The sequence below is a fragment of the Erithacus rubecula genome (assembly GCF_903797595.1).
Source record: "Erithacus rubecula genome assembly, chromosome: 22".
NCBI lineage: Eukaryota > Metazoa > Chordata > Aves > Passeriformes > Muscicapidae > Erithacus > Erithacus rubecula.
The window spans coordinates 1,628,046-1,767,381 of NC_136674.1; the positions used below are offsets into that span (position 1 = coordinate 1,628,046).

At 47.9% G+C, this 139,336-nt stretch overlaps 8 protein-coding genes and 1 long non-coding RNA gene across 16 annotated transcripts in view; 2 read left to right on the forward strand and 7 right to left on the reverse strand.

The window, feature by feature from the left end:
• Positions 1-33,396: 33,396 nt before the first annotated feature.
• Positions 33,397-37,812, reverse strand: LOC306811343. The gene is made up of 3 exons (XR_013776654.1): positions 37,635-37,812; positions 35,434-35,503; positions 33,397-33,523 (listed from the first exon to the last, which is right to left on the reverse strand). It is a non-coding gene; the product is annotated as an uncharacterized lncRNA (long non-coding RNA).
• A 4,850-nt stretch (positions 37,813-42,662) lies between these two features.
• MRM1 (mitochondrial rRNA methyltransferase 1) lies at positions 42,663-49,152 on the reverse strand. Of its 3 annotated transcripts, XM_079324658.1 has the most exons (5): positions 48,342-49,152; positions 47,041-47,134; positions 46,416-46,536; positions 43,317-43,436; positions 42,663-43,205 (listed from the first exon to the last, which is right to left on the reverse strand). In XM_079324658.1, exons 1-5 carry the CDS (start codon positions 48,983-48,985, stop codon positions 43,156-43,158), a joined length of 1,029 nt encoding a protein of 342 aa, XP_079180784.1. In that variant the 5' UTR covers positions 48,986-49,152; the 3' UTR covers positions 42,663-43,155. The 3 variants fall into 3 exon arrangements, with proteins under 3 accessions (XP_079180784.1, XP_079180785.1, XP_079180786.1); XM_079324659.1 differs by lacking the exon at positions 43,317-43,436 and having other exon boundaries at positions 48,342-49,148; XM_079324660.1 differs by lacking the exons at positions 42,663-43,205; positions 43,317-43,436 and adding an exon at positions 44,972-45,299 and having other exon boundaries at positions 48,342-49,148.
• Positions 49,153-50,058: 906 nt separating this feature from the next.
• On the reverse strand, positions 50,059-72,475 carry DHRS11 (dehydrogenase/reductase 11). Of its 3 annotated transcripts, none has more exons than XR_013776626.1 (7): positions 72,298-72,475; positions 63,079-63,288; positions 57,240-57,334; positions 56,260-56,389; positions 54,678-54,792; positions 54,082-54,147; positions 50,059-52,570 (listed from the first exon to the last, which is right to left on the reverse strand). XR_013776626.1 is itself a non-coding variant. In XM_079324686.1 (7 exons), the coding sequence occupies exons 1-7, from the start codon at positions 72,427-72,429 to the stop codon at positions 52,529-52,531; spliced, it is 765 nt and encodes a 254-aa protein (XP_079180812.1). In that variant the 5' UTR covers positions 72,430-72,475; the 3' UTR covers positions 50,059-52,528. The 3 variants fall into 3 exon arrangements, 2 of the variants coding, with proteins under 2 accessions (XP_079180812.1, XP_079180811.1); XM_079324686.1 differs by having other exon boundaries at positions 54,678-54,770; positions 63,079-63,285; XM_079324685.1 differs by having other exon boundaries at positions 54,678-54,770.
• Positions 72,476-74,060: 1,585 nt separating this feature from the next.
• On the reverse strand, positions 74,061-90,849 carry GGNBP2 (gametogenetin binding protein 2). 4 transcript variants are annotated; one of them, XM_079324955.1, is made up of 15 exons: positions 90,693-90,849; positions 89,915-90,042; positions 86,140-86,220; positions 84,376-84,629; positions 83,674-83,772; positions 81,294-81,455; positions 81,104-81,217; positions 79,435-79,644; positions 78,352-78,526; positions 77,285-77,479; positions 76,616-76,766; positions 76,258-76,383; positions 76,026-76,177; positions 75,404-75,652; positions 74,412-74,738 (listed from the first exon to the last, which is right to left on the reverse strand). In XM_079324955.1, the coding sequence occupies exons 2-15, from the start codon at positions 90,005-90,007 to the stop codon at positions 74,535-74,537; spliced, it is 2,265 nt and encodes a 754-aa protein (XP_079181081.1). In that variant the 5' UTR covers positions 90,008-90,042; positions 90,693-90,849; the 3' UTR covers positions 74,412-74,534. The 4 variants fall into 4 exon arrangements, with proteins under 4 accessions (XP_079181080.1, XP_079181079.1, XP_079181081.1 ...); XM_079324952.1 differs by having other exon boundaries at positions 79,441-79,644; positions 90,693-90,825; XM_079324954.1 differs by lacking the exon at positions 81,294-81,455 and having other exon boundaries at positions 74,061-74,738; positions 79,441-79,644; positions 90,693-90,825.
• A 3,854-nt stretch (positions 90,850-94,703) lies between these two features.
• On the reverse strand, positions 94,704-96,572 carry PIGW (phosphatidylinositol glycan anchor biosynthesis class W). Its single transcript, XM_079325309.1, has one exon. The coding sequence runs from the start codon at positions 96,227-96,229 to the stop codon at positions 94,709-94,711; it is 1,521 nt and encodes a 506-aa protein (XP_079181435.1). The 5' UTR covers positions 96,230-96,572; the 3' UTR covers positions 94,704-94,708.
• A 131-nt stretch (positions 96,573-96,703) lies between these two features.
• Positions 96,704-115,234, forward strand: MYO19 (myosin XIX). The gene is made up of 25 exons (XM_079325298.1): positions 96,704-97,330; positions 98,637-98,726; positions 100,309-100,453; positions 100,666-100,814; positions 101,047-101,160; positions 101,882-102,014; positions 102,225-102,294; positions 102,660-102,762; positions 102,975-103,071; positions 103,575-103,651; positions 103,912-104,002; positions 105,211-105,382; positions 105,576-105,649; positions 105,743-105,864; positions 107,467-107,580; positions 107,963-108,139; positions 108,990-109,136; positions 109,359-109,466; positions 109,977-110,047; positions 110,545-110,654; positions 112,411-112,574; positions 113,186-113,315; positions 113,470-113,555; positions 113,817-114,101; positions 114,439-115,234. The coding sequence occupies exons 2-25, from the start codon at positions 98,715-98,717 to the stop codon at positions 114,565-114,567; spliced, it is 2,880 nt and encodes a 959-aa protein (XP_079181424.1). The 5' UTR covers positions 96,704-97,330; positions 98,637-98,714; the 3' UTR covers positions 114,568-115,234.
• Positions 115,235-115,293: 59 nt separating this feature from the next.
• On the reverse strand, positions 115,294-116,450 carry ZNHIT3 (zinc finger HIT-type containing 3). The gene is made up of 4 exons (XM_079325334.1): positions 116,346-116,450; positions 116,075-116,106; positions 115,853-115,999; positions 115,294-115,754 (listed from the first exon to the last, which is right to left on the reverse strand). Exons 1-4 carry the CDS (start codon positions 116,423-116,425, stop codon positions 115,564-115,566), a joined length of 450 nt encoding a protein of 149 aa, XP_079181460.1. The 5' UTR covers positions 116,426-116,450; the 3' UTR covers positions 115,294-115,563.
• A 2,502-nt stretch (positions 116,451-118,952) lies between these two features.
• On the reverse strand, positions 118,953-119,986 carry LOC306811199 (lysophosphatidic acid receptor 1-B-like; the record flags this gene model as incomplete). Its single annotated transcript, XM_079324672.1, has 1 exon — positions 118,953-119,986. The coding sequence occupies exon 1, from the start codon at positions 119,913-119,915 to the stop codon at positions 118,953-118,955; it is 963 nt and encodes a 320-aa protein (XP_079180798.1). The 5' UTR covers positions 119,916-119,986.
• A 5,420-nt stretch (positions 119,987-125,406) lies between these two features.
• CA4 (carbonic anhydrase 4) overlaps positions 125,407-139,336 on the forward strand; it is a 14,321-nt gene continuing 391 nt past the window's right edge. The window contains exons 1-8 of the mRNA XM_079325384.1: positions 125,407-126,205; positions 134,282-134,332; positions 134,697-134,867; positions 136,762-136,919; positions 137,046-137,138; positions 137,422-137,485; positions 137,579-137,742; positions 138,705-139,336. The exon at positions 138,705-139,336 is cut by the window's right edge and continues 391 nt beyond it. Coding sequence (XP_079181510.1) covers positions 126,148-126,205; positions 134,282-134,332; positions 134,697-134,867; positions 136,762-136,919; positions 137,046-137,138; positions 137,422-137,485; positions 137,579-137,742; positions 138,705-138,899 — 954 coding nt within the window. The 5' untranslated portion in view covers positions 125,407-126,147 and the 3' untranslated portion in view covers positions 138,900-139,336. The remainder of the gene's footprint in view (positions 126,206-134,281; positions 134,333-134,696; positions 134,868-136,761; positions 136,920-137,045; positions 137,139-137,421; positions 137,486-137,578; positions 137,743-138,704) is intronic.

Here is a 139,336-nt window from a genome sequence, read left to right on the forward strand (position 1 = left end):
ATAAAGAGCTAATTGCAAAACAGCTTTAATTAAAAACAAATAAAGCAATATGCTCGTTTAATTTTTAATCCATTTTCTGGTAACTGTACCATCAGAACACAGAGACTCACGCTAGCAAAGGATCTGTAAATAAAACAAGATCTTCCAAGACACACTAATGGCATTTTACAGAGTTTGGAAGAGTAGAGCTTGTAGATTTTTAAAATCATAAAAGGAGAATTCACATTGATTATGGAGCAGCAATGAAGTGCCAGAGTTGCATGTCCCATAAAAAGCTATAAAACCAGTGAATGTAACAGGAGGATTTTCCAGACAAGGGAAAAGGAAGACAAGGGGAATATTCCACAATATCCTGACTTGGAAGGGGACCTCAAGCACTGCCAAGCCCAACTCCTGGCTCTGCTGAGGACCACTCCAAAAAAAAACCTCAGGGTGCAAAAGAAGGATACCATCACTTCTTTGATGCTTATTTCTGCTTTAGCCTTCTCATGCACTAAACAAGAAATATTGAATATGGGAATTGGAGTGAGAGAAATCCCTTCTCTAGCCTGGTCTGTGCATTGCTGTAGCTGTTTTTAAATCACAGTGTACATGGCATGACAGATACTGACAGACAGAGACTGGCTTTTCCAGGAAATAGATGGGGCTTTCCAGCTTTATCCTTCCAGAGCAGTGTTTTTAAAAAATAGTAGTAATAACAAAACCAACCCTGGACCAACATCACTGCTGAAAAATACAAAATGAAAATACGAATCCTGCTGCTAGGGGCTCTCCTTAGTCCAGAATTCCAGGTTTACAGCAAAGCTATAATTTTGCAAACTAATAAGATGAAGTTGGTGGCAAAAGAAGGTGGTGGGGGGAACAGAAATAGAACCTGAGCTTTGGGGAGAGGAGGAAGAAGGTGACAGGTGAAAATGCTGATATTTGCTTAGTGCAGAGGCAGAGCCTATAAAGAGGTGCCAGGCAGACAACAACAGCAGCATGGCTGGATGAAGTTGTGCATTGTTTTGTGAGATTAAGAACAATTAATTAACCTCTGCATTTTTGGTGGGAGTTATGTGAACATCCAACACTGATGGTGTTGAGCCTGGCACTGGTGTTGCTTCTGCCTGAGTGTGCCTCACCCCTGGGCAGTTTGTTGAGTTTTTTTTTCCCAAAAGGGAATGAATTTTTGGGGTGCTGCCTGACCAACACCACACGTGGCTGTTCCTGCAGACAAATAAAACATCACAAATAAAACCTCTGCAAAGCTCCTCGTGAGTGGGCAAGGGGCACCTGTGGAGATGCGTTTTCTGCAGGACTCAGCCTGGCAAAGCTGAGCAGAACTCTCGCCGTACATCACAAACTCATTGCGGGATCAGATCCTGATGTCCCGCATCTTTCTAGCGTGTGCCTTCCCGCTCGGGATCTGGCGAATTAATTGCTGTTTGTGTTTATTTAATGAGGTGTGGAGCAGCCTCTAGTGGCGGCCGGCGGCCATTTCGGCTCGGCCGGGGTGGAGGAAGCTCGGCTGAGGGGATGGCGGCCGCTCTGCTCGGGGACCCGTCACCTTCTCCTCCTTCCCACAGAGCCGCCACTCTCCTGCCTTCCTGCCATCGCCACAGATTCTCTGCTTTCCCGCCTTCACCTTCCCCACAGACCGTCCATTTTCCTGCCTTCACCTTCCCCACAGACCCATCACCTTCTCCACAGACCGTCTGCTTTCCCGCCTTCACCTTCCCCACAGACCGTCCATTTTCCTGCCTTCACCTTCCCCACAGACCCATCACCTTCTCCACAGACCGTCTGCTTTCCCGCCTTCACCTTCGACCATCCATTTTCCTGCATTCACCATCTGCACAGACTGTCCACCTTCCCACCTTCACCTTCCCCACAGACCGTCCATTTTCCTGCATTCACCATCTGCACAGACTGTCCACCTTCCCACCTTCACCTTCCCCACAGACCGTCCATTTTCCTGCCTTCACCTTCCCCACAGACCCATCACCTTCTCCACAGACCGTCTGCTTTCCCGCCTTCACCTTCGACCATCCATTTTCCTGCATTCACCATCTCCACAGACTGTCCACCTTCCCACCTTCACCTTCCCCACAGACCGTCCATTTTCCTGCATTCACCTTCCCCACAGACCCTCCATTTCCTGCCTTCACCATCCTCACACACCGTCCGCCTTGCCACCTTCACCTTCCCCACAGACCGTCCATTTTCCCGCCTTCATCTTCCCCACAGACCATCCATTTTCCTGCCTTCACTGTCCTCACAGACTGTCCATTTTCCCGCATTCACCTTCCCCACAGACCGTCTGCTTTCCCGCCTTCATCTTCCCCACAGACCGTCCTGAGTCCCCACATCTTTCCACCTTCTCCACAGATGCTTCACCTTCCCTCAGGCCTGTCCCTTTCCCGCTTTTCCCACAGACTCTTCGCTTTCCCTCCTTCCCCATTTTCCCACCTTCTCCATAGTCCCATGGTCTTCCCACACTCACCACAGACCTTCCACTTTTCCACCTTCCCCACACACTCATCACCTTTTTACCTTCCCCACAGACTCTCCATCTTCCTGTCCCCCTCCCCACATTGGAAGGCCCAATGTGGCTCTTTAACATGCACTCTAATGCTTGGAGTTTTATTTCATTAAGGATGTGTGTGTGTGTGTGTGTGTGTGTGTGTGTGTGTGTGTGTCAGAAATCTCTCATGGAAATTCATTGCAGAAACTCAGAAACTTGGCTGAGCGGTGTTTGGGTTGAGCTCTTGCTCGCTGCTTCCCCACCCAAGCCAGACACTCTCAAATTCTTCTGGTATTTGTTCCCTTCCTCTTGTCCTTGTGCTTCCCTCAGTTAAATTCACCTCAATTATTATTTTATCCTGAAGTTCTCTAGCATCACACTTTCTCCAAGCACAAGCCAGTGCATCCTCACGAGTAAAGTGGTAGCAAGAACACATCAGCCTCTTCCATGTCCCTCACTCATCACTTTTACTCCAGATTACATTTTCCAACTGTGTTATATCCAACCTTTCCTGCCACAGGAGAAATTATATCTTTTGGCTTTTCCCTGGCCTGTGATTTGCATTAATTCCTCAGAAAGCTGCTGTCAGTTTTGCTCTCCCTTTATTGGCACGGATCCCAATTTTGTAAAATCCTTGATGGTTTTCCTTAATTAAACTCATAACTTCTCTTAACTATTTCTCCAGTACAACCTCAGACTAAAATACACTTTGGCCTCCTGGCCATGCAAGGCACCTTCTTCTGAACCACCACCTTTCCTTTCTGGAAAGCTCTCTTGGACTTAACACTTGTAGAATTTCTCCATTACTGGTCTTCAAAGAGGTTCTCATTTCCCTCAACAGATTTTTCATATATTTTGCTGACTTGGCTCAAAATCCTGAAGGGGGTTTGACATGGACCACATGCTTTCAGGGTCTTTTAACACTCTTAATTTCTCCGTCACCTCTGCCCAGTTTCCTTCAATATTTCTTCTTTATGCAAAAGGATATTTATCTTTCACTTTGGCATCTGCCCTGCCACCCGCCTTTGTGAACATGAAGGCAAAACTGTCAGGGGTTTCTTTTTTTATGTTCTTTTCCTTACACAATGCCTATCAATAACTCTCAGCAGCTTTTAGAGTCTTCCCACTGCTGATCTATTATTGCTTTGGCCCATGCTACATTTCTTATTATTTATTATAACCGTTTTCACAGTTTTCCCTTCATTTCCCATGATGGCTCATCTCATCACTTCTTTTGCTCCTTGCTTCATTCTGAATTTGCAGTTCCAGGACCACATGTTGGCACATCCTTGTTCCTCCTGGCAGGCAGGTCTGCAGATCTCCCAGGCAGGCAACCAGCCATGCAAGGAAGGAGAATTCAAAAGCAAAATTCAGACAGTTTTGATTCCACATGTGTGGCACACGAGAGGGAAGGCAGCAAAGACCTTTGTGCTGATGGTGAAACACAGAATCACAGAATGTTTTGGGTTGGAAGGGATCTTAAATTCCCACCAGGTTGCTCTAATCTGGCCTTGGACATTTCTAGGGATGGACCAGCTTCCCTGGCTATTTTATACCAAGTGCATATATCACATATGTAATACCATGTATTGCCTCTTGGAAACCTACTCTTGTATGTTTTCCCCTTTCCTTCCATTGTATTCTGATTTTCTTCCAACTCGCTGCTTCTTTTTCCCTCAAGAAAAATTTCACAGTTTCCTTTCCTGAAACTCAGTTTATTTTGTGTGATAGCAGTCACAGATTGTGGTTTCTACCTCTAGTCAGCATAAAGTACCAGCCAGAATGAAACCATAGCTGTGAGTTTTAGTTTATTTTCAATGTAGACTGCGAGGGTTCTAAAATCTGTGAACCTTTGTAGCTAATGCTCCTGTCCATCTCAGCAGAGCTACATGAGAAAAAGGTTTGCCTCTGTGAATTTGCAATTAGATACCAAGAGAATAAATCATTCCTTTTTCCAAGAAGCAAATTGCCCTGGCTATGTAAATAAAATCCCTCACCAAGGGCTATTTCAGATTTTTTTTTTTTTTTCTAGCTGCAACTTTCAGTGAAATCTTATTTGGAAACCCTCTTTTTTCCCCCCCTGTTATCCTCACCTGAATTTCCTTGCAGCTTATCTCCACTTTTTAATAGCTGTGACCACCTTAACTCCTACAAAAGTAAGTGCTGAAAAGCCACAGCCCTGAGGGTCAAATAGAAATGTTCTTTATTTATAGGGAGCACATTTAACTGTCACACAGTTCCTGCCCATTTTTTGTCACCATTATTAATAGTTTTCTCCAGCCATCCCTGCCTCTGTCTGTGCTCAGTATTTGAGGATGAGCAGCACCACCTTGGACACTTTGTGGGACAAGAGAACCAATAAAAAGACATTCATGAAAATGACCATACCCAGGGAGATAAAATATCATTATGTGAAATGGATTTGCTGGCACTCCTCACCAAATTTACCACCTATTAAATTATAGAAACCATTATTCCTTTATACAGGAAAGTCTGAAACTTTCCCTCAAAGATATGCTTTATTGTTTTAAGTGGGGCTTGAATGCATTTTTTTTCCCTTGTGATAAATTCCCACACATGAATTTTCTCAGTGATACAACAGGTCCTTGTCCTACTAATAATTCTATTGATCAAAAAGGGCAATATTTCCCTTTTTTCCAGCTCAGGAATACTTTCTGCAGGTGCCCAAAGGGAAGCTTTGCTGCCAATTCCCAGCGGATGCTGGCACAGACACACATCCAAGAGGTGAATGTGGAGGGGAAACATGAGAAAGGCTGATCCCCTTTGATCACCAAGCATGCAAAAACTGGATGCACCTCTGCAAACAATATTTTTTCCACCCCCCCCCCCCTTCCTTTTTAACATGAAGAAAACTTTGAAACACCTGCAGTGGGAAACAAAAGGTTAATTAAAAAGAACCCCAGTCTTTGCACTAAACTGATTGCTGGGACTGCTGCCAGCCTGGGAAGGTTAAAGAGCTCAAGCATGCGTGGGCTGAGGGGGGAATGGCTAAAATTTACAGCCAGCTCCCTGGAAAGTCACAGTTCAGCTGTTCTCCCCGAGCAGGTGCTCATGGGAGCGGGCCTGTCCCTTTCAAAGCGTGAAGATTGATGAAGCCTTCGCTCTCACCAACTGTAAATATACAACCAGCCTTGTCACAGCAGGTTTGGAACATCACTTGCTGACAGCAAGAAATTTTTTTTTTTAACCTCCTAAACACACACACACGCCTACCCCACGCAGGCTCACGCGCACGCACAAAATACTCAAAAAAGGGATTTTCCCAGGAAACGGAGCAAAGCCAATAAATAAAATGGTGGGAAAGGCATTTCTGTTTTCCCTGCCCGGAGAGGAAATAGATAGAGGGCATATGTGGGGTGATTTCACCCTGCTCTTCAGAAAACAGGCAACATCTTCCTCCATCTTTACAGTTTATGGGTAAGTGCTGTGAGGCAGCTCTGGAATTCTGGAGAGCTGGAATCAGTGGGGCTGTGCACTGCCAGCCAGCCCTCCATGGAGATGGAGGACAAGAAATCATGGAGGTGATACAGCTAAAATCACTATTTTCCTCTGCTCTGGTGCCTGCAGGCTGAGGATTTGTAATGGGGTGCAGAGAGGAATTCTTATCCCTTACAGATAGGAGTTATTCCTTACAGATAGAAATTACTTATTCTTACACTCAATAACGTTCTGCACACTTGGGTTTAGGTTGGGATTTTCAAAGAGGAGAATCCCACACAGAATAGCCATGGGATGGCTTTGAGACCTGGGCTCTCAACCTTGGGATCTCCCTTCTGCTCTTAACATCATGTATATAATGCAAACACTCCTCTCCTATAATTAGTGGTTTCATTCCCTGAAGGCACCAGGTGAGTCCTCAGTGTTTTCACCCAGACAAGATTGTCCTTCCTGATTAGCTTGGGATGGGTGCCCTGTGCCTGGATAATTGGGAAAAGAGCTGAACACCACCCTGCTGCCCCCCAGGACTGAGGGGAGATGAGATGTGTGAGGGAGCAATCCACAGCAGAGACAGACCAGCAGGACAGAGAGGAAATTATTTCCACTAATAACTTTGAAGAGATGCAGACAAATCCAGCAGGAAAGAATAGTATTGGCAAAGCCTCCCTAAAGCCTCTGGAAACCAGACAGGCTGAATTCACTCCTGACTTCAGTGACTGAACTCCTTGGGTGATTGGAAGCAGAATTAATATTCCAGTACGAGTTTCTTTACTGTCCCACTCCAGGATTCATTTTTGGCATTGCAGTCAGTTTAACTAAAATAATTCCTCAGCATCCTTTACTCAATTCTTTCCGAAGGAAATTCCATCTGTGCTATCATTTCTCTAAGGCAAAATTTCAGGTAATAGAAAACCTTCAGACTAATTTCCTAAATTTCTTAGGTTTGATATTTCCAGTGCAGTGTGGAGGGATTAAATTGGTGATTTTAGGAAACATCAATACATTTCAAATGCCCCAAAACTTTACTGTGGAAAATAATTAGGTTTTGCTTTGTGGCGTTTTGGGGTTTGTTTTTGCTTCACTGCTTCAGTTTTACTGCTTTCTTTTGCTTATTTTTAATAGATTAGTAAAGACTGCCCTGCCTTGTAGGCACACCCAACAAAGCTCCAGCAGTCCTCACTTGCACACAGACTTGTCCAGCACCAAATCCATTTGCATTTCCTCCAAGCCCCTTTCCAGCATGAACACACCAGTGACAAAATCATGCAGCGGAGTGTTTGCAAACTGTCACCTTCTCCCTTTTGCTTTCCCTCCTCTCCAGCTCCTTGACTGACGTGGCTGTTTGAATTGCTAACACTGTGTGATGAGGACTGGCACTGTCACCTCGGCTGTGTTTACCCAGTGCTGCTCACGGCGGGGTTCCCTGCCTCACACCATGGCACATGCTAATAAAGAGCAGCACAAAAAGGAACTTCCCTCTTTGCAGCAGCAATGTAACAGCCCTGATGAATAGGCCAGCCACTGGGAATGCTTCCAGAAGCAAGTAAGGAGAGAAAGAAGTAATTTATTGCAAGTGCTACAAATACATCATATACCTGTGAGTACAGGTGACCATCACTCGCTCAGACAGCTGGTGCTGTCCTTGGAGGGAAAAGACCTCGAAGGTCTCTCTCTACCACAGTGAGCAGCCAGCAGCAAAGTCCTCCTGAGTTTCAGGAAGAGCAGGCATTGATGTGTGTGTGCCTTCCACTCCTTGGCAGGGCTGAAAGCCTGGAATATGATTACATTTCCTCAGTAAAATTACATTTGGGTCTTGCCTGAGATCCAGAATGGTTAAAGCAATTTTTCCATCAGCTTCGTTACTTCCCTTCAGACAGTACTGGCATTCAGCTCCAGTTTTATTTTGGTTATCCCTTCATTAAACTCTGCCTGCTGATGTTTCCAATGCATGGTTATTTACCTGTTCCTGCCCCATCTCTGTCAGCCCCAGGTCTCCTCATCTCTTTTTGCCACAGGATTCTCCCTCTCCCTCTGGAGAGGGGCAGTGAGGGAAGGGGTCACCCACCTCCTTTCACACATGTCCAAACCCCCCATCCCATCAGGGCTGCTCCACAGGGTCCCTGCTCTTCTTCACACCTCTGAGATGGAGCTGTCATTGCCTGCTCCAGCCTGGACCTGGCTGCCTCACTCTCAGAGCTTCTCTGAATTCCCAAGTGGTTTGCAGCACAGCCACATTCCCAGGAGCCTAAATTAATCAAGCTTTTCTAAACCCTACTAAAGACTGCTCCATCCTTTTCTAAGGATCAGACAGCAGGATCAAACCAACTTTTACTGTCTTTTACTCCCTTTTGCCAAGAAGTTGCAAAGAGAGCAGCCAAGGCATCATCTCCCATCCCCCTCAGCCTGTAACTCCCTGTTCAGGACTGGTACAGGGAAGAGGAAAATGAACCCAAATCACTGCTCAGCTCCTGTTCTCCCAGCCTGCCCATCCCACACATGGCATTAAAACTTCTGCAGCTGAGAGGATCTGATTATTTTTATGGAAATTTGCTCCAAGTTCAGAAATGGATCAATGACAATTTCTTCAGCTGGCTCCATTTTGAGTACCAGAATTGACTTTTGGAGAAGCTGCTTGATTTCCCAGCTTCCCCCCAGCAGAAAAGAGATTATTGCATAGGCGTGTGATGTAATTCAGCTCCAAATAGGGTCTGGGCCTATTAGACCCCAATATAAAACTCACCCAGGCTCCAAGGAAAACAGCAGAGCTCCTTTCTATCCCCTTCCCTGTCACACCTCAGGCCAGACAGAGATGGGAGTGAATCCACCTGCTAATATTCCATACACCACACAGATATAAATGGCAGCTCAGGACATAACACAGGAGAGACTCATTTTGGGCAATTTAGTTCAACTGTTCCTTTTCCAAGTTCCCCAGTTTGCCCTGTTTCTATTACCCAGCCATGCCCCTTCTTTGCTTTTATTTTGTCTTGTTGTCTCTCTGCTCTTTCTCTTTTCCCATTTGAAAATACTTTTCTTCTACTTCAAAGGTCTTTTACTGAGTACAAATCCCTCTGTTTCCCTCTCATCCATCACCTGCCAGATCTCTGCATCTTTTTGTGACCACATGGGCAGCAACTCACCAACTTTTTGGCGCTGACCCCCTCCCCAGATGGGCCAAGTGACTGTCACAAACACAGCCCCTTTTACTTAACATCTTAAAATCATCCTGGGGCACCAGGGGTAACAAATATTGAAACTCTAAATGCAAATTCCTGGCTCCAGGTTAGCCCAGTGCAGGGCTTTCTGCAAGGCCTCCATAAAAAGCCTTTTAATTTAGCACTAATAGGGAGGTTATTGTATGTTAAATAAATACTAATTGATTATTTAATATATATGCATTGAGGGTTAACTGCTATGTAATGAGCTCCTCTCCATTAGCAGGGCTGCTGAACATCAATTAATATGGGGTTTATAATCAATTGATATTTAACATGGCCTAACTTCCATGTTCAGATTTAATGGGCCAGCATTTCCTAAGTGGACAATGCCAATCATTTTTTCTTTTAAAAATAAAAAAAAATATTTGTCAGAAGATTTACAACTGGGTGGGAAGTTATGAATGCATTAAAAGCTCAACAAATCCTGCAGAACTGGACACAGGAGGTGAGTCTGTCCAACCCCAAGAGCTGCACAGAGAAAAACCTCTAGAAATGGGAGAAGGGACCACATTCCCTTAACTTCTGTGGAACCTGGACTTGTTTTTCTAGAGAGAGTTTCCCAGAAAGTGCTCTCCCCATTTCAAAGCTTTATACCATGAGCTGGGCCTGGCCCTGTGTGATCCCAGCTTTGCTGTGCAGTTGCACTGACATACCCCCTGGAAATGGAATGTGCAATCCCCTTTTGGAAACCACTGCAAGATGAACATCAGGCACAAGGCTTCCAAGGATGACCAGGGGATTTAGACAGGCAGCTTCCATTTATTTTAACAAGCATCATGTCTCTAAGTGTCCCAGCTGCCTTTTAAAACATCTCATGGCAAAGACTTTATTCCCTTTGCCTCTCCTTCCCAAGCACACACAGATAAATCACGTGCAAGCTGTTTGTGCTATACACCAGGGAGAAAACAAGGAAGTTTCTAATGAAAAGAGTGATCATAATGCATTTACAGCCATTATCTAACACTATTTCTTACTTAATTTCCTACTGGCAGCTTTCACAATGCAGCAGAGTTTAGCTTAGCTTGCCAAAAATTCAGGCTGGAAGAGAACACACAATGAAGTACATTAGGCACAGAAGTCTCAGTTGCCACCTGAGAGCTTCTTTTTCAGGTTTGCTCTCTCTGGTCCCCAGCTGGAGCCCTGCACCCCAGCAGGCCACTCCAGGAGCTGAATGCTGCCTGTAAATATTACAATATTCCTCATCAGCAGGGCTGGGACAGAACAAAGAGAGCAGGGGTTTGAGCAGCACCCAGGCAGGGTTAGGATGCAGATCATAAAGATTGGAAAAAGAACAAAGAGGAGCATGTGGCCAGATGAGGGTTTGAAGTCTACAGGCTGATTTATGTCATCTGAGGATCTGGCCCAGTTAGATCTAATTTTAACATCCTTGACAAATTCCCTTTAACAGCAAAGTGTCGAAAGGGAATCTGTTCCCCGCCCCTCATCCTTCCATCTCCAGGAGCTGCTCCCTGTGACAACACTGTTCTCCAGCAGTAATTGGCAGTATCATTCTATTATCACTTATTCTTTAGGCCTGAGGATTTTGTCCCTTGCAATTTTCCTGTTGTACAAATTCACGTCTATTAGTTTAAGACATGTGCATGTTCGTGCATTTATTCCCTGCATGTGTCTGAGCATGGAGACAGCACTCAGACCTGAAAGGGCCCTTGTCTCACCAAAAATTAAAGGAAGCAAGAGAGCTAATCACTGATGACACATCTCTGGGGGGTTGCAGGAGGAGGTACCTCTGGTGTCTCCAGCAGAACAGTGGCAATTCTCCTTATAAGCATTTTAAATGGATGATGATCCTAATGAACTTAATAGCATCACTATCCAAGGACAGCATCAAGTCATTGCCATCCTGCATTTTGCAGAAATAGCTTCCCTTTAAACAGTGTGCCCCTGCTTTCAACAGTAATGGTTTTTAAAAGTGTCTTAGCACACAAAGGCAAAATCTTTTTTGAAACAGGGTGGAATTGGTTGGTGATTATCACTGAAAAGCTGGCAGCCACCAGCTAACCTTCTAACAATGAAATATGGGAATTTACCTTCATGCTTCAGTGCTTGCTATTCAGCTGTCTACCAGGGTCTAAATCAATGATTCTACACCATCCACTCAAGGTTTCTCTTTCAAATGCTGCAGATATGACCTTAAGTTCATCATCTAAACAATGCAGTTCACGTTTAATTTCATTAATCTAAGATCTTCCATAAAATTGCAATATGGCACCATACCTTTCAAGTACCTTCATTAAAATCCATGTTATTTCTAAATCCTATGCATATCTATGAGGTCACACGGTGTTTTATTAAAATGGATTTTGAAAGGCTCAGCTCTTTTATCACCAATTGTCGTAAGGTAGTTTACAATAAAAAAAAAAAAATTTAAAACCCCAAATCCTTTCCAGTCTCTTAGGCAATGAGCAGATTTGAACATTTCTGCAAATTAGCACCTTTCCTAATTTTTTTTCCAAGGATCTTATACTTGGAGAGGAAAACAAGGAAATTATTGAGCCCTCCTTGTTTGTGTGGTTTTTTTGCTGTTTACTATGCCTACTGCACTGCTCTTTCGATACAAGCACATGGGGAGGCAGCCTGGGGAGTGCAGAGGTGCCCAGGCTGCTGCTGTCAGACACTGGTGAGCTCCAACTGTACAATCAGTCCCTGCTCACACACTGAGGGGAGCCAGCAGTGTCCCTCCCTCCCTCTGGAGCATCCCAGACTGTGCCAGGCTCAGGGATGCAGGCAACAATCCCAACCTCCCATGTTTGCAGTGCTTCACTGCACTTGTGGCTTTCATCAGTGAATTCTGCAAGTCTGGAGCCTACCAAAGCCACTGGAAAATTTCTGTGTGTGTGCATGGGCTCTGCTTAGACATCACACATTAAATAATTGGAAGTGAGGCTGAGTTGGAGCAGCCCTTACTCCCTCCTTAATTAAACCTGAATTCAGCACTCACTCTATTGACCTCTTCTAGAAAAACTCACCTCCCCATTAACGCCAAACAAAAATCTAGCAAAATCCAATGCAAACATTGGATCATTGAGATTCTTCACGAAGGCAAAGAGGACATAAATGACAATAAGTGTCCAAAGATAATGTTCCACGATGCTTCCATCTCTTAAAGAAAATATTAGAGACAAAGCTGTCCAGTGGTTCTGCTCTACCGAGGCTCCAGTAAGAGCTGCTGCTGTTGAGGTGTGGTTTGTGCCAAACCTTCCCCAGTAAATACTGCAGGGTGACTTCAACCAGAAGCAGCCAGATAAAAACTTTGTAGCAGTTCTGAAGATTAGAAAGCAGCCACAATGCTGAGAGCTCAGAGGACCCTTCCTCTGACAGCAGATTTTAATCACTTGCCCTAATTACATATTCATGAGCCGTCCCCACCTACCGATGCATATGCATTAATTATTTTACATAGTCACACCCCCAGCAGAGTCCTCAGATGGTTCTTTAGGGTAGGTTTTCACCTCCGGTGTCCTTTTTGGGGGTGGCTGTTCCTCAACCCCTGCTTTTGAGTGAGCACAACATCATCATTCACAGCTCCTGCTTTGCCAGCCTTGCAGAGCTGGGCTGGCCTCCTGCGTGGCTTCTGTTTGCCTGGCTTACATCCTTTATCAGTTCCTGCAAGGCTGTGCTGTTCTGCTGCCCTTATCAGAGTCAAATGCTGTTCTGTTCTGTCCTTATCACTCCCACGGAGCCATCCCTGGCTGCAGTGCCACGCTCACGGTGTAACATTACTCTGAAGAAGCAATTACAGCGAGCAGAGCAAGGAACTAAAGACAGGTCACCTAAATGAACTGAGGGGGAAAGTACATGAGAAAACAAGAAAATGTCTTCATCACTTTTCAGGCTTCAAATTGGAAAAACAGGGATCAATACAGCAGAACTTCATTTAATGGTGTGAAAAACAATCCACCCCAAGACAGGCAGGAATCACTTATTGCAAAACAAACAGGCCAATTAGGGCTGGTTGTGGGACTCCAGCACTGGGGCCATTCCTGCAGCCTCGGAGGCTGAGACGTGCCCACCAGGGATGGAGAAGCAGAAAAAGCTTCTCCAAGGCTTCAAAGCAAAATATCCCCCCAAAAGGGCAGCTTGGCTGTGTTCTGTTGACTTTCCTCCCCTCGTTTTTTCATCCATGCTCATTCCAATCCAGTTTGGTGGTGGATGAAACACTGGGCAGCCCTGGCTGATGGAAGCTGGGCTGGGAGATGGGAACACAACTTCTCCCTGATCTCCAGTCTAAACCCCCATCAGTGCCACTCCAGGCTCTTGTAAAGCTTCTCTCCACCTTTTTGGGCAGCTCCTTCATGTGCTGAAAAGTCACAATTCAGTCACCCTGAACCATTCATGGCCTTCAAACCTTTGCTGTCAGAGCAGAACCCTCAGTCCACTCCTGTTTCTGCACTGGAAGTTTCCCCCCATCTCTGGAGAAGCAGCAGCTCTGTTCTCCAGCACCTGAATACAGACATCTGCCAGGGGAGCATTTTATTGCTTTTCCTGTCATTGCCACTGCCAGGCCCTGGAGCAGATTAAACAGATTAATAGAAGTGATGTAGAGGGAGTGTAAAACCCGCCAGGCTCTGCTGGGGCCAAGTGAGATGGGGGAAGGAGGGTGGAGCTGACATTTGCAGGAGTAACCTCATGTTATTAAAACAAATTTGGCATGAGGGGAAAATAGGTTTGCTTTGCACTTCCTGATGGCAAAGAGAGCATATTCAAAATCAAATATTTGCAAGGCAGTAAGTTAGTGGCTTTTTAGTGTTTTCTCCTCCCCCTTGTCAGTCAGACGTGGTCCCAGTATGTCACAGGGCTGCTGTTTTTTAAAGTACAGAAAATGCAGAGTGGACATCAGCTCTAAATCTTAAAATCTAACTGGGAATTTATATTTGTCTTCAGGAAAATAATCAACCCCCAAACTCTGGATGCATTTCCAGAAAACTGCTACACGCTGCAATTTTTCTCTCTTTTTTTCACCTCTTCTGACAAAACATTGGTTGTATTTTCTCCTTTTATTTATTGGAGTGCTAAATGGATTATTTCAGCAATAAATCAGGCCCTTTCATTACATTTTTAAGGTGTTGTCACTGTTATGAAGTACAGTGTGCCATCAAAATTAAGCTCAGATTGCATTACCACCTATTTTATAGGTAGAGAATTACTTGATGGATTTTTTTCCAGCAGTCTAAGCACTTTGTGTCTTCCAAGCCCAACTGTCTCCCTAGTTCCACATGCATTTTCCTTCACAAGTTATGAAATTCTCCTGCACATTCACAAGTACCTTAGGTTTTAAAACAGAGGGGTGATATTTCTTTTACCCAAACAGCAAGGTCAGGGGTGGCAAAGACCTGAGCCCCCTGTGACAAACCTGAGCAAAGCAGCTCTTCTTGAAACCCTTCAGCTGCTCCATTAGAACCACTGCAATCTGAGATTATACTCAAAGTTTTACAAAAGGTGTTCTGAATGGTGTGTTTATGATATTAGATTTAATCTATAAAGTAGAACTGATGTCAGGTGTAAAAAAGGTGTATTGCAATCCTGCAATAGGTGGCACTTCAGAGAATTTTATCTAAAGTTTCAAAGCAAGAAGCTTTTCAGCATTTATCCTCCGTGCTTTTCCTTTAAATTGACACTAACATTTTTGCCAGGAGTTTCAGAATCCAGAATATCCCAAAAGAAATGAATAAAGAATGTCTCACCTGAAAATTATACAACTTGCTCCAACCTCCACTGTGCCTGTTCCTTTTGCACCCCCTTCATGCACACTGGCAGCAATCCAAAGAAATCAGTGACATTACCCTCTGGTAGCCTGGTGACACTTATGTTCCAATACTCAGAAAAGTGTCTGCAAATCTGCCTGATGCTACAGAAGTAATTTTAGAAAAGTAGCTGCTGCACATTTTGGGTGATACTTTGTGAGCTGTGTGTGTCAGGGAGCCACTGCTGCATCCTCTGGCAGAGCTGCAGAGCACTCTATCCATCTTCCCTCTCTGGCCACAGCACTGGAAAGACAAAATCTTATGTATTATTTAAACCTTCCCCTTTTTATCTCTCCCCTCCTCTGATTGTCCAGTTCAGGGATGGTCAGGGCACAGTGTCCTGCAGCTCTGCAAGGATTTTGTTCTGACCATCCTGGGCTCAGGGATTTGGGCTCTGAGCATCCTGGGCTCAGGAAATTGGTTCTGAGCATCCTGGGCTCAGGGATTTGGTTCTGAGCATCCTGAGCTCAGGGATTTGGCTCTGACCATCCTGGGCTCAAGGATTTGACTCTGACCATCCTGGGCTCAAGGATTTTGTTCTGACCATCCTGGGATCAGGGATTTGGGCTCTGACCATCCTGGGCTCAAGGATTTTGTTCTGACCATCCTGGGATCAGGGATTTGGGCTCTGACCATCCTGGGATCAGGGATTTGGGCTCTGACCATCCTGGGATCAGGGATTTGGCTCTGACCATCCTGGGCTCAGGGAATTGGGCTCTGACCATCCTGGGCTCAGGGATTTGGGCTCTGAGCATCCTGGGCTCAGGGATTTGGGCTCTGACCATCCTGGGCTCAAGGATTTTGTTCTGACCATCCTGGGCTCAGGGAATTGGGCTCTGACCATCCTGGGCTCAAGGATTTGCCTCTGAGCATCCTCTGAGCACAGTGTTGAGGCTGTGCAGGCTGCAGAACTTGGCACCTGCCAGGGAAAAAAGCAATAATTTCCTTTTAGTGCTCCAGGCTGACTCTCCAGAGGGTGATGTGAGTGCTCAGAGCTAGAGGAGAAGGGCTGGGCACCCTGCTGACTTGGCCACCAAAAATCCCAACTATTTCCAAAGTTTTCCTGTTCATTAAAGACAGAGCAGAGGACCAAGCTGCTCAAGGAGTTAAATGTATTAAGCAATTTACAATTAATATAGAACTCATTCCAGAGATATCTACTAGAGAGTACAACAGGGCAATTAACCCACTAATACACTAGGCTATTACATCGCTATGTCTCTTATTTTAGCCTGAGGTGATTTGAAACGCATTGGATTAAAGGATATTACAGGAGATAGCATGAAAAATAGCTTAATGTAATGAGCCATCCCGTGATGTCTGCTATTAAAGATGATTTGCAGTTGAAAACTACAACATACAGTAGTTCAGCCATTTAGAAACATGAGTGTATTTAACCCTTTTCTGGCCTGTGTGTCCCTTCCTTGAGTCGGTGCAAGAGTTTCTCCCTCTCCTCCCCCTCACTCCAAATGCCTTTATCTGAGGATTATCAAATGCACCTTATTAAAGTACAATAGTATCTTTGGGAGATTGGTGCCTGAGGTTGATAGAAAACCAGTAATCTGCTAATAACTTTTAAAAATAGATCCCCGAGAGAGTAAATAGGCTATTGGACTGGTGACACGTTCCCAAAATGGGAACTTGTAACAAATTTCTCTGCTAGCCTTAGGCCTGTCATATCAGTTCCAAACGGTGACCCAGACACAACTGGGAAACAAAAGCACCTTATCTTAAAATCTGTGAGTGTTCAGCAGGAGCAGCAGCCGGGGAGGGGAGGGCAGGAGAAGTTCCTGGAGCTGGCTCCAGCTCCCAGGAAAAAAATCTCAGTGCTGGGAGAACACTTGGAGAACACTTCCCACCTGGACAGTGTGCATTCCTCCTTCTCTCATTTCTGTGCTTTTCCCTGGAATCCGGGGGAAATGGTTGAGTTGGTGCCGTGATGGGTTTGGTCTGTGAGGCAGGTGAGGCTCTGCAAACCCCGGGCACTGCCTCTCCTTCCAACAACCCCATTTACACAGAAATAGAAGGGAGCAAAGACAGCACTTATTTTCCCACCAGAAAAAGGGAGGGGTTGTTTGCCCAATGTTTCCTGTGAAAAAGTTTTTCTTCTACAAACAAGAAACAAAGAAAATAAAAAGTCCCATGTACCTCATTAAAGACAGGGGGACTTGGGGAAGAGCTTTCAGTGAAAATATTATGAAAAGATGAATTTTCCAGGCAGCTTTGCAGCTGGGTGAGGCATTACAGAGCTGGGTTATCTCACCTACCTCGACAGAGACAATCCTGCAGCCACTTCTCACCTTCCCTACCTGTCAGCATCTCCTTCCCCAGCTCATTTTGCCACGAGGTCCTGCAGATCTCTGGCAAATATTGAATCTCCTTTTTCCTTTTGTGATGTCCTCCAGCCTTCTCAGAGCAGCACTTCCTCCCTGAAACCCAAATAAAAGCATTTGGTTGTAAAAATAGTATTTTTTGGAAGGATCAAATGAGGATTTTCACATTTGCATAAAAATAGAGAAACAATTAGCAGGGCAGAACAGCCCGGAGTGATTACACTTGTCTTGGAAAGCTCTGAGGTAAGGTGCTCTTCACACAAGGGATGTCTGCAGGGGATAACAACTGGATGCTGTTCTGTCTCTAAAAAAATATGGGAAGAATAGGGAAAAGAAGGGGAAAACAAAAAGTAAACAAAGAAACAAAAAGCACTTTCAGGCTGAGATTCTCCTGGACCTGAGCTAACACATTGCTGCACCAAAATTGAAAGAGAAGACAAAAAAAAATATCCATTCCCCAGCTCTGCATCACGGATTTTAAGCAGAGGGTGATGCTGCCCACAAACCTTCCTGCAGGGGCAGGGGGAGGTGGTGCTGGGGACCTTTTTGTAATCACAGAACTTGTCAGTGTCGTTTGGGGTGGCAGGTGCCAGGAGCAGCAGGCTGAGCTCACCCAGCCCTGCTCCCTGTCCCAGTGGCACTGTCAGCTCCCATTTCCACCCAGGGACACGAGTGATTTGGGGCAAAGGGAGAGGATGGCCAGGGCTTTGTGACCCTTTCTCCTTCAATCTGCTGTGTGAGGAGGAGGTGGCAGTCACACTACACGGAACAGACAAACCCATCTGTGTCACTGGCTGATGGTGGCAGTGGCTGTGTCACTCTGCCTTGGGGACACTGCGGGGTCAGGGACACCATGGCCCCAATCTGGGGGCACATTTCAGCCTTCCCACTGCACCCCACTCCTGGCCAGGGCAGGATTATTTAATTGGCAGCACATTCATCAGAAGTTTTGTTGTTCCTCTCCAGGGGGGAGCAGTGACTTCTTGCACCTGCAGAACTCCTCCTGGAGGGGAAAAAAACTGTGAGCTCTGCACCAATTTGTAAATCAAACTGAAGATCTGTTATGGTGATGGGGAAACTGAGGCACAGACAGGTGATGGAGACTTCCCAAAGCCTTGCCCTGCTCCCTCCAAGATGCCAAGGGATGGGTAATGAGCAAAGCAGACACCCAGGGACAACCCCTGTGCCAGCCCAGAGCTGCTCCAGCTGTGCCAATAATCCCACAGAGGGGAGAGAAGAGGTGCCCATGACCCCAAAAACTGTCCCCAGCTCCTCCTGGGTCCTGCCTGGAGGGGAGCAGGGTCACAGCCACTTCCACAAATAGCCAGCCCAAGGCACTGCCAGCGTGGTGATCAGCAGAGCAATTAATTAGCACGAATTCTAGCAGGGAAAATGGCCAGACAGGAGGATTCAGAGGCAGGACTGGCACCTCTTTCCAAAGCCAAACTTCCAAACTCTGCAGTACCCTCAGCTCCTGGGACCGGCAAACACACCCAGGACTGGGAGGGGAATGGTTTATAGTGAGTCAGAGACACAACAGCAAAGGGGAATTTTTACATTTTCCCAGTGTCAGAGTTTCAAACCCAACACAAACCAGCTGGGCACGCAGCAAAGAGCAGCCATGGCATCATCTGAGTCGATGTCATGAGTTCCAGGTGACAGCTGGACTAAATATTCCTGGTTGGCATGAGGCAAAGCAGCTGAATTCCCCTAAAACTTGACTGGAGAAGTGCAGGAAGGCAGAGGGGAGAGAAGGTTTGGTACAGAAAAATTCCCTTTTTGGAGGGTAGGAGTTGGGAACAGCAAGAGCACAGATTTTTGCACTCCTATAAATCATTATTACTGGATGTCCCTGAGGGGATGGGAAGAATGAATCAGTTACACACACACAAAATGCCAAAGTTTTAGATGGAGGAAGAAAAAAGAAAAAGAAGAGGGTTAAAATAGGGAATAGACAAAAGAGGGGAAAAAAGGGGGGGGGCATAAAAAGGAAAATAAAATGTTAAAGATGGGGGGGGAAAAAGAAGAGATAAAAGAGGAAAGAGGAGAAACAGGGAGGGAAATAAAAATAAAAAAGAAATAAAGAAAAGAAAAAAGTGAAAGAGAAGGAGACAAAGGCAGAAAAAAAGGAGGAAAATGGAGAGACAACAAAAGCCAAAGGAGAAGGAGGAAAAGAAAGGGAAGAATGAGAAGAGGGGAATGAATGAACTTTGGAAGCAATTTATAATTCCTTTCACCTACATCATGAATTGAACATGCAAAAAAAAAAAAAAAAAAAAAAAAAAAAAGAAGAAGAAGAAAAAAAAAAAAAGGAAAGGAAGAAGGGAAAATATTCCGCCTAGCATGCAGATTATCATTTGAAAAGATTCTGTTGCCATGTTTTTGTCCCTGGGTGATGAAAATGAAATTGTCTGATGTGTGCGCCGTGTTAGATTTACCTTTGCAGGGTTCACCCACAATCAGTGGAGAGGGGTCATGCCACAATATGTCATCTCACAGCTCCATCACACCAACTCCAATTTCTACGAGGAGGTATTATGCATTTCAAAGGAACCCCCTGTGCGTGGCTCTTGTTACTGATCTATATCACAGCTCAGCTGAGGGAAGATTAGTTCTGCTGCAAGGGCAACCAGACTTATTTGTTTATGATTATATTCTCCTTAAAGACGCACCTTTTTTTTTTTTCTTTTTTTTCTTTTTTTTAATGTCTAATTTAAAGTGTGCATTAAAGGGGTTGGGGAGGGGGTGGGATGTAAAAGGTGAGAGAATTCTGCACTCTCCCACAAGGAAACCTAATAGTCTTAGTCTCCCATGCATCCTGCTCATTAAAAAAAAAAAAAAAAAAATCTCCATTTAAATGCAAATTTGAGTTTTAGCTGGGGACTCCCCCAAAAGCTTCTCTCAGAAGCACCAGGGAAATAGGATTCAGAACCTAAAATGGCTGCCAGCAGTGGAGCAGCCCTTGGAAAAAGCTTCCCATGTGCATCCATCCCCTGGTCCTGCTGCTGCTGCCCCAGGCTGGGGCTGGGGCTGGGGCTGGGGCAGCATCACTCCCACCACTGTCCCCACCACTGTCCCCATCACTGTCCCCATCACTGTCCCCATCCCACCTTAGGCTAAATAAACCTCACAATATTCTCCTTTCAGCTCCTGCTCACTGCTGCTTTCACCAATGTTTTCCCCTGTTTGTCCCCACTAAAGGCTCACAAGGATTTGCTACTCCTTCCCTCATCCCAAATGTTCCTTGGATTTTGGGGACACCCCAATGTCACAAAGAAGTTGACACTGACTTGATCTGTCCCTGAGCCTTGTGACCCTGCTGATATTAAAAAATCAGTGAGTTCTAGGAAGTTTTTCCAGGAGAAAATCCATTTGTTTGCTGGGGAAGGATGCAGAGGTAAAGGGTGTTGTCTGCCTGCACTGGTGGGGATGCCCAAAGCTGTCATGCATTCCTGGGAGAAAAACAAACATAAAAACAAAATCAGGCCTTTCTAAACCAAATAAAAAAGGAGATATGTGGATGAGAGAGGTGTCCTTTCTCAGAGTGGGTGTTTTCCTCCTCAGCAGGGTTTGTGCTGAGCTCTGGTGCACGGATATTTGTGTTTCCAGCTCCTCTGCCCCTGATTAACAATTGTTAATCATCAGAAACAGGCCCAGCCCCAGATAGGAAATCAATTGGTCCAGCAGGGCCTTGCCAGCACTGGGAGGATGCTCTGCCCCATCTCTTGGCACCTCCAGCCCTGGGGATGAGCAGAGCCAGTGGATCCACCAGGATCCACCAGGAGCAGAGGATGGCTCAATCCTCCAGCTTTTCATGGTGTTTTGCTGAATAATGTTGCCAAAGTTTGTCAAATCAATGGAGAATAAGAAGTATTGGTTGCAATGATCATCAGAAATGTAAAGAAAGGTAATCAGGAGTATGGCAGTGACACCCACCCAGGCACACAGGGACAGCACACAGATAGATGGAGGTAGAAGAAAATGAGCAAATTAATTAGGGGTGAATTGGCTCATATTTCACTGGAAATGCATCCTGTGTTTCTGTGACATTTCCCCTGAGCTCAGCTTTGAGCATTTGGGTGGCTCTGGTACCCACAGGGATCCCACCCCAAAAAGCTGCTGGTCCTACAACAGGTTCCTCTCACCCTGAGGGTCTGATCCTGCTGGGAACACCCTGGAAAAAATCCTCAGGCATCACCAAACCCCTGTGCACTGCCAGCAACGCTGGGCAGGCAGCTCCCAGCTGCCCAAAGTGCTCAAGATTTCTGCAAAATCCTCCCAGTGCAGCTCACTGAGCTTCTCCCTGTGCCAGGAGGGAGAATTGCCCATGTGGGCAATGAGGTGCCCACCTCTGATTTTCCAGAAGCTCCTCCTGGGAAAGGAGCCAACCCTTCCCTCTCCCTGCCATTTCCTCCCTTGTTCTTCATAAAAACCACACTCATTTCACTACTTTGAAAGCACATAATATGATGGGTGAAAACAATTAAATGAAATAGACTGGTAATACCCATGGGAAAACATTTTTAGATATGATATTACAATCTTGTTTCAAAATTGGATTTTGCCAAGAGGAAATACAGTTTATTATAAAACACATTTTCTTTTAATTTAATTATATAATCTTTGGCTTCAGAGAAGGGATGCTTAAATCAGACCCATTTAATTTTCAAGTGTATTCACCCATCACCTAGGGCAAATTGGTTTAAATTAGTAGGTGACTATATAAGTTCTAGATATGTGTCAGACAAAAATTTATCTGCAAACTCCTTATAAAAGACTATCCACACACAGCACAGCAGCAGAAATAACCTGGGATGAGCACAGGAGCACCTGAAGAGCAGCATTTGCTCTGATTTCAGTGATACCCACTACAAAACCTGATCTGGGATGATTTTTTATCTTTGTTAATGTTTTGCCAGATCAGTCCATCACCCTGCATGTCTGCACCGTGCCAATAAAAGCTGATGACCTGCAGTTAGATTCCACCAGGTGCATTAAATTCCCATAACAGGAGCAGCTCTTGCTAAGTCTCCCATGGCCCCTTCCCTGGCTCAGATTGCATTTCCAGCCTAATGACAGCCCAGGTTTGTTCTGAGCTCTGCCTCCATCCATCACAGCTCAGCTCACATCTCCCATCCCACTCCTGCTGCTCCCTCCAGCTCAGCTTGCTTTGGAAGTGGCCAAGGAATCCCCTCCAAAGCCCAGAGCCAAAGCCAGGCTTTGCTGCTTCTCCTGCAAGGGAGAGAGGGGAAATTCCTGATGGAGGGAAAATGCTGCAGTGCAGTCAGGAGCACCACGGGGATGATGAATAATCCTCCTGGCATGGCTGGGGAGGATGAGCTGAGCTCATCCCCAGCATCCCTGGGGCTGCTTCCACATGGGATCAGCCTCCAAAATTCTCCAGGAGCACCAGAGCCCCCAGCCAGGCTCAGCCCCATCTCTGCTCACCCCAAAACACCCACCCAGCATCAGGCACAGTGACCCTCACCTTCAATAAACCACAAAAAGCAGAGTTTGTGCCCTGGCACTTGAGCATCAGAAGGCAGGAAACAAAAGGAACACCAAAACTCAGATTAGCTGTTAAATTCTCCCAGGGTTGTTTTAACAAACAGCAAAATCTACATCACAATTCCTGGCACAGGGCACTGTGAAAGCCAAAGCCAGGGGAGGCTCCTGCTGCCACAGCACATGTATAAAAATATAAATATATAAATAAAAACATAAATAGATACATGCACCAGCATAGTTCTGGAAAGGTGAGTTGAAAGGGTTAGCTAAATGCAAATACTTATTAAACTCCCCCAAAATGCTATTTGCCAAAATAGCTCATTTTAAAACACAGCCCAGAATTCCAGCCAGCACCTCCACCCTTCATTCCATGTTCTGCAAATCAGCTCAGGAGCTGCTCAGGGCAGTGAGGGAGTCCCCAGCCCTGGGGGATTTTGATGGATTTGATGATTTTAAACATCTTTTCCAACCCAAATTATTCTGGGATTTTCCATATAGGCCAGTGGTGAACATGGGGGTGGTGCTGGGTTGATGGTTGGACTTGATGATCTCAAAGATGTTTCCCAACCTTAACAATTCCATGATTCCATGGGTATTCCATGAATAAATAAGAATATTTCAACAGGTGTTGGGCACCCACTTCCTTCTGGCTCTTTGCCACCCCATTTGGGAAGGTTCCCAATCCCTCCCTCAGGACCCAACCCCAAACCCACCCTCCCCAAAATGCAGATGCACTCCAAGTGTGATGCAAACATCTGATCTCAGCCATGTCTGGCAAATAAACATTACAAGGAGCTGTTTCAAATCTTTGTAGTAGCAAATCTCAGCACTTAACTAGTAATGCAATAAGTCCTATCAAGAGCAGGCTGAAAGGTGGAATAAATTTCCTGGAGAACAATGAGGGTGATGTATGCATATGACCAAGGCACAATAAAACTGTAGAATGGGAGGAAAAAAAATGCATACAGTCAATACAATAAAATCAGCACAAATATAGGTTGTGTAAGCAAATAAATCTAACAATCCAAATATTTTACAACACGCTCACACGCAGAACGTTTTTTTTTTCCCCCGCCTCCCCAGAAATCTTAGGGTGGAAAAAAAAAAAAAAAAATTAGACTGTTTTGCATCTGAGTGTATTGTAAAGGCACCAGCGGCTGTCTGCACAAATTACCATTCATCTAGGCGTTGTTGTGGAAATTTTCAAGGGATTTGCAGTAATTATATGACAAAATGCTTGCAAATCTCACTCATTGCTGAATAGAAACACACGGGTCAAAGATTGAACACTCTCAGCTTGGTAATTTGTAAATGTCAATCAGACGGGGGCCACGGGAGGCACACAGGCGTGAGCACTGAAAGGCACAGCGGCGCCGTGGCAACCAGAAAAAGCCTTTTCAATCCACATTAGAAAAGGCACGGGATAGTTTCACTTTCCAGTTTGTTGTTTTTTTTTTTTTTCCTTCCTCTCTCTCCCTTTTTTTTTATTATTTATTTTTTTTTTAACAAACTGATCACCTTGCGCCCAGAGGAGGAGGAGGAAAAGGGAGCGGGGGGGAGACCAGAGGAGGGAGGTAAAGAAAGGAAGGAAAAACAGTTTAAATAAAACTGGTGAGATTAAATTAACTGATACATACATTGGCGGAGGTAGATCGTTTGCTCTGTAATAAATATGGACTCCTATCTTCCCTCCTCGCAGACAGCAAGGAAAGCAAAATAAAATTAAAAGATATAACAATAAAAATTATAAATGCATTGCAGACCAAGGGCTGTAATGAAGCTGCTGCGGGTGGGGAGCTCCTGATCCCTAGGGATCATAAACAGGGAGAGGCTGGAAAAGGTGAGGGGGCCCAAAATCCCCTCCCAAGCTGCAGGGACAGGGCAGAAATCAGATCCATCTTTTCCCAAAAAAGTGGGATTGGGAATTAAACTGTTCCCGAATGTACCAAAGGATTGTTCCCAAGGGAATAATCACAGCGTGTGTCTCTCCTGGGAATGCAGCAAAGTCTGGGCAGCAGCATTTCCTCCCCAAATTCCTGACACAGGGACAGAAATTGGGGAATTTGGGAATTGGGGATTGGGGAATTTGGGAAATTTGGGAATTTGGGAAATTGGGAATTCAGGGATTTGGGAATTTGGGGATTCAGGACTTTGGGAATTCAGGAATTGGGGATTTTGGGAATTCAGGAATTGGGGATTTTGGGAATTCAGGAATTGGGGAATTCAGGAATTTTGGAATTAATGAATTCAGGAATTTGGGAATTGGGGAATTCAGGAATTTAGGAATTAGGTATTTAGGGATTCGGGAATTTGGGAAATCGGGAATTTGGGAATTCAGAAACTAGGGAATTCATGAATTCAGGAATTCGGGGACTGGGTAATTTGGGAATTCTGAATCGGGGAATTGGGGAACTCAGGAATTTGGGAATTTGGGAAGTTGAGAATTCTAAATTTGGGAATTCATGCAGCATCCACCCTCAAGCCCTGCAGCTTTTGTGCCCCTTGCCCTTTATTTTGGTACCAAAACAGTATTTTTGTTTAAAATCACATTTTTTGTTTAAAACCACACATTTGGGGGTTCCTGATGTTGCTTCCCTTCATTTTTTTTTTTTTTCAAACAGGAGGCAAACCCCACACAGAACAAAGAGCTGCTGGTTTTATCCCAGATTTCACAATTCCAGGGCTGAAACCCCCAAAGTGCCACCGAGCCCTTCCCAGGAGTGTCCCAAATTTCCCCCTCGCTCTCCTCCCACTGCTGAGACAGCCCAGGCTGCTCCCCACTCCTGCTGCCAAGTTTTCTCAAATTCTGCACCTTTTTGGGCAAATTCCAGGCACACAAGGAAGCACCAGAGCCCAGAGAGGTTTTTCCATGCCCACAGCGAGGGGGATCCTGTGCTGGGAGGGATGTGACACCTGAATGTCCCCAAAACACTGAATTGTGACATCTGGTCCAGAACCAGGTTTCAGCAAACAAAGCACGTGGAGAAATGGGAGAATCTCTGCAAAGCAAAGGCCAAGCTGCTGGAATTCAGCTGTCAGCATCCTTTCCTCAGCCCCAGGTTCCCCTCTCAGGTGTGGGATCAGCCTGCAGTTGGTTCTTCACCTTCCAGGGGGGTTTTGGAGCATCCTGCTGTGGGTTTGGGGGGACCAGGAGCATCTTCCCTGGGTTCCAGGATGATCCATGGCACTGGGAGTGCCACCAGCCCCACCCTCCACGGGGTTTAATGAATCCGAGAAAAAATTATCAAGTACCATAAAGCCACAAGTCTCGTAAAAAAGTATAATAAAATTGAGAAAAGCTATTAAGTTATAAATACAACCAATACATGCAGCATCACTCAGATGGCAGAGACTGGCCATAAAATAAAGTCATTTTAAGCCATCATTCCACAAGTGACCAAGTGTCTTAATTCACCAGTCACACGTCCCTTTATATCCCATTTATAACTCCCACCTTCCTGTACAGGTAAAAATGCACCTGCCCTTATAGGAAATGTGGGACAAAGGATTTTATTCCAGATTCTCAGGGAGAAGCTGTGCAGATCACTCTGTCCCTGTGGGATTTCTCTTATTTAACTAACTCCCAAAATACCTGGTGCAGACAGAAAAAAAATATTGATAATTATAATAACAATAATGCTAATGATGATAATAATAAAATATTAATAAATATAATATCTATAATAATAATAATAATACAACATATAAGAATAATAATAATAACCTTTGGAGTTATTGCAGATAAAGCAGAAAGAGTGAAACAGGGAAAAAAAGGAGATTCTGCAGCCAAAATCCTTTTTAAACCAAAGTTATTCCAAACACACCTAGTGTCCATCGAAAATTAATTATTCTCTAATAAGCTGCTTAGTAAGAGTTGTGTCCATTTCTTAAAAATATATTTATATAAAAATGAAAATATAAATATAAATATAGGAGCATTTGCAGTGCAGGTGTATTTCATTTTCCAGCCTCAATTTAAAGCTGAGCCTTTGCTTATCAGCCAAGTGCTGAAGAACATTTTCCTCCCTTTATTTCCTCTAAGGGTCCTGTACATTATGAATATTCATTGAAATAATTAAGCACCCTGTTCACAGCTTGTTGTGTTTATTGTTAGTCCAATAAAACCCAAACAGGTTAATGATGATCTTTAATATGGGAATTTAACATTATTTCACCTCTGTATCGGTGAAAAGTTGAACTTTCCCTTTAAGCCTCATCAATTTAGGAAAAATAAGTAACCACCATAAAAACCCACTGTAGACTCTCAGTCAGAGGCACAAGCTCCTGTGGGTTTGTCTCTTGAATTTCTCATTATTTTTTTTAAACTCCAGCATTAGAGGAAAAGCGAGGTGTGGTGGTTTTTTTTTTTAATTATTTTTCTAAGAATTATTCACATCACAGGGAGTTTGGTGCAGCTGGTCAGCAGAAAAAAAAAAAAAACAAAAAAACAAAAAAACCACCACAAAAACAAAAGCACAACAAATAGAATAGAATAGAATAGAATAGAATAGAATAGAATAGATATTAAAAAAATAAAATAAAATAAAATAAAATAAAATAAAATAAAATAAAATAAAATAAAATAAAATAAAATAAAATAAAATAAAATAAAATAAAATAAAATAAATAAATAATCTTTAGGATGCAGCAGCCTTTGGAAAAACACATTTCTCAGAGATTTGGTGAGGAAAACTCCGGGGAGAATTGGAATTGGACTCGGTGGGTGCAGAGGACAGGGCAGCACCCCCAGCCCCTGGAAGGTCCCACCCAAGGCAGGGCTGGCAGTCGCTAATTAACCCCTCATTAGCCGGGCAGAGCAGCAGTCAGAGCCCCGCGGGCAGAGCAGAACGGGCCAGCACAAATCAGGAGCCTTTATGAGGATTACTTACTTTAATTTTATCCTTTATAGGCAATAAACCTTTGCTGGGTCATTACTGGCCACTAGGGAGTTTTAAAGGAGTTTTTTCAGGGCTGGGGACACCCTGGATGGGTCCCCTCACTGCTCAAGGCTTCCAGAAAACCCCAAAAGTTTGTTTTGTATTTTTTTCCTAAAAAAAAAAAAATTAAAATTTTCAGGCCTGGTTCATCCTCTGCTGATCCCTGATTCCATGGCCAAGCACCCCTGGCTCGTGGCCAGCCCACAAATAAATCAAACTCATTTTATTTGCTGCTCACCTGGTGCAGCTCAAGCACCATTAGATCAGACAAAAAATCAGAAATTACAGATAAATACCCAGCTGCAAGCAGAAAAATGATACAAAAGGGGCCAAGCTGGAAAATCCCAGATGAGGGGAGAGCCCTGCACCAGCCTGGGCCTTGAACACTCCAGAAATATTATTCTCAGAATTACCTGAAGTTTTATTTAATGCAATAAAAGCAGGGAATTATTCCTGAAAGAGATGACTATTAGGAAATGGCAGATGATGCTCAGCTCAGCCCCTGAACCACTGAGCTCCCAAATTCCTGCAGTGCTGGAGGGGGGTGATGCTTCTCTGCCAGACAGGGGCTTGCAGGATAAACAATTAAGAAAATATCTAATTTAGCCCTGAAATTAACAGGGGGCTCAGGATTTCCACCAGCTAAGCTGCATTTCCTCTGCTATTCCTTTAGGTTTTCACATAAACCAAGTTCTTGCCTTTTTTCAAGCCACTCAAAGGAAATGAGAAACTAAACCCAAGCCAAGCAACATCCCCCACCCCAGAAAAAAAAGAGCAGGAGAAAACCAGAGGTGTTACCTCCCTTACAGGGTTCTACAAAGCATCTTCTATTAATAGAATTTTAATAAAGTGAAGGAATTCAGGGCAGGGAGAGCAGCTGGAGCTGGGGTCTCAGAGGTATCCCTCCAGTAAAATGTCTTTTTTTGCAGGAAAGAAGAGGAAAAAAGAAAAGGAGAAGGCAAAAAAAAAAAAAAAAAAAATCAGGGGAGCAGAGCTCTGCAAACCCCAAACCTGGAATTCCCTTCAGAAAGCTCTGATGCAGGGGCAGGAAATTTATATTTATGAATTGTATTAATAATTATATTATTGTTATATTCAGGGATCCCTACCTGGAACCTGGCTGGGGGAAGGAGGTTCCCAAGGAAAAGCTCCCCCAGTCTGGAAACTGGGAGCAGCTGAGCATTTCCTCAGGAACTCTCAGCCATGGATTAAAGCACAAATTCATTCAGAAATCATTTGTTTCTCTGCAATTTTATTTACCTGTGCAGCAGTTCCCAGCACACACACCCCCAGCAGCAGCCAGGGCAGATTTTTACAGTTTCCCTTGAATATTTCTCTCTGTATAATACACAGAATATTTCTCCAGATGTGATGGTGAAATGAGGAAAGTGGAGACAAGCACCTCCATGTGGAGCTGAATTTTCTGGCCCAGAATTGGGTCTGCTGGAAATTTTATTCCCACCAGTTCTGGGCAAGCTCCAGGCAGAAATTCAGAGATGCAGAGTCGATGATGGAAAGTAGAAGGAGCCCAAGCAGGAGCCCAGCTCCATGCAAATGCCAGATCTGGTGAATTTGTCCTTTTGAGATGTTTGCAGGAATAAAAAATCTCCATTTCCCCTCTGCTGAGCAAATGGAGCTCCTGAAAATGGTGTTTGGGCTCCTGAAAATGGTGTTTGGGCTCCTGAAAATGGTATTTGGAGCTCTGGGGCCCCTTGGGTCACACTCAGAACCAGGCAGGGGATGTGGGAGCTGCCCCTGCTCCTGCTGGCAGAGTTCTGGGATCCCAGAGCCTGGATCTGGGGGGAAACAACCCCAGGGATCAGGGAATCACCTGCCTGCAGCAGCTCCTGCCAGGTGTTTATTTCTGTGAGTTCCCATTTTGGGGATAATCCATTCTTTATATGGCAAATAATAACGTGTATTTATAAACAGCTGTTGTTGCAGGAATAAAAATAGTTCTAAAAGGGAGAAATCTGTATAAAATGAAATTATTTTTTCATTCAGCAGTCGAGTTGCAAGCAGGAGGAGCAATCCATTTCAGGCAGTAGCAGTTTTCTGGTTTTGAACATGAGCCAGCAGTGTTTGCCACCCATCCCCAAAAAATAACTCTAAGAGAGGAATGACCAAAAGGAGGCATTTCCCCATTTTTCCAGCACTGGGATGAGTCCCAGGGCAGCTCCCTGTATTCCTCACAGGAGGGATGGGCAGAGCAGGACCATTCTGGGAGTCCCCAAACTCCTGTGGACCATCCCCAAATCCACAAAGCAAAGCGAGTTTCCCACCCTGCTGCCCATCCCAATCCTGCCACCCCATCCCTTGGCACTCAGGGGTTCTTCTCCCATCATTTTTGTCCTTCCAGGAGCAGCCAGGACCCGGGGCTCCCCCCAGCACCCCCAAACCCAATATCAGAGCTCCATCTAGTGCTGCACAGCCCCTCCCGCCGCCAGGGCCAGGGGGAAGGAGGGGGGGAAAGGGAAGGGAAAAAAATTAAATATATTAAAGGTGTTAATAAGCGACTTATTTAAACGGAGTATCACATATTGAACATTAATCACCTTGCAGTAAAAGTGTAATTAAGGAGTCACTCTGCCTTCTGGGGAAGGCTCGCTTGGAAGCCGAGAGAAAATGGTCTCTTTATTAACACAAATTATTTTATTTGGCTAAAGGTAATAATTCTAAGTGAGGTCAACGGGCCCCGTGCACGGGCGAGCGGGGCCGGGCCCGGGCCAGCGTTCCCGTGGAGATTGAGCCGAGCTCATCCTCCCTGGGGATGGACCCGACCCGCCACCGCTGCGGGATGGAGCGGGAGAGAGCGGGAGAGAGAACCGGGATATACCGGGAGAGAGCGGGAGAGACCGGGAGAAACCGGGACAGAGAACCGGGATACACCGGGACAGAGCGGGAGAGACGGGGAGAAACCGGGACAGAGAACCGGGATACACCGGGAGAGAGCGGGGAAACCGGGAGAAACCGGGACAGAGAACCGGGATACACCGGGAGAGAGCGGGAGAGACCGGGAGAAACCGGGACAGAGAACCGGGATACACCGGGAGAGAGCGGGAGAGACCGGGACAGAGCGGGAGAAACCGGGACAAACCGGGACAGAGCGGGAGAGACCGGGAGAAACCGGGAGAGAGCGGGAGAGAGAACCGGGATAAACCGGGACAGAGCGGGAGAGAGCGGGAGAAACCGGGAGAGAGAACCGGGATACACCGGGAGAGAGCGGGACAGAGAACCGGGATACACCGGGACAGAGCGGGAGAGAGAACCGGGATAAACCGGGACAGAGCGGGGAAACCGGGACAGATCCCTGGGACAAACCGGTACAGACCGGTACAGACCGGGACAGACCGGGACAGACCCCCGGGACGTGCGATCCCGCCGGGACAAACCGGGATTGCTGCCCGAACCCTCTTCCTCCCTGTGCTGCTCGCAGTCTGCTCTGTCCACCCCAAAAATATCCCAAACCACTCCCAAAACCATCCCAAAAATAGTTAAAAAAATATCCCAAAAAACACCCGGACCCCCGGGACAAACACCCGGACCCCCGGGACAAAACCCCCCGACCTCCTGCGGGATTTGGGGACATGCTCAGAGGGTGCTGGCACTGTCCCCATCGTGTCACTGTCCCCATCGTGTCACAGAACCCTCCAAGGGTTCTCCAGGTGGGAATGCTGAGGATGGGTTGGCTTCTCACATTTTCCAGCACAGCTCCAGCCTGGGATGATTTTAGGACCATTAAAGGACAGCTGTGAGGTGGTTGTAGGGTGGTTGTAGAGCCCCATCCCATCCCATCCCATCCCATCCCATCCCATCCCATCCCATCCCATCCCATCCCATCCCATCCCATCCCATCCCATCCCATCCCATCCCATCCCATCCCATCCCATCCCCACATGGCTGAGCTTTGAGGATTTTCCCCCATCACCTTTCCCCATGGTTTCATCTCTCCAGGAGAACTGCAACAAACTGCAAACCCCTGGGAAATCCATTCAGGGATGGATGGAAACCCACCAGGAAATCCATGCAAGGATGGATGGAAATCCACCAGGAAATCCACTCAGGGATGGATGGAAACCCACCAGGAAATCCATGCAAGGATGGATGGAAACCCACCAGGAAATCCATGCAAGGATGGATGGAAATCCACCAGGAAATCCACTCAGGGATGTTTTCTGGCCCCTTTGCCTCCTCATTTCAGCTCAAGTGCCACATTCAGCATCCCCATGGCAATGGAGTCTCCAGAGCTGTTCACCTGCAGCAGCAAATGTAAAAACCTCTGTCATTTGATAAAACCAAACTCCAACAAGGCACTGGTGAAAAGCAGAGGGGGTTTGGGCTGTAACCCCTCTGATTTCTCAGGTGTTGCTCTGTCTGCTGGGGAGGATTGTCTGAATTCCATGATTTATCTCCCTCCCATGTCATGTCAGTGTTTATGTGCAGCCTTAGCAGTGGAGTACAGCATTAACATTTTACTATTATTCTCACCTTTCAAAGCAAAAAGATAAGAGAGTAAATCTGGGAGACAAGGGATGTGTCAACAGCATGAAGGGCTGGCTGTGGATTCTCCTCCTCTTCCTCCTCCTCCTCTCTCCAAGGCTCAGTGGGGACAATTCCACCACCCAAATGTGCTCTGATCCACCTCCAAAAACAATTCCAACCCCTTCTACCAACATTCCTTGTGTCCAGCACCTCTCCTGGCCAGGCCCACAGAACTTATTAACACCTAGTCAAGATTAATCAAGCAGGGAAAGCTAAAGCAGGGCCCTAATTAGTTGCTGATGATAACTATATTTGTCATCCTCTCCCCAATTAGTCTACTGTACGTTGTGGAGTTTAATTGCACCTTGTTCTTCATTTAAATGTCATCATGTGCATATATTCTCCTCCTCCTTTAGCAAATTTGAGAAAAATTTGACATTAAATATAGATTATCTTTAGATTTTCATAATTAACACAACTGAACTGCCTTGAGCCTAAATACATCTCTCCTGCCATAAATCTGGGCTCTCTCTGGAGTGGGTGTTCCAGAGGGCCCTGGGGCTGGGATGGGTGGGATGCAGCCCCCTGGTCAGGACATGGCTTCAGAAGGCAGGGATGGAGCAATCTCTGCGATTTTCTCCCTTTTGGGTTCCTTTTTCTGGTTTCTTTCCAGCCCCTGAGCCCTGCCCTCCCTCCCCAGTGATCTGTGCCTGTCCCTGGGTCTCCCACTGATCTGGATTAGTGGATATTCAATATATTGATGGGCAAGAGAGAGCTCAGGGAGTGACCTCTGCATCCCAGCACCTTTAACCCTTCAGCTGCTGCCCACAGCTCACACAGGGCTCTGTGCCAGCCAGCAGAGCTGTCCCCAGAGCTGGGGACACCCAGTCACCTCCCTCACTGCCACCCTGTGCCTGCTGCATGTCCTGCTCCCTAGGGAGCTCAGGGACAGCAAACCCTGACCCCTGCTCTCCCCAGGGAGCCTGGAGCTTCTGTCCTGCTGTGCCCAGCCCCCCTGAGCCCCCCTGAGCCCCCCATCCCTGTGCCACAGGCTGGGACCAGCACCAGCCCCCAGTGCCCACCCAAAGCCCCCCTGCCCACCTGGGGACACCCACTGAGCTGAGTGACCAACAGAACCACTGAAAACACCCAGAGCAGGGCAAGGAAAGAGCTGCACTGTCCTGCCTGTCCCTCAGGAGAGGGTCAGCACACAGATCAGCCCTACCAGCTGCTAGGAGCCAAAAATCCCCTCTGGTCAGGGTCTCCTCCCTGCTCCAGCACAGGGAATGCAGAGCTCACTTCCCAGGAGGGGCTGCTGCTGTGGGAGGCAAAGGGAAAGGAAAAGTGGGGGGAAAATTTAAAAAGAAAAAAAAAAAAGAGGAAGTCAAGGAGTAGTCAAAAAGTGTATTAGAAGCAAATTTGGAAAGAAATCAATGGCATGTAATGAGGTTTGATTTTTCTGCCTTTTTTTGTGTGGCTGGGGGTGTGTGGGATCCCCCCAGGAGCACCAGCCCTTGGCCACCAAGGTGTGACAGCTCCATCACTGCTCAGAACGTGGAAATAGAGACAGGGGAGAGCACCAGGCATTTGTTTATTCAGGATTTTACCTGCTGGGGAAAGCACCAGGCATTTGTTTATCCAGGATTTTACCTGCTGCCCCCTCCCCACACAAGCAGGGCTGGGGATTGTCCCCAGAGCTTCTCCTCCTTCTCTCTGGATTAAAGCTCCTGCTGCCATGGGGGACCCAGACAAGTGGAAATGTCCCTAAAATTCTGGAGAGAGAAGAGAAGAGAAGAGAAGAGAAGAGAAGAGAAGAGAAGAGAAGAGAAGAGAAGAGAAGAGAAGAGAAGAGAAGAGAATAGAAGAGAAGAGAAGAGAAGAGAAGAGAAGAGAAGAGAAGAGAAGAGAAGAGAAGAGAAGAGAAGAGAAGAGAAGAGAAGAGAAGAGAAGAGAAGAGAAGAGAAGAGGATGGGAAGCAGCCAGGGGTCTGCAGGGCCCCGTGAGAATATTCACACACTGATTTATTTATTGGGTGTCTCATGCATGTCTATATATACACATATTTATTTATATGTTTATCCCTCCCTGCAGTTTTCACTGCTGAGTTTCCATTCTCTCCTCAACCTCTGAAGTTGTTTGGGGCTTTTTTTTTCTTCCCCCCTTTAACCTTGAAAAATTAACCTAAAACACGGGGTGCTGTACACATGACTTGCTGAAATAAATTGCATCCTTAATTATGAGCACCCTGGGCTCTGCTGTGCTCCAGGCCACGCTGCCCCAGCGGCCACCCCCTCCTGATGAGTGGTTATTGAACACGGGGACAACAATCAACACTAATTAAATACTCAGCTGTTGAGAGGAGACAATGTTTATCAAAAAATGGGAGAGGAGGGGAGTGCCTCTCCAGTTTTCTATAATTAGTTTGTGGAAATCGAACTGGGGGTCGCTCCCATCTGCCTGTCCCCGTGTCACACCCAGCACAGCATCCCCACCGTGCTGTCCCCACCCTCCTCATCCTCCGGCTCTGCCGGGATCCCGGGCTGGGCAGTGCAAATCCAAACCCCCGGAGCTGCTGGGTTGGGAGAGGGGAAAGGGAGGGGAGAGGGCACGATATCCCTTGCACCCCATAAACCCACCCCTCACCAGCAGCAGCAGCATTTCCAGGCAAATTTAAACCTTTTCTTAGTGTTTCCTGGAGTTCTTCAGTGGTTTTCAGCTGGGGAAGGGGCAGGGCAGGGCTGTGCATTTCCCTCTGGCTCATCTTATTACCAGATTAAGGATCCACTCAGCAGCAGAGGACAGGAGTGAAAATTTCCCTGAAGGTGGGGGAATAAGGAGATTAGTGGTGGCTGGGGTTGGAATGTTGGAACCTGGGACAGCTCCAGATCAGCAAACTCCAGTTTCAATTTGTCCAGAATGAGGAACAGGAATAAAAGCCCCTCTCCATCACCCTGGGCAAGCACCATGTGCTCTGGGCACGTTTGGAGGCTTCAACCAACACCAAATTGGACTTTCCAGATTATTTTCATCCCAAACCAATTTTTTTTTTTGATGCAGACTGTCTGGCCAGGCACCCCCTGCTCAGTGCCAGGCAGGGGTGACAGCAGGACAGGGCCAGAGCAGAAATTGCTGCTGCTGCTGTTGATGCCCTTCCCAACCTCAGGTTGAATAACCAGGCTCAGAAAGCAGAACATTGCCCTCACCCTCCCATCCAGCACAAATACCTACAGCACTGCTGGTAGTAAACAATCTCCAGCACTCATTTCTTGGAGCAGCAGCAGATGGTCAAGAGCATTTCCTGAGATTGAATATTGTAATGAATTTAGGATCGAGAAAATTTACATAATAATCTGGTTTAGATTCTGATAGTGAAGAAACCTACCTAGAAACTGCTTCTTTGAATGGAAGTATAAATCTCCCAAGTATTTTAATTATAAACAAACTTTTTGCTCTTCCAGATCCGTGGAAGAAATTGAAAAATTAACTACCCAGGCAGGCTGAAGGCCACACATCAGGCTCAATTCAGGTTTGCCTCTCCTGACCCAGGGGTGGGATGGGATCCTTGGGTGACACAAACACCAGAGGGGACTCAGATTTGGGTGATCCTGTTGATCCCTCATCACACTGCACCATCCTGGGAACCTGGGAGTGCTCAGGGAGATCCAGAGCCCTTGGACTGGGGGGTGTTGGAGCCTCTGGGGGCTTTGCTGGAGGGTTCTGGGGCTGCAGCCACTGCTGGGATGGGATTTGGGGGTGGGATTGTGGAATTGGATTTGGGGATGGGATTTTGGAATTGGATTTAGGGATGGGATTTAGGGATGGGATGGGATTTAGGGATAGATTTTTGGGACAGAGTGGGATTTTGGGATGGGATTTGGGGGTGGGATGGGATTGTGGAATTGGATTTGGGGAGGGGATGGCATTTTGGGATGGGATAGGATTTTGGGATAGATTTTTGGGATGAGGTTCTGGCCATTTTGGGATGGCATTTTGGGATGGCATTTTGGGATGGCATTTTGGGATGAGGTTTTGGCCATTTTGGGATGGGATTTTGGAATGAGGTTTTGGGGATTTTGGGATGGCATTTTGGGATGGTATTTTGGGATGCTGCCTCCCAGGGAATCAGCCCCCAGTGAAGGATCCAGGATGCTCAGCTCAGCCCGTGCTGGGTGCACACATCCCCCTGTGCCTCCCCTGCTCCCCACCCTGCTCAGGGACCCTGGGGAGTCCCTTTTGGGCTCATCTCCTCCTCATCCTCCCAGCCCTGTCCCAATCCCACCCTCACCCTCCCTCTGGACCGCAGGAGAATTCCCTGCCCACCCTCGTGCCAGGAGATGCAGAGAGCCCTTTCCTCTTGGAAAAGCAAATATTTAGTCTAGATAAAACCCCCCTGAGCGTTTTCCCCAGGTAATACTGGTAACTAAAATAATCACATTCACTTTGCTGGTTTAATTTTATATTTCCATTCCTACCTTATCTTTTTTCTGCAAGCATCATTAAACCACACCATAACAAAAATACATGAACTGTTATTCTTTCCAGAGAAGCCATAAACCACCTCAAAGCTTTTCAAGTTTATTCTTATCTCGTACATCTTCCTCTGGTTGGGGTTTTTTTTTTTTTTCCCCTTCATGCATTTCAGAAAGGTAGTTTTCCCTAATGTTAAGAATAGTTGCATTGAAAATGAGATGCTGCTTCTGAAAAGCCCCTCTGGAGGATTAAATAAGTAAAATATAGCCAGAAAATAAACTGGAACCTCATTAAAATAATTTTTGCAAGGAGAAATCCTACTCTACAATAGGTTTTCAATATCACTTAGAAAATTCTTGGAGTCATATATATATGTTCTTAATTCAGGACCCTCCATTAAAAAAGACATTACAGAGGGAAGTGAAAGGCCATTTAGCACCCTTGTTTATATAAAAATGCATATTAGGCACAGATGCAATCTCCAGTGGCTTGGCTGGGAGGTGCTAATAGGGCTGGCAGAGCTGGAGGCAGCACCAGCATCTCTTTATTCTGCCAGGGAATTCAGCCACCCCTGCATCCCCCTCCCCTTTAACCCTCCCCAGCTCCCTGGGGAGTCACCCCAGGGTGGTTTTGTGGCTCCATCCTGGGCACACAAGGATGAGGCTGTGCCAGAGTTTAAAGCAGGGATGGAACCTGCTCAATTCACCCCAAAGTGTGGCAGGAATGATCCCCCTGGAAAAGGGGTGTCTCTCCCTGCTGTGACTCCCTGACAGGCAAATTTAACAGGTGCCACCACCCCAAACCTTGCTGGAGTCAGGGATGTGCAGGATGGGGTGGGCACATCCCTGCTGAGCTCCTAAAACAAACCAACTGGGCAGGATTCACTTTGATAGAGTTTAAAAGTGAAAAAACTCCTGATCCTGCTGCTCTGCTCAGAGTGCCAAAGAACCATCAGGGACATGGCAGGGAAAAATTCCTGAGGAGGCTCCTCCAGTGAGGCCCCAGGGCTGGAGCTCTCCAGATCAGAGTCAGGGTTAAATCACAGAAATTGCCAGGCTGGGAACAGTGCTGGATGTCCATTTTAACAAGAAGTTAAAATACAGGTGACCCATGGAGTGCACTGAGAAATATTTAATCTCCAAAGGCTCCAAGAAACATCATTAGTGTAATTAGTGCTCCCTGCCCACTGAAAATAAAAGAATTTCAAGCCTCCATCAGGTTGAGTTGAGCTGCAATAATGAGATTAGATTATTATTTCTAATCTATATATATTAGATTATTAACAGATTATAATATAATCTAATATATTAGATTATTAATAGTAATTTAGATGGGATTTTGGGAAGAAATCCTCCCCTGTGAGGGTGCTGAGCCTGGCACAGGCTGCCCAGGGAAGCTGCCCCATGCCTGGAAGTGTCCAAGGATGGGATGGTGGCACAGGGTGGAATGAGAGATCTCTCATTCCTCCCAACCCAAACCTTTGCAGGATTCTGTGGATAATCCTGAGGCTGAATCCCAAGGGGGTTAAAGGCTCCTCCTTCCTGCACTGACCAAGATCCCACACAGCACTTGGGCAGCGAGTTTTGTAGAGAATAAATATCACACTTCAATTTCATGGTAACTTAGGAGGGTTTACTGGCAAATACCATGGCTTTTACATGGTTCTACCAATTACTGAGCAATTACATGTAACCTAGATCTGGAGGACACACAGCAGCCTTGTAAAGGGTTCCTCTCTCCTGCAAAAGAAGGAGGCAGTTAATAGAAAACACTCTTTTTTTTTATTATTTTAAATTATAAACCCCTCCACAATATTCCTGTGTGACATTATTAAAACTCCACATTGATATCAAACCCAAAGCAAAGGCTGTCATCCCATTAACACATCAGTTGTGGGATGATCGATAAAAATTTACTTTAAACTGCACCATATGTTGCTCCCCACAAAGTTTTATTATTCAGATTCATCAGTTTGCACCTCAACCCCCGTGCAATTAAATCCCATTTAGCAGCACTGACCTCCTGATTTGAACTCGTCATTCCTGCAGCTGGTTTGGAGTTTTAACAGCACTTTTAAATCAGGAAAATGTAAAATATCTGTGAATTAATGGGAGCATTCCATGGGGCAATCCCTCCTGTGCTGAGCAGGGAGGGAAAAGAAATAAAGGGAAAAAAAAAAAAAAAAACCAACAAAGAGTGCCAGCACATTTTCCCGTGTTGTAGCATATTTGTAAACATCGTTAATCACGGATTAGCAGATGGTGATGTTAATTGCACCTGTGCAAGCAACGAGACCTCGGGGTTGATTACATTTACAAACGGGAGCGGGGCGGCGCCTGCAGAGGAGCCCCGGGCAGCAATCCCAGCTCCAGCAACATTCCCAATCCCAGCAACATTCCCAATCCCAGCAGCAATCCCAGCTCCAGCAACATTCCCAATCCCAGCAACATTCCCAATCCCAGCAGCAATCCCAGCTCCAGCAACATTCCCAATCCCAGCAACATTCCCAATCCCAGCAACATTCCCAATCCCAGCTCCAGCAATATTCCCAATCCCAGCAACATTCCCAATCCCAGCTCCAGCAACATTCCCAATCCCAGCAACATTCCCAATCCCAGCTCCAGCAACATTCCCAATCCCAGCAGCAATCCCAGTTCCAGCAACATTCCCAATCCCAGCAATATTCCCAATCCCAGCAACATTCCCAATCCCAGCTCCAGCAACATTCCCAATCCCAGCAACATTCCCAATCCCAGCTCCAGCAACATTCCCAATCCCAGCTCCAGCAACATTCCCAATCCCAGCAACATTCCCAATCCCAGCAACATTCCCAATCCCAGCAACATTCCCAATCCCAGCAGCAATCCCAGCTCCAGCAACATTCCCAATCCCAGCAACATTCCCAATCCCAGCTCCAGCAACATTCCCAATCCCAGCAACATTCCCAATCCCAGCAACATTCCCAATCCCAGCTCCAGCTCCAGCAACATTCCCAATCCCAGCAGCAATCCCAGCTCCAGCTCCAATCCCAGCAGCAATCCCAGCTCCAGCAACATTCCCAATCCCAGCTCCAGCTCCAGCAACATTCCCAATCCCAGCTCCAGCAACATTCCCAATCCCAGCTCCAGTTCCAATCCCATACATTCCCAATCCCAGCAGCAATCCCAGCTCCAGCAACATTCCCAGCAAAATTCCCAATCCCAGCAGCATTCCCAGCTCCAGCTCCAACACATTCCCAATCCCAGCTCCAGCAACATTCCCAGCAAAATTCCCAATCCCAGCAGCATTCCCAGCTCCAGCTCCAACACATTCCCAATCCCAGCTCCAGCAACATTCCCAGCAAAATTCCCAATCCCAGCAGCATTCCCAGCTCCAGCTCCAACACATTCCCAATCCCAGCTCCAGCAACATTCCCAATCCCAGCTCCATCTCCAGCAAAATTCCCAATCCCAGCAACATTCCCAGCTCCAGTTCCAACACATTCCCAATCCCAGCAGCAATCCCAGCTCCAGTTCCAGCAACATTCCCATTCCCAGCTCCAGCTCCAATCCCAGCAACATTCCCAGCTCCATTCCCAATCCCATCAATATTCCCAGCTCCAGCAGCATTCCCAATCCCATTCCCATTCCCAGCCCCATTCCCAGCCCCATTCCCATTCCCAGGCTGCTCCCTTCCTCTGCCACCAACCTGGAATTTGGAGAGGGAAAGGTGTCCCCTGTCCCAGAGCCATCCCAGCCTCCAAAACACCACTGGCAGCCAGCAGTGCATTGGTGGAACAGGATTTTCCCAGTTCTTGGATTGGGTGCAGTGGAATTTTTCCAGATGTTGGATTGGGTGCAGTGTGATTTTCCCAGTTGTGGATTTGGTGCAGTGGGATTTTCCCAGTTGTTGGATTGGGAGATGGGAAGATTAGTGTTTTCCCCTGGGTGCTGAACACATCTTCTGAATTAAGGAGGACAAATATTTTGCCACTGTGCTTAGAGACACTTTGATTATTGAGAAATCATTCTGGAAGGGCAATTAGTAAATTTTAAAATCAATTTGGTAAATAAGCCTCTGAAAGGAATCCATGACAAGCAGCAGGGAGGGAAGAATTGACTTTCAAATTACACACACACACTTTATTCATATCTAAATATCAAAGAGACTCTATGTACAAACAGAAGTAATCAGGAAACGTGTTTTGATCTTGCTGATGTACACAAAAAATGACAATTAATGTCCCCCTTTATGATATAAAGCTGGGAGTTTTTTACAGTTACATTACAGGGACTATTACAGTCAAGCTTAAGGCTAAAAATAATGAAAGACTATAAAAACTACATTTTAACATTTAAAAATATCCAGGAAATTAACTGGAGAAGCAGGCAATGATCCAATTAATGGATTGCATTTATTAGATCAGGGGCAAATGGCACAGCACAAAGCTCCAGCTCCAAGGTAGGAGAGTGCAGAGGTGCCCAGAGTCTCAGGATTGGGCAGGAGAACAAAGCACCAGCTCCCTCCAAAAGTCCCTGCAGGTGGATCCCAGTGGAAAAAAAATGGGGCTAAAACTTACCCCAGAGGGAAATGGGATCAGTGGGAACAGCAGAGACATCCAGGGTGGGATTCACAAGCAGCAAAGTCTGAGCTGCACCCCGAGTTATGCACTCAAATCCTAAAATTCAAGCTCAGGCAACTCCCCAAGAGCCTTGTCTGATGCTGCAGTGGCAAATCCAGGTGCTCCAGGGCTGGGGAATTCACAGGAGAGTGCTGATGGCCAAGCAGGAGCTTTTCCTCCCACTCTGGTGCACACAGAGGCTCCAAAGGTTTTTTGGGAGCCTTCCAGAAGCAAAGGAGCTGCTGCAGGGCTCCTCAGCTGCCTCCTGCTTGGAGGGGCTGAGCAGATGGGCAAGCACAGCCTGACAGAGCCTGGCTTTACCACCACACAAAGCCAGCAAGGGCCTCCCCACTGCTGAGACAAAAAATATAGAAATAAAAAGGGAGAAACAGCAGTTCCTGTGAGATGGGAAATAAATATACTTACCTGTAGGTCAAGAATGAGGAAATGGCTTTACCCTGATCCCTGCTGCTCCAGAGGAAGGATTCAGTTAGCCAAGTGCTGAATCTTGGAATGTTTCCTCTGGAAAAGGAGCAAACCTGAGCCACGGGCACCCTCTGCTGGGGCACCCTCAGCTGCTGAGCAGCTCCACAGGGCTGCTGGAGCCCTCTGGGCCTGCAGCCTTTTCCTTTCAGAAAAAACCAGAAAAAAATGGCAAATTCAGCCCCCAAAGTGCACCAGCTCTCAGCACACGAGGCAGCAGCTCAGGGTTCTTCAGCTCCCTGTGGATTTGGGTACCACAGCCCTGTTTGTATGAAGGTGTTGTTTCAGAGGGATTTGGGATTTGTCCTTCTCCTCCACCCCAGGCACCCTCCTCTCCATCAGAAGGGAGCCCTGGACACTTTTCAGGAGCTCCATGCCCTGTCCCCCATCCCAGCACCAGGAGTGTCCCCAGTGTCACCAGCCAGACCCTCCCAGGGACACACAGGGAACCCCCCCACAGACCAAGGTTTACAGACTTCATTTAGCTCTAAATCCTAATCAGTCACTCAAAGTGATTTACTTCTTCCTTGCAAGTGGGGAGGGGGCAGACTGAGTGGAATTGTTTGAAATTATCCCTAAAGGGCACTGTAAATTAAGTGTTAATGAGGAATCCTATGCAAAGGGCCACGGTAGCTAAATAAAATAATTAAGGTGCTAAGTGATAACATTCTTTTGGCTCTCAGTAATTTAGCCAGTCTGATTTTTCAAACAGGATAGTTGCAAATGAAGCCACCCCAGTGCCATCAGCAGGTCCTGGGGCACCTCAGCCTCCAGGAGGATCAGCCCAGCTTGGGAAGGAAACTTCCCCAGAAGGAAACGAGCTCTAGGTCCCTCTTCCCACCTGAAGGACTAATCACATTCTGGATTTATGACACAAAGTGCATTGAAGAATTGAGTCTACAACCAATCTTTACAAAAGCTTTATTTCCACGGGCTCCCCCCACTCCAGCTGTTTGCCAGCCCTTGGCAGGGCTGCACATCTGGATTACAACCCAATACAGAAAAATCAGTTCCAGTGGTTCCCAAGCACAGCTGGCACTCACAGCTGCTGCCCAGGGCACTTTCAGTGGCACTTTCACCACAGTCCAAGTTGTCCCCGTGGTTTGAGTGATGCACAAAGTCCCCACGGTGCTGGAAACCATTCCTGAGTTTTTTCCTGCCAAAACTGGCTGTTCCCAGCCCTGTGTGCCTCCCCACAGCTGCTCCTCCCAGGGGTTAGCTATGACATCAGGTATCTCCCTTTGGTGTTAAGGCAGGGATCTGGTGGCTTCTGCAGCAGCCAAAATGCAGCTCAGGTCATTGAGGCTCTCCCTGGAACCCACAGTGATGGATGAAACCCTGGGAAGAGCATTTCCATATCCACACTGAGCAGCTTCCTCCACCAAATAAAGAGGATTTCAGTCTCCATGCCTCCGTTTCTGGCTGCAGATGGAGTGCAGGAGGATACCTGTAGGAAAACAGAAATTAAATATTAAGGGATGGGGTTTTTTTCCACACCAGAAAATCGTTCAGTGGGGCTGGATGTCTGAGTGCAGCAGTTGGGGTTTGGTGCTCTCACCTGCAGCCACGGAGACGTTGAGGGAGTCGATGCCGGGGTGCAGCGCCCTGCCCGGGGGGATGGCCAGCATCCTCTGGCACTGCAGCTGAGTCTCCAGGGACAGCCCCTCCCCTTCACTGCCTGGGGACACAGACACTGCTCAGCCAGCTCACAGCACTGCCCCGGCCCTTCCCCCTCCTCACTGCAGTTCTTGTTCGTGCTCTGTGTCTGACACACTCCCCCAAAGCCACTGAGCCACCAGAGGGGAGCCAGGCACCTTCCTCCCTTCCTGCTCTCCAGCATCTGAAGTGGCTCTGAGGAATGCAGAGCACAGGGATCCCCCGTGGGCACAGGCACAAGGCAGGCAAGGAGCCACAGGCCAGCTCTGGCCAGCAAACCCCACATTCCTATTGCCAGTGCAGCTCACACAGCCCCCTCACGGGCTGGGTGCAGCTTGTGCATGCAGACAGTTTAACCAGAGGCTTCAATTGATTAGTTGTTAAACCAGCCAGCAGCCCTGATATGTTTGGGCTGATACACTGGTGAAACAGAGTTGAAATCTATCCCAGGTCATTAGTAGATGTTTGACTCACACTGTCACAAAGGGAAATGGAAAGGGAGAGGCTTTAAACAATGCTGTGTGCAGACAGGTGAAAATGCAGAGGGCTGGGACCTCCCAGCCTGCCTGGCTCCCCGATGAATTCTTCCACATTGTTATTTAGGGCAGCACAGGCAGCTCCAGGGCTGCAAGGATGGCCAAGCATCCCAAACAAACAGGCCCAGCATGTGGCAGCCAAAGCTCCCCCCAGGAGCCATGTCTGGGATGGCACTGATCCCTCTGACCACACAGGGATGGGAACTGTCACCATTCCCAGTTGTTTTCTTTTCCCCTCATGTTTTACTGGGCTGATCTAAGATGCACTTTGGGTAAGGAAGAGGATGCTTTGGGTAATGCATCTACTCCACTACTCCAGGGATGCTTAAAAAACCCAGGAAGAGTATCCTGGAAAAGTTTTACACCTACAGTGGTATTTACCTCCTGAGCCTCTCAGATCACATTCCCACAGGACTCTCCAGCAATGGCTCCTGGAGAAATCCTCTCCTGTCCCTCAAAAGGGTTCTACAATTCCCAATAAAGGCACCGATTTTGCCTCCAGCTTTTACAAAGCTTTTTATGGCCCTGGCTGCTTAAAATAATGAGGAGCAATAAATTCAGGGCAAAAAGACTTGCACAGTGTGACACAAGGGAGGGAGTATTGACTGGATCAGATTAAATCCCGGTTTAGACTGGTGAACAAAACACTTCCCACTTCAGATCTTTAACTTCCACCTCTCAGCTTTGTCCCTCACTGACAGAGCTCAAAGCCCAGAGCTTGGTGAAATGACAAACCACATTTCCTGCCCCATTTACAATTAACACCACTCACAATTGCAGCTTCCAGTGCAGGAAATTCAGATCCAACAGCAGAAAAATACATAAAGTGAGCATCTCCATAAAACCAGCTCTGTGAAGAGCCTTAAACCCCAAGCTAAAGACTGAAGATCTAAGAACAAATTATCCAGAAACTCTTCTTACTCAGCCATCTAAGTGCTCCCAATCTGCTCCTGTGTGCACCAGGCTCCCAGTCTGAGCTGTCTGCCACCTCCAGCAATGACTCCAGTGCAGACAACATTAAGCTGGACTGTCCAAATCACTCTCTGCCAAGCCAGCGAGGATGCCAGGAGGGGGAACTGGAGGCTGCAAATGCTTAACTTAAAAGACAATCTGTGTGGTGCCAGGGAGCTCAATCCCAGGCTGAATTATCTCTGCTGCTCCCTGCAGCTGCAGGAATGCTCCATATTCAGATCCAGGACGTTTCTCCCAACCAGCCCCAGCATCAGACGACCGTAATGTTCAATTTTCTTTTCAGCCAAGAGTTAGTGCTCAGCAGAGAGTTGAAATCATTACTGCTGCAAGGTCCAGGAGCTCTCCTCATGCATCTACCAATCAGCCTCCAATCTCCCCTGACAAAAGGATATTTGGAGTTTTTCCTGGAGAAATCTCTCATAACTCAAGGTAACGGCGCTGCCGGCGCTCGCAGCCCCTGCCTGTCTGCGGGTGCTGTCGCCGTTTGTGGGATGCATTTCTTTGTGGGCAATCAGCAGAGCTGCCAGGCCCCTGCTCCCCCTGGAATACAGCTCCACACATCTTGTAGAGATGCCAGATTTGCAGCGTTGTCTTGTCAGTGTTTCCAGGAGTTCAATAAACATTTTAATTAAAGGAATGTGCTGCGAGCCAAGGCGGCCCCAGCACGGGGCAGGATTACAGCCCCTCCCTGGCTCTTGGCCAGCAGGACTCCACTTCCAAGTGTCACAGCTCCTGCCAGCTCCTGTGCCAGGTGACACTGAGCTGGGGACACACACAGGTGCCTGGAGCTGCATTCCTGGGGGAATGGCTTCCTCCAGCTGCCACAAAGCTGCTGGTCCCTTCCCTTCATCTTCTGGGAGGCTGCACAGGTAAAAACTGTGTCCACAAAAGGTGAGAGGGGCAGAATCCCCTGCAGGAATTCCCAGCTCAGGTGCTCAGGGAAGTGGCAGCACTGCTCCAACAGGGAGGAGATTCCTCTGCTCCTGCTCCACAGCCAGCAGGTGTGCCCTGACTGCTCCCAGGGGTGGCCAAAAAGCCCAGCTTTGCATCCAGACCATCCCAGCAACAGCCCCTCGTGGCTCTTCCCAGACCAGGCATTCCTGGTTTTTAAGAGGAAATGTGGCCCAGCTCCCACTGAGCAGCTCTGTGCAGGAAGAGCAAACACCTCCAGGGTCCTGCCTCAGCTTAGGGCTCACAGAAAATCCAAATCTGGGAGCACAATGCAACCAGCACACTGTGGCTGCCCTGGCACCAAAACTGCCACCCAGCCCTTCCCCAGCTGCTGAACTCCCTGTGCATCCACAAATTGTTCCTACAGTTTGGGAGCCTCCCCAACTCCCCTGCTCCTCTCACTCCCTGCTTCATTCACAGCCAGACCATTCCATGATTCCCTCTCAGTTTTTCTTTTCCAGACATGGATCAATCCCTGGAGTGAACCCCCCTGACAGCTGCACCCCCAGCCAGCTCACAGCTCTGAAAATGGAAATAAATACCTATCACCACAATAAGGGGTTTGTCCCACTGGAATTCTGAGCAGCTGATGACAGGAACATCTTCCACATCCTCAGGCCTGCTGACTGTTCCCACCACTTCCCAGCCTTCTGCACTTTTAGCCTAGAAAAGGGAAAGAAATCCAGAATTGCCAAATATTCAAGCTTAAAAAGAAAATAAGTAATGTGTGCAAACACTTCTTTTTTTACATTTTCAGATTAGCTGAATGAGTTGGGGTTTTTTTGGCATCCCTTAAATTTTTACCTGCAAAGGGTTCACACCTCACTGCTCAGGAAAAATGTAAAAAGATTCCCAGCAGCTCCTCCCAGCCCTGGTTGCTCCTGTATTCCCTGCTCCAAAGGCTGCCCAATGCTGCCATCGTGTGCCTGGGATGCTGCTGTGTCACACATCCTGAGCACAAGGGGGACAAACCCTGATGTTATCCTGGCACCACCAGCTTCCAGAAAAAGCAGCCACTCTCTCTCCTACCCGATGGAATGGGGATGGGGGTCTGTGTCCCAGCACAGACACTGCAAATAACTCCCCCTGTGCATCTCCTCTCTGTAATACCTGCAGTGTTGGAGTTTTCTTGGGAAAAAAAATAAAAAATAAAGTGGCTCAAAGTACCTTCAAAAAGCCCTGCAGATCATCTGTGCTGTACACATCAAAGACCTCCATGACTCCAGCACTGGCTTTGCTCACTATGGGAGTCAAGGGGCAGCTGCAAGGGGAAAAAGAATGGAAAAGTGTCACATGAGAGGAAATCCAGGTGAATTTTATTTTCTGTATTTCCTTCTCCTGCTTCTGCAACTGTCCTCCACATCCCACTCACTACAGGGGTGTGCTTTGCTATGGAGAACAGGAGGGCTCAGGAATTAACCTGAGTCACAGGTGGGACAACTGAGACACAGAATAGGTTAAAACAAGAAGAATCCAGGGAGAGCCTGAACACAACATCTCTACAGATCAGCCCCAGAAATCCCTTCAATAACAGCTGGGTGATGCAGGCTGGAAACTGGGGAGGAAAAGAGGGGCTGGAGGAGCCTGTTGCTGCTATTGCTGTGGCTCCTACGTGTGGCTGTGGCTCATACCTGTCCCTGTGACCCATACCTGTCCCTATGACCCATACCTGTCCCTGTGGGTCATACCTGTCCCTGTGGGTCATACCTGTCCCTGTGGCCCATTCCTGTCCCTGTGGCCCATACCTGTCCCTGTGACCCATACCTGTCCCTGTGGCCCATACCTGTCCCTGTGGCCCATACCTGTCACTGTGACCCATTCCTGTCCCTATGACCCATACCTGTCCCTGTGGCTCATACCTGTCCCTGTGGGTCATACCTGTCCCTGTGGTCCATACCTGTCCCTATGACCCATACCTGTCCCTGTGGCTCATACCTGTCCCTGTGGCCCATACCTGTACCTGTGGCCCATTCCTGTCCCTGTGGCCCATTCCTGTCCCTATGACCCATACCTGTCCCTGTGACCCATACCTGTCCCTGTGACCCATACCTGTCCCTGTGACCCATACCCGTCCCTGTGGCCCATACCCGTCCCTGTGGCTCATACCTGTCCCTGTGGCTCATACCTGTCCCTGTGACCCATACCTGTCCCTGTGGCTCATACCTGTCCCTGTGACCCATACCTGTCCCTGTGGCTCATACCCGTCCCTGTGACCCATACCTGTCACTGTGTCCCGTATCTCTCACTGTGGCCCATTCCTGTCCCTGTGGCCCATTCCTGTCCCTGTGGCCCATTCCTGTCCCTGTGTCCCATTCCTGTCCCTGTGACCCATTCCTGTCCCTGTGGCCCATACCTGTCCCTGTGTCCCATTCCTGTCCCTGTGACACATACCTGTCCCTGTGACACATACCTGTCACTGTGTCCCATATCTCTCACTGTGGCCTGTGTAAGGTCGCTGTGGCTCGTACCTGTTGCTGCGGGTCGCCACCACTCTGTCCACCCCCAGGAAGTACGCGGAGCGCAGCAGGGCGCCCAGGTTCATGGGATCCTGGATGTGCTCCAGCGCCAGCCACAGCCGCCGCCCGCTCCCGCTCTCCGCATCGCCCGCCTGCGGCTCCTCGGCGTCCCGCAGGCTCCTGAAGGGCAGCGGGGCGGCCTCCAGACACACTCCCTGGTGGGGCCGGCCCCGGCACAGCGCGTCCAGAGCGCGGCCCGGGACGTGCAGCACGGGCAGCCCGCGGGCCGCGGCCTGCAGCCCGAGCTCGGCCCTCAGCGCGCCGCCGCCGCGCCGCTCCTTCAGGAACAGGCGGAACAGCGCCCGGCGCGCCCGGGCCAGCGCCAGCCCGCACGGGGCCACCCCGAACAGGATCTCCGAGCCCTTCGTCCTCTCCAGGGACGCCGCCTGTCGCTCCTTCCCCCTGCCCGCCCGCGGGGAGTCGTGCTGCGCTCGCCACAGCTCCTGCCCGCTCCGCGATGCCGGCCCGGCCGGCGGGAGGGGATGGCGGCCTCGGGGCGCGCCTTCCTCAGCGCCGCGGCTGCAGCGGAACCGGAGCCCGGCCCGGCAGAGCCGCACGGCGCGGGGGCACAGGCGGGGCAGCAGCGCCCGCTCCATGGCCGGGATAGCGCCGGGCCGGGCACGGCGTGCGGGGAAACGGCCCCAAAGCAGCCCCGGCGCCGCTCGGCAGCCGCGGAACCGGGCACGGGCAGGGGCGGGCGGGAAACGCGCGGGGACGCGCACTGGGCCACGGGCACGTGCACGGGCACGCGCCGGCCGCGCTCCGCCCGCTCCGGTTCCGGCGGCGGCGGCGGGACCCGCCCCGGGCGGCAGCGCCCCCTGGCGGCGGGCGGGGGAACGGGGAACCCCGGTGACAACGGGAACGGGAACACCGGTGACCCCGGAACGGGGAATCCCAGTCACCCCCGGGAATGGGGAACACCGGTGATCCCGGTACCGGGAACGGGGAACCCCGGTGACCCCCGGTAACGGGAACGGGGAATCCCAGTGACCCCCAGTAACGGGAACGGGGAACCCCGGTGACCCCCGGGAACGGGAACGAGGAACACCAGTGACCCCCAGTAACGGGAATGGGGAATCCCACTGACCCCCAGTAACGGGAACGGGGAACACCGGTGACCCCGATACAGGGAATGGAGCATCCCAGTGACCCCCGGGAACGGGAAACCCCGGTGACAACGGGAACGGGAACACCGGTGATCCCGGGAACGGGGAATCCCAGTCACCCCCGGGAATGGGGAACACCGGTGATCCCGGTATCGGGAACGGGGAACCCCGGTGACCCCCGGGAACGGGAATGGGGAATCCCGGTGAGTCCTGGGAACCGGTAATGGGGAACACCGGTGACCCCTCAGGAACGGGACTAGGAAACCCTGGTGACCCCAGGAACGGGAATGGAGCATCCCAGTCATCCCCAGTAACGGGAACCGGGAATGGGAAACCCCGGTGACCCCCGGGAACGGGAATAGGGAATCCCAGTCACCCCGGGAACGGGGAACAGAGCACCCCAGAGCCCCCGGACAGGCACCCACAGGTTTTGCCCCAGATATCGTCCAGCTGCAGAAATAAATTCTGATTTTCCTCATAAAGCCCCAAACGCAGGGATTCTGTTTGGATTGCTCCCTGTGAACAGCAAGAAGGCTCGAACACAAAACCGACAAAACACAAACCACAGTGTGCCTCTCCTTTTATTCTTTATTTTACAGTTCACAATTAGAAACCTGCTGATAAATTACACAGTTCACTGATCCTCATGTTGAGGGGTCTCACTGCCTCGGAGTCGTGTCCCAGCTCATCCCAGGAGGTGCCACCAAGGCCACAGAATCCACAGGGAGCCCTGGGGCAGCAGGGATGATCCCCTAAAACCACACTTCAAATGGAAAAATATACTGCACATCATCTCGAGGTTACTTCAGAGACTTAACAAATGTTCTTGGGGGGAAAAAAAAACCAACAAACAATTTCCAGGGCAGCCAGGTTGTATTTGCAAGGAGCAACTACCCAGCCAAACCCTTTGTCAAGGTTCTGCATCTTAAGCAATCCTCTGCAAATCCTCCTTTTACAGCACAAGGAGATGTAAAGCTCCTCCTCAGCCACACATTTCAACATCTGCTGAACTTTGCACACACTTGCTGCCACAATTCAATGTTTCACCACATCCCTGCTCAGTTTTTTTTTCTTTTCAGAGGTTCCTAATTTCTTGATTTTTTTTTTTTTTGCCTCTTTAGTAGTTCAACCCTGCTCAGGGCACCTGCTGGGAATCCACACAAAGGCACCACCTTGGCATCCTGGAGCAGGGCAGTGCAGGACTTCCCAAGGGGCAGGGATTTCACTCACAATAAATTAAAAACCCAAATCCAGGTACAGTTGTCAGGAAAGACCAGTGACAGGTGAGGAATGGACAGAACACCTCATGTGTTAATAAAGAGGAAAAAAAGGGGCAAACTGCCTTTTGTTTTTGCCATCATGAAAAGAACATTTTGCCAGTTTTCTCCTTGTATCCTCCTACAGCTGCTCACCTTTGGCACAAGGAATTCCAGGTATCACAAGGTTTAATTCAGAATAATACTTCAATGTCAACACTCAGCACTTACACAGCGCCTGTCGTGGTCAAAGTGCTTTACAAAAGCTTGTGAGTCCTCACAACACCCCTGTGAGGTAGGTGAGTGTTATTATCCCCATTTTCCAGATGGGGAAACTGAGGCAGAGAGGTAAAGTGACTTGCCCAGGGCTGTACAGGGAGCTGGCCTCGTGTTTGGTGGCCCAGCTCTGGTGTCCCTTGCAGAGGGGTGACACAGATGGACTCTCAGGGCTCTCCTGCTGTCAGCCAAACAATCCAGCCCCAATTTCCCAGGCTGGCTGTCCTCTGCTCTGACCAGCTGACCATCCCTGACCTTCTGGAGCTCAGCAGGAGCTGGACAGGCTCTGCAACCTTAAGGCAACGTGTCCAAGAGAGCTGGACACACACACAGAGTCTCCAGCCAACTCCAGCTCTGCTTTGGGGCCAATTCTCTTCTCCCTCAACTCAGAGTAAACCCAGAGCCAAACGCTGGGGCTGCACCAACCTGAGATTTTCAGCCAGACCTTCCACCTGCTGCTTTTTGTAGCCAAAAATCCTCTACAAATCTCTCCTCGTTCCGGACACCTCCGGCATGGCTCCTTCCACTCTCATTCTCTCTCTCTCTCAGAGTTTGTGTCTCTACATAGAAATAAACTTCCACCATTTCCAGCTCCTCAGCACCAGCATTTCAACAGCACCAGAGCAATCCACATTTCCAGAAAAGTGTCAATGCATGCAAATATCACACAGAGAACATCGAGAGTGCTGGGGATGATACCAAGGATAGAGGTGATCACAAGACAGCACACATTTAGTTTTTATTAAAAATACCAAACAACTCACTCTTACTGTAACTATGCCACTTAGATTATCATCCTAACCTGCACAGGGACAGGTGCTTTTCCTCCAACTATTTACCTACCTAGAAAAAAAAAAAAGAGAAATATCAAGCACACACATTTATACTTCCTCAAACTTGGCAGGCATGATTGATGTGAAGGGGAAAGGAGGAGGTTGTACATTGGGGTTAGGGCAGTGGAATACAAAAGAAATAGAAAATATCACATGCATCATCACCATCAGTAATCAACCCAATGAAAATAAAATATTAGATGGATTCATGTATGACATCCACTGAAAATCTCAAACCCTAAGCACACTGAAGCTGGCAAACATCTTGTGCCACTTCACCTAGGTCCACACACAGCATCAGCAACTAAGATCAAACAAACCTTAAAAAGAAAGCAAAAGGAAGAATAAACCAGCCTGGAGACAAACAATCTTCCACAAACCACTTCCCTGCATTATTTTCAAATACATTTTCACTCTTAAGCAGTTTCAGAAAGCAGTGGGGGAGAAAGAGACCCACTACCAGTTTGTGGTTCTTCTTTTTTTTTTCTTTTTCAAACTGGCTCAGCACCAGCACCAGCTCAGAGAGAGGGAGAGAAAAATAATTCTTCAAACATGATCCTTGGTACTTGATTAAAACATTGCCAGCCAGCTGAGGGAACCCTGGGCTGCCAGAGGGTTCCAGGTGGAGTGGACACGGTGCTGCTCATCCTCCTCATCCTCCTCCCCTGCTAGGAGATCTGCTCCGTGGGCCTCATCTGTATATCCCCAATCTGCAAGAGAGCAGCATGGCATGGGTGGAATGGGATCCTGCCCTGGGATCCTGCTCTGGGATCCTGCACTGGGATCCTGCACTGGGATCCTGCACTGGGATCCTGCACTGGGATCCCTTTAAGCCAAGAGAAGCCCCAGGATGCAGTGCCAGGGACACATCCTGCTGCAGGGAGCAGAGTTCACAAGACACTGAGGAGCCTCTCTGATCAAAGTCTGCTCTCACAACAGCAACTCTGCTCCTCCTGCCTCCAGCCCAAAGCTGGCCAAGGATTTCTTGTGTCTCAGGAGGAGAGTCCCCCTGGCAGCACAAGCATCTCACACCAGGGTCCAAAAAGTCATTTGGCAAGTGGCAGAAGCCAAAACTCAGCAAATCTCAGATGGCACCATCCCTCACACCCTTTTCTGGGATCATGGGATCACAGAATATCCCAAGATGAAAGGACCCTGCACAGACACCCCAAATCCCACCCTGAGAGTGATGTCCAAACACTCCTGGAGCTCTGGCAGCTTTGGGAATGTGACCATTCCCTGGGGAGCCTGGGCAGTGCTCAGCACCCTCTGGGGGAAGAATCAGAGCCAGCTCAGCCTTTGCTGGATCCAGAGGGATGTGAAGAGCCCCTGCAGTGCCACCCCAGAGTGATCCCACACCCTGAGCAGCTCCAGAGCCCCTGCAGTGCCACCCCAGAGTGATCCCACACCCTGAGCAGCCTCAGAGCCCCTGCAGTGCCACCCCAGAGTGATCCCACACCCTGAGCAGCCCCAGAGCCCCTGCAGTGCCACCCCAGAGTGATCCCATACCCTGAGCAGCCCCAGAGCCCCTGCAGTGCCACCCCAGAGTGATCCCATACCCTGAGCAGCCTCAGAGCCCCTGCAGTGCCACCCCAGAGTGATCCCACACCCTGAGCAGCCTCAGAGCCCCTGCAGTGCCACCCCAGAGTGATCCCATACCCTGAGCAGCCCCAGAGCCCCTGCAGTGCCACCCCAGAGTGATCCCATACCCTGAGCAGCCCCAGAGCCCCTGCAGTGCCACCCCAGAGTGATCCCATACCCTGAGCAGCCCCAGAGCCCCTGCAGTGCCACCCCAGAGTGATCCCATACCCTGAGCAGCTCCAGAGCCCCTGCAGTGCCACCCCAGAGTGATCCCACACCCTGAGCAGCCTCAGAGCCCCTGCAGTGCCACCCCAGAGTGATCCCATACCCTGAGCAGCCCCAGAGCCCCTGCAGTGCCACCCCAGAGTGATCCCATACCCTGAGCAGCCCCAGAGTCCCTGCAGTGCCACCCCAGAGTGATCCCATACCCTGAGCAGCCCCAGAGTCCCTGCAGTGCCACCCCAGAGTGATCCCACACCCTGAGCAGCCCCAGAGCCCCTGCAGTGCCACCCCAGAGTGATCCCACAAGTGTAAACAAACATGATCCCTGCTAATTCCCAGCCCAGGCTCCCTGAGCTCCCAGCTGATGCAGAGCTGGATCAGCCAGGCCAGGCCCCCCCCAGGCTCAGCCCCAGCCTACCTGTACATGAGGAGGGGCACTGAGGACATAGATGACAGCATTGGCCATGTCTTCAGCCTTGAGACACTGCAAGACAGCAAAGGGGCTCTGGGTCAAAGGCACCACACCAAGGTCCCCTCCTCTCCTGCCCATTCTGAGGTCACAAAGTGCCACTGGGCATGTCCAGGAAAAAAAAAATAATAAAGGATGTGCCTGGTGCTGATAATTCTTGGATTGCTGTAAATAATCTCACAGTAATTCTGCCCAGGTCAGGCAATGCCATCTTTATCAGGAATTCCCACGGGAAATCCTGTGCCACCTTCAGGACAGCACTTCTCCTTGTGCTGGCACCTCTTGTCCCATCTTCTCTGCAATGAAGGAGTCACAGCCTGCAAAGTGGCAAAGCTGACTGACACTTCCTTACAGAACATCAAAATAAAAGGGAAAATACAATAACCCAAATGAAAACCTACTGGTATTTACACACCAGTGGAAAATTTGAGGTTTGAGGGCTGAGATTGGAGAGCACTGGGCACTCTCTGGAACCATTGGCCAGGAGAAAGATTTCAATTATAATCAGAGCCACTTCCCTCTGTCTCCATTCCTCCAAGTCCTACCCGAATGCTCTCATAGGTTGCAGCAGCTCTCTCAGGGTCATTATCATGAAGTTTAAAAGCAAATCCTGTTTCCACCAGTCCTGGAGATATACACTGGAAAAAAGCAGAGCACATCCTAATAGGATTTGTAATTCCCCTTCAGTAAAAGAACTTTTTAAAAAATTGGCTTTTCTGTTATTCTCCTTTCCCACCCATTTTTTAAGGGAACAGCTGAAGTGAGCAGACCTTGCTTTAATGATTTTTGTGACAGGTACTTCCCATCCCAGAGGGAAGAGAAGCAAAGAAAAACATGGAAAAGCTCCGAGTGAGCACAACCAGCCCAGCTGAGTGATCCCCCAACAAACAACTGCCCACTTGTGTTGGGTTGATGTGGCCAGAAATGTGTGTTCTGTCACCATTTGGGGCAGTGATTCCTAATTTCTGTGGCATATATGATCTGCTCATGGGCCATATTTAAAACCAGCTGGGGCAATCATCTTTATCTTCCCACAGCCCATCCTCCCTCCAGGAGATATCTCCTGTTAATGGGTCATTGTTTAAAACTGGGTGTGGCAGTGAATCTTATCCCTGTGGGAAATATCTCCTGTTAATGGGTCATTGTTTAAAACTGGGTGTGGCAGTGATCTTGATCTCCTGGCACATATTCTCTGCTAATGGGCCATCTTTAAACCAGCTGGGCAATCATCTTTATCTTCCCACAGCCCATCCTCTCTCCAGGAGATCTCCTGTTAATGGGTCATTGTTTAAAACTGGGTGTGGCAGTGACTGTTATCCCTGTGGGAGATATCTCCTGTTAATGGGTCATTGTTACAAACTGGGTGTGGCAGTGACCCTGATCTCCTGGCACATATTCTCTGCTAATGGGCCATCTTTAAACCAGCTGGGCAATCATCTTTATCTTTCCACAGCCCATCCTCCCTCCAGGAGATATCTCCTGTTCATGGCCATTGAGTCCCAGTGCATGACTGATAAAATTCCATCATCCCACTGGGAGATGCTCCAGCCACGGCAGGAGCCAAGCCTTTCCTACCCAGATAAAAACTGAGATTTTGGGCACCAAGGCACCTTCTTTCCACTGGATTCCAGAGGAAAGCCAGACCTTTCCACATCATCCCTGGAGCTTTAGAGGAAACTGCCCCTTCTCCAGGAGCACTGCTCCAGCTGAGCCACATCTGCCACTGCAGGAGGATGCAGCCACCATGGAATGGGACTGTGCCACCACCCTGACTGACTGACTGTGCCAGCTTGGATTCTGACTCTGGCAGTGTTTGGGATTGTTCTGTGTAACACTGCATTTCTATTTTAATTTTCCTAGTAAAGAACTGTTATTCCTATTCCCATATCTTTACCTGAGAGCCCCTTAATTTCAAAATGATAATAATTTAGAGAGAGGAGGTTTACACTCTCCATTTCCAAGAGACGCTCCTGCTTTTCTAGGCAAACCAGGACAAAAAAAATCCCATCCCCTGGCAAAGAGAGCCACGTTTCCCACAGCATCTCCTGAGCATTCCCAGCGTGCTGAGCACTGTTTTGGCACTCCCCTGGCTGTGCCCCCCTGGCAGAGCTGTGCCCTGGCACTCACTGTGGCTCGGATGTGGGTCCTGGCTTCGCGCAGCTCCTGCCGCAGCCCCTCGGTCAGCGCCGTCACCGCGTACTTGGTGGCACTGTAGAAATGCACCACGGACTGGGGCACCACGCTGTGCCCGTTCATGCTGGGGGGAGAGCACAGGGGACACTGCTGGCAGCTGGCAGGGACCTGCAGGATGCTCAGAGAGTCACAGCAAACCCCCTGAGAGCTGGCACGGGGAGCAGACAGAGCCTCGTGACATGGCTAAAACTGCTGGCCAGCTCCAGAAATCAACTTCAGCCCTGCCCATCAGCAGTGCCTGGTACCAGCCTGTCCTCCCTGGTTTGGGTGATTCCCTTTCTCTCTGATTTGGATCATTCCTTTTCTCCCTGGTTTTGGTTATTCCTTTCCTCCCTAGTATGGATTATTCAATTTCTCCCTGGTTTGGGTTATTCCTTTTCTGTCTGGTTTAGATCATTCCTTTCCTCCCTGGTTTGGATTACTCTTTTCCTCCCTGGTTTGGATCATCTTTTCCTCCCTGGTTTGGATCATCCTTTCCTCCCTGGTTTGGATTATTCTTTTCCTCCCTGGTTTGGATTATTCTTTTCCTCCCTGGTTTGGATTATTCTTTTCCTCCCTGGTTTGGATCATCCTTTCCTCCCTGGTTTGGATCATCCTTTCCTCCCTGGTTTGGATCATTCCTTTTCTCCCTGGTTTGGATTATTCTTTTCCTCCCTGGTTTGGGTATTCCTTTTCTCCCTGGTTTGGATTATTCCTTGCTTTAAACCAGCAAGGATTTAAGTTTGAAGAATCAACCTAAGAAAACCCCATCAGCACTCACAGCAAGCTCCAAACTCCAGTGCTTAAACCTTTCCTGTAAGGCAGGGAGGAGGAGGGAACCCCCATGGCTGACCCCAGCCAGTGCTTCAATCCTCTCTGTGCTGCAGGAAGAGCAGGAATCCCCTGGGGCTGATCCCACATCCCCCTTTGTTCACCTGTTAATGTTAATTATGTGCCCATCATCAATGTTTCTCTCCTTCATGGACTGATAGGCCTCCCTGGTGCAGATGCTCACAGCCATCACATTGACCTGAGGGGGGAGAAAAGAAGAAGAAATTAAGGCCAGCAGCTCTGCCTGACACTCCTTGATTTGCCCCTTGTGTGCCCAAAATCTGGATATCAGCTCCAGTCCCCTAGGCAATTCCCAGAAAAAGACAAAGAGGGAATTGCTCATCCTCACACCCCACACCTGATCTGGGGCTGCACAGACACCCAGGGAGAGCAGGAATAATGGACTTGGTTGTTCCAGGTGTGAGGGTAAAGCCCCTCCCAAGGCAGCACTGTGGGCAGGAGGCAGAGCCACTGAGCACTACAGGGCTTGGGCAGCTGGCAGGGCACTAACAGCAGGTAATTAGGTCAGCTCATTAACGAGGAAATCCCCAGATCCTGCCTGTCAGAGTGCCAGCAGCTCAGAGCAGGCTCCAGAAGAGCTCCCAGGCACAGGAACCAAAGATCACTCTGTGCCACAGGGATCACCAGGGTGGGCAACTCACCCCAGGGGTGTGGGGCCACCCCTCTGTCACTGCCTGTGACACTTCCCTCAGCCCCAGCTGGCAATTTACCCAGTCCTTGGGATCCACAGCATTCCAGCTCTTGCTCTTTGGACCAGCACTTCCCAGCTTGCCCTGGCTTGGTTAAACCCAGTCCTATCACCTCCATCAGCATTAATGCACAGTCCCTCCAGCATTCCCTGACCATAAAACACAGAGCCAAAGCTGCTGGGAAGGTAAAGATAAGGAAATTCTCCTAGCTGGGATACAAAGTGAGGGATGGAGATGGGAGAGGGCTGGGGATCATCCCTGTAAAATCGTGACAAGAATAACTCTGGCACAAGGGACAGGCAGGAGAGGGACACTGGTTTGGAAAGGGATGGAGCTGGGAAATGCAATTAGTGAGCAGCACAAAGGAGTGGGGTCAGCTCAAGGATCTTGGGTCACTGCTTTTGTCTGATTTTTTTATTCCCTATTCACTGCCAGAGGCCATCCCTGAGGGGTTTGTCTTGGCCAGGGATAACCAGGGAGTTTATCTGATCCTGGGAGCACCCAGGCAACACAAGTGGAGCCAGCACCCCCATGCAAGTGCACTTTGGCCAAGCACAGAGTCACTGCTGGGCACCTCAGCCATCACACCTGGAACTGGGAGATCAATCTTTAACCTGGGAATTCACCTGGGCTGTGCCAGGAAGAAAATGAGCAGAGAAAACAGCAGAGAAGACAGCACTGGAGTGAAGCCCAGAGCAGGCAGGGCATGGGCTGGGTTTGGGATTCCACTGCAGCCTGACCCAGCCCTTTGGGATTTGAATTTGGGCAACTGCTGCTGCAAAACCCCCCATGGCAAACACCATCCCTGCCTCCCTGGCTGCCCCAGCCCACCAGGCAGCTCATTTTTGGGAGCAGTCACTCCCACCTCCCTCCCCAAAGGCCACTGGAGGGTAACACATCCCAAAGCCTGTGACTCACTGAGCAGCCACTCCTGCCTGGGCAAAGGTACAACCTTCTGACAGCTCCTGGCAAAGCAAGATCCCCATCAACAGCCACATGGGAAAGCCCAGAGCCCTGTGATAAAACTCCACAGCACAACAAAACAATTAGCTGAGCTGGGATGGCATTTCCCACCAGCACAGCCTGGGTTTGGGGGTGAAATCCCATTTCAAAACCTTGAACAAGCACTGAGGAACCTAAAAACCTGGAAAATGAGCAAGCCTGTATCACCCTGAGGCTGTTGTTACAAACATCCACATCTGACATTTTTCTGTTCCTATTTTAAGGAGAAAAAGTTCAAAGGTGCCTTGGCAAGGTTGGCCAGCACACCTGGGCCCAGAAACCACAGTGCCACATTTCCCAGCATTTAACAAGCTCCAATTGCTTGTTAATGTTTTCCAAGCCTGGAGAACATAAAAGATCCTGTTCTAGAAGTGCTCAGCATTTCACTTTCCCAGCACCAGCCTTTTCCAAGAGCCCCAGCTCCAGAGCACACAGGGAAACACAGCTCACAGCAAACATATCCTGGCTCAGAAAAACAAGAAGAGCAGAGTGAACAATGCCAAGAATCAACCCCCCTCCCTGTCCCTGGGGTGGGAGGGTTTGTGCTGCAGCCCTCTGTGCCCTGAGCAGGCAGAATGGGGAGCTCAGCTTGAATTCCTGGCTGGAAAGGTGAAGGAGCTGTGCAGCCCCAGAGGCTCAGGGTGCACACAGCCCCTCCTGCACAGCAGGACTTTGCTCCAGCCTCACAGGGCAGGGAGGGAGTGGGGGAAGCTCTGGGACAAGGCAGGATGGGCTCAGGGTGACACCTTCCCTCCTGCACCCACAAATCACAGATCCATATCCCAAACATCCTGGGGAGAAGTAGCTCCCACCCTGGGGAAAAGAAGCTCCCACCCTGGGGAAAAGAAAGAACAGGAGAGGAATAAGTAAATTATAACATGGTTTAGGCTGCTGGATTTACAGCAAGAAGGGATCTGAGAGGGGGATCTGGAAGGACACAGAGCCTCAAAGCTCATAAAAAATGCATGGAAGCAAAAATCCATTTACCAAAAAAGAAAAAAAAAAAAAAAAAGCCTTTAATTTAAGGCCCTAATGCCTCCTAAATCAATGTACCCATGGCTGTTTGGAAACTTTTCCCACCCTGCAGCCCAGAGGGGCCCTGGAACTCTCCAGCAGCATCTCCTGGCATGGAAATCATAAAACAAGGAGACCTGGGCAGGAGCCTCCCTGCTGCCACAGCTGTGACAGTGGAAGGTGCTGGCAGCCCTGCCTGGCAGGAAAAAGGGGCTGGGGGTGCCCTGGAGGGGGGGCTGGCCCTGCAGAGCCCCCCCAGCCCTGCCAGGACCTGCAGGACCTGCAGACAGGGATTTCTCCAGCAGGGATTTATTTCCATGCAGCCACCAAACAGGAGCACAGAGCAAAAGGGAAAACTCCACTGGGCTGTTTCTACCCCTCAGCAGCAGCACAAAAAGCAAAGCCCAGCCTTGCAGGGTGAGGGGCTGGGGTCTGGAGCATCCCAGGGCTTTGTTCAATTAACACAGAAATCAGGAGCCAAGCCAGCAGCTGCTGGGGGGATGCTGAGGGGGAAATATCTGCCAGCACTGAATATCTGAAATATCAGCCAGGGGTGCCTCAGGCTGCTACAGCAGCATTTCTGCCAAGCATGAGAGTTGTACAGCTCATCCCTGGGAATAAAACATTCCCCCAGCCTGGTTCCCTTTGTGGGGTCACCACCCATCCCACCCCACAAACATGGGGACCCCCAAACTTTGAGCCACTGTAAACACCAACACTGGAACTTCTCATCCAGGACAATCCCCACTCCAAAATCTCTCTCCCTAAAAGTGGTGGAAGAAGATGAAGGGAGCACTTCCAGCTGAGCAGCCAGGGAAGGGAATATGGGCTGGGGGAGCTGGGAAATGCCCCAAGCCCCCCCAGGCTGCCAAAAACAAAGGGGGGTGCAGCATCCCTGAGGCAGCCACACATGGCACAGCCCCAGGGACCAGGACAAGGAATTTCCAAGGCCCAGGTGACCCCCAGGGCCCTGCTGAACACCAGCTCAGCCTCAGCCACAGCTCAGCTCATTTTCTCTGGAGCCTCCATGGTAACAGGGGCCAGGAGATGTGGATGTGCAGTGACCCAGGCTGGGCACAGAGCTGGGCTGAGCTTGCTTTGGCTGCAGCCACAGCCAGCACTCAGGCCAAAATCCTAACAAGGACTTAATTAGCCAGGATATGGCAGCTCTTGCCCTGGCAGCAGGAGCCTGAATCTCAATGTGCTTCTGTGTCTTTGCTTTACTCAGCCCTGAGAGGAGCAGCCAGGGGAGTTGGCACATCCCAGCTCCAAAAAGCATCTCAGAAATTGCCTTCCTCCAGCAGGACAAACTCTGAGCTCCCAACAGCATCTCAGACATTGCCTTCCTCCAGCAGGACAAACTGAGCTCCAAACAGCATCTCAGACATTGCCTTCCTCCAGCAGGACAAGCTTAAAGCTCCAAACAGCATCTCAGACATTGCCTTCCCTCAGCAGGACAAGCTTAAAGCTCCAAACAGCATCTCAGACATTGCCTTCCTTCAGCAGGACAAGCTTAAAGCTCCAAACAGCATCTCAGATATTGCCTTCCTTCAGCAGGACAAGCTTAAAGCTCCAAACAGCATCTCACACATTGCCTTCCCTTCAGCAGGACAAACTCTGAGCTCCCAACAGCATCTCAGACATTGCCTTCCTCCAGCAGGACAAACTCTGAGCTCCAAACAGCATCTCAGACATTGCCTTCCCTTCAGCAGGACAAACTCTGAGCTCCAAACAGCATCTCAGACATTGCCTTCCCTTCAGCAGGACAAACTCTGAGCTCCCAACAGCATCTCAGACATTGCCTTCCTCCAGCAGGACAAACTCTGAGCTCCAAACAGCATCTCAGACATTGCCTTCCTCCAGCAGGACAAACTCTGAGCTCCAAACAGCATCTCAGACATTGCCTTCCCTCAGCAGGATAAACTGAGCTCCAAACAGCATCTCAGACATTGCCTTCCTCCAGCAGGACAAACTCTGAGCTCCAAACAGCATCTCAGACATTGCCTTCCTCCAGCAGGATAAACTGAGCTCCAAACAGCATCTCAGACATTGCCTTCCCTCAGCAGGACAAACTGAGCTCCAAACAGCATCTCAGACATTGCCTTCCTTCAGGACAAGCTCCCAGAGGTGCTGCAGGTCACTCACAGCCACCAGCTCCTCTCCTGCTCCTGCAGGAAAACACCTCCCAGCACAAGAGGAGGGGGAATCACTCCATGAAATCACTCCTGAGACATTGCAAGGACACCCAAAGCATGCTGAGGTGCCACAGCTGTGCTCAGAAAAACACCCCCACACAGTGATAAAAGATGGTGAAGTCACAGCAAGATGCAGCACCCCAGCACAGGAGGAGCTGTAAATGGGATGCACAACTCCCAGTTCAGCACATGAAATGCTCTCATTCACATCCAGCCCTAACCAGATTATGGGCAGAAAATTAAGCTATAAAGACAAAAAGCATTACAGCTTTTGATGCCAAAAAGAATCTGCCCATTTCTACAACCCACTGCCACGACTAACAGGATTAGCTGCAAAAAAAAAATAAAAATGGCATTCCATTTCCTGCTTTATTGAAGGAAAAAAAAAAAACCAAAAACAAACCAGGGAGGCTCTTCAGAAAGCCAGTGAGCTAAAAGAAAAATGCTGCTGTGCTTCCATCCTCCAAGGTGAGGAGGGCTCAGCAGGGCAGCATGTCCTTCCCCTCCCCAGGCAGTGAAACTTTGTCAGAGCAGGCTGGGGAGCAGATCCTCAGCTCTGAAATGACATTATGACTACCAACATTACATCACAACCACTAACATTACCATACTCATGTTACTATTTTCCATTCACAAAAAGTTAGCAGGTTACAGTTTAAGCCAGAAGTCGTTTTTTCCATTTTCTCGCAGTGAAAAATTCTGAGACCTTTCTTTCTACTTCCAACATGGGCCTGTGAAAAATCTTTCTGCTTGATAAAAACACCAGCTTGGGGTGGGTTTACCCTTTGCTTTGAGTCATAAATAAATTGAGTAATAATAAATAAATTTTACCCTTTGCCTTCTTAGCTCCCCAGTAAGACAAGCTAGGTGAAAACTCGCTATAATTCCGATTCCTTCTGCAAATTCTCAAAAATCTGTTTTATATATATATATATATGAAACCCTGCTGACAAATCCTTACATTTTCCAACAGAGATGATGTCCAGAAGAGGCAAACAGTGCTGCCTGGGGGGAATACTCACATCTATCATGGTCCTCCAGCCCTCTGTCCTCCCTGAGAGCAGGGGCTCGGGCCGGGCCAGCCCAGCGTTGTTGATGCACACATCCACCCCCTGGTGCAGGGTCCTGATGGCAGAGAACATGGACAGGATCTCCTCCTCGTTGGACAGGTCACACTTGTAGGGGATCAGCGTGCCTGGGTAGCCAGCACTCTGGCACTCAGCTGCCAGCTTCTGGGGAGACAGGGCAGGGGGACAGCTGGCATCAAACTGGCATCAAACTGGTATCAAACTGGCATCAAACTGGCATCAAACTGGCATCAAACTGGCATCAGGAGGGGGGGAAAAATAGCCACCAGGGTGGGGGGAAACAGGCATGGAATAGGCATCAGGAAGGGGGGAAACAGGAATAAAAACAGACATGAGGATGGGGAAAAAACAGGCATGAGGATGGGGGGAAACAGGAATAAAATAGCCATGAGGATGGGGAAAAAACAGGCATGAGGATGGGGGGAAACAGGAATAAAATAGCCATGAGGATGGGGAAAAAACAGGCATCAGGATGGGGGGAAACAGGCATGAGAATGGGGGGAAACAGCCACCAGGATGGGGGAACACAGGCATGAAACAGGCATCAGGAGGGGGGAAAAACGGGAATACAATAGTTATGAGGATGGGGAAAAAACAGGCATGAGAATGGGGGGAAACAGGCATGAGGATGGGGAAAAATAGCCAGAAAATACCTATGAGGATGGGGGAAAACAATCATGAGGATGGGTGAAAACAATCATGAGGATGGGGGAAAACAGGAATAAAATAGCCATGAGGATGGGGAAAAACTGGCATAAAGCAGCCATGAGGATGGGGAAAAACCAGACATGAGAATGGGGAAAAACAGGCATAAAACAGCCATCAGGAGGGGGGAAAACAGGTAGGAGGATGAGGGAAAAACAGGCATCAGGATGGGGAAAAAAGGCATAAAATAGCCATGAAAATGGGGAAAAATAGGCATGAGGATGGGGAAAACAGCCATCAGCCCCCTCTCCCCGTGGAGCAGCTTATCCTTAAAATCACACCTCAGGGCTAACACAGCCCTGCACTGAGGAAGAATCACTGTGATGCTAATTAAGAAAAAGGAGATATTGACATCCAGAAGGAGCCAAGAGCTTCAACATTTGAATTTGAACTTGAGGACACACTTAGTGCTCGTCCATCACAGCGGCAATCCTGCCCAAGGTGGAAAAACACAAATCACTCCCTCCTGCCCTGGCACCAGGCTGAGGATGTGCCTGGCACCCCCTCCTTAGGAATTACCCCAAATATCCCAGTTTTGTCAGGGGGTGACACAAAGCCAAGGAAAGGCTGGGAGCTGCTGCATCCTCCGAGATGCTCTTTACCCCTGACACTAATGAGAAGCAGCATCTCCTCCCTGGTGTGTCACAGCAGTGACAGTGACAGTGACAGTGGCAGCTCCCAGGGCCAGGCAGGAGCCACATGATGTCTGGCTCCAGAGGGGAGATGGACTCTGGCTGCAGATGTCCCCCAGATCACCCACAGTGACATTGCAGAGGGAAAGCTCTGCTCCTGCTTTGGCAGCTTTCCCACTGCATCCCAAGGATGCAATTCCCAGCTTTTTATAAAAGCAGGAATCTCCTGGAAGGGGCAGCTCTGAGCTCAGTCCTGCCCTGCAGAGGGACCAACACCAGCCCCATCCCTACACCCCAAACATGCTCAGCATTCTGAAATTCAGCAGGTTTGAAGCACTCTGGGGCAAGTGGCTCTGTTGGTAAATGATTTCCAGTGTTTCCCAGAGCCCAGCAGGGTTCATGGACCATGATCCAAAACCAGCCTGGTGCAGGGGCTGCTCCCAGCTCAGGGAAGGCTTTGCAGTGACACAGGAATGATTAATTTTGCTCTCACAGCTCCAGGAGAGGAGGGGATGGACGTGCCCAGCTCAGTCAGATCCATCAGAGCCCTGAGCTGGGAACATCTCTGCCCCTGGGACTGAATCCCACCCCTCTGAGCCCCCCTGGGCTGCACTTTGCCATACAGGCAACCTTGATGATGTGATAGGAGTGGGAAATACATTGCTTTTTGCCATTGGAGCACAAGCTTGAAAAAGCAGTTGGAGAGGGGGGAAAAATCTGTAAGAGCAGCATTTAGAAAATTCACAGAATGAAGGGTCTAAACTGCTCCAGGGATGGAGCTTTGCTCCTGCAAAGATACAGGAGGGAAAAAGGGGCAAAAGGACCAAGGACTGGAGCAGGAGTGTGAACCAGGCAATGCCAAAGATGTTAAAGATGAGCAAAACGAGCACAAGGGGTGGGAGGAATGTCCCAGAGCAGGACTGTGCCAGGGAAGAGGGACAGGGAAGGACAGAGAAGGTCACAGGGGCTGTTTCACAGCTCCATGTCCAACCTCCCCCTGCTCAGGGGACACAGGGTGAGGGAGCAGAGCAAACAAGGGCAGGGATTTGCTCTGGGATGCAGCTGTATCAGACAGAATGGAGAGAAAAGCTGCTCTGACACAACTGACCAGAGAAATCCAATCTCTCCCCAAACCTTTCTTTCCCTGTTTGGTGTCTTGCTGCTCCAGACTCAGCACAGAACCTTTCATCTTCAGGCTGCACTTGTGCTAACAAATTCTCTTTGAAAACCAAGTGCTGACACCCAGGCAGGGCTGAATGAACTTCAACTATCTACAGATAAAGAGTCATCACAGACTCTTCAAAGAAACATCAACTGCAGGCAAGTTTGCAAGAGACTTTTGAACAGCTCTGAGCTGCAGAGCTCGCAGAGTTTTTCTTGCAGAGCATCCATTGAGTCACTCAAGCCATGCTCATTCCACTCTGAGCACACCCACATGCACAAGGAGGGAGGAAACAAAGAGGGAAAAGCTGGTTTTCCAGATTTCATAAACAATTTCACAGTGACCAACAGCAATAGAGATGAGGCCAGTGTGAGTCCAGCAGCTGGAGAGGGAAATCTGAAATAAGAATTGTTTGGGTTGGAAGAAACCTTAAAGATCATTCAGTTCCCCATGGGCAGGGACACCTTCCACTAGCCCAGGCTGCCCCAAGCCCTGTCCAGCCTGGCCTGGGACACTGCCAGCATCTCCTTGGAAATGGTGATGCCCAGTCTGAAAGGATGCCTCAGTTTATGGGATGTGCAAAAACCACCAGTTCTCCCCAGAAAGGGTTAATGCTCTTTGTGGGGCACAGGGCCCTGCATTCACACTCAGTCCTGGTAAAATGGTTTTACAGAAATAACTGATATAAGAATGTTAAGGGACTCTAAAGAGGAGGGGAAGAAAAAGGGAAGAGTCAAGAAGGGCTTTGTTTGGCAAACCATCCCATCAACTTCAGATACATTTAGTTCAGAGGGATTAAAACCAAAAGAAACCATTAGGTAATTTTTAATTTAACCTGCCATTCATCACAGGTACTTGTGTCCTAGTGACTGAGCTCATGCTTGAACACAGAACTGCACCAAGAAAACAACTGGAAAAGCACCAAAGTCACCCCAATTCCTTTTGCTCTCTAAAGGAAATGAAAGAGAAAAATTCTAACAAACAGCATCACAGCTGTGGAGGAAAACTGGGAGCTTCAAACCTTTTCATTCCACTGACTGACAGGTCTGAAGCTGCTTTTAATTAAGATTTAATAAGAGTACAGCAGCACAATAGAGATGTACAGTGAATAAAGCACTGGGGTGAGGTTTATTTCTGTATTTCCACAGTGCTCTGTGACCATGAGTGAGATCAGAGCTGTGTCCCCAGTGTCAGAGGGAGAGAATCACAGAGCTGTGGGAACCCTTTATAGGGCCCAAGGACAAATATCACCCCACATTTCTCCTGCTAAGCTGGGTCTGCCTGAGCCACCACATCCCCCAGAGCTGGGAGCTGTGCCCCATGCACATGCTGCTCTTTTCCAAGCCTTCTCTGCTCCCTGCACTTCCCCAGCACTCCAACATCTCAGGATATGCTTTTCTTAGCTCACTGAATTTCTAATTTCATTGTCACCCATGAGCCAGACTGCCCTGGAGCTCCTGCTCCCTCCAGGCACTCACACAGTCCCTCCTCATGTCAAGGCACTTTTAGTTTTTCACTCCTTGCTCCAGGCTGCCATGGGGGAGGAGGAGACTCTGCTGTCACTGTGACAGCTCATTAGAGCAATATTCTGATTTTCCCTGAGCTGTGCCTGTCCTAAGCCCAGCCCCACTGAGCTCAGCCTGCCCAGGGCAGGTTCCCCTGCACACAGACACCCAGGGCTGGGGCAGAGCTGAGCCCAGCTCCTGGTACCTGCCTCTGTGCCATCTCCACCTGGAAAAAACATTATTTTAATTTACTCCACACCAGGAGGGGCCCGGGCTGCCCCCAGCAGCCCCAAAATTCAACTGGCAGGTGCTGAATTCTATCCCAGCCCAGGTTTCTCAGCTGTGGACAAGAGGTTGAGGCTGCAGGGGAAGGCAGGAGCAGCCCTGGCAGGGCACACACAGCTGGGACTGACCCCAACATCTGTAGGGAAAGACCCCAACATCTGCAGGGACTGGCACCAACATCTGTAGGGAAAGACCCCAACATCTGCAGGGACTGACCCCAACATCTGCAGGGACTGGCACCAACATCTGCAGAGACTGAACCCAACATCTGCAGCCACACCTGAGCCTAATCCCAGCTAAACTGGGCAGAGCTGAGGACAGAAATGGGACATTTCACAGAGCTCAGACCCACCTGGGGCTGCCCCAGGAATTACTGAGAGCCAGGAAATCCCCACTGGCACTGCCCAGAGAGGGAAAAATTCAACTTGAGCACACCCACTGCTTTCTGCAGAGCTTAAACAACCCCCAGGGAAAACACCATGGTGTTTTCTTGGCAGCTCTGTTCACACCTCCCTGCCCTGGGCACTCTCCTTAAAGCCAAAACCAGCCAGAAAATCCCCTCTGTGTCCTGCACAGCCCTCCCACCCTGCCAGGACAGCTGCTGGGTTTTCAGAGGGAAACTGAGGCACAGGACAGGCACCTGAGCAGCACACACAGCTCCAGAATCCCAGGAAAGGCTCAGTTATTATTTATTTTTAGGGCTCTGAGCATTGCTGCTCTATTGCAAAGCCCCAGGGAACAGAAGAGCAGCAGAGAAAGGGGGGGGGGGGTTGTTGCAAAGTGACATTTTAAAAGCTTTTTGGGGGAGAAAGAGGAGAAATCCAAGCTGGTTTAAACCCCCTGAGCTTCAAGGCTGAGGAAAACCACGAGGACAGAGAAATCTTTGTTCCCCCCTCTGCAGCCAGCAATTCTGGGATCTCTGCTGTTTATCAGGAGAGGATCTGCTCAGGGACAAGTGGCAATCAAAGCACTCCAGAGGCCTTGAGCCCCCATCCCCAAACACAAAACATTCCCTTCCAGGGGCCAAGGACACCCTGAGGGTCATTCCCCACACAGGGACCAGCCCTGGGACTGGGGACACCTGTGGGAAGAGCCCAGGGAACACAGAGGGACAGAGAAAAAAAAAAATGCAGGTGACCTCTAAACCTGACCTGCCTGTAATTAAACACCAATTAGCTGTTAATCACCCTTCCTTGGGTGACCAGAGAGCCCAAAAATGGATGCTCAGATGCCAGGAGGAAGGGTCAGCTCCTTCCTCCTCCTCCCACCCCCTCCTCAGAGGCTGAGCCTGCAATCACCTGCTCAGCTTATCAAAGGCTGTTTCCTGAGCCAGATCTAACCTTGACAGAGCAGGTTATAAACGTTACCTTTGATCAATACCTGTCACAAATGCATTGGAATTAATTGGTTAAACCTTGTATCTTAAGCCACCTTTATTGCTTCCTGCACGGCTCTGCCAACAAAACACAGGGGGGGAAAAAAAATGGATATTTTTTTGAACATGGCATCTCTGGTCACACCAGAGCAAGGGATGAAGGAATTTCTGGAAGATTCCCAGTGAGCTGGAGCAGGTTGAGGGTCCCACCTGGAGCATCTCCCACCAGAGACAGACCCAAAAAAACCTCTGACACCAGGGGTGAGGGAGAGCACCTGCCAGCACTCCATGCATATAAAACAAATCCATTTTAATTATAAAAACAGCACAGCAGCAGCATCACTGCAAACCCCTTGGAAACAGCTCTCCTGCACTCCTGTGCTGCAAAAGCTGCAGGATCCAGAAAAACCCTCCCCACCCTAGGGAAGAACCCTAAAAAACAAAACTCTGATCCCTCACTGAATAAAAGAGCAGAGAGGCATCTGGCAGCTGGAGGGGAGGAACATTTTGTCCCATGCATGGGCAAATTCTCCCTTTTTTTGTGCTGCTGCAGGAAGTCAGACACCAAACACAAATTCCTGGAAAACACGAGGAGCAGGGAAGTCAAAGAGCACCAGAGTGCAAATCTCAGCACCCTGCAGCAGCAAAGGGGTCCCTGTGAGGCTGATCATCCCCTAAAGAGCATTAAAAAAAAAAAAAAAAAATAATCTTGGTCTTCCAAGCTGCTAAAAACTCTTGGCTGCTGGATGAAAGCTGCTGATTTGGAACGTGTGGCAGTGTCTGGAGAGCAGCAAACACTCACTGAGCTCGTGCCAACAAGTCCTTGACAGCTGCTGGTACCTCCAGGCTCTGCATTTAAAACAAGCCTTCAACCTGAATCACCTCCTGGCATGCCAAAGGAAAACACAGCCACTTTAATTATATTTTATTCCTCGATGTCTGACTGTTAAAGTTGCTGTTTGATGACCCACATGAGGAGTCTCCAGTAGCAGAAGCAGCAGGAGGGAGGAATTTGGGGCTGCTTGGAGCAGAGGGGGAAACTTGGCCAGTGGAGCCACTGGAAGGAAAAAAAAAAAAAATCCTTCTGCAGTTTGCTTTTTTTTTTTTTTTTTGGTGAGCTATTAACATTTTAATTTCAAAAGCCAAATAGAGACCACTGCAGTTGTGACACGGGTTTAATGCCAAACATGCAACTTTGCAAATCCTTCGTTATCTTGCCTCAAGCCCTTATCTGATTTTTGAAGAGATTAAGAAATCTTGACATGGCATTTATTGCCTGAGCCAAATCCCCACTAGACAACCTGCTCCTTCAGTTAGCTGGAGGTTACAAAACCACCTCACACAGGGCTCCAGCCATTTGACCTTAAAACTTCCATGAACTTTAATGAAATATGAGGTTTTTGTGAGCTCTGTATTCCAGGTTTTACACCCTAATGCTTCTCCTTTTTCCATTTCAAGCTGCCTTGGATCACCCTGGGGTAGTGGAAGGTGGCCCTGCCCATGGGGTTTGGAATAGGATGGTTTATAGGGTCCCTTCCTTAGGTTTGTTTGGACCTTAGAACCAAATAAGGTTTATTTGGTGCCTTCCAACCCAAACCAGCCTGGGATTCTGTAATTCTGTTAACTACAGCTCTGGCATCACCAAACCCCCAACTCCTCCACATTCCTCCTTTCTCCAGAGCATCCCTCAAATCCCCACCTCAACAGTTCCAAGTCTGGATACTTCCTATTTTTATTTTATTTTTTTTTTAAAGGAAAAGCCTGGAGGAAAGCTGTGCCCTGAATCATTTCAGGTTTGGGTACAAAGCTCCCAGAACAGCCAGGAGGTGACAGAGCTGGGTCCCCCCCACCTTCCCTTCCCTCCTGCTGGGATTTTCTTCCTCGTTAAGGAAACATGCTGGACAATAAATAAACCCAGAATAGCACTGGAGCAAAACACAATCCAGACACCCAGCAAAAACAAGTGACAGCTCTGCAGAGTGGCAGGGAGGGAAAAGGACAAACATCAGCTGCTGTGGGAACACGTGTCTGAGCCAGCCCAGATCTGCACCCTGAGCAAACCAACCCATCAGAAATACAGGAGTGACTGCTCTCCCTGCATTCCAGTTAAAATTCCAATTAAAACACCAAACCTTACAGCACTGCTCGCTTTAAATCCACGTTTGGTTCAGAAAGGAAACTCACGTGAACACCGAAGCAAAACACAAGTCACACTGATTTCTTTCCCAAGCGAAAAGATTCCAAAACAAAATCCAAGATAAGGGCGCTGCTGGAAACAGCAATATTGGAAATAACTTTTCTGGAGGGGAATGGGAAGCAACAACATCCTCTGCAGCATCCTCTGCCAGGCACCCCGAGGCTGCAGCTCATCCAACACGGGCAGGAAATGTGGGAAAGCCTTTGCAGAGCTGCAAGGTGCAGCTTCAAAAATCCCAAATTAGCAGCAAGCCCCAGAGCACAGGTCACTAAATCACCCTGGGGCTCTCTGCAAGCAGCACCTCGGTGATAGGCAGGGAAAAAAGGGGGAAAAAGGGGGAAAGTTTGGCTTTTCTTTCCCCAACCCCACTTAGCAATGCCAAGCCTCGGTTTCCATGAATTTGGGACCATTTGTTCTCAGTTATCACCCTTATCACCCCACCTAGGCAAACACAGCCCTGGATATTGCAGCGTTCAGCACAGAACACCCAGCACGGAAATATTTAAGGGGACTAAAACTTATTTCCTCCCCCAGAGGAAACTTCCTAAAAATGTCAAACGAGTTTTAGCCCGTTCCAAAACTGCGAGGCACAACCACTGCAAAGAAAGGAGCCCGAGAAAAGATTTTTTTTAAGCATCTTTGTGCTCCAGCCAGCGCTGTGAGGTTTGAGAGATGCTCCCGGCAGGACCAAGGGACCGGAGGGGCCCCGCAGCCCCATCCCGCTGCCGGGAGATGCTATTTTTAACCTCGATAAGGAGCGGCTCAAAAATAAAATTAAAAACAGCAATTAAAAAAATTAAAGTAAGCATAATAAATAATAATAAATAATAATTTTTAAACAATTAAAATAATTTTTAAAATAATAAAAATAATTACGAAATAATTTAAAAATAATAAAAAATAATTTTAAAATAATAAAAATCATTTTAAAATAATAAAAATCATTTTAAAATAATAAAATATAATTTAAGAATAATAAAAATAATTTTAAAATAATTGAAATAATTTTAAAAATAATAGCAATAATTACAAGATAATTTAAGAATAATAAAAATAATTTTAACATAATAAAAATAATTCTAAAATAATAAAAATAATTTAAAAAATAATAAAAATAATTCTAAAAAATAATAAAAATAATTTTAAAATAATAAAGAATAATTTAAAAATAAACTGAGCCTGCTCGCTCGGGCACCTTCCACCCACCCGGTGGCCAGCAGTGGCCGGGGCTGTGGCATCCCCCCCGAACCGGGCCCGCGGGGAGGGAGCGGCCCCGGTTCCGCCGCCGGTACCTCGATCTTATCGACGCTGCGGGCACATCCCACCACCTTCATGCCGTGCTGCACCAGCGCCCTGGCCACGGCCGCGCCGATGCCCACGGAGGCGCCGGTGACCAGCGCGACCCGGCCGGACCAGCGCTCCATGGCCCCGGCCCGGCCGCCGGCAGCGCCGCGCACAAAGCGCCGCCCGCCGGGGGACGGCCCCGGGAGCCGCCCACGGACACCGGGAACCGCCCATGGACACCGGGAACCGCCCCGGGAACCGCCCATGGACACCGGGAGCCGCCCCGGGAACCGCCCATGGACACCGGGAACCGCCCATGAACACCGGGAACCGCCCCGGGAACCGCCCATGGACACCGGGAACCGCCCATGAACACCGGGAACCGCCCCGGGAACCGCCCATGGACACCGGGAACCGCCCCGGGAACCGCCCATGGACACCGGGAGCCGCCCCGGGAACCGCCCATGGACACCGGGAACCGCCCATGAACACCGGGAACCGCCCCGGGAACCGCCCATGGACACCGGGAACCGCCCCGGGAACCGCCCATGGACACCGGGAACCGCCCCGGGAACCGCCCATGGACACCGGGAACCGCCCATGGACACCGGGAACCGCCCCGGGAACCGCCCCGGGAACCGCCCATGGACACCGGGAACCGCCCCGGGAACCGCCCATGGAACCGCCCATGGACACCGGGAACCGCCCATGGAACCGCCCACGGACACCGGGAACCGCCCCGGGAACCGCCCCGGGAACCGCCCATGGACACCGGGAACCGCCCATGGACACCGGGAACCGCCCCGGGAACCGCCCATGGACACCGGGAACCGCCCATGGACACCGGGAACCGCCCCGGGAACCGCCCATGAACACCGGGAACCGCCCCGGGAGCCGCCCATGGACACCGGGAACCGCCCCGGGAACCGCCCATGGACACCGGGAACCGCCCCGGGAACCGCCCATGGACACCGGGAACCGCCCCGGGAACCGCCCATGGACACTGGGAACCGCCCCGGGAACCGCCCCGGGAACCGCCCATGGACACCGGGAACCGCCCCGGGAACCGCCCATGGACACCGGGAACCGCCCCGGGAACCGCCCCGGGAGCCGCCCCGGGAACCGCCCATGGACACCGGGAACCGCCCATCGGCACCGGGAACGGGGAAACGCCCCTGGGCACGAGGACACACCCATTGGCACCGGGGACACGCCCTGGACACGCCCATTGCCCTCGGGGACACGCCCATTGCCCTCGGGGACACGCCAGCCCAGGCTTTGGGAACGCGGCGGGTTTTTGTTCCCCCGCCTGAAAAGGCCCCGGGTGGATGCACCGAGCAGGGAGGCAGCAGAGGGGAAACGGGTGTGCAGAGAGCAGAGCATGAGGGGAAGGGGCCAGGATGCTCAAATAATTCCCAGGAAGGTATGAGGAAACAGATTAATTGGGGCAGAAGTATTGAATTAATGAAAGGGTGGGATTTAATGATGTCCCCAAACTGGCCCAATCCACTCCCCACAGGGTGCTGCCCTCAGGCAGGGATTTCCAGAGCACAGCCCCTGGCAATCCCTTATCCCACTCCTGGCAGCACAACAGGCCCCTGACCCTGAGCAGTGCCAGGCTGAGATGGTGCCACCAGCACCATCCCCAAACCACAGCCCTGGAGGAGCACAGAGCCTGTTTTCCAAGGATTTATCCTTTCCCCAACCTCCACCCCCCTGAACCCCAGGAACTGAACACCCCCTGAGTACAAAGAGACACCCACCTCTACTCTGCATATTAATAAATATTCTTTATTTAAATTTTTGCACATTGCGCTTTAGCATATTACATCCAAAACATTTTGCAAATGGATGTCTACTTTGTAAAATCTTATATTCAGCTCCTTGTCATTCTGTACAGAATTATAGGTACAACATTACTTTGCCACTAGTTTGCTTTTTGTAAGTCTCACAGGAAGAGAAACATTGAATGAAAAGAGATGGCTTAAATTAGAAGAGAGGCTTGCACAGCTATTCAACTAAAGATACAAGCCTGGAGAAAGAACAAAATTAAGGAAATCACCTCCACCAGCCTCCCCCTGAAAAAAAAAAAAAAAAAAAAAAAAAAAAAAAAGAGGGAAAAAAAAAAAAAAAAAGAATCACATTAATTTAAGATAAAATTTTGCCGTAAGTCACTAAATGAAGTTTGGAAGGAGAAGGCGCAGTAGTCATGTCGAGTTTCAGTGACAGACAGACTGGACTGGGCTCAGTTGGCTCCAGCTGTTGCCAGCCAGCTGTTGCAGACGGGCCCCTTGTGGTCGTTGAGGCGACAGTACTTGTTGAACTTCTCCTTCAGGTGCTGCCGGTACTGCTCCCGGTTGCTGTAGAAATTCTTGTTGTTTGCCATGAAGGATTGGATTTCATCCTGGGAGATGAACAGTTCCTCATCAGAGGTACACTCTGATTCATCCTGCAATGAGAATGGGCATGTCAGAGCTGCAGCACAGCTGGCAGTCCTGTCATCCAGCCCAAATCCCAGCTGGATATTCTGGACACCCCATTCACACACAGGGCTCTGGGTTGGGTCAGAAGCAGCAAATTCAGTACAATGGATCCAAATTTGCTTCAGTCTTAGCACATTCCCATGGGAAGAGGATGGATATTATTAGAGGGGTTTGGGGGAAAGAAAAGGGGGAAAAGGAGGGCAGTGAGAGAAAAATGAAAGGAGGGAAGATGAAAAAAGGAAAGGAAGGGAAAGAGAGCAGGGAAAGAAGAGAGAGAGAGAGCAGGGATAAAAAAGAAAGCCAAGGTTCAAACAAGTGGAAGAAGATGGAAAAGGGAGAGTAAAAAGCTGCCCAAGGAGCCTGCAGTGGGAAGTAACATTTGAGACCTGAAGGCAGCAATAATGCCCACTTCATGTTATGGAATAATGCAATCCTTGACAATGAGCACTTGCAACACGAGTTCTGTCACTGCATTCCAGTGACAATTTCTCCTCCTCTGCAAAGCATTCAATTACAAACATCTCAGGGAACTGAACACTGGGACTCAATTCCTCACTGGGACTTGAGCTCTCAGCCCCTAAGATTAAAGCAGGATGCTCCAACCTTAAATTCAAAGGCGGCGGTTACTTACAAGGAGTTCCACTAAGCTTTTGGCACCTTTTCCAGTATCAGGGACAAGTGACATTTCTGTAGGTTCTGCAAACTGTGACACATTTTTCATATGCTCAAACCAAGGCAACTGCTGGCCACTTTTGTCTGCGCTACAGCAGCTCTCAGCGTGTGTGTCTTTGGTCTTGTCGCGGTGAAACTCTGTGTGCGTGAGATTTCCTGAGGTCTCTCTGCTACCTGCATCTGCCAGACAGCTCCCAAGTTTCTGAATCTGCAAGGGAAAAGAGCCTGAAGTCAACTGCCAGTGGTGTTTGATGGGGGATATTCCAGTTTGAGATGGAAGCAGAGGGAAAAGAGGAAGGTTCAAAGGTGAGCGAGGGTAGGTATTTGTATGTAAATGTGTGCCTGAGGAGCTGGGGGTGGCACATTCACTGAGAGTGAGTAAAAGTGCACATCCATAGAAGAGATTCCACCATAACCTACTCTAGGAAGAACCTCAATCCCAAAACTTGGGATGACAAGGGAACAGGAGACCCCTGTTGTCCCATTTTCAGCATAAGTCTCAATGGGAACTTAAAATCCTTCTGTAACTACTTCCAAATGTAAGCATTTAGAGAAGCATCTGGCAGAGCCGTGTTCCTTACATGGTCATTCTCACACTTCAAAGCTTTACTTTTCTTTTTCTTCTTTTTGTTTTTGCCTTTTGTGTTACTCTCCTCTGCATTGGCCCAGCACTCCACACAGCTGTCTCCATCCTCCTCCTTGTCGTCGCAGCGATGGACGCAGGCATCGTCCCCTGCAAAACACAGCCAAAATTCTTTTGAGATGCTGCACTCTGGGGATATTAAATCATCATTATCTTCTTCCCAAACCTACCATTTTCATCATGGTTGCAGATGCCCTCAGTGCAGGCCACGTCCGAGCCCTCCCGGGACCCCGTTTCGCTGCCCTCCATGCTCGAGGAATAGCCACAGTCGCTGCCAGTACAGTGTGGAGACAAACCTGAGACAGAGGCCACAATTACTGCCATCTGTAGGAACTGCTGCACATTCTTTAGTTATGCCTCTACCAAGGAAGAATTCAGACAACCCCAGACAGGTTTAGGTTGGAAGGGTCCTTAAAATAATCACCTCATTCCACCTCCTGCCAGGCAAGGACTCCTTTTTAAAACCAATGTTCACCCCATGAATGGCAAATGCTTTTTGAAAATGAAAAATGTTGACATTTGACATACCTTTCTTGATTTTAGGTGAGCCTAATAGGGTACCACTACTAGGACAAGTGCAAGAAGTGCTTTCATTAGTAACAATTACTTCTACACAGTTGTTGGCTTCTTCAGTGCTACCACAGGCTTTGCAGCTGCTTTCCGTGAAGTTTGAGTTCTCCTTCAAACAGAAACAAAAAACACTTTCAGAAACTGAAAGCAGCTCAGCCAGCACTTTTGTAAAGGATACTCTTTCCATGAGAAAAACCAGCTGACACTGACTGATAACAGCATTGCTTAGAATTCCTCACAAGTACAACACAACTAAACAAAACCCCAAGCAATTTACCTTGACCCACAGTCACAGCCCATTAAGGTCAGCCAAGAGATCCTGAATAATAATTGCACCTCTCCAAAAATCAGTGGTAATTGTCTACAAGCAGCATTTGAATCCCCAGGTTCTGAGTGATCTTTAAGTTGAAAAAATAATCTGGCATAACCTGAACCTCAGACTTAAGATTAAACACAACCCACCCCACCAAACCCCAAAAGCTGAGGCTTCCCAGGTAAGCACTTTACAAAGGCTCTGCTCATCTGAAATTAAATTCTAGCAAGGACCAAAATACACCAAAATCCCTCAAGAATGGAACAGTGAGCTGATGGATGAAGCCCCAAAAAACCCCAGCTATGCACATTTACCTTTGCCTGATTGATTTCCTTCTCTTCTGCTGCCTGCAGAGGAGCAGGGATCTCACACACACATTTATTTTTCCGTCTGTTCTTCCGCTTTTGGCGTTTCTTCTCTTGTTTAAGCTCTCTCACTCTCTCTTCTTCTGAAAACTCTTCACAGAGCTGCTCCAATCGACTAATGCCCTGCACTTTTTCCACAGCCATCTGTTGGCAGAGGTTAAATCCAGTTACAGAAGTTATCACAATTCAAGCTTTTACATTTATAAAAAAGGAGAAGGAAAACAGCCAGGAATGAAGTGCCAGTAACACAACTACTGTTACAGGAGCAAAATGCCCACCCAGATGCAGTCACTTGGTTTAGCTTGCTGGAAACTCATGTGGGGAAGCTCTGGGTTGCACCTATGGCCCAGATTCACATTTTTCAGTGAAGAGTTGCAGATTTTGATTCATTATTGGATCTGTGATACTCTGATCCTGTGGGAGTAAAAAACTTCAGAACTAACCAGCTCAATGTTCCATTATGATCTTTCCCAAACTGATTTTCCTTCTCCTCCTCTGATGTTTTAGAGAGAATAGTTATTATGAATGGAAGGTGAACATAACAAAAAAGATCCACGTCATTTAAAATGGCAATTAATATTAAGTATTGTATTGTAAAATGGTAATTAATTTTAAGTATTAAAGGAGTTCTGTCTGAAGCTCAGGATCCCACAGCATCACAATGCATTCAGAACAAACTGAACACAAGAGTTTACAACCACTTCTTAAATTCAAAAGCCCATCCTCCACTTTTACCCATAGACCAACCAAAAACTGTTGTAGCCTCAGCTACTTTCAATGCAATCAGGTAGAAAGGCACAATTAATACCACAGAAAGTTCAGTGCACTGTCATGGGCAGCTTGAAAATAAAAGCAAACCCTGAAAGACACTCCAGCTGTGCTGTGCATGAATGTCACACAGCTGCAGGAGGGATGGCATTCCTTCCAGCCCAAGTTACACAGCAGAAAACAGATCCCAGTGACAATGAGGCCAGCTCAGCCATTCAGACTGGACACAGGTGGAGTTTGGTTTTTACCTCAAAGCTCTTGCGCAAAGCATCGACCCCCAGGTAGAAGAGCATCTGCCACGTCTGCTCCTCAGCCCGCAGCTTCTGCCAGATGCGGTGCAGCCTCTCGTACAGGTGGATGCCCAGGCAGGTGAGAACCTCCTCCTGGGCAATGTCTATGGTCTTGGCGTGCCTCTCTCTGCGTCTGGGGGAAAGGGGAACCAAAGCACACAGCTGTTAGAGCAGCTGGAAGCCAACCAAGGCATCAAAGCAGGGCTGACGTGTCCTCTGGAGGTACAAGTGCAGCTGTGTTTGCAGGAGCAGCCTGGCAGGGCTCTGCTGTGCTGCATGCAGATGCAAAATAGAAAGGAACAGGTCAAAGCCACCACTGTGCCTTGCCACCTCTGGCTTCAGGTGCCACGTCCTGCTCTTGCTAAGAGGGATCGAGTTTAAATGCCAGAGATGCATTCTTTTGCATCCTGAAATTTGCTGGAATTATTTCAGCAAATTAGTTCACCATCAGTTAGCTCAAGCTGAGTAAACACACAGGGAATTTTGTACTTTACTTACCGTGCGGGGTACAAACATTTCAATATTAATCTGTTCATTGTCCATCTATTATCTATCAATCTGTTCAGGGAAAACTACTGTGAAAGGATTTGCCCTCCTTGTTAAACAGCTTTAAAGGCATTGAGGATGATCTTTAATGTCACTTCCAACTCATTCTATGATTTTCCAATACTGAGCTCAGAATTGTCCTTTTCACTGGAAGGTTTTAAGATGTTTTAAAAAGGTTCAGAAATACACAAATGGCAACAAAACTAACTTGGATACTTGGCATTTGGCAAAACTCAACCAGGGCTCTCTTTCTATTTAGCATATTTGAACACCTCAGTGGACAAGCAAGGAGTGAACAAACCACAAGACACTTGCTAACTTTTTCCTGAAACCTCCCAAGCGCTCGCTCACCGCGAGCCTACACCCGGTACAGAATATCACAACCACGACTTCATCACACAGCAAAGAGGCAAAAAAAGCCACTTTGGGCAAAGACATTGGAGAGTCAAATAAAGAAGCAAAGCGCTAGATAGCCCACTCTAGCCAATTACATACTCATACCCTCCTGCGAACTCGGGCTCGGCCCGGCCCAAGAGGTGCGCGATGAAGTCGGTCTCGCAGCACACATGGATGTGGCGCTCGTGGGGGCAGCAGCGCAGCCCCTCGTACAGGGCAGCACAGTAACCCTTCTCCTTGCTGCAGTCCAGCTCTCCTATCAGGATGTTGTAGGCACGCAGAACTTTGTTCTTGCAGTCGGTGCAAAACCTGGGGGGGGAAGGGGAAGGTCAGGCTTGAAACGCAGGAAAGCGGTGATGGGTCCGAATTGGGGAACTGGAGCGTCCAAAAATGGGATTGTTGGAGTGTTTTGGAATTATTATCCACCTGAACTGACCATGAATTATTCTACAATAGTAACCTGGATATCAAACTTCTGTCCTCCAAAGCGAATCCTTGATTTGAACAAATTCCCACATAGAATTCAACTCAAAGATCAGAAATCTCAACACTGAGCAAAAACCAGTGCAAAATCCCTCTCTCAAGTAATCAACCACATCACCTTCTAGCAATTCTTCAAAGTGTACTCAAGTGAGTGATAAGAAATAAGGCAAAGTTTCCTCTGGGGCCTGCTGTACAAGAGCAATCCTTGTTTCCACTACAAACATATTTTGAATTATTAGATTGCTGTGCTGATGGCCAAATGAGCAGTATTTATAACACAGCAGCTTCATTTTAAACATGTGACAGCTCATGTGTGACAAGAGCACACTTATAATTAAAATACAAGCAAATCAAGCTCATTCTGTGTCATAAGAGGAGTAACCTTCAAGAGGCTACAAGATCTCTTGCTGGATGACTCTAAAAATGCAAGTCAGACAAGCTGCTCACATTTCAGCTCACAAATGCCAGCTCTGGATGGTGTTTTTTCCCTTTCCTAATATCTCCAGCCAATTGACAGCACTAAGTCCAACCTATTTTGCTGTTAGACCTATGATACCTGTCTGCTTTCTGTGGTGGAAGGAGAGAAAACAGCAGTATTATTGCAGGTTAGCACCAGGAAGGCAGCCAAGGCAGTGTTTAATGTCACAGGAGATTAAAGTTATGTTGTTTCCAAAGTGTTATTTCCACAGCACCTCCACCCCCGTGCCCATCTGTGCCCCCACAGTTGATATCAGAACCTTGAGACTGCTGGAAATTAAAACTTTTCAATCAGCACAGCAGGTCCTGTGCACATGCAACTATAATTTAATGGTTTATTTCTGCCCTGCAAGAGAGATTTAACAGCACCAGGCATAAACAAGTGGTTAAAAAAAGTGATTTAAAGGCAACACCAAGACTAAAATCTGCTTGCACCAGTGCAGTTCACAGGATTTTGAAATGGCACATACTCTCTGAAAGCCTAAAAACAGGCACAGCCCAAGAGCAGTGGAAGAGTAAATGAGAACACACAATTTTTAAACATTAAACTGCAAATCATCATTTAATCCTAGCCAAAAAAATTAAGCAGCTATGATTCCATCAGAAGTCTCCACATTTTCCCTTTCATTAAACACAGTATTTCACCACCTTTGTACAATCTGGCAAAGTCCCTCATCACCACCAAGCTGAGATCTTCAGCTTCACAAGAAAAGAATCCTCTACATTTTGACCTCCCAAAAATGTGCATTTTAACCTCCCAAAAACATGCATTCCCCAAGAGGCAGGTGTGGTTTCCCCTTTCACATACCTGTGTTTCCTCAGGTAGGTTTCTAACGTTTCTAGGAGACAGCTGGAGTCAATCAGGACCACTTCATCCCTGCACTCCTGGGACATGAGCTCCCACACATCCATCCAGCAACCCCTGGAAATGAGACACAAAATTCTTCATTTTCCTGCTGGGGGGCAGCAAAGAAGCCCAGCAGAGCCTCATTTTTTACCTGACTGCTCCCTGGGAAGGTCCATAGCAGAAAACGATGCTACACTTGCTCTCTTTCCTCTTCCTGTCTTCTCTATTTTTCTTAACTGCTCTTAATTTCTTTGAACTGAGTCTGCTACTGCTCCTTTCACTGTCACATAGTATTACCAAACATTTTTCAGACCTATAACATATATTATCAGCTAGTTATTTTCCCTAAACAAAATCTTATGGAAAATGCTGCTCTGTTGCTTAATTTGAATTCTTTCTATGTTAAGCCTTAATATTTATGAAAGTTTGGGTGAGAATTGAGATGCAAATTTTGCTGTCCATGTTTATAACCCAGACTCACAGCTGCAAACCAGTTGTGATTTTTTTATTACAAGTCTAAACACATACAAGTTTTAATACTTGTCAGCTGAAGACAATTTGGTAAAATAACAAAAGGAAAAAGCAAAACAAAAAAACCCAAACAACTTTCACCATAAAACATCTGTTAGAATACCAAAATAACTTTACAACTCACATTTGGATGTGTTAAGAGTGAGCAAAAAATGCACTTTAATAACAAGTCATGTTACTTACAGGCTTGTCTACACTTGACACTTTATCAGAATGGTCATTTCTGTCTTATGGGTACAGCAGAGTAGAAAAATGGGAAGAAGGAGCCCCATTTTCTAATTACAGGAGTTTTATGTGCCAGGTCAAGAGTTTGCATTTAGGAGTTTCAAACACTCTGAGCCCCAAATGGAGCTGAGGAGCCAAAAGCCAGGCACAGAGTGAGGACAGCAAGTAAGCCTCAATTGGCATGAGCTGCTTACATAACTCCTCTAATTAAACACACAGCTCCAACTCAAAGCCTTTTTTGTGTGCAGGAAATGCCCAACAGATGCAACTCATCTCAAGGAGATTCTTGTAAAGATGTGGAGCAGGAGCTCTATGTCAAGAACAATCCATGAAGTTGGGTCTGTGATATCTGGGTGACTCCACAGCCCAGCCAGAGGCTGTTTGTGTCCCCTGCAGGCAGATTTATTGCAATTTCTATCAGTGCTGATACACTCTGCTCACTTCTGTACAGAACAGAGGGGTTGCAGCTGAGCAAGGGAGTGCAAGTCCTGCTTCTTCAGCAAACTGCACTGCTTGTCCACAGGCCATGTTCTCTGATAAGCCCAAAGTTTTACCTGCAGAGTATAAAATATTGTTCTTCATCACACTCCCCATTAACCTGCCAGCACCCAAAGTACTAATGGGATGTATTTCAGCATGAATTGAGGAAATAAAAGCAGCATTTTCCTCTCTATTCATTCAGTTTTAGAATTGTTCTACCTTGCCAAAGTGCTAACTGCAGGTTCCACAGCATCTGTTCTCACAGAAAAGATTAAGCTACTAAATATAAAAAAAAAAACCCAAAAAACCAAAACCCACTTTCAAGATGCTATGAATTTGCTTTATTTAAAAAAGAAATAAATACATTCACCCCTATACTCTCAGGATCTTGTGTAACATAAGCTTTAAACTAATTTAGTGAAAGGCCTTTAACCAAAATATAATAGAAGATAATGATTAGCTCCCAGTATCCTCAAGCAGCACAAAGAAAAATCAAGTGTCAAATTCCACATGCTTGGTATCCCAGGGGATTTAACTAAACCCAGAGAGACTCCAATCTGCATAGAAAAATACATGTCCTGTAACTGGAAACCATGAGCAAGCTTTCACAGGTTGGAGGTTTAACTAGCAGAACACAGCTGAGTAAAAAAGGTCCAGACACCCCAATTAAGCACAAGAGACTAATTTATTGGTCATCATATGAAAAAATAAATATATAAATAAAAGGAGCCACTCCACAAACAAGAAACCTCCCTAAAATCCACAATAGATTTACAGGGAGTGTTTTTCTGCTTAACCAGCTGGAATAAATCATTTCAACTTCAAGACAGAGGAATATATGCATATTGTTCAGTGGTGGATTCAAAACATGCTGCCACTTTTGAGAAAATGCTTTTTTTATGGAGTTCCAGTTTTAATGCTGCATCCAACCACAATAAAGCTTTTGGTTAACAGTTGTGCAAGGCATTTTTAATAATCCCTTGCAAAATGATGTATATTTATTTAGCATGTACCCTTTGACCTCAATGTGAGAAAATCTGCTGAGTAACCATTCAGGTCTAGAGCACAAAAACCAGTTTGTCTTTCTGGAGTATTGCTTATATCACAGTGCAGAAGCCATCCAAGCCCTGAGCATGCCCAAAATTCCTGGTGCTTCTGTTCCTCTCCCCAGTAACTATTTAGGTCTGCTACAATCCAACTGCTACCAAATCAGAGCATAAAAATTGATCTCAATGCTTAAAAATAAATTAGTCTCAATACTTTGCTTCCTTAAAATACTGAGCACATTGACTTACCCCAAAGGTTTTGGTTTGTGTGTGTCCAGGGAGTGGAGTTGACACCTCTTGTTCTTCTTACTTTTAGGAATTGCATCAATCATGTCATTCAGTTTGGACCTATTAGAGAAAAAAAAAAAAAAAAAAAAAGAGAAAAAAGTGAGGAACTTTGTATTCTGAAAACCACTGGATCACATTACACTACCTAACTCTCTCCCCCCATCCCAATCTCCTCAACTCTGCACTAACCTTCCCTACTTTTCCTGCTAACTGGAGCAAGAAGAACAAGCTGGAAGGCCAAGGCACACTGTGCTGAGCACTCACTGTTTGCTCTGCTGACAGCTCAGGAACTAATGGCACTGGGGGATTCATTGTGCTCACCAGGCCCTGAAGGTTTCACTTTCTCAGTGTTACCTTTCCACCCAAGAGCAACAAACTTTAGTGGAAAAAAATCAACACTTATTTTATCTTTTTACAAGCCAAGTAATGAAGCAAACACTCTTTTTCCAGAGACCACAAAAACCCCGCAGCACCTGTATCAGACTGAACATTAAACACTGGCATCTTCCAACTGCAGCTGCTGCCATCAAAGATTAGATTTGCTTTTCTCCCAGTTTAAACAACAAACAGCTGTAATTATGGATGTTTTAGAGGACACCGTGCTGTGCCAACTCAGCACGGCCACGAAGGCAGCAGGGATGGCACGAGCAGCCTGCCACTGACCCATGCACGTAGAAGAGTGTGTAAAGCTTCTTGGCATCAGTCATGCAGCTTCTGGTGACTGAGAGCACCCCCTTGGGCCCCACGGTGAGGGGCTCCAGGGCAGGGTTCCCTGACTCCACCAGCTGGGAGAAGAGGCGCTCCACGCTGCGCCGGCAGCCCACGCACGGCACCAGCTGCGACAGCGCGCTCAGCACCTCCCGCGACGTCACCATCATGGCAATGTTCAGGTCCTGCTGCTTCAGCATGCTGTGTCTCTGGAAAAAAAAAAAAACAAAAAAAAACATGATTAAACAATTTTTATTTCTCCTCTTTCTTGTCTCCTTTTACTGCAAATGCTGCTTTGGAATAACTGTCCTAGCTGGGAAATCCTTTTTCTTCGCCTCGGCGCAGGTGTTGTAGGAAAAGTTTTCATCTTCTGCTCACACTTGTTTTATCTTTGGCATATGGAAAGGAAATTTCATGGAAATCTCCTTTACAACCAGCTTGCTCTGACAATTTAGCAGTATTTTTCCTGGAAGGCTGAATGCCATTTCCCATTACAATCCTACTAGCTGGAATTAAAGAAAGCACACATTACTCCTCAGAGCAAAGCCTTTGACTTCAGCAGTGCACATCCAAAGCCTGCTATTAATAGAACATTAATGAGAACACCTTCTAATATTGCTTACATCAATAAACATCAATAAACAGTTGTAGATGTCCTGGCCCCTGTGTCAAACACATCCAGGCACACATCCCCACAAAGAACAAATACCCTTCTAGTCCTTCTGACTGCCTTGGCTTTCAGCAGCTCTGGGGTGCCAGAGTCCCTCCCTCACACCCCAGCACACAAATCCACACCTGAGTTGTATCTGCACAGGGAAGGTCATGCCAGAAGAGTATTTTCTGTATTACTGTCACATCACACAGGCAAACACTCCTCATGCACAAAGGATTTGCCACAGCTTCTGGGTAAAGGAAGAAAAGACCACACAGTGCAGCAGAACTCACATCCACTGAAAAGAGAAAGTGTTCTCAGCTCCTTCTATACAATATGGAAAACAGAGGTAGCATCAGGTAACATTTAAGGTTTTTGCTCTTAGAGGAAGGCCCATTAAATCATCTGCCAAGCACTATCACTCTGCAATAACCCTCCTTCCTGTAATTAATTGCAGGAGTCACAGCAAAGCAGGAATGAGCTATTTTCACAGCCCAGCTACACTTGGCATGCAGCACGTGTCTGCACTGCTGCTGTCAACCCTGAGCAAGGCCCTGCCACTGCAGAGCAGCAAACTCTGCCCCTCTGGACTGCAAGGGGCACCACTCTGCAGCTGCTACAGGTGCCAGAATATGGCACATCAGGCTCCAGGATCAAAGTTTCTGGGGTAACACAAAACCAATTCTCACTACTCATCTATATAAAAATCTACAAATTGGCACATAAATTCTACCCTGGTGTGGGTACTAATCATTCAAGCAATCCACACTTCCACTTGGAAAGGCAGTTCAGAAAAACACAGATCAAGATGTATTGAGAAGCTGCAGCTCCCACTGTAAGCTCTGAGCTGTCAGACATGCAGCAATTGCCTCCTGACAAGACAATGTGCAATAAAAGCTGTGGAATCCAGAGCAGCAGAACCCAGTGCACTTTGGTACCAATGTGTGATTGCTCCCAGGTGCTGACGTGTCTGAGGCATTCCAGGAGTCACAACCTCCTGGAGAAGCAAAACCACAAACCTGAGGAAAGCAAAAAAAAAATCTCACTTCTTAAGAAGCATTATTTACCTGGATGAACTGTTTCAGTTGTGTACTGTTATTCTGATGTCCATCGAGGTTCAGCACATTATCAGGAAATTCCATCACCATCTATACAAGACAGGAAAAACAATTTAAAGAGGAGTTTTCAGACAAAACAAACAAACAAACAAAAAAAGTCAAACAGAACATTGGTTGTTTTGCTTTCTTGGGGGAAATAAGAGTGAAATTATGTTAAATGCTCATTCTTTTCACATAATTACTGGAGCTTGGGAAAGGATAAAAGTAACTGTTTCAGATAGTGAATGTTTCAGCAAAGTAATAAATGCTTCATTAATAAAATGTTCTAGAGGCAGTTTATAAATAGCAACTCTTAAATAGCTGTAAAAAAGCAAAAGTTGCTAAATGGACCATCAGTATTTATATTATCATCTACATGACTTGACACCCTGCTTCAGTTTAAAAAAACAACAACAAAAAAACAAACCAAACTTCCACACACTGAGATCTAAATGGACCCAACAGCATAACTCAATTTATAAAGCTCTGAGGAAACAGTCACAACAGTTTAATGACAGAGTCGACTCCTCCAAAGGCTAATTTCAAACCATATTAACCCAACAAGGTACTCCAAGGCATAGTTTGCTTTGTGTGATTGCAGCTGCAACTCTCCAGAGGCTCAAAGCAAAATGTTAAGCCTACAGAACAATGTGATTACTTGTAAGTAATTAATAACGTTTCTTATCAAATTACTGAGAAACAAAGAGGGCAATTTCTTGGGAGGAGGAAGAAATCAGCAAAGAAACTTTCAGCCAAAAATCCAACTGTGTAACCGTGGAATAAAACGAAAGCAACTAGAAAAATGTGCAAAGACTGGCTTAGTTCTCTGTCCAAACTGAGAGAGAGGGAATTTGTCAATATGAATATTGGAAGTTCATGTTAAAATCTGAAAGACATTATAACAACTTTGGTAAATAACCCCAATGCAAATAACACCAAATAAAACTGATTCATCCCTTTTCCTTCTTCCACCTTCCCCCAGCTGTGAAGGCAGAATTCCCTGCTGTCTGCCTAATTGCCACCACTACCTCCAGAGAACTCACACTCACTTTTCCAGGCACTGAACAGCACTCCAAAATAAACAGCATTTCCCTGAGAGCAAGGCACTGCTGTGCCATCCCGTGTGCCCCATCTGAGTGTTGGCACAGCTGCTTTATCTCTGTGCAGAGCAGTGCCAATCCCATCCCCCAGATCCTCTGCCAGCTCCCCCACCCCTGATCCATCCCCAGCACAGATTTGCAGCTTTTCTCCATCACTAGTGTGGTGTTTCTGTGGGCCAGGAGCTACAAGCTAAAGTAAAAGCTCTATCTGTTAATAACAGACAAAAAGAGATAAATCTGCCTGTTTCTCCCTCCTCACCTTCATCTCCCACTATCAGACAACACCCTGAGGTATTTTGTACAACAGAGCAAAAGAATCAAAGACTAAATTAATTCATGTGTCTGATGAGATTTTATTAAGTGGTTAAACATCAACCACCATCACACCCTGAACTGGGAAAAGGGGGGAAAAAAAATCCTGTAATACCACATCAAATGGAATGCCTTCTAGAAACCATAAAAGCTGCTTAAGAAATGAAAAGGGCTCAATAGTGAAACCTCCTTTAATTTCTGGCTGAGCCAGAAGGAACAGGGAAGTGTGGTGGTGAAGAATGCACTCAGGGCAGCAGATCTGCTGCACCTGAGCTACTACAAAGCCAGAGCACATGGGCCATCCACTCCTCATTTGCAATCACCAGCTCACCAATTCCAGGTTTAAGGCACACATTAACTCCTCCAGCTAACTGGCACAGTCCTTGCCATTGTTTTTAAAATTTGACTTTTCAAAGAAGCCAGTTGTTATCAATAACCATCATTATTTTTTAAAGATGGGGCTGCAGATGTAAAATTCTGTTTCAAAGACAGCTGCATGTCTTGTAATAGCTCTCATTAAGTATTTAAAAAATAAATTATAGATGATAGACAAGGAAGCTCAGAGTTCATTCACTTACTTCTGCAGATTTTTTTTTTTAAATAAAAGCCTCCAGAAACCACCTAGAAATCCAAATAGTTTGTAACAACAGTAACACAAAAAAAAAAAAAAGATTAAATGGACACAAGGTAAGATTTTTTTTTTCCCATGGTGAGGATGACTTGCACTTGCATAAATGCCTTTCCTGCAGATGGATATAAAACTGATTTACAGCTAGAGGCTCCTTTCAATCATGAGGATGGTGTAAAAAGCAGAAGGGCAGCAACAACACAGTGCAATTACACAGAGTTTGGGCCTGGTGTTAAATTCTGGGACTAAATCACAAATGGAATTTTAGGTCTGCTGAAGTCATCCACCTGGTAGAGCTGAATTTTTCACTCTCAAGTTATTACACACAACAAAAATAAAAAAAAGAGTGTGGCAACTCTGCATGACACAAATTAATGGGTAATGTTTGCAGTGAGTCCAGGAAGGAGAGAGAAAAAAATAAAATAAATAAATACCCAAGAGCTTAAAACCACATGGAAAATGAATGGGCACAATAACTTTCAAGGTGTGGCCAAGACACCAAAAAAAACTCAAAACTTGCACTATTCCTACACAGTGCTGGGTTTTTCCAGGTCATCAGCTCCTCTAGGAGAGGCAGATGCTGCTTTGGACAACTTCAGGGGAAACTTTGCCTAATACCTGAGAGAAGCCAAAAATAGTGATGATATTTGGTAAATGAATAATATGCCACCGTTCAAATTGATCAAAAGTAAAATACAGCAATAGCACTTCCTTCAAATGCAGCAAAAGCACACGGGGCCTGTCTGAAGACATTCTAGTTTTGTTCTGGAAGGTGGAAGAATGGTTTGGGTTGGAAGAGACCTTGAAAATCATCCACTTGCCATGTGCAGGGACATCTTCCTTAGCTGATAAAACTGGGGAATTCTCCCATGCTAAACATTAGATAAGGAATTTAAATCACCCCCATTTTACATCGCTTAAAGTAACAACAGTTACTGTGCCACTATCAAGAGAAATCAAATTTGAATCTTTTGAGATACCGAATTACACTAAGTGCAATATTATTTTCAATACATTTTCATGCTTTAAAAATTAAAGAGCAACTGGCTAGTTAGAGATTTATTTTTTTTTCCTATTTGCTCCGTGTTGTCCTACAATGAAAATTTTGAACCTTCCTCTAAAAACATGACAAGGACCACAACCTGCCCTTAGCTGATTTTTTTTTTTCCCCCCACTGAATCTTCTGGAAACGGCCAAACCACCACGATCTCCAACGCACAGCAACACCCCGAGATGCGAACTCTCCGATTTGTTCCACCCTCCATAAAGGCAGAATTCACTGCCAAGCTTCGCAAAAAACGCCTGCGAGCCTCGCCGGGGCTGTTCCGAGAGCAGCAGCAGCAGCAGCCGGGCTCTCACGGTAACATGGCTCCCTTCCTTCCCCGCTGAAAAATGGCTTTGCTCCACCCTTGAGCACCGAGCCACGCTCGTGGCTCCGGCACAACTTGTGCACAGGCCCCGCCACAGCGATAACTCCCTCATGATGCGGCTCGCCCGCTCTCGCGGCCGGCCATCTGATAAAATATTATTAAAAAAAAAAAAAAAAAAGAAGTTGCCACATTCATCTCTGTTAACCCCAAGTGTTGCAAAGTCCCAAAGATTAAGGCAGCCCGAGGAGGAGCCAGCGAGGCCCGGCGAGGAGGAAAGGCCCGGCCTCGGGAATTGCAACACGCGGGCGCAGCGGGACGGGCCCGCGGGGACTCACCGTGAGGGTGTCATCGATGTACAGGGGGATCTGCCTCTTCTCGAACGGGAACTCCTCCTCGCCGTCCCGGCACACCGCCACCAGCCGCGCCATCGCTGCTGCTGCTGCCGCTTCCTCCCCGCTCCAGCCTGCGGGCGGCCCCGGCCGGAGGTAAACACCCGCCGCGCTTCCCCGCCACACTTTCACCAGCAGCCGGCACCCAGCCTGCGCTCCCCATCGCCTGATTCACCACGCCGAGCCCGGCCCACCCGCCCACCCCGCCGCGAGGGACCCGCGCGGGCCGGCAACGGGCCGGGAATGCGGCAGCGCACGGCCGGCCAGGAGGGGATGGAGACCGCGGCGAGAGGGGGACGCGGGGATCCCAGCGGGGAGACGGAGATAGAGATCTGGGAGGGGAGATGGAGCCCGCGGGGGAAAATGGAGCCGCCGCCCCCCGGCCGCCACCGGCCCAGCGCGGCCGCCGGGAGCCGCCCAGCCCGGCGCGGCTCTGCGGCTCCTCCGCCGCCCCCGGCCCGGCGCGGGGGGAGCCGCCGCCGGCCCGGCGCTGCCCGCGGCGCCCCGCGGAGCGCCTCCAGCGCCCGCCCGCCGCCTCCCCGCGGGCTGCAGCCCGGCTTGCCCCGGCAGACCCACCCCTTCCTCCCGCTGCTGCGCGGCCTCGCCCGGCTCCCCACGCGGGGCTGCGATCACGGCGAGCAGTAAGGGAGAGCCCCACGCTGCCGCCCCTGCCCTCACCTCCCCCGCTCGCAGCGGCGCTGCCCCGCGGCCGGCAGGCCCTTACCGGCTGCTGGCGGCGCTGGGCGGCCCGGGCGCTGTGACAGGCGGGCGGCACCGCGGCTCCGGAGCCGCCTCCTCCCTGCCCGCCCCGGGGCCGCCCCGCCCCGCTCTCGCGAGAGCCGCGGGCACCGCCCGGGCCCGCCCCGGGCACCGGCCCGGCCTCGGGGCCGCCGCGGCGGCAGCGCCCGCGGGGCTCGGGAACGGCGCCGGCCGCGGCAGGAACGGCGCCCGCGGGGCTCGGGAACGGCGCCGTCCGCGGCAGGAACGGCGCCCGCGGGGCTCGGGAACGGCGCCCGGGCCCGGCCGTTGGCCCCGGGGCGTTGGGGGTTACAACGAGCCGGGCGTTAGCGCGGGTAGCAGCACCGCGGGCTGATAAAAACGCGCTGAACTCAACGCTCTGAGGCACGGGGAAGGAAAAGGGAGGCGCGGAGACTCCGCGGTGCCCTGTGCAGGGATAAGCCTTGGACTCGATGTCCTTGGGGCTCGCTGAATCCTCCGCCTCAGACAGGGCAGGATTAAACTGCTCTGCCTGGCGCCTGCAGCACCCCGGTGCAGCCAGCTCGAAATCCTGTGGCTGCTTAAATTAAGCAGACCAGAGAAAAAAAACAAAACAAAACCAAAAAACCCCACCAAAACAACGAACCCAAAGTCTTTCTTGAACTATTGAATAATACAGCTGACCTGTTCGTTCTTGTTGTGTATGGATATAGGCACTAAAGCCCTCACAAGAAAATGCAGGGGAGGTGATTTAAGGACCAGGGTTATTTTTTTCTTGTGTCTACATAAAAACGATGTTTAGTGGAGGAGTTAATTCACTCGAGTTCCTCGTGCAGCAGCTGTGACAGGAGCAACATGTGAAGTGATGGTGCTGCAGGGTTTGCAGCCGGTGTTCTCAAGGTTTTCTGCAGCAGAAAAATTGGGGATTTGTACCAAGGGATAGTTTCTCACACCAGAACATTCTGTACCACCATAAATTGGGTGTTTGCAGGGCTTAGGATCACATCAACAGCATTGTCCCAGGTTTTGGATTCTGGGAGTGCACCTTGATACGAAAAGCACCATTCCATTCCATACAGCTTTCATCCTTGGGATTTTTAATGGTGTTTTTTTTAAGTCGCTGGAACACGCGGCTTGTTTGTGTGGAAAGGCAGCCAGCCCCTTCCTGCACTCATTTGCATGGCCCTCTTTGCCTGGAAGAAATACCTGTTCTCTGGAACAGTGGGGCTTTGAAATAGGATACTGCCTGGAATCTTCGGGGTAACATCTATCTTCAAAAGAGACACCACTGCAGCTGGGAGAGGAGGCATGCTAGAGTGATCTTTAAAAATAATGAGATGTGTTAAGAAGTTAGTGATGTTTAATAAAAGGTTAAGGGTAAATGTAATCAGCTCTGCTCTCCCACCATATCCCAGCATTTTGATACCCTGCCACAAGACCATTTGGTGGAATTATGGCAGTAAAGGCAAAACAATTTCGGTTTTCTTCTGCTTTACTGCTCTTGAAGTAGGTTAACATTATGGTTGAGCCATTAGTCTTTCTACTTGAAATATCTTCAGCTTCTACAAGTTTCTGATTTAAAAAAATGCGCCTTCAATCTGTACAAAGGGTTCTTTGTCTAACACAGCCCAGAGTGAAGTGAAATGCAGAGTTCTGTTCCTTCAGCCACCCAGCCAACAGCTGTGGAGGTGTGTGGAGAGCAGCAGTGTCCTGGTGTTCCCTTTTCACATCTTTTCCAACCCCAGCAGAGCTGTTTGCTCGTGCTGTGATCAAAGGATGCTCCCTTGCATCTCTGGGTTCTTTCAGAGGCCTGGGCAATTATCTTGTGTTCAGCATTCATAACTACACCAGTTGCTTCAGGGCAGAGCTTGCTGCATTTGTTATCGACAACAAGCAATGAGAGTTGTCTCATTAACTCGCTGGTGAACAGTTGCAGAATCCCAGAATCAGTTAGGTTGGAAAAGACCTCTGAGATCATCAAGCAGAACCTGTGACTGATCCAGAGCACTGAGTGCCACATCCAGTCATTCCTTGGACACCCTCCAGTGCCTGACCACACTTCCCACAGAGAAATTCCTCCTCATGTCCAACCTGGACCTCCCTGGGTGCAGCTTGAGGCCATGTCCTCTCTTTCTGGGAGAACAAACCCAGCTGGTCACAACCTGTGATTTACTCCTCAGGGCTTTTCAAGCAGGAGAAGTCTGACAACGAGCAGCTGGCGTTGGTGAGAGGGCTGTTCTCACTCTGGTGCACACAATCCCCTGGGTTTGCTGCTCTTGTGGCACCCCCAGCTGGAGCTGGCACCAGCAGAACCTCCCACGTCCTGCCTGCCTCACCCGCTGCAGTTGGCACCTGGATGCCCTGTGCTTGTCCAGACACAGCTCTGCCTGTCACACCCAAATCCTGAACCACACCGACAGGCTTGTGCTCACAGCTCCCTGCAGCTCCTGGGCTTTACATATTTCAAAAATAAATATCCATGAGTAATTTTGCATCAATAAGTAGTGCCAGTTGGTTCACGAGGGAGACCTTTCTTCCTTAGGCAAGTCTAGGAAGTGTTTTAAAATAAACACATCCACCAGTTACCAGAAAACTCTGCTATAAACTGACAACTGTTTCTAAGAGGTTGTTGCCAGTTCTTACATTTGTCCCCAGGATAATACTGGCTGGTTTGCTTTCATTCTCAAGACTACACAGATCTAAGGTGGAAGCAAACAAGCACAAACTCAGCGTGGCCACAGCCTGTAATCCTCAGACTTCACCTTTCTGCTGGCCAGGGGCTTGGAGAACCTCATAAATTAATGACTCTTCCACAGCATGTGTGTTCTTAAGGAATCTGATTTAGAAGCTTATTCTCCAAAGGTTTGCTGATTCATCACTTGTGATAGACAAGGAGAAATATGAAATATGGCCCATGTGCACTGCTGTAACTCCAGTGACACTGGACATCTATCATCAACGACCACTGGTATTCTACTCCTAAAGTATTTATATCCCACTATTGAATTCCTCACAACCTTTAAGTGTATTTCTCTTCCCAATGACTTTGTGAGGTCAGGAAGAACTGTCACAGTCAGGAAAGGGAACAGAGAGGGTGTTCTGCTCTGGCCTTGCAGAGGAGAAACCAAGCAGTTCCCTTCTCAAGCCATTGACAGAACCCTGACCCAGTGCACTGCACTTCTTTCCATCTGCAACCTGCTTGTTTGCTAATAAAAATTAATACCAAATGTCCCCCCTTGGGGACATCTCAGCTGGCAAGATACAGTATTCAGTGTGCTGGAATAGATTGGTATCTTTGTATTTTCTTATGAAGTGTTGCTCTTATTATCTGCACCACAAGCTCCAACAACTGCTTTATGAATTCATCTGCAGTTGAGTTTATCCTTCAGAGCATCACACTTTATCTCAGGTCTTCATTTATATTCATCAGTGGGGACGGAAGTAAAATCCAGCTTTAATTCAAAGGCTAATTTAGGTTTCAGTATATGATTAACACTCCACAATTACTACCATCAAAGTCAAGCATATGCATAAGTCTCTGCAGGACTGGGGCCAAAACATTTTCAAGTATCCACTTATTCAATACATTTTCTAGAAAGAATTATTCTTATCTATTATATATGCAAGGGTCTAACTAGGTAAATCTTGACACAGCTAGGCCTCTCTCTCCATATAATTACTCATCTTCTTTTCATCTGGTTTCTACTCTACCTTGTTATCTAATTCCTTGGGTATGAGCACAGTTCACTAACTGTAAATACAATTTACTCTCAGGAGCAGCAGGAATATTCAGCAATCTCCAAATCTAAGTTTTCAGGGTAATGTGCAACAGCTCCCAACAGGTAAGATCATCAACTGTATAATTTGGTAAAGTGAACCATTAAAAAGTAATCAACACTAAATAATAAAAAGCTCTGCTAAATTATAAATTATTGCAACACAAAAAACACTGTTTTTTCCATTGAATACCATCATTCAACTACAGCAAACAAAGTCCAGCTAGTCCACTCAGCCAAAGTGGAATCACCAAAACTTTAATACTATATTTCTGTCATGCAATACATACATAACTAAACAGTTAAAAAACATGTACAAGTGCAATATGCATAATGTAAAGGCAGCCTTGCTGTGGATTGTGTCTACCAGGATGTTCACAGCACCAGTCATAACATTGGCCAGCAAGAAAAACAGTAATTGATTTTTGTTAATAGCACTAATCAGGCACAGCTGCGACAGCTTCTCTTGCCTTCCCACCGGCACAGCTTCCATCCCGTGCTTTTTCCTGGAATCTGGGGGCTGCACAACCTTCCAGCAGCAGGGCACGCTGGAGCCTCTGAGCAGCAGCTTTGTGAACACCAGGGCGAGGTCAGTGAGCACAAAGAGCCCCAGCAGCAGCAGGCACTGGGCCAGCACCCAGACGCAGAAGGGCAGGTTGGCCATGCGGCGCGACACGGGCTCCGTGCACATCTGGCACAGCTGCAGCAGCGCCCACAGCGCCACAAGAGCCAGAGCCAGCCCCCTGAGGGCCTGCAGCCATTCCCTGACAGTGCCCCTGTGCTGCTGCAGCCACAGCCCCACCTGCACGCTGGCCAGGTAGACGGCCAGGTAGCCGCAGAGGGAGAGCAGCCCTTCGCGGTTGGCGTCGAGGAAGCCGCGCCGGGAGCCTCTGCCGTCGCTGCCGTGCAGGATGAACCCCCGCAGAGAGCTGCTGCTGAGGAGCAGCTGGTAAAGCACAGCCAGAGCTACAGCCACCAGCCAAGCCTTATGTCTGGGGAACACGGCCAAAAGCACAGAGGCTGCAAGTCTCACCAAGGCCAAGGTAAAGAAGAAGTTCCAGTGCACGCCGTACTCCGAGGTGTGCTCGTGGTACTCGATGGATTTAACGCTCAGCAGCCGCCCAACACCGAGAGAAACCAGCGGCCACACAGCAAACACCTGCCTGGCCAGGCTGGAGAACCTGGGCTGTGCCGTGTGGCATTTCTGTCTCACCTCAGGGCAAACGAGAGCGTTTCCAAAGATAAAGGCTCCCACCCCCAAATCCATCACGCCGGTGCCGTAGGTCTCGGCCTTGGCGTATCGCCGGGGGAACTGCGGGAAATCCACGGCCAAAATGCTGATGGAAGTCAGCACGTTGACATAAACACGGAACACGGTTATTGCTGGAATGCTCTCGGAATCCAAGCCTGCCTCCTGGAATTCTTTTACAATTTGCACAAAGGGCGCTCTGGCCACCCGTTTGCTCCGGCTGTATATTTTGAGAAATATTCCAGCACAGAAAGCAGCAAGGATAACTGGTATGAAAAAGATGATTGGAGACAAGACGGTGCAGGAGAAGAGGAGAGGAGACACCAGCACCAGGAAGTCAAGCAGCAGGCTGTACTTCTTTGAGCTGACAGGTTTTCCATGGTGCAGGTGGTGCAGGATCAGGAGGAGCCCTCTGCAGAGCAGGCACAGCGGAGGCAGGGACAAGCCTGCGGAAATTTCCAGCAAACTCGTTCCGTTTAGGTTGCTGATAAAGGCTTCCTTCAGCTGTTTCTGGGACATTCTTCTTCCTTCCTCTGAAAACACAAAACGTGAACTTGAGGTAGCTTTGTAAAACGGGTCTCAGAACTCCTTAAAAATGAATCAGATGATTAAAACATTGATTTCGGAAGTTACCGAGCTACTTCTCGATTTAAAGAACACACAGCAACACTGGAGTTGGCTGGGAAGCCAAGGACAGGCACAGGCTCGAGAAGCTCCAGCATTTTACATCCTGCTTCGTGTATTATTGAGGGAGATCACTAAACATCAAATACTCCACTGAATATTCACGTGGCGAATAATCTTACTGCTCTGTAGAACACACTTCATATCCTCTACGGTGTAAACGACACTAACACGTAAAAAGAACTCGGCACAACCAGCAGCTGCAGCCCCCGAGCGCCTTTTTGGGGAGAACCCCGCGGTTTGCAAACAGCGTGAATTAACCACGGCTGGTGCCGAGCGCCGGGAGCGGGATCTTACCGGGAGCGGCGCCGAGGGGACAGAGCCGCCGGGGCCCGGGGCCGAGGTGACGCCGGGCCCGGTAAAGCCGGGCCGGGGTGAAGCGGGGCCGGTAAGGCCGAGTTGGGGTGAAGCCGGGCCCGGTAAAGTCGAGTTGGGGTGAAGCCGGGCCCGGTAAAGCCGAGTTGGGGTGAAGCGGGCCCGGTAAAGCCTGGCTCGGTAAAGCCGGGCAGGGATGAAGCCAGGCCCGGTAAAGCGGGGCCAGAATGAAGCGGGGCCGGTAAAGCCGGGCCGGGATGAAGCGAGCCCGGTAAAGCCGGGCCGGAGTGAAGCGGAGCCGGGATGAAGCGAGCCCGGTAAAGCCGGGCCGGGGTGAAGCCGGGCCCAATGAAGCCGGGCCGGAGTGAAGCGGGCCCGGTAAAACCGGACCGGAATGAAGCCGGGCCCGGTAAAGCGGGGCCAGAATAACGCGGGGCCGGTAAAGCCGGGCCGGGGCGAAGCCGGGCCCGGTGCAGCCGGGCCGCGTTCCCCGCCCGCCCTTTCGCCGCTTCCGCAGCGCCCGAGCCCCGCCCGAGCCCCCGCCCCGGTTCCGCCTCCGCGGCCCGCCCGCCCCGCTCGGCTCCCGGCCCCGGCCGCGCTCCGGCCCCGCTGCCGCCCGCGGTAAGTCCCGAGCCCGCCCTGCCCTCCCGCCCTGCCCGGCATCGCCCCGCCGGGCCCGGCCCGCCTCGGGCCCTGCCCGCCTCGGGCCCGGCAGCGCGGCCCTCAGGGCGCCCCGCGGGGCCGCCCGGCAGCGCCCCGGCCGCGGCTGTGCCCCGTGTCCCCAGCCTGTCCCCTGCGTGTCCCCAGTGTCCCCAGCCTGTCCCCTGCGTGTCCCCAGCGTGTCCTCCGTGTCCCCAGTGTCCCCAGCCTATGCCCAGTGTCCTCCCTTGTCCCCAGCCTGTTCCCTTTGTCCCCAGCCTGTCCCCAGTGTCCCCAGCCTGTCCCCCGTGTCCTGCGTGTCCCCAGCCTGTCCCCCGTGTCCCCCAGTGTCCCCAGCCTGTCCCCAGTGTCCCCAGCCTGTCCTGCCTGTCCCCAGCCTGTGCCCAGTGTCTCCAGCCTGTCCCCAGTGTCCCCAGCCTGTCCCCTCTGTCCCCAGCCTGTCCCCAGTGTCCCCAGCCTGTCCCCCCTGTCCCCGGGATCTGCGGGCACCGGCACCAAAGGCTCTGCCGGGATGGATCGCTCGGGGCTTTGGGGGCTCCCAGGTGGTGTTTTCATGCCGGGGTATGAACGAAATTAGGGATGGGATTGGAGTAACAGTGGAAAAGGAAGACGAGTGGAATAGAGTAGAATTAGAATGGAATAGAATTAAACCAGAATTAGAATAGAGTATAATAGGACAAAATTAAAATAGAATTAGAATAGAATATAATAGAACAAAATTAGAATTAGAATATAATAGAATAGGAATAGAAAAGCAATGGCAGCTTCAGCAAGGACGGAATTCTTCCTGGCTGAGTGACTGGAACCTCCACGTTTATCACAGAAATTCAAAGGGCCTGACTCACCTTGGGTTGGCTCCCAGGGAATTTTCAGAGGAAACAGGAAGGGGACAACACAAACTTCTCTAAGTCACTCCCCTTCCCAAAGCTTCTCTGGCACCGTCAGACCCTCAGATCTGCCCTGTTTCTCCAAACAGGAGGAATTTAACAACTAGTGCAGTGTCTCGCCAAGAAAACTTGCTTTATTAAAAAGAAGCAAAGCATTTTATTCCTGGTAGAAGGGAAGATACACGATTCCCTCCAAAAAATCTTTATTTGCAGGGGCAGCAGAACCACTCTGGGTAGCATTTCCAGCTCCAGTGTTACTTGGGCCACACTGGGATCAGTAATCTGTCTGAATTCTTTGGAATCTGCTTGTGGAACCCTCTGGAGAATGACATGCCTAGAGTTATTTTTATTTAAATACCTTTTTATTTTCTTTATTTAAGTGTTCTCCAGTGTGATTTGAATGAAGTACTCTCAAGTAAAGGCCCTCTCCGGTGCTCCCATCCACAGGCCTGGACAAGATGCCAAAGCAGGTAAAAAGAAAAGCAGGAATTGTGTGTGCTAATTAAATGTTACTGCCAGGAGAGAATTCTTGGCTTATTTCCATGCAGTCAAGATTAGGTAACTACTGATGAATATTCACCCCTGCTTCATGAATTGACTGGACCTATTTACAGAGGGTTTGAGCTGTGTTAGAGACAGCAGGCAGTGATTTTTGTAGTGCCCTGGGCTCCAACAGGGCAGGTGTTAATGCAGGCAGCAGGCACATCCTGAGGCTGTTTGTTCAGGAAGATGAATGGACACAAGAGTTGGGATTTATTTTCAAATATTCTTTTACTTTTGCCCAAGCAATCATCATCTGGGCTGAGGTGATGCTGGGCAGGGCAGCAGAACCAAGCCCTTGCAGTCTCACAGTGGATTGAACTTGCCTGGTGTAGGAAGGAACATGGGGCATGGGGAGAATTGGCAGGAGCTCCTCAGGCCCATGGAGTGTTTCCTAATTGTGGTGTCTGTTCTCTGACAGCAGCAAGCTGCTTAATGTTCATTCAGAGGAGAATAACAGAAATCACTTGGGGGGCAGTGCTTTACTGCAACGCTAGGCTTTTTTTTTTCCCCTTACTGTGTAAAATTCTGTATTACTGGAAATTAACTGCTTATGCTGTCTGCAAAAGATGAAAATGCTCCTAAATGAGTGCACTATTGCAGCCTTTTTTTTTTTTTTTTTTTTTTTTCCCCCAGGAACGTGCTAAATGGGGTTTGCAGTAAATTTCCCCTCAGCTCACATAGTGAGAATGCTGCTAACTAAATTTAGCATTTTCTGTTTAAACAAGGTGATGCTGTTCATTGGTTAACTTGTGGTACAGGTGGGAAGGGATAGTTTGGAGAACTTCCTGCAAAGAGAAGGAGATCAGGAGAGCAGTGTATAGAATGCAAAAATCAGGACAGGAATCTTTCCTATTCTTCATTTTCTCTTCTAACTTCTCCTTTCCCCAGAAATGGCAAACAGGCCCTGGAATGTCTCTTCTGGCTGGTTTTCCATTACATACAACAAGTGTGTCCTTCCAAATCATGTTGTCAAGGACACAGGAGCCCAGAGGCTGAGATTTGAATATTTTAAGTGATTCAGAGGGGACAAAACTTCAGCTAAGGCAGGGCAGCTCTTCCTTCCCCCAGCACCATTCCTCTGCCCTGGCTGTGATGTGTGCACTCTGCAGCTTTCACCCTGAACATGAGTCTCTGCTAGGAAAGCTGCATTTGTTTTGGCCTGCAGGGCAGCCCTGCTTCCCTGACCCAGGGCACTGCTTGGGCTGAATGCCTGACATGCAGAGGCTCAGAAATGAGCCAGCTGCAAGCAGATGGTGGTGTCTGTGCAGAACTGCAGGGTGAGCCCTAGGCCATGTTCTCTGAGTGCCTTTGCCCACAGCCAGAACACTTTTCTGACATCAGAGCAGGAGGAGGGCAGCTGGGAGCAGGAGCAGCTCACACATCCTGAGGTCTGGCTCCTGCTGAGACTGATCTTTGGGGACATGGAAGCAGCAGAAGAGCCAGAACAGAGGATGAGGTCAAAGTCCAGCTTTTCACCTTTAACTGGTGCTGATCTGACATCCCCTCCAGGAAAATGGCCAAAGGGAAGATTCTCTCATCCAGAATGACCTCAGTGAATCATTTGGAGAAGAAGTTAGAGCTTTCCTCGGTGATGAAGAGAAGCTGCATCTTTTTGATGACCTGACAAAAGTGAATCCAGTGACCACCAGGACAGGTGAGCAGCCAGGGAGTGTCTGCTGAGGGATCCCTTTCCCTGCATTAACACCATAAAAACTGGAGTTCTGTCCATTGCACCTCCATCACTCTCTTGGTCACCTCATTCTCTATTGACCCTGGTGGGTAACTCACCTGAGACTTGTGTTACAATGTGCACAGCAAGAGTCAAACACTTTGCAAAAGATGCTGACAGAAGGTGTTGCTTTTCAGTTCTGAAATGTCTTCAAGCAAGATACAGAATCAACCTGTTCTATACAAATGCTGGCTCCAGCCTGGTGGCTTTAAATCCTTTCCAGCCTTTCTCCTGCCTCTACTCACCTGAGCTCATGAGGGAGTACCACGTTGCACTATGTCCTCAGGTAACCCTTGTGTTTGAGATCCTGTCCTTCTGCAGAGCCCAGGTGTCAAACTGCTCCAGATTTATCTGAGTAAAATACTCCTGCAGGATAAACCCCATTTCCAGTGAATTATTAGTTCTGTTAAAAGTGCAGTGCTGTTCTCAGATAAATGTGATATGACCTTTGCTATCCATTGCTGTTGAACTGTGTGGTTACTGTACTCTTAAATATGAATATTCTCTTTTACTGCCAGGATTTAAAACCTCACATCTTTGCAGTGGCTGAGCAAACCTACAGGAATGTCCAAAAGCAGATGGACCCTGTGAACCAGTCCATCATTGTGAGTGGAGAAAGTGGTGCTGGGAAGGTAAGGAAATGCTTTTCCATGACACTGCTCTCAAGTTTTGAGCCCTGGCAGTGATTTGTAGTGCAGAGCAGTGCAGTGAATGAGCAAAGATGAATTAAAAACCCCTCTGACACAGCACGTAGCCAATCTGCCCAGCACGACTCTCTTGAAATGTGTGTGAAGCATTAAGTGATTGCTGCAGTTAAACACACTCTGCTTAATATAGCAGCTCTTCAGGTGACATCTGTCATTTCTGGAGGGCTGGGTTTGAATCATTCAGCAGGAATTGCACCTGAGTTGATGCCTCAGCCTGATCTCTCAGGGAGCTCCTGTGAGTCTCAGTGAGACTTGGAGCAGTGGGTTCAGCTGCTGTCCTGTGATGGTCCATCTCTGCTCAGGACAGTGCTGAGGGTATTTTTAAACCCAAGAACAAGATGCTTTGCTGAATGTTAATGACTCAAAATCCATTCACATGCATTCCATCCCAAGGCAGTAGCTGTTAATTCTGGCTGAGCTTCCAGATGGTGATGCCTGGATGGAAGTGCCATTCAGCACTGCAGCAGCACTGGAATGTGTGTCTGTGGCACAGAGTCTCCACTGAACCAGAGCTCTAAACCTGACATAGTTCCTCTCTGTAGCCTCCCCTCCAGCTGCACTCTGTGTTTCCAGAAGGCAGCAGTGCTCTGACAGAAGTGACAACATGTTAAAAACAAAGAGCTCCTGTCAGATCTCTCTCTTGCAGACCTGGACCTCTCGCTGCCTTATGAAGTTCTATGCCTCTGTTGCTGCCTCAGTTATCTCCCCAAATGGCAATGAAACTGTGGAAAGGATAGAGAAGAGAGTGCTGGATTCCAACCCTGTCATGGAAGCATTTGGTAAATGTGACTTTTTAAACAAGCAGCTAAAATCCGGCCACTGTGGGAATTGCCTTTGCTCCCACACAATTCTAAGCTACCTCTTGGTCCTCTCCTTAAAAACAAACTCTTCAGATCCTGGAGCTCTTTACAGCTCTCCCTGAATAGCTGATGTGCTGCCTGGCAGAGGGGGCCACTCTGATGGTTCTGTCTGCCACTGCAATTTCACAGGCAACGCCTGCACCCGGCGCAACAACAACAGCAGCAGGTTTGGGAAATACATCCAGCTCCAGCTGGACAGGTAAGAAGTGCTGTGCCAAACCTTACCTGCTGTCTTCTTCCTTTAAGTCTTTATTATCTTGTTCCATAAAGCTGATTTCTGAATTCTGCCAGAGAATATTTTATGTCTTTAGAGTGTGTTCTGGTTTGCTAGCAGCTTCAACTGTTATAATTTTTCTTTTTTTTTTTTTTCTTCTTTCTTTCTCACTCTGATCTCTAAAAGAGAGCAGTGGAAAAGTAGAGGTGTAGTTAAGAGCTCTGAATAAAATAGGAACAAAACTGAAGGTGAACTGCAAAGCATTCAGTCAGTTGGTCTCAGAACAACACAACCCTCTTGGATTCTGTGAAGAGGTTTTGTTGGAATCTTTTCTCTTTTTCCCTCTCTAGATTCCATCATCTGACTGGTGCTTCCATCCAGACTTTCCTTCTGGAGAAAACAAGAGTGACCTATCAGGCCCCCAATGAAAGAAACTTCCATATTTTTTATCAGGTCTGCCTTCAGTTAATTTTGCTGGGTATTTCTGACACACAGCAGGGATGAAATCACCAGATTTAGCACAGTTGCAACTTTTAATAATTACCAGTTTCCCTGTCTCCCAGGCTTCCAAATGAAATCATCCTCCCAGTATGTTATTCTTCACTGTCTGGGAGCTGTAAACACCAAAGGCAGAATTCAATTTTTACCTTGTTTTCTGTCTCCAGATCACAAAAGGTGCCACTGCAGAGGAGAGGCTGGAGTGGAACCTTCCAGAAGGGGCCGAGTACCGGTGGCTGCCAAATTCTGAAAGAAACTCAGATGGTAAAGATTAGTTTCACTAACTAATCAATCAATCCATTAATAGTGGCTGGAACTTTAAAGGGATGCAAGCAGAAATAAATCCTGTTCAATGCCCTGGTCAGCCAACAGCAGATGTTTGGCAAAGCCACCTGCATTAATGGGATTCTTTTTAAGTTTCACTTGGCACTATAAAGTCTTAAAGCTTAAATTCAGTCACCTGGTTTTAAACAGCTGGTACTGGCCTGGCAAATTTGCATCTCTGTAGCTTTGTTTAGAAACTGGCTTGTCTTTGCATGTGCTTCACCTGACAGAGGCAGAAAAAAAACCAAAAAAAACCAGTGAGGATGTGTGTGGGATTTACCCAAACAGCATCCAGCTACCTGCTCTCTCTGACCATTGCACTGGATTGGATGTGCTGAGATGTTCTGCTTGCCCCTGTTTGTTGCTTGGCTTTTTCAAGAGCACTGTTTGGCTTTTTCAAGAGCACTGTTTGGCTTTTTCAAGAGCACTGTTTGGCTTTTCAGAGGATTGCTTGGAGGTGACCAGAGGGGCAATGTTCAACCTGGGCATCGGCCACGCCACGCAGAGCAATATTTTCAAGGTCAGCTGAGGATGTTGGGAGTGTGTCCCAGGGTGGGATTGCTGCTGGAATAAATCCCTGTCACTGTGCAGAGCTGCTGCTCCTCACTGGAGCCCCCTCAGCTCAATCTGCACCTCTGAATTGCAGGAATTGCACAGTAGGGATGCAGGCAGAAGTTTGGGACCTTTTTGTGCAGGAATGGTGTGAATGGTCTGATCCTGGGGCTAAAGGAGACACTGCCCTGGGGGCATCTCCTGAGAAACTCCCTGATTGTATTCCAGGTGTTATCAGCCCTTTTGCACCTTGGGAATGTTCAGTTCTCTAGTCCAGTGGATGAATCTCAGCCTTGTGAACTGCAAGACAAAACCAAAGGTGAGGCAACAACCAGAGCCTTGTTAGTGCAGTGCAGATGCACGAGGGAAAGGATTAGAGAAAGGAAAGAATCAAGAGAATTCTTTCCTTTATTTAGTTAATTTAGATTTACTTACTAAATTTAATTATTAGCATTTGTTAAAAATTATTAAATCTACCAAATTTTCTCTTGAGTAATTTTAACTATTATTACTTTTCATTACTAATTTCTTTTCACTACTAATAAGTCTAATTACTTTATTAATAACTTAAATTTAATAAATTGTTTAAACTGTATTGAATTCAGTGCACTTTAAATTATTAAATTAATTTAATTTCTTTATTCAGAAAAAATTCCTTAGTAAAGAAAAGAATTTAAACAATAACTCTCCTGCTGATAGGAGACAATCAAGGCCATGAGCAACCCAAAATTTGGGTGTGTTTTTGTGAATAAACTAAAACCTAATGCTCCCTTGCCCTGAGAGATAATTTCATTTCCTGACAGGTCAGGGCAACTGCAGCATTACCCAGTGATTCCAGGATTGCTGGCAGAACTGTGGCTCTCATCACAGGGCTGGCAGAAATCTGAGGCACAGGGAGAGCAGGGATTTTCACACCAAAGCTTGCAAATTTTCATGATAAAGACCAAATACAACAAATGTGGTAAATTCCAGAGGTGCTTCTGCCTGTCTTTGGGAGGTTTGTGGCTCTGGATTTCCTTCAGAGCTAAAACTGCCCTGAATAGTGAAGCTTCCTGCTACTGAACTCAAAGTAATTAATATTCAAATAATTTTGAGTACAGCTCAGCTGAGATCTTAAATGCTTTGTCAGTAAATACTCATTCTTCTACACTTCTTTCTATCCCCAAATCTCTGATTTTTTTCCTGGTCATGAGTGTTTGATTTGTCTGTCTGCAATTTGAGGTCCCTGCTCAAAAAGCATGAACAAGTAACAAAGACACACCTGGAGAGAAAAACTTTAGTGTGGCAAACTTCACCTTCTTCTGATATTCATTTTAAAGAAATTCCAAAATTCCAGGGGCACTCTACATCCAAATTAAATCTGGTTTTGCAAAACTTGCTCTCAAGTTTGGGTAGAAAGATCCAAAATCCACACTTAAGTTGGAGAGCTGATGGAATTAACATTTTCTACACAATCTGTAGACTTTCCATTCCTTCAGAGGTGTGAACACACCAGGTAACTTTGCACTGTTTGTTCTCCTGACCAAGAGTTTGTGAAGACCACAGCAGATCTGCTCCAGATTCCTGTGGAGGAGCTGCTGGAATCTTTGAGGATTCGAACAATCACTGCTGGAAGGCAGCAGCAGGTGTTCAAGAAGCCTTGCTCCAGAGCTGAGTGTGGCACCAGGAGGGACTGCCTGGCCAAGGTCATCTATGCCAGGTGGGGATGTGCTAATCCAGTGTGCTAACCCACTTCTGGGAGGGGAGGCTAGAGGGATTTATTTGCTGCTGTTACATGCCAGCACATCAGAAATTCCTCCCAAGTGACATTGATGGAAATGGCAGTAAAAGAAACAATTCTGATTATTGCAAAGCAATTAGCTTGCAGCTAATCCCATTGTTGCTGTCTGCAGGTTGTTTGAGTGGCTGGTTTTGGTGATAAATGAAAACATCTACACAGATCCCTCAGTGTGGACCAGCTTCATAGGTATGGACATCCCACCCTGGTTTAACTCAGGGGCCAGCAGCCCTCCAAGCTGCTCCTAAACTCCAGCTCCCTGTCCTCCCACATTCCTTCCAGGCTTGTTGGATGTTTATGGGTTTGAAGCCTTCCCTGAAAACAACCTGGAGCAGCTCTGCATTAATTATGCCAACGAGAAACTGCAGCAGCACTTTGTAGCTCACTACCTGAAAGCACAGCAGGTAATACCCCAAACTGAAGATCACATCTCCAATATCTGATTTAAACCAGCATCTTTTTGTCCCTTTAATTGCATTGCTGTGCCCGTGGTCAGATGGAACCTTCAGTCAGTAAAGCCACAGGAAGCAGTGAGAGGGTGCAGTGACTTTGTGAGGAGGGGAGTGTGGGGCAGTTGGAATGTCACAGCTTTGCCTCTTGGGGACTGGAAATCTGTTCCCAGCTCCATGGAATCTGCCTGTCAGACTGTTTGCTTTTCCCCATGAACACTTGGGAGTAAATTCTTGGGGCAAGTGCAGCCTGGATTGAGATTCTCTTGGCAGTTTCTGCTTACAGCCATGAAGCACCAAGTGGAGCTTGTGGGCTGAGCTTGGTGTAAAGGCAGAGCCCAGCAGAGCCCTGCCACCCACACCTGAGCACGTGGGACCTGTGGAGGCCTCCTGCCACAGAGGCACAGCTCCCTGAGCCAGTCATGCTGCTGCCTTTAAAACAAACCCCACTGTGCTTTTATCTTTGAGTAGGGAGGGACACAGGTGCTGGTGTTTCACAGCAGGGATGGCTTTTTGCACCATGCAGTCCCTCACTGGTCACACATTGCTAATTCCAGCTCTCATCTGAGTGCCCTGCAAGGTGCAGACTCCCTGCCAGGCTGCTGCTCTACCCCTCCCACTGCAGATCCATTATCAAAATGCTCTTTGCCATTACCTGGAGTCAGGGGAATTATTTTCTTTAAGGCACCAGCGTGCTGGCACCTCCTGCTTCACAGCAGGGTTTTGTCAATTTATTCAGGAGACAGGTATTTCTTTGACTGCAAACTGTGCTTTTGCTCTTGCCAGGCTGCTTTCCCTGCCTGCCTTGGTCAGCATGCCAGGGGTTAATGGTCAGGGAAGATGGAGAGCAAGTTCAGGCACACAATTGCTTTGCTTGAAACATTTCCATGACCTCTGTTTATAGCACCCTCCCACTCACTGCCTGCCCTCTTACCTCTGGATCTGGCTGTCCCCCAAACCACTTAAATGCCATTAGTGGCTGTGCTGAGCAAGCTTTTGGCAGGAGGCTTTTCAAATAACTGCCCAGAGCTTGTGCTTGTTAAACACTGCTGACAGTTTGTCCTGTAATTCAGCATAAATATTGTACCAATTATTCCAACCAGTATCTCTCTGCACTTCCTTTCAGATCAGGCTTTGCTTTAAATGGAGCCCAGTTAGTAAAGCCTGGCACACAAAGGCTGGTTAGGGCTTTGTCCCAGCCCAAGGAAGGAGTTCTGCTTGTTCCTTGTCCTTCAGGGAAAACCTCAGCACAGCCAGGAGAGGCTTTGTGTGACTGTGGCCTTTGTTTGCTCTCTAAAGCAGCCTTGCAGCTCACTCTGATAAATCTGTGGAGTTCTCAAATCCTCAGACAAATTGTTCCAGCAGGTTCTGATCCACACCCAAAAGCTACCTGGGGCAGAATATCCTCATGTGAGTTTTCTTTTCTCAAGCTTGGTGTTGACCTGGAGCTGAGCTGGGATTAACTCCTCAAACAGGACCTGGATCAGCTGCCCAGGGCACAGAGTTCTGAGCTCTGGTGCCCTCTGCTGCAGAATAACCCCTTCCCTCTTCCCTCAGGAAGAATATGCAGCTGAAGGCCTGCAGTGGTCATTCATAAGCTACCAGGATAACCAGAACTGCCTTGATCTGATAGAGGGAAATCCTCTCAGCATTTTTTCCTTGCTGAATGAGGTAAGTGTGATCTAAACCCTTCATTTTTTTGGGCCCATTGTCTTGCCTTTATCCCACACCACCAAAGAAAATACAAACAGTAAATTGGTAGAAAACCTGTCAAGTATAAAATTTCTGCAGGGCTTCAGTTTCAGAAAAACCATGCCACTCCTTCCTCCTGTTCTGGGTTGGTTTTTTTCCCCTCTGCTCCTGAATGTTCTGATTCAAATATGAAGCCTCAATTATTTCTTTCCCTCCCTTCCTTCCCAATATTTCAGGCCTTGCATACTCAAAGCAGCTCTGAAGGTAAAATGGCTTAAATGATTGAAGTTTTAAATGTTGTAGCTTTTAGAATCAGTTCTTTGGGACAATCAGGGATGCTGCAATAATGTTTCCTTTGCAGGAGTGTCGCCTGAACAGACCCTCCAACAGTGACCTGTTCCAAACCAGGATTGAGAAAGCCTTGGCCAGTAATCAGTGTTTAAGTCGAGATAAGTTTAGTAAGAAACCCAACTTTATCATTTCACATTATGCTGGCAAAGTCTGCTATCAGCTGGCAGCAATGGTGGAGAAAAATAAGGTAGGTATTTGTGAAAAGAGCACAAAAAAAATCCTAAAAGTGTTTTACAGATCTAAAGTTATTTAAATCAAAGCACCACTAACACTAAATAGATTCAGTGCTGGGTAGTGGACATACCTTGCTGCAGATAAATCCTTCAGGCCACTTAAAAGTGGGTGATGTTCTTGTTGTTCTCTGAACCCCCACTGGCACAAGCAGATGATTTGTTTCACCTTTGAGCTGAGGTTGAAGTGAACCATCACCAAATCAGGGCTTCTTCCATTCCTGGGGGAGGCAGAATTGTTACTGGCATCAGGGCATTTTTATAACTACAAATACAGCACTTAATTCCCAAAAAAACACAGCTAAATTTATGAGGAGCAAGAGCATGGGCTTAACTACTGAAAGTACTCAAATTTTGGCCATCAGGGAATAACTGAAATGTGGAATAGTCTGCAGAGAGGAGGGTCCCTTCTCACCTCTGACATCCCCAGCAAGTGCTGTTATTTATTTAGCAATAAAACACCATCTCTTAATTCAAATGAGTATTTCTAATGCCTGCTGCAGTCTGTCCTTCAGGGATTAATCCACTCCTGAGAGCTGGAGCTCACTTAGGCTGTGTAACAAGAACAGTGGTGGGAGCAGTTATACATTGGACTGCACTTGCTGAATGTTCAGCCAAACATTGTTTTCTGTTCCTAAAAGTGACTATGAATGAATGCACATCATCAGATTTGAAACTGCAGCTGTGGTCACATCAAATTTGGCATCAGAAATAACTGTTCTATCTCTATATGTGGAATTCTTAGTTATTTTCAGAGGTGCAGGTGCCTGCCAGGTCCAGATACTGATGGGTCATGTCTCTTTGCAGGATGCTGTTCCACCAGAACTGGTCCACGTTTTGCAGAACTCAAAGGACCCTTTGCTTCAAAAATTATTTCCTGTGACAGAAAAGAACCAAAATAACACCAAAACCCAGAACAGAGCAGCTGTTGTTACAGTGGTTTCCAAGTTCAAGGTACATCCTATTCAGGTTTCTGCTGTAATTTTGGAAACTTTCTGGATTTACCATCAACAGTTTGATGAAGGAATCCATTGGGTGGATTTTTAGCCCATGCTCTCCTGTAGAAGACTCTAAGTGAGTCTGTAAAGCCATCCTTGCCAAGAGCAGCTTCATGGGGTGGAGGGAAGATCCCTGAGGAGGAGGAGCCCTGATGAACCCTGTGTTTGTTTCCTGCAGAGCTCCCTGGAACATCTGATGGAGATTTTGAGCAGAACCACACCCCATTACATCCGCTGCATCAAGCCCAACGCTGACTGCAAGGCCATGACTTTCAGGAGAGAAGAGGTAACTCCTCCAAAGCCTTTCCCCAGGCCTCTGCACTGGGTTTTTTAGCATCTTGAGTCCCTTGCAAAGCAAATTTCCACAGCACATTTTGAAACAGCTCCTGAGCACAGCAGCTCTTCCAGCTGCACCTTGCTTGTTGCTGGGGTGATTTGGGCTGCTGCCCTCCCAGCCCTCCAAACAGATGGAGGAGATCTGAGCAGCCCTGGGCACATAAATACCTTCAAACCAAAACTCTGCTCCTTCCTGGAGTCCAGGAAGCTGAGAAGCTTTGTGAGCAGAGCAGCAGATGCTAAAGAACTAGAGAACCTCATCTGATGGGCAGCCAGGTTTTAAACACCCCTGGAATCTGCTGAGCATGGAAATACCAACAGTGAGCATGGAAATACCAGCACTGGCTTTTCAAACCTGCTGGGTTTGGGCACTGCTGGCTGTGGATGCCCAGGACAGGGCACACAAGGAGCAGCTTCCACAAAATCAGCATTGTCTAAACCATCTCACCTTGTGCCTCAGGTTCTCAGCCAGCTCCAGGCCTGTGGAATAGTGGAAGCCATCACCATCAGTGCAGCAGGTTTCCCAGTCAGGTAAGTCCAGCTTCTTCAGCATAATTCATTTCTATAGCAATTAGTGGCATTTAGTTATTCAGAACTTACAAGCAGAAAACGTAAATATTTTGCACCATCAGCATATCCAAGCACAATTCCTGCCCAGGCTTTGCTACAGTCACTGTTAGTGGGAAATGTGAATTTCTTCAGAAGTTCTGTACTTTGTACCTCGTTTGACCATTTAGTCTGTTTGCATCCCATGCATTGGCTCCACAAAGCCATTCTGGAATTTTTCCCCTTCTAAGGATTAGTTATTTACCATACAGCAAAAAGGATCAGTTATTTACCATGGAGTAAAAAAGGATCAGTTATTTACCACAGAGTAAAAAAGGATCAGTTATTTACCATACAGCAAAAAAGGATCAGTTATTTACCATACAGTAAAAAAGGATCAGTTATTTACCACAGAGTAAAAAAGGATCAGTTATTTGCAGTAATGATTCTTGCCTGGAATTCCCTGCACATTTGTCTCTCAGGATCCCTTTCCAAAGTTTCACTGAGCGCTACGAGCTACTGAGAAAATCCTGGGGCTCCAGTAAAAAAAGAGTGTGGAATAAAAGCAACTCTCATCCTGCTGAGAATAAAGGTAAGTTTGTTCAGGTAATCCCTCTGCCATCAAGTAGAATTGTCACTGCACCCCTTTGGTGTCACACAGATCAGACAATTACTGTATTCACCACTATTCTCAAAATGCTTCTTTAACCTCTCACCAACCTGAAACCTTAACACTTAAAATCTTTTCCCTCACTGCTGGTTTTCTGTGTTCCTCCTGGGTGGAACAATCACAGTTACAGTGCTTTCTGGGGTTCCCCTCACCCAATATAATTTGATTTAGAGTTGATTCTTTAGTAGACTTGAAAACCACTTACTTTTTGCTTTATCTTCCTTCTCCTTCTTTTCTTTCCCCCCTCCACCCCTTGTTTCCTTGCTGAATCACTGACCTTCCATCTTACCTGGACTCTGCTGCTTCTTCCACCTTTTGCAAACTTCTCTTTTTCTAAGCAAGAGTGAGGATGGACTTTAACAAGCACAATCCAGCCTACAGGTAATGCCTTTGCTATGAATCCTGAAAGGAGGAGCTCATCAGGTGGTTACATTTAATTAATATTGAAAGGTTACTGCAGCCCCTTTCTGTCCCCCAAATGATTCCCCTCCTCACCCAGTGGGTCTGTGAAAATAAGCAGCAGCTGTGGGAAGCAGGACCAGCCTGCCCAGATGAGTAAAACTGGTGGAAATCTGTTCACTGTGTGGAAATGGGGTGAAGTAAGGAAGTGCAGGATGGAGAATTACTTACACACTGGATCTTTCCCCCTCAATTACAAACCCATTAGCTGCAAAGCCTCTTTGTGATAGGTTTTTAGTCTTTTTTATCTTCAGGGGGTAATAAGCTGCAAACAAAGCAAAACAATTGCCCAAACACAGGGATAGCTTTTGGTTCCCTTATCAGCCCAGCCCCATGAACACCATCAGAGCCACCAGATGTCTTCCTGTATGCAAGAATTGCTTCTATTTGTTTTCAGGACCTTAAAATGCTCTCATCTCCTTAGAAATATTTATAGCAGAAAAGCAAACAGTATCCAGGATGGAATGATGCAAAACCCATCCAGCCCTGTGCATGCAGGAACTCCTGCAACAATCTCTTGTTCCAGGTCTGAATTAAATCTAGCTCTATTTCCAAAGAGATTCATCTGGCTGACCTGTTAGTAATGTAAAAAATTGTGCACTGTGTCCCAGAAATGGCTTTAATAACCTGTAATTGCTGCCATAAATTCCTGCTCAGTACAGGACCCCATAGCTGCTCCTGTGCCCTGTGACAGCTGTACAACTGTGTAGAATTTGTTTCCCCTTCCTGCACTTTTCAGTACATTAAGGCTGCAATTCCCTGCCTTTTGTTCTTTGCTCCCACAGCTTTGAGTTCTGAGTATTTAATGTGATTTTCTTAAGACTGAGCTGCTCAGTCTGTTCAAAACTGCATTGCTGCTGCTTTCTTGTGCTTCCATGTGGGATGCTTGGGATGGGAGAACACCTGAGCCCTCCCTGTTTCAGCCTAGATCTGCCCCAAATGACAAATTTACCTGTGGAGAACAGAGGTGGTAACAGATGAGAAGGCAGCACCCAGCCACAGCCCAGTTAAAATATCCCACACTGGTTTTCTGGTTGCTGGCATCTGTGCTGTCACATTTTAGCCCTAATCACAGCAGGATCAAGTGCTCTCAGCCATCTCCTCCCCTCTTGCTGCAGGTGTTTCCCCTCCAAGTGGCTCAGAAATCCCAATGCAAAGACAATTCCTGGCCCTGATTTCCAAATCTGGTGACACCTTCTCCTCAATGCTTCATTTCCAGGTGAGACTGCAGTGATGGATGATGACACAGCACCACGTGCTGCTGTTCTGGAGATCCTTCAGGATGCTGTGAGGGGACAAACCCCTGCTCAGGAAACAGGGAATGGAGCAGAAATCCCCTCAGTCTACTGTGGCAAAACCAAAGTGTTCCTGGCCAATTCTGTGGTGAGTGCTGATCCTTCCTGAGGCTCTGGAGTGCTCCTGCCTCAGGACCATTCTGGCACAGATGGTGGAGGCAACACTCCTGCCAAGCCAGTGTGACCAGAATTGGGCATTTTCCATCCAATTACTAAACTCAATCAAGCACCCATCAGAATCCAGCTCTGCAGAGCACTTTGTGTAATGGCCTGTGTGCTGCCAGTGGACAAGGAGCTGCACTTGTGTCTAGAACAGTCAGGATTCCTGTAAGGATGGCAGCTTTCCTTAGCTCCAGGTGACAGATTTGGCTGCTCCAGCACAGCTTCCCTGGGAAAGAGAGGAAGGAGACACAGGCACTTGTGCCAGGCTTGCAGGATGCAGCCCCTCAGTGGAGCTGGGTATGAACCTGCTGTGCTGGGACTTTGGGAGGCTCCACTTCCCTCCTCAAGAACTTCCATTTTCATTTCCATGTTCCCTAAAAAGCACTGAGGAAGTGCTGTCACTTCCCAAAGCTAATCCAGCAGCCATGGGACACTGGGATGAGGCTGTGGCCCCCTGACAAACACCAAGAGGCTGCAAGAGGAAGAGTTGTGAGCACAATCCCATCCCTAACTCCAGCCTCCTGTTCCCCACTGCAGCTGGAGCTCCTGGAAGGCAGGAGAGCTGAGGTGTTAAATGAGAAGGCATTTTGCATTCAGTGCTGTTGGAGAAGATTTAAAGAGAAGAAAACAGCCAAGGAGAAACGCTCTGCAACTCTCATCCAAGCAGGTGACTTGCTGAGGGTGGGGCTGAGATAACAAGGGACATTTCCAGTCACACTGGGGGATTCCAGTGGCACAGGTGGGTAAGTGCCACCTCTCCCAGTGTGTGCAGCAGCTGCTGAGCTTCTCTGCACTCAGCTTTGTCTCCATTCCCTCCCCAGCTGTTCGTTCCTGGCTGGCCAAGAATCGCTTCCAGAGGATCCGCAGGGCTGCTGCTGCCATCCAGCGTGGCTGGAGGAGGTGCAGAGTGAGTATGGGACAGGACAGCACTGGCAAGGAGCCACTGAGGCTTCTGAGTGTCTGAGAGAGCAGGAACTCTGCTCCAGAAAACTCCTCAGCTGAAGAGCAGAGGAGATGCCAGTCCTGTACAGCAGAAACAAGCTCATTCCTTACCTGCATGGACACTGGGGTGTGCTCTCCTTCCAGACTCTTTTTTAGCTTCTCAGGTTTGCTGTCCTAAACTGTGTCCAGGACATTGGAGAATATTCTTGTTCTGTGTCTTTTTTAGGCAAAAGCAGCCACGTTGGCAGCAGCAGAGCTGGATGAGGGGGAAGGAAAGGAGTTGCCAGTCCCTGGAGCTGCCCTGGCCAAGCCTCCCTGTTCCCTGGACACCAGGTGGCCCCTGCAGGCAGTTGTGCAGTCCTGGCCCCTGGGGCTGGTGCTGGCTGCTGCCCCTGCCCGAGCCTCGGGGCCCCGGCGGGCCCTGGAGCTGCTGAGCTGCCTCAGGGGGCTGCAGGAGGGCTCCAGGGAGGAGCTGGGCTGTGGCATCACCTCCATCAGAGCCCTCCCACAGGTACCCACCCCTCCCTCCTGCCTGCACCTCCTGGGATGCTCTGGGATTTCCCACTAGCTGGGAAAACTGCAGTTACAAATCACCTCGGGTCTGGGGGGAAACATTTCTGTGCTTGCATCAAATGCTGTGTGCAAACTGTGCCAGGTTCAGTGCTGAGCACTGCACCCTCCAGAGGCTGAGCTGATTTCAGTTCCATTTTCTGTAGTGACCACTTCTCTTAAATCCATTTGTAGTGGACTCCTCTGGAGTTCTGTCCTCATCCAGTGGCTCATATACTCGTGAGTAACAAAATCAGCTGCACATCTGGCTGAAAACTCTCCCCCTCCTGTCCTTGCAGGGCTCTGTCAAGTTCCACTGCAGGAGGTCCCCCCTGCATTTTGCCAACATCAGCCCCCACAGGGAGGCATTTTCCATCACAGGATTCAACCAGATCCTGCTGGACAGAGAGGAACTCCTGCCCACATAGCTCTGCCCCTGCCTTGGCCTCCAGGGAGGGCTCTCTGCAAGCTGCTGCTTCCCAATCAATCACTCACCTCTGCTGCTACCTCGGAGCTTCCACAGCGCTGCCGTGTGCGTACAATGGGATGGAACACAACACACAGCATGATACACATTGTAACAGACAGTAAATTAACCAGAGTGTGTGGGGGCAGCTCCTCCTCCCCCACACTGCACACATTCCAGGAAATATCAACACTATGGGAACAAATCGATTCAGATCAGGTGCTTGAAGAAATGAATACTTGAACTGAACGCTGCTGGCACTGCCTGCACGAGCCAGAGCTGCTCATGAGAGACCAAATAATGCAAATATTCCTGATTGCTGCTGGGTTCTCAGAGGTGCAACCGTCCTGACTGACCACGAGCATCCCCAGGGGAGTGAGGAGCACCAGCTGCAGCACTAAGGGCAGATGTCTCAGGGAAAAGCAAGGCTGGGCTCTTGCTTTTATCTACAGAACCAAAATTTGTGAGGCCTCACAGCTGCCAGAGCTGCAGAGCTCCCCAAACAGCACCACCCTGCCCAGGGGCTCACCAGGGGTGCCTTGTACCCTCCCTCTGTTGCTCATGGATCTTGAAAATGTTCAGCTGCTCTGTGTATGTCATTTAAAATAAACTGCTCAATGCTCTCTCAAGGTGTCTGACTCTTCCCAACAACCTTTAGTGAACAAAAGCATTTCAGAGCACTCGTGGATTAAAATAAATGCAAATATATTTAATATTGTCACTGTGAAGCAGCATCTCTGTGCTAACAGAAAGAATTTCACAGAGTAGCAACTTCAGCCCCCAGGATCTAAAAATGTGTCCCAACACAACCCTGCCCCTGTTTGCCAGCTCTGAACTGAAATCAGAGCACTGACATCCACAGGCAAAGTGGCCAAGACACACAGTGCAGCAGCTCTGGCTGCCAAACCTCAAAAAATAAAAATCTTAAGGATAAAAATAAAACCATTCCCAGCGCAGCTCACTCGGGGAGAACGTTCTCCTTCTCGGGAGGCTCCACAATGCTGAGGCAGCAATCTGCAAACTCCACGAACAGGGGCTCCTGCATGAACCTCCTCATGAGGGAGCTTTTGTCCTGAGCCTGGTCGATGGTGAGCAGCAGCTGCTGCAGGTGAGGGTTCAGCAGCAAATCCCTCAGCTCCTCCGATTCTCCTGCAACGAGGGGCAGATCAGAGTTCAGACGTGCCGAGGCCCCTCACCCTGCAAACAAACCTCCAACGGGAGTTTGGGACTGTAATTCCCCCACTTACCCAGCAGCTGGAGTCTCTCGGGCGGGACTCGGTCCTGCTCGTCCTCCTCGCCCAGGATGTCCCGCAGGGATGTCCCGGGGGCAGGGGGCGAGCTCTGCCCGGCCGCCTCCCGCTGCGGCTGCTGCGGGGGCTCGGGGGCGCAGCGCTCTGCGGAGAGACCCGCGTTAGACCCCGTTAGACCCGCGTTAGTCCCGCGCTAGTCCCGGCCCGGCCCGCACTCACCGCGGTGGGTCCGGCAGCACGGCACGGAGCAGCTGTGGGGACAATGGCGTGAGCGAGGGGCCGCGCAGCGCCCGCCGCCGCTCCTCCCTCAGCGCTCCCTCAGCCCCCCGCCCCGCTCCCCGCTCACTAGGCGCTCCCGCAGCGCGGACAGCGGTACCGAGCCCCACTCCCCGTTCCCCGTTCCCCGTTCCCCGTTCCCCGCTCACTAGACGCTCCCGCAGCGCGGACAGCGGTACCGGGCCCCTCTCCCCGTTCCCCGTTCCCCGCTCACTAGGCGCTCCCGCAGCGCGGACAGCGGTACCGAGCCGCGCCCCCCGCCCCGCACTCCGCGCACGGCCCCGGCGCCCTCATGGCCGCCGCTTCCGCTTCCGCCCTGCCGGCCAGGGCTGCTAATCCACGGCCGAGCGCCCGCAGCCAGGCCGCGCAATCCCCCGCCGAGCCAGCGGCGTTTCCAGATTGTTCCAAAAACAGATAAACACTGAGATATCTGGCTATAGATATATAGAGATTTGTATGGGCAAGGATATACAGAGAGATATTACCGATATAGATATATGGAGAGCTAGCTTTGTATGTGGGGAAAGGAGGGAGTGGAGAGACACTTATATATCTATATACAGATATATATATATATAGATATAGACAGATATAGATATATACAGATAGATAGGGATAGATGTATCCATATGGGCATATATAAAATATATAAATAGATATAGAGATAAAGAAACACATATGTGTAGTGATGAGGAAAAAACAACAAAGCAAACTGGGAAGAACTCCCTGAAAACTGAAAATGTGATGGATGTGAGAACATCATCACTGTGTGGGTTTTCATGGAATTTTATTGCTGTGCGTTGATGAAATGCCACAGAGCAGCAGCTGAGCAGTGCAGAACCAGAAACATGTCACAAAATCTACCCAATCCAGGCTTCTAAAGAAGTTTAAACATTGAGATTCTTCTAGGAAATATCCCCGTGTAACTAGGAATAAGCGTCCATCTCCACTGGAATCTGACAGAACAATATCTACTAAATAAATATTCAGTAACTCTTTTTGTTTTTCTTTAGAGAGGGAGGAGTTGAGACCTTTTTCTTTTACAAAACATCTGGTCTTGACATTTTTATTTCTTTCTGTCCAGGCAACTTCTGAAGAGCCCAGCCAAGGTTTCCACCTGGAACTGTACAAATTTCACAAGGCAGGGACTTGAGTGTGCCCTTAAAAGCAGAAATACGAAAGCACAGCCAAAATATCTCACAACAACCCCTCACCCAGCAATTAAAACCATAGCAGGGAAACGGTGCTGAGTGCCCTCTTCATAAAAATTCACCAGCAGTCAAAAGTCACAATTTGGCTGACTGAACAAGAAAGTCAAACGCTGTTATCCCCCAAATTCCTGGGAATTTTCCAGCTGTTCCAGCCTCTCCAGAGGCACAGCCCAGAGCAGAGGGACGTGAGGCACAAAGCAAACACCATTAATGGGGTTATTTTTAACTGCAGAGAAAGCAGCTCCTCTGTTCCCATGGAGCAGCCAGGCAGAGCAGGGACAGGGACAGGGATGGGACAGGGACAGGACAGGGACAGGAGCAGGGACAGGGACAGGGATGGGACAGGGACAGGACAGGGACAGGAGCAGGGACAGGGAGAGGGATGGGACAGGAGCAGGGAGAGGGATGGGACAGGAGCAGGGACAGGAGCAGGGACAGGGATGGGACAGGAGCAGGGACAGGGACAGGACAGGAGCAGGGACAGGACAGGAGCAGGGACAGGAGCAGGGACAGGCCAGGGATGGGACAGGAGCAGGGACAGGACTCTGCTGAGAGGCTCCCCCAGCCTCCATCCCCACCCTGGGCTATTTCTGCACCCCACAGAGCTGCCAAAGCTGGGAAAAACCTCTGAGAACCCCAACCCCAATCACATTTACCACAAAACACCTCTGAGGGCCACATCCCCACATTTTCCTCAGCCCCTCAGTGTGGGTTTGAGCCACATCCCCACATTTTCCTCAGCCCATCAGTGTGTGCTTGGGCCACATCCACACATTTTCCTGCCCCCCTCAGTGTGGTTTGGTCTCTCTCCTGCCCCTCAGCATGGTTTGTCTCTCCCTCTCCTGTCCCTCAGCATGGACTTGGTCTCTCTCCTGCCCCTCAGTGTGGTTTGGTCTCTCTCCTGCCCCTCAGTGTGGTTTGTCTCTCCCTCCCCTGCTGCTCAGTGTGGGTTTGGTCACTCCCCAGTTTCCCTGCCCCTCATAATGGATTTGTCCCTCCCCTGTCCCTCCTCATGGCTTCTCTCCCTCCCCTGCCCCTCATGGTTTCTCTCCCTCCCCTGTCCCTCATGGCTTCTCTCCCTCCCCTGCCCCTCATGGTTTCTCTCCCTCCCCTGCCCCTCATGGCTTCTCTCCCTCCCCTGCCCCTCCTCATGGCTTCTCTCCCTCCCCTGTCCCTCCTCATGGTTTCTCTCCCTCCCCCGTCCCTCCTCATGGTTTCTCTCCCTCCCCTGTCCCTCATGGCTTCTCTCCCTCCCCTGTCCCTCATGGCTTCTCTCCCTCCCCTGCCCCTCATGGTTTCTCTCCCTCCCCTGTCCCTCATGGTTTCTCTCCCTCCCCTGTCCCTCCTCATGGTTTCTCTCCCTCCCCTGCCCCTCATGGTTTCTCTCCCTTCCCTGTCCCTCATGGTTTCTCTCCCTCCCCTGTCCCTCATGGTTTCTGTCCCTCCCCTGTCCCTCATGGTTTCTCTCCCTCCCCTGCCCCTCATGGTTTCTCTCCCTCCCCTGTCCCTCATGGCTTCTCTCCCTCCCCTGTCCCTCATGGTTTCTCTCCCTCCCCTGCCCCTCATGGTTTCTCTCCCTCCCCGCCGCCCGGCGCCGGTGCCGCGGCTCCTCAGGGCTGCTCGATGGCGCGCACGCGGGAGGCCGAGGGGCAGCGCAGCGCCTTCAGCCGGGCCCCCAGCGCCCTGGAGCTCAGCGTGTAGAGCACAGGGTTGCCCAGGCAGGCGCTGGTGATCAGCATGGCCGTGCAGTTCCTGAAGATGTAGGCGCCGGGGTAGAGGTCGGTGTGGCAGCGCTGGTTGGTGGCGTCGAAGATGACGCCGGCCAGGAAGGGCGCGTAGGACACCAGGGCCAGCAGCCAGATGGAGATGCTGGTCCTGGCCACCTGCGTCTCCGCCGACTTGTAGGTGCTGCTGGCTTGGCTGCACGCCTGCATCCTCAGCTTCCTCCTCCTCAGGATGAGGATGATCCGCAGGTAGGTGAAGAGAGGCACCAGGAAAGCCACCACCACGTTGGGCAAGGTGATGAAGACGAGGTAGTTGACGCAGAAGGGGCTGTAGAGCACCGAGATGCTCCTCTCTGCCCGCAGGCAGTTCCAGCCCATCAGGGGCAGGCAGCCCAGCAGGAAAGCCAGCAGCCAGCTGACGAGGACCACGGCGATGGAGTGGTGCCTGGCCACCCTGAACCTCGTCCTCATGCTCCTGGCCACGGCCAGGTAGCGCTCGATGCCGATGCTCACCTGGTTGTAGATGGTGGACAGGATGGAGGTGGTGTACAGGGCGTAGGGAGCCAGCATGTCCTGCGAGCCAAAGATGGTGACGTCGGGGTTGCTGATGAACAGCATGGAAATCCAGAAGCCGGAGAAGCTGGTGAAGAGGTCAGACACAGCCAGGTTGCAGAAGAGGATGGAGATGGGCTTGTGCAGGTCCCTGGTGGCCAGGCGGGTGACGATGACCAGCCCGTTGAAGATGACGGAGGTGACGTTGATGGTCAGCTGGGGGATCCCCAGGGCCAGCACCAGGTAGTGACTCCAGATCCCCGTGTAGTTGGCAGAGCAGTTTGAGAATCCATTCATGGTGGGAAGCTCTCCTGGCAGCCCCTCTGCTCATCCCATGCTCCCCGGAGCTCCCACCTCGCCGCTCCTGCCGCAGCCGTGCCACGGATTAAACTTTAACCTGTGCCTCTCTGCATTTGGGCTGCCAGCTGGGGGCTGTGCTGATCTCCTCGCAGTTGCTAGGATAGCCCAAACTGCAGAACGCATTTCCCACATGGATGAGCTGCTGGAAACAACCTTTGACAAGAAAACACAGCCCAGGGCTTGGGGAGATGGGTGGGCACACCTGCAGTTTAAAGTTCTTGATTCAGCTTGAACTCACAAATTAATTAGATCATAAAGGATCAGAGAGCCAGGAAAGGGAGAGCAGAGTTTTGTCGTTTTGGAGGGGAAAGTGTGTGGCTGAAATAAAACATCAGTGCTGTGTCACCAACCTGGACCCCAACAGCCCAGAAAATCCTTCTCCCACTCAATCCTTTCATGGCAGCACAGCTAAAACCCAGCAACATCACCACCCATGCCTCTGCTACAGGATATTCTGTGTTTATTTCAGGTGGCTTGTTCATTAATAAACCACTATCAACACCACTGTAGCTTTTCTTTCTCCATCTTCTAAATGCAAATGGTTTTTGAGAACTTAGATTGAAAATGCTAGAGACTTGGAGGGACAAAAAAAAGCTCTGGAGACAGAGATTCCATGCTCTCAGCAGAGGGCACTGCTGGAATAAAATACAGGGAACAGTGGGAGCAGGGAGATTTTACACAGCTGAGCAGTCCAGGTGAGCAGGACAATTATCCAAGTAAAGCCACGTTATTTATTCTGATTCAATTCATATTTTTTTGTTACCTTGATGAAGGATTCACCTTCACTGGTCACAATTTTCTACCACGACCCTGCCAAGCAGCTCAGCTGAATTTATGGGCTCCCAACTCAGCACTGACCATTTACAGCAGCAATTCCAGCCCCAGAGATGGGAATCTGTGAACTCTGATAGCCCTGCCAAATTTCAAATGTAAGAAATTTAGGCTGTAGTTTTGATTTTAAAAAGAAGAATTCTACTGCTTTCTCTTTTTTCTTTTTTTTCTATTGAAGTGCATGAAAATGCATTCAGTTTAATGTGCAGTCAGCATCCACCATTTTTGTGTACTAGGAATACTTTATTATTACACTTTTTAAGCATGATTATTATACTTTATACAAGTCTAGGCAAGCAATAAGTATTTCAGATGGTCCCAAGGGAATGACTACATAGAAATAAGGGCTGAGAATTGATCAAGCAAGCCTGGGGGTCTATTAACACCCTATAAAATATTCCTCTCCCAGTGTCCCAGATAAAAAACCCTTTGTAATCCCAGCTGGCAGCCACACCTCTGGTGTGAGGTTGCTGCTGAACAAGGGCCCCACTATTTCTGTCCCCTCTGTGCCAGCCCAGCAAATCCTTCCACTCCCAGCAGAGGTGGCAGCACTGCCCAGATGGGCACAGGACACTGAGATGAACAGAACATCCACAGAGCAAAACAGCTTTGAAAACACCCTGCTGGCTAAAAATAACTTCTCTGTGAATTTGGGCTCTAGATATTCCTGAAAATGCTGCTTGAAGTTGCTCTAATTTGAAAATTTGGTGCTCGAGCACAAAACGCTAAACGATGTGAGATCAGAATGTAATTAAAGTAATATCAAGTGGTATAAATAGCTCTCCACAAAAGATTTGTAATCTGATTTCCCTAATAGAATTGCATACAAATTACCATCATGTTGCTGGATTAAGGGAGACAACAGTGTGGGAGCTGCTTTTTTAGTGGGCTTTAGTATACAGAACCCTCAGATTTTTATATCCCAACCCTCTGTGATGCAGTTGGAGCTCCCAAAATCAGATGAAAAATACTTTAGATTTAAAGCCCAACCTCTTCATGGAATAACCTCAACTCAAGGGCATTTTTCTACTCCCATATTCCAGGAACTGTGAAGCATTCTCTGTACTTATCTCACTATACACCGGTGAGGAAATTGTTATTTGCATCCTATAAATGGGCAAAGAACAATCCCATTGTTTGTTTAAGGTGACACAGGATTCCAGGGAGCTCAATCTGATCTCCAGGATCTCAGGCTGACACCTCCAACACTGACTGTACCTTGCTGGGGACACCTCTGATTCATATTTACTGAGAATCCACCTTCTGCGACATTTATTTGTTTCAGTTCTGTTTTTCTTTTAGTTCTGTGATTGTATTTACATTTGTATATCTGGATGCCAAATTTGTTTAGATGGATGTGTAAGAAATGGCCTCGTTTTGTGGAATTATCTGTTGATTGTGCCTGAAAGAGGCACCAGAGGCTTCAGGCTGAATTTTCTGTGATGGTTCAAGTGTGGAAAATCCCAAGTTCACCCACCTGAGCTCATGGCTTCAGAATTGCCCCCAAGTGCATCTCTCAACCTCCACAAAGCTCCCAAACCCACAGCTGATCCCAAAACAGGGAATTCATCCAGGGGCTGAGCCCCAGCCCTGGGGCAGCTCCCACCTCACCTTGGTCAGGCACAGGGAAACTGGAATTGTGCCTGGAACTCCAGAGGAAACCTGCATCCTCCTGATGGAACCTGAATCCCACAGCACAGGGAGGAGAAGAGATGAGCCACAGGAGGTTTGGTGAATCCAGAAAGGATGAGAGGGATTTCACTGCTCTGCTTTCTGCCCTGTCACATTCTCAGTTCCTGACTCCAAACCTTGGGAACTGGGATGGTTTTGCTTTCTCCCCATTGTCCCTGCACTGTCACCACACTGCAGGCACCAAACCTGGCCAAGAAAAAAGAAAAAAAAAATAAGTCGAGTGAGGTGAGCAGCTCAGCAGAATCATTCCATGAGTCCAAGTCTCACTGCCACAACCTTCAGCAAAGCTGTGGGATCAGAGCATTCCCTGTGGGGTCAGAACATTCCCTGTAGGGTCAGAACAGCCCCTGTGGGGTCAGAACATTCCCTGTGGGGTCAGAGCATTCCCTGTGGGGTCAGAGCATTCCCTGTGGGGTCAGAGCAGCCCCTGTGGGGTCAGAGCATTCATCCCCTGTGGGGTCAGGGCATCCATCCCCTGTGGGGTCAGGGCGTCTCCTGTGGGGTCAGAGCATCTATCCTCTGTGGGATCAGGGCATCCATCACCTGTGGGGTCAGGGCATCCATCACCTGTGGGATCAGGGCATCCATCACCTGTGGGGTCAGGGCATTCCCTGTGGGGTCAGAGCATCTATCCTCTGTGGGATCAGAGCATCCATCCCCTGTGGGGTCAGAGCATCCATCCCCTGTGGGGTCAGAGCATCCATCCCCTGTGGGGTCAGGGCATCCATCCCCTGTGGGGTCAGGGCATTCATCCCCTGTGGGGTCAGGGCATCCATTCCCTGTGGGGTCAGGGCATCCATTCCCTGTGGGGTCAGGGCATCTCCTGTGGGGTCAGAGCATTCATCTCCTATGGGGTCAGGGCACTCCCTGTGGGGTCAGGGCATTCATTCCCTGTGGGGTCAGGGCATCCATTCCCTGTGGGGTCAGAGCATCCATTCCCTGTGGGGTCAGGGCATCTCCTGTGGGGTCAGAGCATTCATCTCCTGTGGGGTCAGGGCATTCCCTGTGGGGTCAGGGCATCCATTCCCTGTGGGGTCAGGGCATCCCCCTGCCCAGTCTCTCCATGGGCATCATGAGGCCTGTAAGGAAGAAACAGACAGGAAAGGGAGTAATACAAATAAGGATCCTATTTATCCAATTTATGTTTCAATTTGCAGATTAAAGCCTTCCTTTCTGGAGAGGAAGACACAAATGGGGTGTGTGATCTCCTTCCAAGAATTTTTGGAGCTGTTTTGAAAACACAGGGCTCTGCTCCTCCCCTCTCCAGCCTCTCTCCTGGAGGAATTTTTGTCTGCCAGGTTTGGAGTGATCCCTTTGGAGAACCTGGGAGACAAACACCTGGAACCAGATGTGGCAAACAAAACCTCTCCACTGCTCAGCTGGTGTGAAGAGGGCAGAGCACACCTGATCCCTGGTGCTGGGACAGAATTCCCAGGGCAGCAGAGCCAGGGAGGATCAGATCCTGCACGTGGGAGATGAAATTTTAATGTTCCTGCTGCACCCAGAGCTCTGAAATTCCAGATTTACCCTAATGAATAAAGTGACAGCACACAGCTGAATGAGGACTCTCTGTGTTTCCTCCCTCTGCAGGGTGGGAATCCCAACCACCCACTAATCCCAAAACCCATCTGTGTTTAAAATTGCTCCCCTGTCCCTCTGCTGGGGCAGCTCATCCCTGGACCCAGGCCAGCCTCACCCTCTCAGCCTCTGCTGCTCCATAAAATCAGAGCAGTTTTTACTGGATTTGATGTTCCCACCTGTCCTTCCTGTAGCTACCAGGAAAAACCAGCCTGGAATTCAGAGATCTGCTGAACTTTGTGTTGTCCTCTCACGTCTTCAGGTTCAATGTCCAAAAGACTTTATGGAAAATGCAGCCAGTTCTTGGTGGCATCTCAGGACAGTTTTGGTTTTGAAAGGAATCAGAATTATCCTGATGTCATGCAGAACTGATATCCAAGCACCTGCCAGGGAAGTTTCCTTAGGAAAAAAAAAACAAAACAAAACCAAAAATAAGGAGATCAAGTGATGCCAGCCCTGCTTATTTAGGTGAAAGAAAAGCTTTAGAAGGAAAGGAATGTCTTTGTCTGAGTGTGACTTCATTTTTGAGCTCAAATAAAGGTTTAATTAACGTGACTGCAGTGCAGTTTATTACCACTTTGCTAATGACAGGATGGAAGATTTAGAAACAAAAAATAGGAAAAAAAAAGAAAGAAAAAGAAAAAGAAAACTAAATCAAAAATCCTGATTTTTCAAGACCAAAATTTCTAACCCTCAGCTTTTCAGTCCTGAACAGAGCACTTCAATGAAATAGAGCAGGAAAAAAAAAATTAAATCCAAACCAGAGATGTTGGTTCAGCTCCCCAGTGAGGAGCATCCCAGGGAAGGAGCAGAGCCCAGCAGGGAATTGTCTCTTGGATGCCCTTGGAGGCTGCAGCTGGCACAGCCCTGCAGTGCTCAGCATTCACCTGGCCCTGCAGAGGCAGGGAGAAAATGAGAAAAATGAGAAAATGAGAAAATGCCAGCAGCCCCCTCACTGTTCTCCCCCTCCCTGCAGGAATTATTTATTTACCTCATCACCGTGTGCAGGGCAGATCAGCACCAGGGCAGGGTGGAAATTCAGGAGAATTCATTGGTGGAATGTTATTTATATTCATTTGTTGTTATGAATAAAGGAGCTGCTCTGGGTGCCCACTGCCAGAGAAGCAGTGCAAGGCTGCTCTGGCTCTTTTTCTTTCTTTTTCCTGGCTCCTTTTGATTGAACTCAGCCTCTGCTGGGATCATTTCCCTTCCCTCTGTCCATCCTGCTCCTCTCCACCCAGCCCAGGGACATTTGGGGAAGGACTTTGTCTCATTTGTTTTCCTCAGCTGGATCAAAATCCACCCTAAAAATCCTGTAATAAATCTGTGTCACTTTTCTTTGTTGAACATAAAGTCCGAGTTGCTTCTGAATTGTGTTTAATTCCAAACGTGAAATTAAAAAATTTAGATAGGAAAACAAGGGGGCCAAACCCAAAAATCTGTATTTATATCATACTACAGTCGCAGAAGCAAAAAGTTGAGAAAAAGCATTATTAAAAAAATGTATTGTTGCCTAATTACGTATGTAAGGTGTTGTATGTCACCTAATGAACATTTCCTGTTGCTGCACATGGAATTCCCATTTTCCAGTCCCTCAAATCAACTCCAATCCTGTTTGGGGAACTGTGGGATGGAAGTGAGGGGGAGTTGGGGTTTTATTTGTCTGGGGTTTTTTTTTTAAGGAAACATTAACTTTAACACACGTATTAATTGAATGTCATGAGGCTGCCAGGAGAGAAACTCCCAGAAAATAAAAATGCAGCATTTTGCTGCTGGGTTAAACCTGTGCAGGTTGCAAAGCCTCAGTTACTCACCCAAGGCTCCTTGCCCAGTGCCAGGAAACCTCACTCCTTTTGCCATTCACTTGGGAGAATGAATAAATTTAGGCAAATCAGGAGCAGGGCAAATCTGGAGAAATTACAAAGGGGAGGAGTTCACCTTCCTGCTATGGCTTTCAGGTCTGTCCTGGACTACTTACTCCAGTATAAAACTGAGAGCAGAAATATGATCACATCCTCAGGAGTCTAATCAATTCTGGTTTCAACACTGAGCCTATTTAAAATAGAGAATGGAATTGCTGCTCCTTGCTCTCTGCTGCCTGCACTTTCTCAAGACAGAGGCTGTAGGTAAGTCCTTCCCTGCTCTTTCTCAGCCCACGTGAAGGTTGCTCTTATTTCTGATTTGTTTCTGACTGTCAGGACAAGCAGTGCAGCCTCTCTGATTCTTCTCTTTGGTAAATGAAGGATGACTTATTTATTTCTCTGCTTTTTTTTTATTTGTGTTAAAACATCAAGGATAGGCTTTTCTCATGAATGAATGAGTGCTTTGGGGGTTTCTTTTCACCTTTAGAGATTCTATCTGCCTTCCTCCTCCAAGAAAAATCAATGAGCTTTGACTTGATCCCTGTGTTTTATTATGTACGTGCATTTAAAATACCAAAACTTAATTTCTTTATCTTTAAAACTACTTTGAACTTGAAAGAGATGGCTTGTTTGAAATTTCTCCTCCCTTTGCTTTGCTGTGTACGATCCAAGATGAAATTCTGCTGAAGGAGAAAGAACAATATGTCTTTGCTGCATCAGCCCCATCTATTTTTGCTCCCTGGGCATTATAAGTACACTGTGCACTTAGGATGGCTCAATTAAATAGCAATCTATAATTAGTATTGAAAAATGCAAAAGGTATTTTATTTTCCCCCCCTGCTTCTATTCAATCAGCAAGTGCTGCAACACTGAATAAATCCCTTTTCCTATGCAAATACCAGCACAGAGCCTCACTGCAGCTCTTGGGAGTGAGGAGGGTCCATTGTTTGCACTAAAATAGAGCAGAGTGCAGTGAGGAGAAAAGGGATCCAGCATTATCAGGGGAAAGTGCTGCCCTGAGATCTGCTCCATGCTGCTCAAGCAGATCAAGGTTCAGAGGTGCTCACAAAGTCCTGCAGTGTTCCCCTGCCTTTATTTCTCTGTTCTTGATAAATTCTCTGTCCCTCAGCAGCTTGGCTTTTCCAGATTCTTACCTGGCAGCTCCAATCCCTTCTGGCTGTTCTCTCTGCAGGTAGCACGTGGGGCAGGTAAACAGAAACACAAAAAGCTTTTGCTCTCCCAAAGTCTGCCACTGGTGTTTGCTTGCTCTTGATTCCTGGCTAGCAACACTTCAGGGGTTGCCCATTAAGGGGTTTATTAGGGAAACCTGAACCACAATCTAGAAATTCTTTGTGGCTTTATTAGGTTGGTGTCAATAATTAGGGTTTACCTCTTTATCAGAAAGAAGTAGCACAGGAAATGCATATATTTGGGATATATGATCATTTGTAGGCATTTTTTGCCCCTCCTGGTTATTTCTACATTTTTCCTTGAGTGTGGACCAAATCACACAGTCATCAATGCACAAGAAACTTGCTCTCTGCACCTTCTTCTCCAAACTTTTCCTCAGGCAGAAGCTCCACAGGATACATTTTATTTTATTAAATTAAAGGCTATGCACTTCAAGAAACTCCACTTTTGACAATCAGCTGAAATTCCTCCTTGCTGTATTCCTTCTCATTATCTTTGTTGGCTGTTTTTTTTTTTTTCCTAAGTAAACATTTCTTTGCTATCTTGCCACTTCTCAGGAGCAGCCTGGGTGATCCTGACCATTGAACCCTGGCAGTTCATAACTCACTGAAACACTCAAATGACTGATTGCTAATCTTTGAGATTGCTGCCAGCCTTGCCTCGATAGCAGAGCACCTGTGTTTGAAAATGACCATTTCCAGTCCTTAGAGGGCTTTCTAAGGAAAGAAGGGTCATTATCCATTGGAGGAGAGGGAAACTGAGGCACCTGGTGCAGTCACCTGCCAGGGGTGAAACCATCCAGATCTCAGTGCATTCCATTTCCAGCTGCACTGACCCACCCCAGCTTTCCTTCTGGCTCCTTTGAGATCCTAGGGATTCTCTGGTGCTGTTCTGGGGGAAAAGAGAGACAAAGTGTCTGCAATTCCCAGCAGGAATACTCCAAACTTTGTGAGAGTGGGGCTTTGTTACTGTGCCATTCAGAGAGCAGAGATATCCATCCATCCATCCATCCATCCATCCATCCATCCATCCATCCATCCATCCATCCATCCATCCATCCATCCACCCATCCCTCCAGCAGCTCTGGGGTGGGGTTACAGCAAAGTCACTGCAAATTAATTTTCTTCAGGGGGAATGGAATGAACCCCAGCACGTTTTAACCTTTTGCTTTATCACAGAGCAGGACTCAGCCATGAGAAGACAAATCTCCCACACTCCATGCTCTGGTGCTCCAAAAGATTGATGCCTGATAGGACATTCCTCTGATTTAGATGAGATTAGATCCCTCTAATTTTCTATATTTCTGTTCACATGCTTTTACCCTTCACAAAGATTAAATTTACATAACCATGCGGACATTGACGTCAGCATCAATTCTCACTCTGGGGTTTCCTCAGGGCCATTCAGGTACAAAACACCCCTCAGAGCTCCATCAGCAGCTTTAAAAAAAAATAATTAAGAAAATAAAATTATGCTGTGACTTCTTCCCTTTCCAGTTCTGATGGTGTGGACTGCACTCAGATCTGTGGCTGGGCTCCAAATCCATTTTAGGGCTGGCAGAGTTGGGATGCTGGCTCACTTGGACACACTCTGGGGGTGAAAAGCTGCATTTTCAGCTGGTTAAAAACAAGGGTAATAAATGCAATGTAAGATCTGTAGCACAGAGAAAAGGCAGTGAGCAATAGGAATTATGGAATTATACCTCTGGTGTCTCCATCAGGTCTGGATCCAGCTGCCCCTTCCCCAGGCACGGATCCTCCTGGCTCTTCCATGGGATGCTGGAGGCAGAAAAGCCTTTGACACTTCTAAAAAAAACAACATAAACCTTGAGGTCTCCTAGAAAAGCTGCAAAGTGCAGAGTCTGATTCTGTGCAGGCTCTTTTCCCCACTTGTGGCATTGCAGGAGATGCTTTGTGGTGTTCCAGGATATATCCAGTGGCCTCTTATTTGATTTTTAGTCATATTTTTAGCCACAGGATCAGCCATCAAAAGCTCAGCATAAAAGGCTGCAAAAGGCCAGCAAAGCTACCAAGTGATCTGCTTGAATTAAATTTTAAAATAAATAATTCTGGATTGCATTTTTATTAAAGGAAGCAAGGCAAAACCCCTGACAGAAGGAAATCACCTTAGCCCTGGATTCTCATTTTTTGTCACAGCTCCTGCCTTTGCTACAGGACATTTCTGAGGGTCATTATCTGCAGCAGAGTATCACAGGTCACAGCTAAAAACCTTCCCCTGCTCTCTGACACAAAGGAAGCCTTTGCAGATGTTCACAGGGCACATCCAGAATCCCTGAGTCCCTCTGGATTTTTCCTGTAGTCCCAAAGTGTTCCCAAGGCCTTATCCAGCATCTGATTTATTAATTAAAAACATCAGAGGTGCTGCCCTGCAAGGCTCCAGCACCACTATAAACCTGATTTTCAGGGCTAATTCCCCACCTGCAGAAAGGTAGGCATCCCTAGGAAAAATAAAATTCCAGGTTAAAAGTGAAGAGAAGTGAGTGGCCACAAACACTTGTAGAGACACAAATCTTGAGGTGAATTTTGGAGCTGATTTTGTCTGTCCAAGGGGCTTCCTGAGGATGTGCAATGCTTCAGAATGTATAAATATTCTCATGTCCATATGCTCACTTTGTGCTCAGCAATCCCATTAATTAGAAAGACAGGCTGAGACAACAATTGCTTTTCAGTTGTTTTGTCTTTTACACTAAAAATAGAAAGTTTCACAAAGCCAGCTAAAAATAGGATGAGCCCAACACAAGCCAAACCTAAAAATAAATCACATGCAAGCCCAGCTTTTGGTGTTTTGGTGGAGGAGGATGCAGAGGTGAGAGCAGATTTTGGGGATGGGTTTGAGGGCTCTGGGATGGGCAGGGACAGGGGGTGACACCAGGCTGAAAAATGGGAAAAAAAACCCACTCAGGTGAAAGAGAGAAGGGATTTGAGTTAAAAATCAACATATTCCTGCTGTCCCAGGCAAAAAGATCACTCACACTCCCAACATCATTAATAAAAACAGCTGGCCAAATAGAAAATGAGTAAACTCTTTATCAGGAGCACAAATTAAGGCTGGTCAGCTCTGGCTTAGGGGTTATATGGCATTTTCCAAGCAGATTTGGGAGCTTTGATGGAATTCAGGCAATCTGAGTGAGATCCAAAGAGCTGAAGGGTCTTTTCCTCGATCACACAATAGCACCTGGCAGGATGCCCCAGGCAGCAGCACCTCCTGGAGAACTGCACAGGAGAGGCATTTCTCAACTGCAGGAATATTTTAATTTTTTTTTCTTTTTTTTTTTTTTTTGGCCTCCAGCTTGCAAAGGAGGCTTGATAGCTAAAACAATTGAAAACGTTTGCAATAAAATGAAAACAATACGTAATTGTATTGTTTTTTTCTGCTAGCCCCGTGCCAAGGAGCAGCTCTGGGCAGGAAACCAGTTGTAAATTCCAGGAGGAAGAGGCTGAGATAAGTGGGACTCACGTGCCAAGAGAGACTCCCTAAATTTAACTGTCCTGAACTCTTGGAGGAAGAGGCAGCCCTGTCCAACCTTACTCTAAATTAAACCAAATAAAGTCATTGTGACACCTGTGGGAGATACAGAACCACTTGAATCAAGGATAAACCCATAATAAAATGTAAAAGAAAGATATAATTGATAAAAGAGCGGGTGCAGGTGTGGATATCTATATCTTTATATCTATCTATATTTAATCTGTATTTATATTTATACCATCTACATCTGTATCTATATATATCTATATGTCTATATATCTCATGTCTATATATCTATATGTCTATATATCTCATGTCTATATATCTATATATCTGTATATCTATATATCTGTGTATCTATATATATATATATCACAGCAATGATTTCAGCACCTCAACCACAAAAACAAACCAAAAAAAAACCCTCCCTAAAAGACTGAAAACTCCACTTTCTGCTGTGCTCTCCCAGCAATAAAATAAGGTACAAAAATTAACTTTATTTTTTAGGCTAAAATAAAAAAGAGAACGTGGGAGCTGAGGTGGGATTGGAGGAGGGACCTGAGGGGTTCCCAAAAAAGGGGGTTCAGGGGGAGATTTGGGGATGAAGATGAGATTGGGGAGATTTGGGGATGAAGATGAGATTTGTGAAGATTTGGGGATGTAGATGAGATTTAGGGATTTTGGGAAGGCAAAGGGCACCCTTGTCAAGAGATGGGACAGAAAATGGATGAAGCCAGGACAGGAATTACAGATACAGAGGGAACTCTTTGAATGCTGTAAACACCAGGGAAAGAAAAGAATTGTTTAGGGTGGTTCTGTGATATTTCTAGGAGTGATGGGATGCAGATAAGGAAGTGGAAAATGTAAGCTATTAAATAGGAAACATTTCCTGACAGCGTGGGCTAATGGACTGTGCAAAAGTCTTCTAAGGGAAGTGGCAGGAGCCGCTCAGACAATTAAAAGTGTCTTGGACAATGTGCCTGAGGGCATAATCCTGCCTAAAACCCACAACCATGCCTGGATGTGACGAGGATCTTCCCTAATCCTTGGTGGAAAAAAAGCCCCAAAGCTCAGGGGAAGAAAGATCCATTGTGATGCGAGGTTCCTATAGGGAGGGAGGTGTCACATCCGACTCAGATAAAATCCAAATGCAAATTTTCCTGCTCTGGGACTGTGTGGTTCCTCCTGAGCAGCACCCACACAAAGGATCCCCAATGTTCCATGGCTGCCAATCCAAAAAAAAAAAAAACAACAAAAAAAAAAATTTAAAAAAAAAAAAAAGGAAGAAGAAAGAAGCCCTAATTCACAATAAACATGAATCAGCTGTTTGCTAATTAAACATTCGGTAATGTTTAATTAGGTCGTTCTTTAAGGTTTAACATCTTCAAGGGCATTTTTCTTACGAAATGCTGAATTTATGTGTTGTTCTATTTCACTGATACCATCCAACCCAGTGTGATAAGGGCTTGTAGAAAACACAATCCTTACCTTGTTCAGAGACTTTGAAGAGGATTTGGTGGAAAAACGCAAAAATCAGATCCTAATTATCAAACACTTCTGAGTGCTGGGTGTGAGGCAGCTGGAGCCACCGAAGGCTGAGTTTTCAACATTACATTTGATTTTATTAAACTTTTTCTCCCCATCATTTTGATGACCAGGCTGGAAGATTTGTGTCAGTTTACTGAGACGTGATTGAAACCCACAAGTTTATCTGAGACAATTTGTTCAGGTGATAAAAACTCTTTGAGAAGGGTGGGACGTGGATTTGCCACCAAAAATCTCCATAACCCATTTCCCTTCCCCCTCTGGCACACAGATCCTGATTCAGAACCACCAATTTGGGGGTAATTCCCCTTCCCTCTGTGGCTCTGTTTGATTTTTGTGGTTCCACAGCCTTGGAGCTCCTGCTCTGACTCCCAGCTGTAGCTCAGATCACCTGGAAAAATCAGATTTATGTTGCAGAAATGCTTTGATGTCCAGACCATTCCTCTCCCCTGCCACCTTCCCCCTCTGCTTCCCATCCCAAAGATTTTTGGGAGCAAATCCTTCCAGGTTATTCCTGCTGAGCACCAGTTCTTCCCCCCCTGAAGGTCCCTTGGTGTGTAAATGGCCAAGAAACTGCCAAATCCAGGCTGCTGGGATTGTTCAGAGTTCACACTGACCCCTGAGCAGCTGCCAAAACCACACCTGGACTCTTTGATCCGTGCAGAAGCCGCACGTGGAGCACGGCTGGGCAGAGGAGATCAGCTCACCTGGCATTCTGCAGCCATTCATCGATTAAAATATTGATTTAAATATCAATTAAGGCACTCGGTGACGTTCTGTGCTTGCAATTTCTCCTGCTTGCCGGTGGGGATGAGGAAAAACTCTGTCCTGGGAAAAAATAAAAAAAAAAGAAAATGCAACAATCAGCGCTGGAAAGTGAAGTTTTGTGATTTTGTGGGGATTTTTTTGTGTGTGTGTGTTTTCATCCTGCCAAAAGGATGAAACCGCATCAACCCCAATTTTTGGTAACACCATAGAAAACTTATCACACTTTGCTTTTCTTCCCAGTCTTGCTAAACTACAAAGTGAGGCAACATTGTTTTCATTTTTGTGGAAGAAAAAACAAAACTCTGGGTTTTTTTAAGGTTGTATTAATTGCCACAGGTCTCCCTCTGTGTCACAGCTGCTCAGGTTTTGTAACAATTCTCTATTTATAACTTCTAAACCCTTAATAGATGGATGTATTGTTATGCCACTGATATCAAGATAAAGGTGTTAAAAGCTTTCCAGCAGGTGTGTTATAAATTAGAAATTAAGGTAATTACCAGTCGAGTGACAGGGCTCCTCCATAATTATCCTTAAAATTGATTAGCCATTTATTAAAATGTCTATAATTTACCAATCACAAGCAAACAGAAGGAGTGGAATTAATCATCATTATAAGAAAGTTTGAATTGTTATGGATTAAAGTTAAATAGCCCAAGAGAAGTATCCCTGTCAAAGTCAATTTAAAGTTTACAATAAATAAAGAGCCACTGAAGTAACTTGGGATAAACAAAACAATCCTCCTTTCCTGGCTATATAAAGTTAAATTAGCTCTTGTCCTCTGAATTTTTCTATATCTTTTGACAATGAGAAAGGGAAATTCAAGTGCTCTACTGAAGAATTTTGCACCCATCCCTGTGGGTTAGAGTTAGACCAAAGATCCTCCAGGTCCTGCAGGAAGTGAGATCCTTAATTTCTCTGATTTGCTCACCAAATAACCTTCAGAGGAGTTCCTGGAACAGACTGAGATAAATCCTCTTTCATAAGTGAATTTACAAGTCTGTGAAAGGCTGGCAAGTGCAGAGCTGATAAAAGGAAATTTACTTTAACACTGCCTATATTCAAATGTGGAACTTTTGCCTCGAGTTGAGGAAGCCAAGGTTTGAAAATCAAATTCTTCAGGGCTGCAACCCATCCAGAATTCTGATGATCCAGTGTCCTGAAGATTCCCCAGCACTGGTTTTGGGGGGATATTAATGGCTGTAAAGTGATTTATGAGATCAGGAGGAGATCCAGAGAGGGCTGAGCTGCAAATCCATTTCCCTGTTGCTTTTTGGGGGAATAATTTGTCCGGATTTTCATCCACCTGTTTTATTTCTTTTTTTTTTTTTATTTCTTTTTTTTTTTTAGTGGGCAACTGGTGCTATCGGTCCCAGAAGTGTGAGCAGCCACAGTGTGAAGGTACTGCCAAGCACTTTATTTTTCCAATCACATTGGTGATTTTTCTGCTTTGCAAAGGGGCTGCTGAGAGAAATAATGCAAAAAAAAAAAATCCACAGAACTAAGCCTTTAATGCATCGTGGTCACATTATTTGTGACCATGTGCTAAACAGGGGAATTTGAAGTGTTTGTGGTAATTGCTATAAGGATAATGTTGAAATGTACAAATACATGTAAAAATGTAAATACACAAATGTAAAAAAAAGATGGAGTGATGTCTCAAATAGTTGGGTGGTTTGGTTTTCTCAAGGATTTGCTGTCTGCGGGGTAAAAATAAATGATTGATTAATTAAAATCATCGATAATTTCCTTCATCCCTGAGCAGATCCTCCTCGATGGTACCTGGTGAACAAGGATTGCAATGGGAACAAACAGTCCCCTGTCAACATTGTCACCAAAAATGTGGTTTTTGACAAGAGCCTCAAGCCCCTGACTTTTGAGGGGTACGACGTGAAGGGCTCAGCCAAGTGGACCCTGGAAAATAATGGTCACACAGGCAAGTACTGCTGAGAGATGGATTTGGGCTTTCCCAAAAATCCCTTCCACAAAAAAAACCTCCCTCCACATCCCTGGAGATCAGCAGGGAGGCACAGATGAGATCCCTCTGCTTCAGAAGTGAAACTCCCAAAATATTTTTTGGTGTCAAAATTTCTTTGGGGAGTTTGTGGGGATGAAAAAGTTTTGGGGTTGTGCATGAGGTTCTTGAACATCTCAGAATTTCTGTGCAGAAATGGAGCTGGAGGTGTCACAGAAACCCTAAAACAAAACTCTCCAACCCAAAGAGAGTCCAGCACTGGGGGCAGGTGGGCAGGACAACAATTTGGGCAGAATTTTATCATTTTCTGCTGAAACCATTCCTGGGCTGGTTCTTTCCAAATCCTGACCTTGCACAAAGGATCCTGCTGGAGAAAAGCCTCGTGTGGGAAAGTCATTCACAGTGCTGGGTGTTATTAGTTCTTTAAATAATGAGCTATATTCTTCTCAGATTCAGCCCCGTTTTCTCTGCACACAGAAGTTATCTGATGTTGATCAGCTACTTAGTGAATCAGTAAACCGTGAATCAATTAACAGTAATTTAGAACTGTTGCACTTCCTCCACCTTCCTTCACAATGCTGAGGATGCTGCTCCAAAAAAAAATTATGTTCAATTACTTCGACTTAAAAAGTGGTCTATTTTTTTTTTTTTTTATTTTTTAAAGGTACATGTAGGTATTAAAATCCTGGATGGGTTGTCTCAACTGCCAAATCCTCAAAGCAGAAAGTAGCAAGTGGCAAATATTTCTGATTTAAAAGGGACAGGTGGGGAAGGCACCTGAGGAGATTTTAACAGGCAGAAATTCTGATTTCAACATTGCTATCGTGGCAGGCCACAGGATAAAGGAATGTTTTGACTTTTCACTAATTTATGGATTAATGACTTTCCCTTTACAGGGTGATACTCCAGGATGTCCAATTACAGTCCCTTTTACACCCAAATTAATATTTATAGGGATTGCTCCGAACTCTCATTTTCCCCAGCCATGCATAAGGATTAGGGCTTTAATCTGGGCTTTTAAAAATCTCTTCCTTCTGAGGGCAACCAATTCCTGTGCTAAATGGGGAGGTTATTGCTTAAATTACAGCTGCAATTAGAGGCTGCAGGTGAGATTAGACCCTCATTATGTTCGTGATGGGCACATAGCAAAGGTCGCTGTCTCAACGGCCTTAAGCTAAATAAACAAAGCCCACAAATGCATCTGACTCATCCATTTACAGATTAAAAAGCAAAGGAACTAAATGACTCATGCACTCTCCAAGTTCATTTGGAATTCAGAACAGAAATGGAATCTCTGGGGCTGCAATCCAGAATTTTCCTCTGGGGGTGCAATCAGGAATTTTCCTATGCAAAGAAAAGTGATGTGCTTAACGTGGGGGTCGTAAAAAGTAAAAATTTAAAGTATATCTCAAAGATGTACGATTTAGGTTTGAATTGCAGCACTACTCTGAATTAAAACAGAATATCTTTAAACCCTGCCCAAAGGAAATGTTACTGTGCAGACAACAGGAGATTAAAATGATGGTTAAAACCCAAATAAAATGGGATCAAATTTACTTTGATAGTTGGGGTTTTTTTAGAAAAAAATAAAATGAAGGAATATAGGGTCTCCTGAGAGGTATAAGAAGCTCTGACTCCAGAGGTCATAATGCTTACAATTAATCTCAAATTAAACTCAGCTATGGTTCTGTAAGAGTTCAGTTTCTGCAGAGAAGAATTTCTGGAACATTTCTGAAAATCCAAGTGAGAACTTGAAGATAAATTTGAATCTCAAGCACATCTCTGCTCTCACATACTCTTAATATAGGATCTGCTCTTCTCCTTTAAAACAATTTGTGGTTTTTTTCCCCCACAGTTAAAGTGACACTAAACTCATCCCCTAAATTCGGAGGAGGAGGCCTGGGGAGGAAATACAAGGCAGTGGAATTCCATTTGCACTGGGGAGTCCCAAGGGAGCCACAAAACATCCCTGGCTCAGAGCACAGCATAGATGGAGAGAAATACCCCATGGAGGTAGGTGGATCAAGGATTCCACCCCAGAACTCTGGAATTCTGAGATCCTGCTCACAAAACCTCTTGGCCAGTTCCCCATGGGAGGTGTGAGGGTGGAAATAATCACCCTTGGCTGTTGTGTTCCAGCTTCACGTGGTGCACATTAGAGAAGATGTTCCAAATGTGACAGAAGCCAAGAAAATTCCAGAGGGTTTGGCTGTGCTGGCTTTCTTTGTAAAGGTAGGCAGTGAAATTTTCAGCTGCCCCTCTCAAATCTCAACCAGCAGTTTGGCTGAGGGATTGTTCATGTCAATATTTTATGTTCATGTCAATATTACAATAGCCCAAGACTTTAACCTCCATATCTTCTGCAGGCATTCTGCCAGCACTGAGTTCTTCTACCCTTTCCTACATCCTGCTCACTGTTATTTTTCCTTGTGGCCCTTTTCTGTTTTATTAAAAGCAAGCACTTGTAGAGAACTAAATTAATGAAATATTGGGAATGAAAATATTTCCCTTTCAGGCTGACAAAGAAAATACAAACTATGCAACCCTTCTGAGCGAATTAGAAAATGTTCAATTCAAAGGTAAGGCACCAGGGATTTCACAAGCTGTGTGGGGTGAGGATAAAACCTGCAGCCACAAGCATCACAAGGGATTTTCCCCCGTGGTTTTTCCAGGGAACACAAAACAGATAGATCCTTTGCCACTGATGTCTCTTCTCCCACCTGAGGAAGACCTTAGGAAGTACTACAGGTATGAGGGGTCCCTCACCACCCCTGACTGCCACCAGGGAGTCATCTGGACCATATTTGTGAAGCCAGTGGAGCTCAGCCTGAGCCAGGTGAGTGGCACAGGGACAGCCTGGAGGTACAGAATTCACAGAATTCACAGTGCCAAAATTCACAGAATTCACGGTGCCGTGTCCCTGGGCTCCCTGCCCACATGGTGACACCTCAGCTGCCTCCTTCCCCTCACACCCCCCCTTGGCACAGCCTGAACCTGCTCCCCAGCTGCCTGACCCCATTAAATCATGGCTCAAAAAATGGCAGGAAAGGGGCAGGAAGGGGAAATGACGGCCTGAGGAGAAAGCCAAGAAACCCCCCAAGCTCAGCGCTCCGTCAGCAGCACTTCCACTGCTGCCACCTGCTCAGCCCCCATTCCACAGCCTTTTCTGCTGTGTGAGGACAGCAGAACACAAATCCCAATCCCAAACCTCGGGCCCAGCAGTGCCAGTGCTGAGCAGCCCATTGTCTGAGCTGCAGGCAGGGAGAGGGGATGGAATTAGGGGAGCTTGGAGAGCACAGCTGGTGCAGAGGCTGTGCCTGCATTTCAGCTCCTCACTCCCAGTGTGCTCCCAGTGCTCTCCCAGTGCCCTCCCAGTGCCCCCAGCACAGCCCAGGGTCACACAGAGCACCAGGAATCTGAGCAAGGACAGAATTGCTGCTGCTCCTGCCTCGTGTCAGCGCAGCATGCGTCAGGAGCTGGGGGGAACCAGACCTGGCTGCACAAAGGCTTTGGCTGCCACACGAAGGAAATGCCCCTGATTTCCAAGGCTGGAAGGAGCCATCACTGGGTGACCTCACCAGTGACCTCTGCCACAGCATTTCCCCTGAGCTTTAAGGCACAGGTTCAAAACCAATGCGAGGCAGGGCAGGTTTGCAGCACAAAAATTCCCTCGGCATCCTCTGGCAAAAAAAAAAAAAAAAAAAAAAAAAAAAAAAAAAAAAGCCAAAAAAAAAACCCCAAAAAACCAAAACCCAAGAAAACAGGTAAAAAGCTTGAGCAGGCTGTTGTGTTTTGCAGCTCGCCAAGTTTGCAACTCTGCACTTTGACTCCAGCAACTCCTCGGCCATGACGGAGAATTTCCGGCCGCCGCAGCCGCTGAACGGGCGCGAGGTGCTGTGGTCAGGGGCCAGCATCCCCCTGCCCCTGGCAAAGCTGCTGCTGCTGCTGCTGGCCCTGGCTCTGAGCTGCACCCTCAGCTCCCTGGGCCACTGAGCCCTGCCCACCCCATCCACAGCTGCTCCTTTAGGTCCTGTTGTTTTTTGCTGTTCTTTGTCTCAGCCTCTGATGGATTGTGTCCCAATACGGAATAGCCTGTCCTCCTCCAGACATGAACCAAGGGCTCCTGTGCTGCTCTGCTGGAACCCAAACCACCAGAACTTAGAGGAACAGGGAGATAAAGCATTCAAAATGCAGTTTTTAAAGCCAATACACTTAGAGAAATTGGGTTTTGTTCCAATACAGAATAGCCTTGTTCTCCTCCAGACATGAACCAAGGGCTCCTGTGCTGCTCTGCTGGAACCCAAACCACCAGATAAAGCAATTTTTAAAAACCAGTACCCTCAGAGAAATTGGACTATCCTGTAGTTTTAACACTGGAAGGAGCTGCACAGAGACCCTTGGAGAGGAATCTGTTCTTAAGTGCCTGTGAA

What these genes read in the sequence shown, in the direction of transcription:
- ZNHIT3 (XM_079325334.1), bottom strand. Translation starts at nt 116,425, where the DNA reads ATGAGGGCGCCGGGGCCGTGCGCGGAGTGCGGGGCGGGGGGCGCGGCT. An exon ending in CCGCGCTGCGGGAGCGCCTA is followed by an intron (nt 116,107 to 116,345) that starts GTGAGCGGGGAA and finishes TTGTCCCCACAG; the next exon opens with CTGCTCCGTGCCGTGCTGCC. An exon ending in CGAGAGACTCCAGCTGCTGG is followed by an intron (nt 115,755 to 115,852) that starts GTAAGTGGGGGA and finishes CCCTCGTTGCAG; the next exon opens with GAGAATCGGAGGAGCTGAGG.
- MRM1 (XM_079324658.1), bottom strand. Translation starts at nt 48,985, where the DNA reads ATGGAGCGGGCGCTGCTGCCCCGCCTGTGCCCCCGCGCCGTGCGGCTC. An exon ending in GTGGCGACCCGCAGCAACAG is followed by an intron (nt 47,135 to 48,341) that starts GTACGAGCCACA and finishes TTCCCCTTGCAG; the next exon opens with CTGCCCCTTGACTCCCATAG. An exon ending in CAACGTCTCCGTGGCTGCAG is followed by an intron (nt 43,206 to 43,316) that starts GTGAGAGCACCA and finishes GTTTTCCTACAG; the next exon opens with GTATCCTCCTGCACTCCATC.
- GGNBP2 (XM_079324955.1), bottom strand. Translation starts at nt 90,007, where the DNA reads ATGGCGCGGCTGGTGGCGGTGTGCCGGGACGGCGAGGAGGAGTTCCCG. An exon ending in ACACTCTTCTACGTGCATGG is followed by an intron (nt 83,773 to 84,375) that starts GTCAGTGGCAGG and finishes TTTCTCTAATAG; the next exon opens with GTCCAAACTGAATGACATGA. An exon ending in CCTTCCCAGGGAGCAGTCAG is followed by an intron (nt 81,218 to 81,293) that starts GTAAAAAATGAG and finishes TCTCATTTCCAG; the next exon opens with GGGTTGCTGGATGGATGTGT.
- MYO19 (XM_079325298.1), top strand. An exon ending in CGCAGAGCAATATTTTCAAG is followed by an intron (nt 103,652 to 103,911) that starts GTCAGCTGAGGA and finishes ATTGTATTCCAG; the next exon opens with GTGTTATCAGCCCTTTTGCA. An exon ending in GTGGCTGGAGGAGGTGCAGA is followed by an intron (nt 113,556 to 113,816) that starts GTGAGTATGGGA and finishes TGTCTTTTTTAG; the next exon opens with GCAAAAGCAGCCACGTTGGC.
- DHRS11 (XM_079324685.1), bottom strand. Translation starts at nt 72,429, where the DNA reads ATGGAGCGCTGGTCCGGCCGGGTCGCGCTGGTCACCGGCGCCTCCGTG. An exon ending in CACATAATTAACATTAACAG is followed by an intron (nt 56,390 to 57,239) that starts GTGAACAAAGGG and finishes CTCTCCCCCCAG; the next exon opens with CATGAACGGGCACAGCGTGG. An exon ending in GGACCCACATCCGAGCCACA is followed by an intron (nt 54,771 to 56,259) that starts GTGAGTGCCAGG and finishes GCTTTTTTCCAG; the next exon opens with TGTATATCTCCAGGACTGGT.
- PIGW (XM_079325309.1), bottom strand. Translation starts at nt 96,229, where the DNA reads ATGTCCCAGAAACAGCTGAAGGAAGCCTTTATCAGCAACCTAAACGGA.